Source organism: Scyliorhinus torazame, chromosome 21 (genome assembly GCF_047496885.1).
Source record: "Scyliorhinus torazame isolate Kashiwa2021f chromosome 21, sScyTor2.1, whole genome shotgun sequence".
Taxonomy (NCBI): domain Eukaryota; kingdom Metazoa; phylum Chordata; class Chondrichthyes; order Carcharhiniformes; family Scyliorhinidae; genus Scyliorhinus; species Scyliorhinus torazame.
The window spans coordinates 46605183-46749361 of record NC_092727.1 but is presented as its reverse complement, the minus strand read 5'-3'; the positions used below and the strand labels follow the sequence as shown (position 1 = coordinate 46749361).

General features: G+C 48.1%; 2 protein-coding genes across 7 annotated transcripts in view; one reads left to right on the top strand and one right to left on the bottom strand.

Annotated features, from left to right (window-relative positions):
- Window positions 1-2540, bottom strand: part of LOC140398273 (hepatic and glial cell adhesion molecule-like) — a 134213-nt gene extending 131673 nt beyond the window's left edge. Inside the window, exon 1 of one of the 2 annotated variants that reach the window (XM_072486756.1) lies at window positions 2084-2540. In XM_072486756.1, coding sequence (XP_072342857.1) covers window positions 2084-2168 — 85 coding nt within the window. In that variant the 5' untranslated portion in view covers window positions 2169-2540. The remainder of the gene's footprint in view (window positions 1-2083) is intronic. The other variant, XM_072486757.1, reaches the window with a different exon arrangement.
- Window positions 2541-59159: 56619 nt separating this feature from the next.
- Window positions 59160-131874, top strand: ccdc15 (coiled-coil domain containing 15). Of its 5 annotated transcripts, XM_072486754.1 has the most exons (12): window positions 59439-59591; window positions 79248-79558; window positions 82447-82596; window positions 89462-89546; window positions 91515-91631; window positions 99640-99789; window positions 112076-112231; window positions 114595-114714; window positions 117060-117163; window positions 117985-118155; window positions 120393-120541; window positions 130713-131874. In XM_072486754.1, the coding sequence occupies exons 3-12, from the start codon at window positions 82550-82552 to the stop codon at window positions 130826-130828; spliced, it is 1215 nt and encodes a 404-aa protein (XP_072342855.1). In that variant the 5' UTR covers window positions 59439-59591; window positions 79248-79558; window positions 82447-82549; the 3' UTR covers window positions 130829-131874. The 5 variants fall into 5 exon arrangements, with proteins under 5 accessions (XP_072342856.1, XP_072342853.1, XP_072342852.1 ...); XM_072486755.1 differs by lacking the exons at window positions 59439-59591; window positions 79248-79558 and adding an exon at window positions 59160-59251; XM_072486751.1 differs by lacking the exon at window positions 79248-79558 and having other exon boundaries at window positions 59385-59591; window positions 89349-89546.
- Window positions 131875-144179: the final 12305 nt, after the last annotated feature.

Sequence of the window (144179 nt, the reverse complement as noted above, 5' to 3'; positions counted from 1 at the left end):
GGTGGACAAGCTTTGGGGAGTCAGGGGATGAGTCATTCTGAGTCATGGCAGAATTCCCAGCCTCTGACGTGCTCTTGTAGCCACAGCATTTATATGGCTGGTTCAGGTAAGTTCCAGGATATTGATGATGAGGGATTCAGTGATGGTGATGCTGATGAACATCAAGGGGAGAGTTAGATTCTCTCTTGTTGGAGATGATCATTACCTGGCACTTCTGTGGTGTGACTACCACTTGTGCACTTATCAGCCCATGCACGAATGCTGTCCAGGGAGTGGAGACCCACCCACCATATTATAGGGAACAGCATGAGAATGGGCAGCCAGGTAGTGGGCTAGCCATCTGTCCTATTTTACATGCCCCCTCACCCCCCACACCTCAGAGGGTGAGGTGGGTCATGCCCATCTAGAGCTTCTGCTCTAATCCTTATTCATTAATTCCTATTGGAACATGCCTATGATTGCTTACTTGGTTGTTATCACCCTCATCATCAAATAATGAAGTAAGTTCTCACTATCTGGGCTCATACATGATCAATGGTCCCTTTAGCAGTGGACAAAAGGCTGGGTTGTGTCAGCAAACTCATCAGCACAAGGGAAAAGGCAGCAAATGAAGTAATAGGTACGCAGTAAGCACTATAAGAAAATACTGTCCAGTTGGCCTTCACCAGAGGTTGGTTGCACCATATGATTCCTGGGCAACTTTTGGGAGAGACAAATCACCATAATTTCAATTTTTCTCTCATTTTAGCTAGTTCCGAAGAAGAATCACAGAATCCCCGCAGTGCAAAAGGAGGCCATTCGGCCCATTGAGTCTGCACCAACTCTCTGAAAGAGCACCCTACCCAGGTCCCCTCCCTATCCCCGTAACCCTATAACCCCAACTCACCTTTGGACACTAAGGGGCAATTTATCATGGCCAATCCACCTAACCTGCACATCTTTGGACTGTGGGAGGAAACCCGAGAACTCGGAGCAAACCCACGCAAACACAGGGAGAACGTGCAGACTCCACAAGACAGTCACCCAAGGCCGGAACTGAATCCAGTCCAGTCCAGTCCAAAGACGTGCAGGTTAGGTGGATTGGCCATGCTAAATTGCCCTTAGTGCCCAAAGGGGTTGGGTGGGGTTGCTGGGTTACGGGTGTGGGGCGGAAATCTGGGCTTAAAATGGGGGTGCTCTTTCCAAGGGCCGTTGCAGGCTCGATGGGCTGAATGGCCTCCTTCTGCACTGTAAATTCTATGTAATCTATGTAATCTATGAATCCGTGTCCCTGGCAGCAGTCCTAACCACTGTGCCACCGTGACGCCCGTGGACTCGTATTGGACTCAAAACATTAACTCTGTTTCTCTCTCCACAAATACTGCCACACCTGCTGAACTTTTCCAGAATTTTCGGTTTTTTAAGTTCCATTTTGAGTTGATCTACAGCGCTCCCTCTCCCCACCTCCAATTCCCAACACAGAGGACAATATGGCCGTGAGCCAGAAACATAGCCGAAAATCAGAGGATGCATAGCCAAAACTGTGATAAAATAAAACATTTCCTGAATGGAGAACACTATCCTCAGTGGCCGTCACTGTTGAAAGAGTTAAAAGGCTAAACAAGTGCCCAGTAAGTGCCCACACAGATCTGCATGGCCCCCTGCCTCTGAAAACTAATTATACTATCGGAATATGACAGCCTGCATCAACGTGAACTGCAGTCAAGCACAACAGTTGACACCACCAATGTACAATACAAACTTCCTAAAAGTCTGTCTGTGGAAACCATGCAAAAAGTATGTCGTGGGGAGAGAAGCATGCTATAGAGTGGGAGAGACGAAGAGAGAGATGAGTAAACAATGTATGTTATTTTCCAGGGTGTCTTAGGGACTTCTGCGTTGACCAACAAAAGCTTAAGTCATTTAAAAAAATAAATATTTAAAATAGTTTTCTGAGGCTCTGTCCACTCTGAGATGATGACTGGTTTCAATGACTTTAACGAGAGATCAAGTGCGGCGAGTAAACTCATCAGCAGGAGCAGAGTCGGATCAAATCTCAGGAATATGTTAAGCTGACATATTTCCAACAGAAAAGACATCCTACCTGATAGTGCTAGCAGAAGACAGAAAATGTTGCAGAAGTGCAGAGTAGTGAAACCTCTTGAGAATACTTCCCTTCCTGCCTTCATTTTGGGACTGACGCTGTCTCCTGGCTGATGATCATTTGCATGATTTGTGCAATCAGGGCACGTCCTCAGTACCACTAGGAGTTTTCGACAGACCTCAGCTCTGCCAAGCTCCTGAATAGAAGAGCACTGTTCTCTAATTTATTACCAAGCCATCAGCACTGAGAATCCATGCCAACTTCAGAAAAAGATGGGGCAACATAAAGATGGAGATCTGCCTTTTCCCTTTACAAAAAAAGTAAACCTCTTGAGAAAACTTGGGAACTGATATTTGAACTCAGAGTCTTCTCTGGGCACTGCTGCTGTCAGTTGCCCCTGAATGTTTTGATATGGACATTAACTCTTTGCATTCCCGTGTTCTCAAATCCACAAGTTTGGGTTTCCTCAAAGCAACAGTTTCCTTTTTAAAACTAAATGCCGCAGTGGCCATTAGCTTGCCTCCCTTGCAACTTCCATCTTGCACATTGCACCTTGCCTTCACACTGGAGGCGTGAGTCAATCCCTCCCACTGACCGCTCTGTGACCACTGCTAACAACGTCTGCAGCATTCCCAGATCAGAATCAGTTGATTGTTCCTGTAGACCGCTGCTTTCTTGCCGCAGAATTTCCTTTGAGTTTTTTTCAACCTGCTCCCTGTCTGCCAGGAAACGCAATAACATTTTCAGAAGAATATAGAAACTGTGAAATTGTTCTGGCATAATCATTAAAAAAAAATATTATTGCTCTGCCAGCTTGAGATTGCCAATGCCATTTAGTCTGAGTACCAGTTTAGCAATGTATTCAAAAATGACGATTTAGAATCATAGAATCCCTACAGTGCAGAAGGAGGCCATTCGGCCCATCAGGTCTGCACCGATCCTCTAAAAGAGCACTAAACCCATTCCCTGCCCTATCCCTGTAACCCCATAACTCCATCTAACCTTTTGGACACTTAGGGAGAATTTAGAATGGCCAATCCACCTAACCTGCAGATATTTGGACTGTGGGAGGAAAACGGAGCACCCGGAGGAAACCCACGCAGATACGAGGAGAATGTGCAAACTCCACACAGTCACCCAAGGTTGGAATTGAACACGGATCACTGGCGCTGTGAGGCAGCAGTGCAATAAATTTGATAAATATTTTACAAACGCTTGTAGGTCTTACATTTCCCATCTATTTCACTTCATACATGATGTAATGTCCCACGTTTGAAAATTATTATAACCTTTTAATGTACTTGTAGAATAATGGGCTAATAGTTATGGTAATGAGATGGTGATATGTATCATGATGTAATGGACAGGGGAAGGAGGTAGAATTGAACTCATTTATTTTCTCGCCATCTGACCATAAACAGAGGCGTTTTCATTTTTGAATGGGCTGTGGCATGTTTCCCCAAATCCTCTGTTTGTGAGGTCAATTTTTAAAGTGACTCGCAGCAAAACTCTCTTTAGGGTTAAATCAGGAGTTTAGTTTATTCGCACATTCAAACCAGGAAATGGTCTCCAAATCATGGACACACACAAGCACACAATAAGAAGATAGAAAAGAGTTTTTACAAATATGAGCAATTTCAAAGAAAAAAGCACCACAGATATGGAGATCAGTTCAAGTTATTTCCAAATTCCAGAAAGTCAGAGTTCAGTGAAGGTTCCTTCAAGGAGGAACTGCAGTTCATGCGGGTTCAACTAGCTGAAGTAAGAGTTGCCGAATGCCTTTAAAGTTGATGGTGGCACAGTGACATGAGGTTGGTAGACAAGGCCTTGGTTTGCTTGGCAGATGATGGCAGGGATCTTCCATAGAAAACAGGCTTTGAGGACACTCAGGCTTGGTGCAGGCTGTTGGTCAACCTGGTGTCTTACTTTGATGTTTGCAGGCTAGAGTTTAAACAGCAGGCTGAGTTCCGAGTCTTGAAATATAATGGCCTGTAATTTCCGGCTAGCAGCGGGAAGCCACCGGCCAATGATTTCAAAAGGAAAGAATATGCACTTAGCTGCGCTCGGATAATGTGATGAATCTTCCTCTCGATGTGGTAGCCTCAGGCCTCCAGCACCCTGGTCTGTGCAGGCGCCAGTGCAGTGCAGGAAGAATGCAGAACCACCCCCTTATAATGTGGCCAATTTGGGAATGGCCATTGAGGGCAGGCATTTAAACAGCAGATTTATATCCAAGCCAACAGGCAACATAATTAACATGTATTTTAAAGGTATGGAGAAGATTTTTAAACAGTTTTTTTGCTTTCTTTTATACAGGCATTGCTGTTGTTATTGATTCTTTTAAAGTAATTTTTAATTTTTTTATGATTAAAGGTGATTATTTATAAGTGAAGATAGGTTTGGTTATTTATTTTAAATTTGTGAAACTATTTAAATCTGCACTATATTATTATCTAACTTTACGTGTGGCATGCCTAAAAGTGTTTATATGTTTAAATTTAGATGATGGTCATAAGATATTCAAAGTGCTCCAGGGTTTTTTGCTGTCACTGTCTTTTTAATAGCTGACATTTTTTTGATTGGTGTTCATAGAATTGTAGAATCACTGCAGTGCAGAAGAAAGCCATTCGGCCCATCGAGCCTACACCGATACTCCGAAAGAACACTCTACTCGGGCCCATGCCCCCGCCTTTTCCCAGGAACCCCATCTAACATTAAGACACTAAGGGGCAATCCAACAAGTCGAATCCACCTAACCTGCAGGTGTTTGGACTGTGGAAGGAAAGCAAAGAACCCGGAGGAAACAGCAACAGCACCGTGACACAATAGTTAGCACTGCTGCATCACAGCATCAGGGACCCGGGTTCAATTCTGGCCTTGGGTGACTGTGTGGACTTAGTACTTTATCCCTGTGTCTGTGTGAGTTTCCTCCAGGTGCTCTCGTTTCCTCCCACAGTCCAAAGATGTGCATGTTAAGTGGATTGGCTATGCATCGTTGTCCCTTAGTGTCCAGGAATGTACAGGTTAGGTTCTGGGGTTAGGGATGTGGGAATGGGCCGAGGTAATGTACTCTTTCAGAGGGTCAGTGCAGATGGGCCAAATGACCTCCCTATGCACTGTAGAGATTCCATGGTTTTAGGAAACCCATGCAGACGCTGTGTGCTTACTGGTCATCCTATGTGTCAATCACTGCATTTGCTGCGCCGTCTCTAGGACAAGTATTGTATTCCTTTGGTGCAGTCACCAGAACGGTACACTTTACTCCAGATGTGGTCTGACCAATGAGCTGCAGGATTTTAATAAGCCTTCCTTCCTCGTGTACTCCAGTTCCCTGGCAATAATGGGCAACACACCATGTGCCTTCCTAACTGGTTGTTGCATCTACATGTTAATTATTTACTGTCTTTGAATTCTGTTTTAACAAATAAGGACACTCAGATGCCTCTCGGGACACCAACATTTCTCTGTAGAAGAACCAAATAGACACGAAACGTTAATTCAGTTTTGCTCTCCACAGATGCTGCCAGACCTGTTGAGTTTATTCAGCATTTTCTGCTCTTCCAGCATTTGCCGTATTTTGCTTTCATTTTAGTAGCTTCTCACCATTTAACAATCTTCTATTTTTCTTTACTTCCTACTTTTGTGAGGGGCACGAAGAATCCAGCACGAGTTTGTAGAGTCAAACAGAATGTAACTTTATTTACAACAAAATGTACACAGCAGCCGTAGTTCACCACTGCTTCCTTCTCTAGCCGGTACCACACTGGCCAGCTCTATACAGCTGCAACTACTAGTGATTGCCCCGCCCCCTTCATTGGGGGATATCATACTCCCCAAGAGTCATGGGATAACCAATTGTCCCCAGCCAATAGAATTCGGGTAGGTTATAACACCTACCAAAGTGAATAACCTCACATTTATCACCACCATAGTCCACCTGTGCCCTTCTTACCCATTTGCTTTACCTGTCTATATTCCTTTGCAACCCTTTTGCATCCTCCACACCACTTCCTTTTCCGCTAGTTAAAGTCTGCCAACTGAAAATATCATGTTAACTCCCACTCTGTTTTCTGTTGATTGAGCAGGCTTCAATCCATGCTAAATATATTATCCCAAATCAATGAATCCTAACTTTGTGTAATGACCACTCAACCCATAATACACGATCTAAGATCTGGGAGGCACAGTGGTTAGCACTGCTGCTTCACAGCACCGGGGACCCAGTTCAATTCTGGCCTTGGGTGACTTTGGAGTTTGCACTTTTTCTCCATGTCTGCATGGGTTCCCTCCGGGTGCTGCAGTTTCCTTCCACAATCCAAAGATGTGCAGATTAGGTGGATTGGCCATGCCAAAAGATTGCAAGATGTGCAGGTTAATTGGATTGGATTGGATTGGATTTGTTTATTGTCACGTGTACCGAGGTACAGTGAAAAGTATTTTTCTGCGAGCAGCTCAACAGATCATTAAGTACATGAGAAGAAAAGGGAATAAAAGAAAATACATAATAGGGCAACACAACATATACAATGTAACTACAAAAGCACTGGCATCGGATGAAGCACACAGGGTGTAGTGTTAATGAAATCAGTCCATAAGAGGGTCATTTAGGAGTCTGGTGACAGTGGGGAAGAAGCTGTTTTTGACTCTGTTTGTGCGTGTTCTCAGACTTCTGTATCTCCTGCCCGATGGAAGAAGTTGGAAGAGTGAGTAAGCCGGGTGGGAGGGATCTTTGATTATACTGCCCGCTTTCCCCAGGCAGCGGGAGGTGTAGATGGAGTCAATGGATGGGAGGCAGGTTTGTGTGATGGACTGGGCGGTGTTCACGACTCTCTGAAGTTTCTTGCGGTCCTGGGCCGAGCAGTTGCCATACCAGGCTGTGATGCAGTCTGATAGGATGCTTTCTATGGTGCATCTGTAAAAGTTGGTAAGAGTCAATGTGGACATGCCGAATTTCCTTAGTTTCCTGAAGACGTATAGGCGCTGTTGTGCTTTCTTGGTGGTAGCATCGACGTGGGTGGACCAGGACAGATTTTTGGAGATGTGCACCCCTAGGAATTTGAAACTGCTAACCATCTCCACCTCGGCCCCGTTGATGCTGACAGGGGTGCGTACAGTACTTTGCTTCCTGAAGTCAATTACCAGCTCTTTAGTTTTGCTGGCATTGAGGGAGAGATTGTTGTCGCTACACCACTCCACTAAGTTCTCTATCTCCCTCCTGTATTCGGACTCATCGTTATTCGAGATCCGGCCCACTATGGTCGTATCATCAGCAAACTTGTAGATGGAGTTGGAACCAAGTTTTGCCACGCAGTCGTGTGTGTACAGGGAGTAGAGTTGGGGGCTAAGTACGCAGCCTTGCGGGGCGCCGGTGTTGAGGACTATTGTGGACGAGGTGTTGTTGTTCATTCTTACTGATTGTGGTCTGTTGGTAAGAAAATCGAGGATCCAGTTGCAGAGTGGGGAGCCAAGTCCTAGGTCATGGGGTAGGGCTGGGGCCAAGGTAGGATGTTCTTTCAGAGGGTTGGTGCAGACCTGATAGACTCAATGGCCTCCTTTTGCACTGTAGGAATTCTATGATTCTAAAATAGTCTGTCGCTTAGTTGGTTCCTTGACATACTGATATAGGAAACTCCTGCATACATTCCATTAATTTGTCTTCCACAAAACATGAGGAATTTGCTCCTACATCCCTTGTTTGTGAATTATTGGCCCAGATTTTACAGTCATAATGATAGTAAAAGTTCAGCCTTTGCAGGCATTACTCCACCGAAGCTGACAGCAACTTCATTTGGAGAATAAAGAGGAAATGTAGAAGTTGTGATCAGTGATTCTATGCTTCTCCCACAAAATAAGTTGATGAGGTACTCCCTTCACACTTGCCCATGGCTGCAATCAGTGGAAATCAATTGAATTGATGAGCGCTTCCATTTAAAAAAAATTTTTTTTTAAATATTTTTATTCTCCTCCTTTTTCACATTTTCTCCCACATTTACACCCATCAACAATAAACAACAATCAGCAAGATATGTCAATCCCCATAATAACAACGATCCCATCCGCCCACCAACCTCCAAACATCAGCCCGCATGTTTACATAAACAAATGACAAAAAGGAATCAGGGATTACCCGTAGACACCCTTAATCTACACATCTACACAACTTCCATCCCACCTCCCTGGCTCAAATCTGTGGTTCCCCCGAATCGGCATTTCCCTTGACCCTAAACCCAACCCGAAGTGTTGGCGAAACTGCATGCAGATTTTCAATGAAGGTATTATTACCGGACTCCCTGAATATTTCCCCGGAGCTATCGAGAGCGGCGCTGTTGCAAGTGCCTTCAGCCCCGACCCCCTGCACAAACTCTCCTCCATTCTGACCCACTGAGAATCAACCCCTCTGACCCAGCTCCGCACTTTCTCCACATTCGCCGCCCAGTAGTAGTACAACAGGTTCGGGAGACCCAAACCCCCTGCCTGCCTTCCCCTCTGTAGCAGCACCTTTCTCACTCTGGCCACCTTCCCTCCCCATATGAATGAGGTAATCCTTCCCTCAATCTCCCTGAAAAAAACCTTTGGCAGGAAAATCAGTAGGCATTGAAAAATAAACAGGAATCGCGGCAACACATTCATTTTAACCGCCTGTACCCGACCTGCCAGTGACAGAGGAAGGCCGTCCCACCTTGCCAGATCAGCTTTCACTCTCCCCACCAAACTGTGGTGATGTGCATCACTGTAAATACATGTAAGCTAGACAGACACTAGAGGGAGCACAAGAAACATCACACACACACACTCGACAAATGGACATTCACGATACACAAGGAGGTGACACGACCACAGGGGGGCATTACACCAACCCATACAGAAAGGACACCACACACATGATCAGCCCCCCTTTGGCCAGTGGAGACAGTCAGTGAGGAGAGGCACAGGGTTGATTCATCATCACACCCACCACGTGGAAGACAGCAGCTGCTCAGTCAGTTTAGGTAGCTACAATAGGATTAGCAGTAGTGTCGAACTCAAGTTATAAAAGTGTACATAGTGTAAATAAATGAGTTGAAGTTATTTAGACGTCTCGACCTTCCTTGACAAATGCAACACAAGGAAGCCGCTTATGTTACAAAGGAAACATAACAAAACACAAACTAGTTATGTTGTACCTGCGAAGCCTCCCCCACTCCCGGGCAACCTGCATCCCCAGAGACCTAAAATGAGTCCCTGCTCTACGGAATGGCAGTCCCCCACCCCTGCCCCCACCCCCGGCTGAGACACCACATTCTTGTCCAGGTTCAACTTGTACCCCGAGAAAGACCCAAATACCCGCAGTAGCTCCAATATTTCCCTTAACGACGCACTCGGTTCCGACACATACAGCAGCAAGTCGTCGGCATATAAGGACACCCTATGCTCTATCCCCCCCCCCCGCACTATTCCTTTCCATGCTCCCGAACTTCTCAATGCGATGGCCAACGGCCCAATCGCAAGTGCAAACAGCAGGGGGGACATAGGACACCCCTGTCTCGTCCCATGGTGGAGATAAAAGTATCTCGAACTGATATTATTTGTGCGGACACTCGCCTTCGGTTCCTTATATAATAGCTTTACCCAGTTCACAAACCTTGGTCCAATCCCAAACCGCTCCAGCACTGCCATCAGGTACCCCCATTCTACCCGATCAAACGCCTTCTCGGCGTCCAATGCCACAACTACCTCTGTTTCCTTTCTTTCCGCTGGTGCCAAAACAATGTTTAAAACCCTCCTAATGTTCGAAAACAGCTGCCTCCCTTTCACGAACCCCGTCTGATCCTCCCCTATCACCTTCGGAAGGCACTCCTCCAGCCTACCCGCCAGTACCTTCGCCAACACTTTTACATTCAAATTCAGAAGTGATATGGGCCGATACGACCCACTCTCCGTCGGATCCTTAGCTTTTTTTAGTAACAGGGAAATCGATGCCTGCCCCAAGGTTTGCGGCAACACCCCCTTCCCTATCGCCTCCTCAAACATCCCCACCATCAGGGGTGCCAACCTATCCTTTAAATTTTTATAATATTCCACCGGAAACCCATCCGGCCCTGCCACCTTCCCCGACTGCATCCTCCCAATCGCATCCTTTATCTCCTGCTCCACTATTGCTCCTTCTAATGTAGCCCTGTCCCCCTTGCCTAGCCTAGGGTATTCCAACCCATCTATAAATTCCTGCATCTCACGGTCTCCCCCGAGTGGCTCTGACTTGTACAACCTCTCATAAAACTCCTCAAAAACCTTGCTAATCAGCACTGGGGCCACCACCAACTTCCCTGCCCTATCCTTCACCTGAAGAATTTCCCTTGCCGCTGTCACCCTCCGGAGCTGACCCATGTTCATAAACTGCACCCCTTGCTCATCTCAGTTGGCGCACCGCCTTCCTGGTGGACAGTCGGTCGAAGCTCGCCTGTAGTTCCTTCCTCTTTTCCAGCTTCGCCGGGTCCCCATCCTCTGCATACCTCCTATCTACCTCCAACATCTCATCTATTACCCTCTGCCGCTCCAACCTCTCCTCTTTATCCACCCTGGCCTTAAACAAAATTACCTCACCTCTCACCACCGCCTTTAGAGCCTCCAAGACGACTGCCTTCGACACCTCACCCGTACAATTGATACCTACATATTCCTTAATTACCTTTTCAATTTTCTCACAGAACACTTGGTTCCCCAAAAGCCCCACATCCAGTTTCCACCCCGGTCTCTGCGCTGCCCCCTTCTCCAGCACCATATCCACCCAATGTGGAGCGTGATCTGACACTGCAATTGCAGAGTATTCCGACCCCTTGACTCCAGCCAGCAAAGCCTTCCCCACCACAAAAAAGTCGATCCGCGAGTATACCTTATGGGCCGCTGAGAAAAACAAATACTCCCGTTCCCTTGGGTGCAGGAACCTCCAAGGGTCCACCCCTCCCATTTCCACCATTAGCCCAGCCAGCGCCTTCGCCCCCCCCCCCCCCTGATGGGACCAGCGAGCGCGGCCGTGATCTGTACAACCTTGGCTCCTGCACCAAGTTCCAGTCCCCCCCCACAATCAGCTCATGCGTGTCCAAGTCGGGAATAGCCCCAAACACCTTCCTCGCGAATCCCACATCGTCCCAATTGGGACCGTATACACTTAACAGCGCCACTAATCTTCCTCCAGTGCCCCTGTCACAATCACATATCTACCCCCCTGATCTGCCACCACCTTCTCCATCTGGAAGCGTACCCTTTTGCTGACCAGCACCGCTACCCCTCAAGCCCTTCCATCAAATCCGGAGTGAGACACTTGGCTAACCCAGCCCTTTTTAAGCCTCACCTGGTCCTTCACCCTCAAGTGAGTCTCCTGCAGCATTGCTACATCGGCTTTCAAACTTTTAAGACGTGCAAGCACCCTTGACCTCTTGACCGGACCTCCTAGCCCCCTCACGTTCCACGTGATTATCCTTACTGGGGGTCTCTCACCCCACCTTTCTTATCCACCATCATCATACCACCGGGCCCTGCCCCATAGGCCTGACCCGCCCCTGTCCATTGTTAACATCGAACCCCTTTCCCCTCTCCCAAGAACCCCCCCTACAAAAACATCCCCCAACATCCATCCCTCCACCCCCTCTTGCTCGCCTCGTAGGCCCATTGAAGCCTGCTATCCAGGCTCCAACGTCCACAGTCCTCCTCTCACCTCACCCCCGTTCACTAACTGACTTTAGTTAGCTAGCGCGGGTGGCTCCCCCCGCCAAGACCTCTCGCCCCCTTCCACCCAGTCCCAGAGAAAGAAACACCAAAACAAACCCAACAATCCAACACCTACAATTCACTAACATAACATTTAACCGTCGCAACACAGAACGCCATTAACTTAAACTCTGTAACAATGCAAAGAGAAGTAAATTTCAATACAAATCAGTAAAAAGAAAGTTGTAACATTTGTACATTTTCCAGCCGCTCAAATACAGTCCACAGTCTCTCTTCCAGTTCCGCTCTTCACGTCTGTCCCAAGCCTTCTGCCCTCATAAACGCCTCAGCCGCCTCCGCTGTCTCAAAATAAAAGTCTTTGGCGTTATATGTTACTCTCAACTTCGCCGAGTACACCACACCAAATCGCACCCCCTTCTTGTACAAAGCCGCCTTCACTCACCCAAACGCCGCTCGTCTTTTTGCCAACTCCACCGTCAAGTCCTGGTAGATCCGAACCGCAGTACCATCCCACAGCACCTCACGCTCCTGCTTCGCCCAGCTTAATACTTTCTCCTTCATGCAAAACTTATGGAAGCAGATAATTATTGCCCTTGGCGGCTCGTTCGCTTTGGGCTTCGGCCTTAATGACTGATGAGCTCGGTCTAGCTCGTACAGGGTGGGGCTCTCACCCTCCCTCATCAGCTCCGCCAACTTCTTAGCGAAGTATTGCGTTGGCCTTGGGCCCTCTGTCCCTTCGGGCAAGCCCACAATTCTCAAATTGTGCCGCCTTGAGCGGTTTTCCAAGCCTTCCAGCCTTGCTCGGAGTCCTCTGTTAACCTCCATCACCCTGCGCAGCTCGTCCCCCCTCGAGGTGATCTGGTCGCTGTGTCGTGTCACGGCCTCTTCCACCTCCTTCATCTTCTCGCCCTGCTCTCTCGCCTCGGCCGATGCCTTTGCCACCTCCACCCTCATCAGGCCGATTGCCTCCTCCACCAATGACCTCAACACGACCGCCATCTCTTTCCTCAAGGCCTCCATGTGCCTCACCAAATGTTTTCACAGCTCCACCGCCTTCACCTCGATCATCTTCTCCACCGTTAGTGCGGCCCCGCCTTGCAGTTCGGCTTCCGCCACCCTGTCAACACTTTTGCTCATCTTCTCCTTCGGCGGCGAACCCGCGTTTCCTCCTTTCTTCGACGCTGCTCTTCGCATCCTTTAGCGGCTTATTGTTTTTTATCTTCCTTCTTTTCTCGTCTCTCCCCCTTCACCCTCCTGCCCTTCATCAATCTGACATTCTTCTTTTTTGGAAAAAAAAAGGGGAGAGAGAGAAAAAAAAACTTTCACCAAACTTCTTAAATCTTCTTTCTTTCTCCTCTGCATTCACCTGGGACCAGGCTTCAACCTTCTTTCTTCTTCCTAGGTGGGAGCCATCCGACGTGGAGCACCCTTCCTACATGGTGCCCTGGCCTCGGGCCTGCCGCCTCGGCCTCCTCGTAGCTCCGCCCCCGCTACTCTGACCTGCCGCGCCGGGCCCGGCGCCTCAGCCCCCCGCCGCCCGACACCCGCGCGGTGTTCTTCGCCAGTTTTTAAACCGGCCCCGCTGTCTGCTCGTGGCGGCCCCAAAGGCCGACGATAGTCGGGGGGTGCGTGAAGACTTGGGGATTTCCCCGAAATCGCCGCGAATCGTGGCCACCAGCGGGAGCTCTTGTTGTTGCGGCCGCCCTGCTCGCCCACGCCACCGGAGGTCCCAGCGCTTCCATTTTTACACTTTGGATGGGATTTTTCGGCCGCGCCCGCCTGAAGACTGGAAATTTGTGAACGAGATCAACGGACCTTTACCTGGTCCCGTCCCATCCTAGGTGATCTTGCGGCAGGCGTGGCTGAAAAATCCCACCCTCAGTCTTGCTGTAAAATCCTTCAAAAGCTTACACTTTACTGATGATGGTGAAACAGGTTTATTTAAACATTTTTTAAAACTTCATAAGTACCCCTGAACATCATCAATGGCTCTGAAAAGCTAATTATTTGTTTATGGAATGTAACATTTCTCTATAATGTTAAGTAAACCCCCATATTTTTACAAATAAATATTTTTGTAAAGTTTGTTTTTCTTTATTTAGCTTCTATCTTTATCCATCCATGGCTCTGAAAAGCTAATTTTGGATTTGTGGGATGTAACATTTCTCTATAATGATAAATATACCCCCATATTTTTAAAAATAAACATACATTTTTTGGAGTTTGTTTTTCTTTATTTAGCCTCTATCTTTATCCAAGCACTATAATTTATTTTGCTATTGGAAAATGTAAATTAGAAGTGCTATATTAGTGCTTTTAACTTTCTGGTGGCTGTGTGTGAACACTTCAGTGTGAGTGACTGCTTACCTGCTTGCTAACATTGCTGTTGTTGGCAAAACATCCTCTTGACTTGGTTTAAACTGAGTTAAATTGGCACTGGGAAAGGGGAAATCTGCACCACAGACATTGCCAGGTCTTTGTGGACAATGTTCTTCGAGGTCAGCGGCGAGCACCCTTGTTTTGCCACTGACCACAAAGGCTGGGCCAATAGATTTTTTTGTGTTTGTGTGGCGCGACTCAAATGCCAAGCTTTTCCATTCTCTTTATATGCCACCAAACCTGATTACAAATGCACAGCAACTGACAGTTGTTCTTGTTGAGGCTTTACCCAATGAATATAATGAGTTTCCAAAGAATCAGGGACAATATTTGATCCGACAAGAAGTCAGTAACAAGGTTTCACTATGTTTTGTTGTGTGTGTTATGTAAAGTTGAATGGCACAGAGCACAAAAGGAATTGGAACAGGCACTTATTAAGCTCAAGATACCAAAACACTACCTGGCAAAATGAAAGACTCGATTGTTTCTTGAAGATCTTTTATTTAAGCGAAAAGACATATACTTCCACTGGAATTTTAGAAATAAAGTGAAATGATCAAAACAATGTTATTCATGGATCTTTACTTTATGTTAGTTCTTTCTCTTTTAAGTTCTGACCACCTCACAAATCACTTCAACACTACCAGTTGTGAGACAGTTTTCTGCGTTTCGAAGGGAGCTAAGATTGGTGTTTGTGGACTGGAGCTGAAGACAAACAAAGAAATAAATAAAGAGCACATGGAGTTCCCATAGTGATGCAGAAACAGAAGTAACTTCTTGCTGTTAATTTCTGAGGGGCGGATGTGGTATAAAATGTGTGTGTGTGTGTGGGGGGGCGGGGGGGGTGGGGGGGAAGAATGAACAGGGAAGCATGTTCCCTGATGAAAACAACTTTAATCCCCATTGTAAATCAACCCAAAATCCATAAGCCTGGAAAGTATTACTGAATCACAGCCAAGCAGGGATAAGGCGGACTCAAGCTTTTAGAACCCCAAACTCGATGCCCATTAACCACGGCGGGCACCTTGCCGGCTCCCATTCGCCACTCCACACCATCACACAAGTTCAAAATCTACTTCTTTGTGTGTGGACACTTACTTGAAAGATAACAAGATTGGGTGTGACCGAAGCACTTTTGGTGACTAGATTGTTGCCAATTCATTGTCTCAACTCATGCATGGAGAACAGGCACTGAGGTCAAACACTGGAAGACACGGTACATATGGAAACAGTTCAGTCAAACTCTTCTGAATAGAGAAGGAAAAAGATGAAAAGGGTATTTTTGTACAGAATTCAGGCTCATGAAACAAAACAAAGTTAATGAAGTTAGGTCCCAATTACCTGATTCAGATAACTACGTAATCTCATACACTCAGATTTGCCTAGCTGTATAAAATTGGTGTCCTTGGCTGCTAGGAATACTACTGTATGGAAGTAGATTTAAAACAATATATTTTTAGAGTATTGCAAGTTATTTTTATTAATCTTTTGTTTCCACATTGTTGGTCAGAAATTTTGGGCGTCATTCTCCGACCCCCCGCCGGGTCGGAGAATGGCCGTTGGCCGGTAAATCCCGCCCCCGCCGAAGTCTCCGGTTCCGGAGATTGGGCGGGGGCAGGAATCGGGCCGCGCCGGTTGGCGGGACCCCCCCGTTCAATTCTCCGGCTCGGATGGGCCGACGTCCCGCCCAGAAATTGCCTGTCTCGCCGGCGTAAATCAAACCTGGTATTTACCGATGGGACCAGGCGGCGTGGGCGGGCTCCGGGGTCCTGGGGGGGTGGCGCGGGGCGATCTGACCCCGGGGGGTGCCCCCACAGTGGCCTGGCCCGCGATCGAGGCCCACCGATCCGTGGGCGGGCCTGTGCCGTGGGGGCACTCTTTCCCTTCCGCCTCCGCTACGGCCTCCACCATGGCGGAGGCAGAAGAGACTCTCCCCACTGCGCATGCGCGGGAAACTTTCAGCGGCTGCTGACGCTCCCGCGCATGCGCCGGGAAACTGTCAGCGGCCGCTGACGCTCCCGCGCATGCGCCGCATTTCCGCGCCAGCTGGAGGGGCAACAAACGCCATTTCCGCCAGCTGGCGGGGCGGAAATCCGTCCGGCGTCGGCCTAGCCCCTCAATGTTGGGGCTAGGCTGCCAAAGATGCGGAGCATTCCGCACCTTTGGGCCGGCGCGATGCCCGTCTGATTGGCGCCGTCTTTGGCGCCAGTCGGCGGACATCGCGCCGTTGGGGGAGAATTTCGCCCTTTATGTGTGATGTTCTGCTGCTACCAACGTTTGGGTAAATGCATACCACTGGAAAAGTGTTTTGAATCCTTCATATTGGCAGGACAAGCAGAAGTACTGGAGGGATGCCAGCTTCCACTAGTGATGAAATGTGCACCTATGCCACTATATTACCTTCTCACCTAATTGTAGAGAGGTGCATATCCCAGGGTCAGATACAAAAGTGTGCCAACTGCCTCTCGCTGGTAATGGAGGACTAACACCGTAAATGGCAATAGTAGTCACCTGCACCCTCAAATTATCTTCCTCCATTTCCTTCCATGCATGCTGTTCTCTTGAGCCTTGACAAAAGTACCTGCCTCCCCATTTCATCAGTTATTAAACAAAAGGGTTAAATGCTGCACCACACAATATTTTGCCCATGAAGTCAATTTAAACTTCTGCCTTTATTATTCCAGCCACAAATAACCTCTGCAAAAGCATCCGTGAGACTTATGGCATAACTCTCTTTTTTTTCTAAATGAGGTGGCGGAAGTTCCATCAGCTAGTGGTTTGAAGATCCGGGCATCATATGTAAATGCCAGTCCAGCACACCAACCTCATCTTTTTGGCCTGGGAGGCTGTTGCCTAGATCAGCATGTCTGGCACCATGACAGAAGCGCCATTCAGTGCAGGAAATGGATGATGATCACATCCACTCCACCAAAGCAAGTCCCCTCTTAGCTCCCTTCACTATCAAATTCTCATCATGGCATCATGTACTCAGTGACTCACTTCATGGATCACACACATCCATTAGCGAGGGACGCACATTCTCGCAAGGACACGTTCACATCACCACCATTCCATCCATCATGTTGCTCATACTACATCCTCAGTAACTTACTACATCCTCTTTGCATAGCCAGATCGTGAAATCATTTGGGAAACCTTCTCCGGTACATATTGCAAAGTGTCACCTGGGTGATCTTGGTTTCTGAACTGCATCTTCAAATGTCCTATGGATTACTCTATGGGAGAGCATGAGGAGCTGTGAGCAGCGTTGAGCCTCTCCTCAGCATGAGTTTGGGGGCAACGCACTGGAATCATCAGCCACTGTTTAAGTGGATAGCCCTTATCCCCTAGCAACCCACCTCTACAGATCTTCTGGATCCGGCCATTGATGTGGTGAACATTCCCACCTTCCGCCCGAGCCCATCTCCTGCGAGGCACTACGTGGAAATCTGCCCACCGCATCTGGAGATGCGTGTATCCCCTTCCAGGAAATAATGTAGTACATCAGGAAATAATGTGGTATCTCTATGACCCCCCTTGTTTGTGAGCATTTCATGCACTCTTGTCGGGGTCCAGCTGCCCTCCCCTCGGTCTTCCCTCTGTCTTCCATTCTTCGTCATCTTTATCCATCTCCTTGCACCTCTGCCTGCCATTGTGCCCCCTCACCCTCATCTCACATTTGCAACCCCCCCCCCCCCCCCCTTCCATGTTGGCCCCTTGTCTTCACCAGGCTCCCTACCTTCACCTCACAACCCATCCCCAGTCCCCCGGATGAACTTCGGTCCATTGGAGTGGAGGGTCCAGGAGTCCTGCAGCACAGTGCTCTTCATAAAGACCAACTCGGCATGGAGCTGGAGGGCACAAGCCGATCTGCCCCAGCAACGTGGCATTCAGCGTAACAGAAGCGGTGCAGTGCTGTGGCAGGTAGGCAATGTATGTTTCACTCACCTCAAAGTCTCAAGCGAACTAAGGTCTGTCTTGTGCAAGTCGTTCTTTTTCTAACGAGTTTGAGACCAATGTGATTTCTCACTGGCGTGACACAAGATTGACAGGCCTAATGCATTTTGAGGAGCAGCTGTTTTAGTGAGCATTCATGATTTGCAAATAAATGCATATGGTATTCATGCCGCTGGGGAGCTGGAAAACCAACCTGCCAATAACCTGCTGTTGGGTGGGTTTCCGTCTTTTCAGCGCTCACTGGATTCCCGTCTCCTGCCTTCCATCAAACTCGCTGTGGCGGGATGGGAGAATTCCGCTCATTTTGTCCCTATGTCTTCAAATTTACATCTGCGCTGTTTACATGTGTGTTTTCTCCACTCAACAAGCTTCCAATGCAAGACCCAATATGAGTGATGAGCGTGCCTGATCTATGTTAAAGAAACTGATCCCAACAAGAAGCTAATAATACACTGCCTGACTGCAGCCTAGCTGGAAGACCTATTCTAATGTCAGGAAATGAGGCAAGAAGATATATGCATTAAAAAAAATATTCAATGCAAAATTGCTGGTCCTCTGATTGTGCCTGTCACTTTGCACTGTTGGTGAGGCTGCACACTGAGATTATAGTGGGCGCGATCTACTGACTGCGACGTGCCCCAATGGGAATGTGACGTGGTCGGCAGATACCAGCTGAAGCTTCCTGCGAGCTTCCCGACAGCCAAGTGGCCACGCGGGACCTACCCAAGTCCCGCGAGGTGTCGAGATCAGGAACCGCCCACAATGGGTGGGACGAAGCTGGGATTGTGTAAGTTGGCCTCAACCTACCCAAGGCCTAATTACCCGGTATCTACTGGCTTCCCCATGGAGCCTGCAACCAGGCTTTGTTCAGTACTGGTCCACACAAATTTGGACCTGGTGGAACGGCACCTGAGAGGGGGGTGGGGAAGGTCTCCCAGACCATCGGAGGCCCCTGGTGACCGTCCGGTGGCCCTTACCTCAGTTATAATGAGGTGCGTCAAGAGGTTGGTCATGAAGCGCATCGACTCCATACTCCTAGAACGCCTTGATCCACTGCAATTCGCATATCGCCGCAACTGGTCCCCAGCAGACGCCATCTCCCTGGCCCTACACTCACTCCTAGGGCATCTCGACAACAAGGACTCCTACATCAGACTTCTATTTATTGACTGCAGCTCCGCCTTCAACACCAAAATCCCAGCCAAGCTCATATCAAAACTCCAAAACCAAGGACTTGGCTCCTCACTCGGCAACTGGATCCTTGACTTTCTGACCCACAGACCACAATGAGTAAGAATAAACAACAACACCTCCTCCACAATAGTCTTCAATACCGGGGCCATGCAAGCCCCCTACTATACTTCCTGTACACACACGTCTGCGTGACAAAATTTGCTTCCAACTCTATCTACAAGTTTGCTGATGATACAACCATCGTGGGCCGGATCTCGAATAATGACGAGTCATAATACAGGAGGGAGATAGAGAACCTAGTGGAGTGGTGAGCGACAACAATCTATCCCTCAATGCCAGCAAAACTAAAGAGCTGGTCATTGACTTCAGGAAGCAAAGTACTGTACGCACCCCTGTCAGCATCAACGGGGCCAAGATGGAGATGGTTAGCAGCTTCAAATTCCTAGGGGTACACATCACCAAAAATCTGTCCTGGTCCACCCATGTCAACGCTACCAATAGATCCAATAGACCTCCGACTGCTGCCTCGTCTGATGGGTTCCTGGCTCCACCTGATGTACATCAGCGGCTGTGTGGTGCTCACCAGATTGTGCCCCAGAAGCCTGACCACTAAGATTTCCCACCGAGGTGCGTGTATCTGCACTGGTGGAGGGTAGGGCTGACAGCCGTGACACCTCGATTGTGTCTTCCTCGGAGCTCCCCTCTGAAGTGGTCTCCTGGGAGGGTGGAGACGGTGCCACCCGGGATGGGCCACGCCATAGGCTGAAGGACCTGTGGGAGCACAGTAGCATAGTGGTAACATGGCAGCATAGTGGTTAGCACCATGGCTTCACAGCGCAAGGATCCCAGGTTCGATTCCCGGCTTGGGTCACTGTTTGTGAGGTGTCTGTACATTCTCCCTGTGCCTGCGCTAGTTTCCTCCGGGTGCTCCGGTTTCCTCCCACAAGTCCTGAAAAACATGCTATTAGGTAATTTGGACATTCTGAATTACCCCACTGTGTACCCGAACAGGTGCCGGAATGTGGTGACTAGGTGCTTTTCACAGTAACTTCGTTGCAGTGTTAATGTAAGCGTACTTGTGACAATAAAAATTATTTAAAAAAAAAGAATGGACATGTGGTCAGTGGGAGGGATGGGTCAGTCAGTAAGGCAATAACAACTTACGTTTATCAGGTCTTCCAGGTCGGGCCCGGTGGTTCCTCACCTCTGCAGTGTCCGCCAGCCTCCGTGTCGGTGACTGCTCTGTCCTCGGACACCCCAGTCACCTCCAGAACTCCTCGAAGGAGGTGAGGATTTTCATGTCAGGCACACCACCGCCAGTCTGGTGGTTCTGCCAGTCTCGATGGTTGTGTGAGAACTTTTCTTGAGGAGACACAGAGAGGGCATCATTAGCCACTCACGTAGTTTACAGTTCTGGGGGCGGGGCAGTGGTGTGAAGGAAGGGTTGGGGAGTGTTGAAAAGAGAGGGAGGTGGAGGGACGGTTGGGGGGGGGGGGGTTGAAGGGAGAGGGTGGAGGGAGGGTTAGGGTTCGCATGGAGAATTGAGGGAGGTGGATGCTCACCCGGGGGCGGAAAGGCCTGAGGAGGGGGATTGGTGTCAATTTACTCATGCTGCCGAGTGTACTTTTTCCAGCACTAGAGCCCAGTCCTCCTGGTCACACTCCCGATGCTCACAGCCGCCGCCACCTCGTCCCAGGCAGCACTGGCTGCCCTGTGTCTGACCCCCGGGACCCTAGAAGGAACAGGACAACCCTCCTGGCCTCCTCTGCGTCTAGGAGCCTGGCCAGATCTGCACCCTGAATCTTGGGGCCGGGTTCCTGGGCACCATTGTTGCGAGTTGGCTGGGGTTGGCTGAGCAAGAGCTGTTTAAGTGCTGCTCGACCTTGTTTGTGGCGGGCTGGCGAGCGCGGTGCCGGCGAATCGGCTGGCGAGCCTTCATTTGCAGCAAGAAGCCCGTGTGGCATCATTAAGTAGACCAATTAATGTTGAATAGCGTTGCCGGCCTCGCTGGGCCAAGCATTGGGATGCTCGCGGCAGTTCCCGTTTGCTACTACACTTAGAAATCCTTCCAGAGAATCGGGCCGCTAGCGTTGATCCAAATTCTTGAGATGTTTTTTTTTAAGTCCTCTTGGAGTGTACTTTTAGGTTTTGTTTTTGAACTCCAAGGTGCCAGCACCTCTCTAACATGCACATCCAAATAGTCATTTTTCATGGATAAGACTAGAAAGCAAGTATTGATGGAGTCCTAGGCCACAAGGACCATTACTTCCCATCCTAAACTTGTCCTCACCCACCATTAGCATTCAATAATAAGGATTACTATATAATAATTAAGAGTAAATTTCTCTCTTGTCCAATACCTGTAAATGCCATATGCAACATATTTACCCCGACCTTGTGTTCAGCTAACTCAGCCCAAACAAGTGAATGAAAATGGAACATTCTTGGTCGCAATGGTTTAGCGCCAAAGACCTATTCCTTTAACGCTTTGGAAAAGCAGGAAAAAAGTATTGAAAGTAAAATCTACAGCACTGTAAGTTTCCACTTTGCGAAAGGTTATCCAGCAGAATGATTTAGCATTCAGTTCATGAATGCCCTCGGTAATGTTTTTCATCTGACCTCTAGGATGGCTCCTGTGATGTCAAGGGAACAGAAAAGACAGTGTTCTGCTAAATTAAAGCCACTATGCCCCTTCCAGTGCCCCTGTGAGCAGTGTAGCCCGGTAACAAGCGCCCTTTTCATTGTCATTACATGCTGTAAAAGTGTTTACAACAGCAGGTTATATGGTGGAGGGCAGTGTTATTCCAAGGAGAGCGGAGGTTTAGAAACATTTCAGCAGGACTGTAGTTTAGATGAAAAGAGGAACTGAATGCTGGAAATTTAAAATAAAACCCCCAATTTTGCAAAAACACAGCTGTCAGCATCTGTCCAGACACAAAGCAAATTAATATTTTAAGCTTGACATCAAATGTTACCTTTCTCTTCAGATCTAAGTAGCGGGATTCTCCGACCCCACGCACGGTCGGAGAATATGCGGGTGGGCGCGAACCACGCGACGCCACTCCGACGTCAGTCCGCCGATTCTCCGCCGACCGGAGAATCGGCACCATTGGCACCAGCCTGGTCGGTGTGGCGGTAGTCGAGGGCTGCTCAACGCGGCACTCCCCAGCAATTCTCCCCGCGCAATGGGCCGAGTGCCCGCCATGTTCGGCCGAGTCCCGCCGGCGTCGTTCGCGTGTGGTCCTACCCGGCGGGACCTCGGTGTTCATGCTGCGGGGGACAGGCTGGTGGGGGGAGGGGGGGATCTGACTCCGGGGGCGGCCTCCACGGTGGCCTGGCCCACGATCGGGGTGTACCGATCGGCAGCCGGGCTAGTTCCGTGGGGGGGCCTCTGTTCCTCTGCGCCGGGCCCCTGTAGAGCTCCGCCGTGTTGCGTCAGGGCCGGCACGGAGATGGCAACCTACGCGCAGGCGCAAACTCGCGCCGGCCGTGGAGCACATGCGCGGATCCCCTGCGCCCGTCCTGACATCCGTATTGGCAGCTGGAGCAGCGGGAGGCTCTCCAGTGACATGCTGGCCCCTGTGCAGCACAGGATCACTGATCCTTGGGGCCAGATGACGCCGTCGTAAAACGCTCCGCCGTTTACGACGGCGCCAACACTTAGCCCCAGGATCGGAGAATACCGCCCAAGATGTCTCTAGTATTTTCTTGGCCGGAATTCTCCGGCCGTTGGGATTCTCTTTTCCTGCCAGCAGCACACCCCTGCCCCCGAGTTTCCCAGTGGTGTGGGGTGGCTTCAATGGGAAATCTCATTGACAAGCGGCGGGAGTAGAGAATCCTGCCGCCAGTGAACGGCGCGCCAACGAGAAACACGTGGCTGGGGGACTGGGGATCCAGCCCTATATCAATACTAAAGGGATAATAATGTTTGAGAGGAACAAACCTTAATAAGATGAATGATAAAAAATAATCCGCCATTTTAAATCTAGCAACCATTCCATTTATTATTTTGTTCATTAATTCAGTCTCAAAATATGAATTGCTTATGTAGAGCTTTTGTCTTGGAATCAGTCTTTTATCAAAGTATTCCCTTGTAGCATCCTGTGCACAATCAAAAATGTAATACAGCCTAGAAAATTGTACTCCACTTGCTTTAGTAAATGATGACTAATTAAAATTAAGTTAACCATAAAGGAATAAGCACTGCCCCCCCTAGGCCAAGCGCTGCCCACTGCTTGCCAGTTGAGGCCTATGAAAGGGCTAACATGATGGTGTGATAGTATCTTGAAGCGCTATCAAAACTAAGCAAAATACTTTCTAAACATAATTTACCTTGTGCAGGATCATTATTTCTGATCAACTTTCTCATGTGATTTTGGAAGATTTTTTAAATTGTCAGATGTTGCAATAGCTGCAATGAGATTTTCCGCTACAAAATTCTCAAAAGCCAGAATGAATTTCTTTCTGGTTAATTATTTGATGGTGTAAAGGATGGTGTTGATGAGGCAATGATAGTTGATGTGGTCTACATGGACTTCCAAAAGCCATTTGATAAAATGGCACATAGGTTTGCCAGCTAAGTTGAAGCCCATGGAATAAAAGGGACAGTGACACCATAGATACAAAGATACAAAGAATGACAGGAAATAAAAGGTTATGGTGAATAGTTGTTTTTGGACTGGACAAAAGTATACAATACAATTTCCCAGTGGTTGATACTAGAGCAACTGCTTTTGTGGTGCATAAATGACCTAGGTTTGGGGTATACAGGATATAATTTCAAAATGTATGCATGACCCAAAATTAGTATTGCACATTGAGAGGAGGTTAGTGATAGATTTCAGGAGGATGTAGGTAAAGTCGCAATAGTCCTAGTTGATCATAGGCTACTGTCCCCTTTGAGGGGTGATTTGACCTGAGGATCACAACATCACAGGTGAGGGACAAGATTGAGAATGCAGAGCCTTCATGAATAACCTCAACCGGTACAGGAATTGAACCTGCGCTGCTGGCCTCGCTCTGCATCACGAACCAGCTGTCTAGCTGGATGAGCTAAACCAGCCCCCGTAATAGTAAAGTAGTCATAGTCCCAGATGACCATAGACTGCTTTCCCCTTTGAAGGGGGGAGCTCAAGGTTGATGATTTACCCTGAGGATCACCACACCTCAGGCGAGGGGCAAGGTTGAGAAGGTGGGTCTTCATGAATAACCTCAGCCGGTACGGGAATTGAACCCAGGCCGCTGGCCTCACTCTGCATCGCAAACCAGCTGAGCAGCCAACTGAGCTAAACTGGCCCCCAAGAGGATGTAGACAGGCTGGTGGAATGAAAGCGATGTATTTTAGTTTTAGTCAGAAGATGGGGGAGAGGCAATGAAATGGTGGGGTTACTGGGTTACGGGGATAGGATGGAGGTGTGGGCTTAAGTAGCGTGCGCTTGCCAAGGCTCGATAGGTCAAATGGCCTCATTCTGCACTGTAAATTCTATGAAATAAAGGATACAATTCTAAAGGGGATGCAGGAACAAACAGGCCTGGATATTTGTATGTATATCAACATCGTGGAAGTTACCATTGACCAGAAACATAACTGGGCCAGCTATATAAATACTGTGACTACAAGAGCAGGTCAGAGGCTGGGAATCCTGCAGAGTAACTCACTCTTGATTCCCCAAAGCCTGTCCATCATCTACGAGCAGGAACGTGATGGAATATTATTCTCTACTTGCCTGGAAGAGTGTAGCTAAAGAAGCTCAACACTATCCACGACAAAGCAACCCGCTTGATTGGCACCCCATCGACCACCTGAAACAGTCAGTACCTCCACCACTGACATACAGTGGCAGTAATATGCACTTCAGCAAGTCACCTAAACTCCTTGGACAGCACGCTCCAAACCCACGACCTCCACCACGTGGAAGGATAAGACCAGCAAACACATGGAAATACCACTATCTTATTGTTTCCCTTCAAGTCACAAACCACCCTGGCTTGGAAATACATCACCAGTCCTTCACTGTAGCTGGGTGAAAATCTTTGACCTTCCTCTCGAACAGCAGTGTGGGTGTACCTACACCCACATGGACTATTGCTCACCACCACCTTCTCAAGGGCAATTAGGGATGGGCAACAAAAATGTTGGGCTAGCTAGTGAGATGCTTACAGCCTTCAAAACATATTTTTTAAATCCTTGAAGGTGGAAGGGCAGGTTGTGAAAGTGGTTAAAAAAGCACATGGCTTCCTGGGCTTTGTAATAGAGGTATAGAGTTCAAAAGTAACCAAGATATAACGATCCTCGATAAATCACTGGCTTGGTCTCAACTGGAATAATGTGTCTAATTCGAGGGGGAGGCATGGTGGTATTGTTGTTGACGAGTAATCAGAAATACAGATGGTGGAATTTGAACTCAAGAACAAATCTGGAAGTAAGTCCAATGGTTAACAATAAACCTCTGAAAAGTGTTCTTATAAACCCATCTGGTTTACCTATGCTCTTTTGGGAAGGAAATCTGACACCCTTACATGCTCTGGCCTACATATGACTCCAGACCCACAGCAATGTAGTTGAGTATTAAATGACCTCTGAAATAGCCTAGCAAACCATTCAGTTGTATCGAAACTAAATGAAACTGGACAGAACACCCAACATCAACCTAGGCTATGGAAACAACCCTCTCACAGACTAGTCAAGCAAAGCCTGGCATAATAATGCTGATAGAATCATACCTTACCGACAATGTCCCAGACACCAACATTAGCAGGGTAGACTCAGCTGAGGTGGCAACACTGTGGTATACAGTTAGGAAGGCATTGCTGGGGGCAGCACGGTGGCGCAGTGGGTTAGCACTGCGGCCTCACGGCGCCGAGGTCCCAGGTTTTATCCTGGCTCTGGGTCACTGTCCGTGTGGAGTTTGCACATTCTCCCCGTGTTTGCGTGGGTTTCGCCCCCACAACCCAAAAACGTGCAAGCTAGGTGGATTGGCCTCGCTAAATTGCCCCTTAATTGGAAAAAATGAATTGGGTACTCTAAATTTTTTTTTAAAAAGCAAGACATTGCCCTCAGATTCCTCAACATCAATTCTGCACCCCATGAAGTCTCATGGCATCAGATAAAACGTGGGTAAGGAAACCTCCTGCTGATTGCCACCTACTGTCTCCATCAGCTAATGAATCAATACTCTTCCAGGCTGAACACCACTTGGAGGAACTCTAAACGTGCCAAGGACACAGAATATACTCTGGGTTGCATGTCCATTAATGTCCATCACCAAGACTGGCACAGTAGCACCACAGGCTGAGCTGGCTGAGTCCTAAAGGGCATAGCTGCTAAACTGGGTCTGCAGCAGATGGTGATGGAACCAACAAGAGAGAAAAACCTACTTGACTTCATCCTCACCAACTTGCCTGCTGCAGATGCATCTGTCCATGGCAGTATCAGTGGAAGTGACCATCACACAGTCCTTGTGGAAATGAAGTCCCATATTCACATTGAGGATACCTTCCATCATGTTGTGTGCCATTACCATTGTACTAACTGGGACTTCAAACAGATCTAGCAACTCAAGACTGGGCATCCATGAGGCGCTTGGGCCATCAGCAGCAACAGAACTGAACCACAATCTGTAAACTTATGGCCCTGCATATCCCCCACTCTACCATTACCACCAAGCCAGGGGAATAATCCTGGTTCAATGAAAAATACAGGAGGGCTTGCCACACGTGGCATCAGGCATACCGAGAAATTAGGTGTCAACCTAGTGAAGCTACAACACAAGACCACTTGGGTGCCAAACTGCATAAGCAACAACTGATAGACAGAGCTAAGAGATCCCACAACCAACAGATCAGATCTAAGCTTTGCTGTCCTGCCACATCCAGCCATGAATGCTGATGGACAATTAAACAACTCACTGGAGGAGGCAGCTTCATAAATGTTCCAATCCTCAGCGACCAGGGAGCTCAGCAATTCTGTGAAAATTGATGAGGCATTTGCAACAATTACCAGCCTTAAGTGCCAAGTGGATGATCCAACTGGGCCTTCTCCAGAGGTCCCCAGTATCTCAGATGCCAGTCTTCAACCAATTTGGCTCACTCCACTGATATCAAGAAACAACTGAAGGCACTGGATACTGCAAATGCTATGGGCCCTGACAGTATTCCGGCAATAGTCCTGAAGACATTGCGATTTAAAACTTTCTGCTCTCCTAGCCAAGCTGTTCCAGTGCAGATACAATTCTGGCATCTATCTGGCTATTTGGAAAATGGCCCAGGTATATCCCATGCACAAAAGCCAATTACTGCCCCATCAGTCTATTCTCGATCATCAGTAAAGTGATGGAAGGGGGGTCATCAACAATACAATCAAGTGGCACTTGTTTAGCAATAACCTGTGCACTGACGCTCGGTTTGGGTTCTGCCAGAGCCACCCAGTTCATGACCTCTTTAAAGCCTTAGTTCAAACATGGACAAAAGAGCTGAACTCTAGAGGTAACGTGAGTGACTGCCTTTGATATCAAGGCTGCATTTGATCGAGTGTGGCATCAAAAAGTCCCAGTAAAACTGGAGATAATTTGAATTGAGGGGAAAATTCTCCACTGGTTGGAGCCATAACTAGCACAGAGGTATGTTGCAATTTACTGTGGTTGTGAAGATCAGTCTTCTCAGCTCCAATGCATCACTGCAGGAGCTCCTCAGAGTAATGTCCTAGACCCAACCATCTTCAGCAGCTTCATCAATGACCTTCCATTCATCATAAGGTCAGAAGTGGTAATGTTCGCTGATTGTTGCATAATATTCAGCACCAATCACGACTCCTCAGATAATGAAGCAGCCCATGTCCGAATGCAGCAAGACCTGGACAATGTCCAGGCTTGGGCTGACAAGTGTCAGGTAACATTTCTGCCACACAAATGCCAGACAATGACCATCTCTAATAAGAGAGAATCTAACCAACAAGGGGAAGTAGCACTTAAACCGATCCTGCAGCGCAATCCCCACACAGCTTGCAGCCATGCCACCAAGGAGACCAGCCTCACGATTCAGAATGCCAACCTGTCCAGATGTCGGATACGGCCGAGTCCAGACAGGATGCCCTGTTGCTCCAAGGGGCTTGGAGGTTCAGCCACAGGGTAACCAGTGTCACCTGAGAGGAAGTGGCAGCAGCTGTTAGCTCATGGAGCGTCACCAGGAGGACTGGCATCCGGTGTCGTAGGAAGATCACTGACCTCCATTAGGCCACACGGATGGGTTGGCACTGCCCCCACCCCTGCCAGCCACCCCCACCCCCAACGTCCATGCACAGGGCACCACTCCGCTCAGCACCATAGCGGGCCCTGGCCCACCCGTGTCCAGCAGTGCTGCCCACGGCGGGTCCCCCCCATCCTCCCACCTCCTACCAATACCCCCAACCGCAGCCCCTCCTCCAGCTTCCATGATAAACGAAGCGTGCAGCTCTGTGTCCCCGCAGGAGAAGTTGGCTCACAACAGATGGGCCCAGACAAGCAGCCGGGTGTCGGACATCTGAGTCCTCATCCCCTATGAGGAACAGACCCTGGAGGTCGCGGGGATGGTGCAAATGGTGAGGATCCACCGGTCGCCACCCAGATGACCTGTCACATGTGAGTTGTTAATGCCATACAGAATGACCCATCCCTCCCACTGACCACATGTTCATCATCCCACAGGATCTCCAGCCATCTGGGACAGTCGTCTCCCACCCAGCCCCCATGAGCATACCTTGGAGGGGAGCTCCGAGGAGACCACCATATTCGTGGCACAGCTGTCAACCCCACCCTCCGCCAGCGCAGATGCTGAGCAGTTTCACCCGGAGCTGATGCAGTCGATAGGGTGCAGCCGTGATATTCACTGGGATGTCAGCGACACTCCAGCAGGTCCACAGCCGATCAGTTTAGGATTAGTTTAGTCTCAGAGGCTACAGGCGCAGGAGAAAGTGCTGAAAAAGCGTGGCACCGAGGCCAACACTGCGAGGGTGGTAACTGCAGTGGAGTGCTTGGTGCACAATGTCAGCAGCATGAGTGGAGGTGTCCAAGGCATGGCTCAGTCAGTGATGGCCATGGCTGAGTGCCTCAACAGCATGTCTGACTCGCTGGTGGAGGCGTCGCAGTCTCAAGTGGACCTTTATGAAGCACTGCAGATCATGTCCCAGTCTCAGGTGGGCATTGCCAAAGCACTCCAAAGCATGTCCCAGATACAGATGGGCATTGCCGGGGCACTCCACAGCATGTCCCGGTCACTGAGCAGCATCGCCGAGGGCACCGACACCATGCTGCAGACATTGGGGAGCCACCAGGACAGGCAGAACTAAATGCCCATGGGTAGCCGGGGATCAATCCAGCTGCCCCTCTGTCCCGAGGTGAGCCCAGGGCCCTATGGGCACAGACCAGGAGGAGGCGCTGGGTGCCAACTTGGAGCCACCCTTCAGAGTGGCGGCTGCAGCCACCAGCTCCCCCGGGTTCCAACCATCTGACAACAGCGTGTCTCGGAGAACAGGGTGGCATGGCGAGACATGGGCTGCTGGGGAATTGGCCGGAGCCCCATGGGCCCCATGAGGATGCCTACCAGGGGCATCGAAGGCCACGGGACATGGTAAGCAGCAGGCTGCCTCTACCTTTGATGTGCAACCTGGGGACACACCTTGATGTAGCGATAGAGCACGGAAGGCTAAGCAGATCGCGAACCATTGAGAGCGTACTTGGGGGAAGGGGTTTGGCGGATTCAGGGTGGGGTGAAGGGGGACGGGGTGGCACTATCGGGGGCTTTGGGCAGTTGGGGCCACATATGTCTAGCATTAAATAACGTTGCACCCGAGGAATATGACGCCTCTGGGCACTTTGTTTTGCAATGCGGGCTGACCACCAAACCCCTGCCCAGTCCCCGTGCATGATGGTCCTGAATCCCCCCCCCTCCAGGCACACCTGGTGGGTGTGAACAAGTGCTCAACAGACAGGCAGGAGTCAGATTGTGGTACAGATTGAGGAGCACCAGCTCTCAGATCTCAGTGGTTTATAATCATGCTCCCCACCCCTCTACCATCGACAGTGTCTGTTTGACAGCCTGGCACAGTCCTGCCACCGTGAGGTTATGTCACGCAGACCCTGGGCGTATGGAACTGAGTGGTCAGGGGAGGGGGTAAGATGACGGATGAAGACATGTCCTATGTGAAGCGGGCGAGGATGAGGGCCTCCCTGGCCCTCTAGGCCTGATGGACCATCTAGGCTGCCGATTGTCCTCCATCCTCCAGCTTGTCCTGTGGGCACTCCCCGGGCACTTCCTCAAGCCCCTCCTGGCCCGGTGCCTCCTCATCCTCCTCCTCAGAGGTGTCCGCATGTTCCCCCCCTTCACCTGCAGCGTGTCTTCCCTGACTAGGCCAGTTTGTGGATAGCACAGCAGACCACCATGAAGTGGGTGACCCTCTGAGAGGGGGGGGGGGAGGTGTACTGCAATGCACCACCAGAGCAGTCGATGCATCAGAATCACATTTTGAGCAGTCCCATGCACTACACATTGATAGCACAGATGGCGACATGAACTTCATTGTATCGAGGCTCCACATCGGTCACGGTTACATACTGGCGTCATTTGCCAGGTCCTCAGTGGGTACCCCTTATCCCCCAAGAGCCAACTGGCCATCCTGGGGTGGTCCTCGAAGAGGCTGCGGATGTGCAACTGCCCCAGGATGTAGCTGTCGTGTACACTTTCTGGGAAGCATGTACACACGAGCATGATCTTCTTGTGATAGTCACACTAGCTGTATGTACAAGGAGTGGAACACCTTCCTGTCGATGAGGGCACTCTTTGACGACCCGCTGCACACAAGGTGACATGCGTGCCATCTATTATCCTGGACATGGGGCATCCCATCGAAGGCGGAGAATCCAGCGGCCTGGGCACCTTATTGGGCTTGGTCCATGTCTAAGTTTATATAGTTTGCTGCCTGGGCAAACAGGACATATGTGACTTCACGGATGAATGTAGGCTGTAACTTGTGAGATGTCACATAAGTCCTTGCTGGAGCTCTGGAATGATCCTGAGATTCCAGGCTGTGGTGACCTTGGCGGCCACCGGGAGCGGGTATCCTCCTCCTCCACGTGGTGCGAAGTCCCCGAGGACATGGCACAGGTGCCACATGGTCTCCTTGTTGAGGCGGAACCTCCTGCGGCACACGTTGTCCATCATCTGTTCGATGGTGTCATTTGCGACACCTTGGGCATTCACTGGTCTCCCACTCTAGGTTCCTTCCTAGCCTGATGGGGCAGCCGGGTCCTCAGGGTGTGCGGCAGGACCCTGCCGTCTCAAGTCTCTGTCAATGCTGCTGCCATCTTCTCAGGCATCTGACCACCCAGCCTGCCAGCGGCACCATGAGGGCAGCCTCTGCGGGGTCCAGGATATCATCCAACCTGTGCAATATCTGTAAGGAATGAAGAGGGTGAGAGACTGACAATCAGTGGTGTCTTCCACCCCGAAACCCTCCATTTCCCTATTGCTTCTGCCCACCTCACAGACCCTGCTATCCAACACACCCTGCGCACACACCCCTGGCCAACAATGGTGGGCCCTGGTCACCGGACCCCAGACCCTGTATCCCAGACACCCGCACGTAATGCTACATGGACTGGGTGCTATTCCCCTCGCCGGTTCACACACCCTTCCTGTGGTCATGGAAAAGTCCTCGGTGCTGGGGCCAGCCCCTGAGTGTTAGGAGCCCACGGGGCTCCCTGTGCACCCCCTGTGCACTGGGGCAGCAACCTTAGTGCCCCCGGGCTCATTGCCTGGGAGCGAAGGTGGCTTCTTACCGCCTCGGATCCCCACAGCAGCCGTTCTGCCAGCTTCACGTTTTAAAAAATGTGTATTAATTGACATCCATGTGACCACTTGCTGGGGAGGCAGTTAGATCACAGGAGGCCATTGGTGATTATTGGTTTTGTGTCGCATGGCGGAAATCCTAATTTCGCCAGCGGGAGCGGTAGCCGGTTAGATCGCAAACCGATTGGGGCCCAGCACGGTTCTTGATTTTGGCCTCTCCTGTAATCTAACGGCTGTGTCACGTTCTCGCTCAAGTTCGGCGGCTGTAAAATCACGCCCAACTAATTTCATCTCAGGAGAGTTGGCTGTGGAGCCCACAATGCAGGAGGAAGAAAGGGAAAGTTGATGTAATTAATTGTCTGCAACATTGGTCTGCCATCTGGTGGACTACCGATGTGGAATTGCGTGCCCGTCAACTTTGCACATGCATTTCCTCTATGCCATTCACAAAGGTTCTCCAGGTAGTCCTCCAGAAGGTTAAAGGGCCTCTTCCTGGAAACTTCCTCCAGTGAGTCAATCTTCTGTGAATAGGAAATTATTTCAGACATTGCTCCTTATTGAGCAAGTTAAATGAATGGATTAAAAATCTTAGTAGAGGGCTGTGTGCAGTTTACATTGCACTCAGCAAACTCATTGAAGAACATTTCTTCACAGAAACAATAATACAGTGATCCACCAAATATCTTAGGGTGGCATAGTAGCACTGTGGTTAGCACTGTTGCTTCACAGCTCCAGGGTCCCAGGTTTGATTCCTGCTTGGGTCACTGTCTGTGCGGACTCTGCACGTTCTCCCAGTGTCTGCGTGGGTTTCCTCCGGGTGCTCTGGTTTCCTCCCACAAGTCCCGAAAGACGTGCTGGTTAAGTAATTTGGACATTCTGAATTCTCCCTCTGTGTACCCAAACAGGCGCCGGAGTTTGGCGATAGGGGTTTTTCACAGTAACTTCATTGCAGTGTTAATGTAAGCCTACTTGTGACACTAATAAAGATTGTATTTTTTATTTGTATTCCAGTTATGTTCAAACCACATTGGTCTTTATACTAATTTATGAGCATTTAACATTCACTTTTTACACTAATGAGATGGGCATAACATTTTAAAGTAACATTATATCGACTGAAAGGATACAGGATGAGCTCTAATTTGTAGTGCAACTTTAAGGTTGCAAAACTTTCAGATCCCGGTGGTAGATCAGAGAACTAAAGAGGGTGGTGTGCAAAAACAGTGACTCCAGCTGGATACATGGCTCATCTCTAATTTGGAGAAGGACTGACCCCCAGCCAACCTTGCATAAAGATCCTCCATGCATGACATAGGGTACCCATCCAACCGGGAGGCCTTGTTTACCGTTAATTTGTAATCGCTGCATTGGCGGAAGGTTTTATCTGTTTCAGCACCGGGACTACAGGCGCTGCCCACTCGGCAAACTGCACAGGATGAATAATCCCCAGGCTTTCCAGCTGGCTGAGCTCGACGTGCACCTTCTACACAGGGCATAGGGAACTGGACAGTCCCTGAAATACTTTGGTTCGCCTTCTGGGTCCATGTAGACTTTGGCCACGGCTCCCTTTATTTTCGCCAAAGCATCCTGGAAAACATCCAGGTATTTTCACTGGACCTCTTACAACCCCTCACTGCCCATTTTGAAAATCTGCTGCCAGTCCAGGTGCAGCCCAACAGACTGGGTTCGGGCCCTTGTCCCACTATGACGAACAAACAAACGTTATGCTGCATGCACTCGTCCTCCTCGGGCTGAGCTAGGTATAAAGCTCTGGCCCTGGGTGGGCGCGCACCCCCCCCGCTAACCCCCCCCGACCAGTGCAACACATTTTGTGACCGTTCTGGAGTCCCTGGTCCCCTTGTTTTTCCAACTGCAGGTGCAGTACCACTGTGAGTCATCCTTCTGAGGTCAAGGGTCATGTCTCACCTGGCTGTAGAGGCCCTTGGCCATGGGTTTGGCCCCACCATTGCTCAGGCGGTGGCTGGGTCCCACAGGCTCTACTCTCAGATGTTGTTGCTCACCGGAATGCGGGGATGCCCAACGCTATTCACCTCCATTTCTAGTGAGCCCTGGAGTTCTTGACCTCCCTTCTCTGCATTTTCACAGGGGAGAGATATCCCTTTGGCTTTTTTCAAGTCCAAGGAAGGTTCTGCCAGTAACTTACATTGAGTCGTTATGTTGTTTATTCCACAAATGAGGTGGTCCCTCAGCATCTGCAGAAGGGATGGCCCATAGTTGCATTGCTCGGCCATTCCGTGACAAGTTTTCCTGGAGTTCGCCCAGCCATGTTGAACTTGTACCTTTGTACAATCACTAAAGGTTTGGGGTCATAATGATCTACCACAAGGGCTTGGATTCCGGGGCCACAGAGTAGGTCAGTCTTTGATGATTCTAAAGGTGGGGGCTCAACAGGCAGTCAGGAGTATCACTTTTTGTCGGTCATCTCCTGTAATGGCATTTGCCCGAATAAAGTAGCGCATACGCTCAGCATATTGGTCGCAGTCTTCTACGCCTGCATCAAAAGCTTGGAGCCTCCTGAAAAGTGGCATCTTAAACTTTGTTCTGACCGTGTTCCCTTGTCGCAAAGTTCAACTGTGGTCCGGACGTCCAGAATCACAGCCTGTAGTTCTGTTTTTCCTTGTCACTAGTATAATATTCAGAGGAGTCTCGATAAGGCTCAAACTCATTGATATATCCAGATAAAGAAAAGCAAGATGGCAATCCAGCAGGCAGTACCTCCAGTCGTAGTCAGGACCATCCGAATATGCTACTTCCAATCCTGGCCGACTTTTATCTGTCTGATTCAACAAGCCCTGTTGTTAGGCCTCCACCCCTCAGCAGAGGAGCTCATATTCCATGAGGAGATCAAACGGGTAATCCTCATGGGTCTCATGGGGGTTATTACACTCCTTATTTATTTTCTTTGTTTTTTCGTGACAGGAAACCAAAACCAAAAAGCACAATCTGAGCCACAAGTCGATTCTTTTCACTCCAACATTACAGGGAGAGGGATGAGAAAGTGGAGTTTAAAGGACAGGTCTTTCTCTCCCTCCAACATTTTGACAACATTAATGACATTATTGCCCAGTATGTGTACAGATCACCATCTGTAATCCTGGCATTTAACCCCCTTACCTCTCCTCTCCCCAGCATTTAACTATGGCCAAATGCTGGGGTCCTTTTAAAGCCTATTTCTCTTTCTCTTAATGAGTGGTCTCTCCTCCCCACCCTGGCTCGGGGTGGCACTGGGTGGAAGAAGTTATATGTTAAAAAATTGCTGTTTTTCTTAGAGTAAGAGGCAACTTGATTGAACCATATAGAGCAGGATTCTCCATTTCTGAGACTAAGTGTTGGCGCCGACGCAGAGTTTGTGGACTTTCACGACAGCAAAACTGGCACCGAACCTGGATCGATTCAGCAACTGTGGAGAGGCTAGCACGGCACCATGCGGAACACAATCGATTCCAATGAAAAATGGTGCGTGATTAGCCGCGTCCGTGATTGACACTCGAGAGGCTGACAAGCTGCATATACATATTACAATTCCCACACACACACATCCCAGCCAACAAGACGGCACTGCTTGTGCTGGAGTGCGCCCGTACAGCTGATGGGTCGACTGGGCCCAGAGGGCACCTAGGAGGGGTGGCCTGGGGGGACACCTATACCACCCGTGTTCACAGTGGGCTGTTCGTGGTGTGTGCAACCGCATGGCTGCCTTGCCAGCTGTGGCAATGGTGTTGTGTGCCCGTCCACCCCATCCCAACAGCCCACCTCCTGGCCTCCCCCGCTACTCCCTCCGGCCCTCACAGAAGCCCCCCCCCCCTCTCCCCCCCCGCCAATGGCACAACTGTCAGCAAACTATGACTATTTCCATCCCCCCCACTCTCTCCCTCAGCAGCCATGATGCCGGTTTCACGATTTTAAAGCACAAGTGAACCGTGCCATTGGGATCTCGACCCATCAAAGGCGGAGCATCGCGGAGGACCTGGAGAATACCCGGTTGGGCCGCTAATGATGTGCAAACGGTGTTTACTGTACATGCATTCCACACCGCATTGATGCCGCTGTCGAGGTGACGGAGAAGAGCAATTTGGCATCAAATCTGCGCCAGCCGCGATTTTAGTATCGGAACCTATTCCCCGCCCAATCGCGTTTCACAATTTCGGCGTCAGCCAATGAAGAATCCTGCCCAAAACATCTGAAGGAAACTTGACAGAGCGGATGTAGAAAGGATAATTCCATCTTTTGGAAGAATCTAGAACTAAGATCCACTGTTTAAAAATAATAGGCCGCCCATTTAAGACCGAGATGAGGAAAAGATTTTTCTGTCAGAGGGTCACGAGTCTTTGGACCCCTCTTCCTCGAAAGGCAGTGGAGGCAGAATCTTGAATATTTTGAGAAGAATGTGGACAGATTCTTGATAAGCAAGGGAGTGAAAGGTTACTGGCGGTCAGCAGGAATGAGGAGTTGAGGTTAAAATCAGATCAGCCATGATCTTATTGAATGGCGGACGAGACTCGAAGGGCCGATTGGCCAACACCTGCTCCAATTCATATATTTGTATATTGTTCGGCTGCTGATTATTGTTCAAGTTTACTCATGAGGATTGAAGGAGGGGTGCTACTGCTGCTGGCCCTCTCTTTTTCTCTCTCCAACTCCCTCTCTCCCCTGTTCGGACAAAGGCGAGAAGTTGTCAATATAACAGGGACCTTCACTGGTTGCCAGGTCAGAGTAAGAGCCGGGAGCAACCACAGAGACAAAACTGAAACAACTGGGGGAAACATACACTGTTTAACCAACTTTCTGTTGCTTATATAAACATCTGGATGTAAATGTGTGCGCATATGCACAGCAGACCTCCATCTCTTATTTTCCTCCTGTTGGTTTCACACGCATGCAGAAAGAACTAGCTTGTTACAAGAATTCATTATTTGTAGTTTGCTACAAATAGGCATAGAATTGGGGCTGCAATGGGTGATCGTATGTACAAGGACTTTCACACAGGCAAGAAGAAATTGCAAACTGTGGGACTTTGCAGCAATCTAATTGCATTAACAATACTATTTAGGTATTAAGGTTAAAAGATTTTAGGGGGGACTTCCGGTTGCGGCTATGCGGAGCTAAGTCGCACATTCGGCGGCTCCTGCAAAAACGGACTTTTGGGCTCTTTTCAGGGCCCCCCAAGGGCACTTTTTCGATGTTTCCCGGTATGGGAAGGAGTTAATAATAGCTCCCCGTCAGTATATGGCTTTACCTAGGAGTGGGGCGCCAAAAAAGGTGGTGGTGGACCCGAAGAAGGGAGGGAAGAAGGACAAAATGGCGGCGGGCAGAGACCAGGCAGCGTGGAGGCAGTGGGCGGAGGAGCAGCAGGAGGGTATCCAGCGCTGCCTCAGAGAGATTAAAACGGACCTGCTAGAGCCGATGAAGGCTTCTATTGATAAGCTGCTGGAGACACAGACGGCCCAGGGGGTGGCGATCCGAGAGGCTCGACAAAAGATCTCTGACAATGAGGACGAGATCTTAGGCCTGGCGGTAAAGGTGGAGGCGCACGAGGCGCTCCACAAGAAATGGCAGGAGCGGTTCGAGGAGATGGAGAATCGGTCGAAGCGGAAGAATCTGCAGATTCTGGACCTCCCGGAGGGGCTGGAGGGGCCGGACGTGGGGGCCTATGTGATCACCATGTTGAACTCGCTGAGGGGAGCGGGGACCTTCCAGGGGCCCCTGGAGCTGGAAGGGGCCCATAGAGTGTTGGTGAGGAGGCCCAAGGCTAACGAGTCTCCGCGGGCGGTGCTGGTGCGGTTCCATCGGTTCATCGATCGGGAGTGTGTGCTCAGGTGGGCCAAGAAGGAGAGGAGCAGCAGGTGGGAGAACGAGGAGGTTCGGATATACCAGGACTGGAGTGCGGAAGTGGCGAGGAGGAGGGCCGGGAACAATCGAGCGAAGGCGGTGCTGCACAGGAAGGGGGTGAAGTTTGGCATGTTGCAGCCGGAGCGACTGTGGGTTACCTACAAGGACTGGCACCATTATTTTGAGTCTCCGGAGGAGGCGTGGGCCTTTGTTCAGGCCGAGAAGCTGGACACAGACTGAGGGTCAGGATGTGCGATTGGGGACTGCGGTGGATATGTTATGCCTATTTTTTGTTTGGGGGGGGCCTTTGCATTGTTTTGGGTTTCTTTCTCTCTTTCGGGTTGGGGAGGGTGAATGGGGCAGGTTGGGCACTGTTTCGGTTGGTGGCGGGGCCTGGTAGGCGGAGAGCGCGGGCTTTCTTCCCGCGCCAAAGACTGGGGGGGGGGGGGGGGCGGGGAAGCGAGGATTGTTTCCTGCGCTTAGAACGGAGGGGGGAGGGGGAGAGCCTGTGGATGGGGAGCGGGAGAGGAGGGTGTGCCACACAATGGGAGGAGTCGAAGGGGAGGTGGGAGTGGCCGGGGTCAGCAGACATGTGGAAATGCAATGGGGGGAGTAAACCATCTAGGATGGGTCCTAGCCCCGGGGGGGGGGGGGGGGGGGGGGGGTAGAGACGGGGGTATGCCGCTGTGGGGAACGGGTCGGGTGTGGGGTGCGGGCGCGTGGCTGGCCGAGGAGGGGTCATGGCTAGTCGGCGGGGGAGGGGGCGGGTAGCCCCCTGATCCGGCTGATAACCTGGAATGTAAGGGGACTGAATGGGCTGGTTAAGCGGCCCACGTGTTCGCGCACCTGAAGGGGCTCAAGGCGGATGTCGTTATGCTCCAGGAGACACACCTGAAGGTGGCAGACCAGGTAAAACTGAGGAAAGGGTGGGTAGGTCAGGTGTTTCACTCGGTGCTAGATGCCAAAAATCGAGGGGTGGCGATCTTGGTGGGAAAGAAGGTGTCATTCGATGCGTCGAGCATTGTGGCAGATAATGGCGGTAGGTACAGAATGGTAAGTTGCAGGGAGAGAGGGTGGTACTGGTCAATGTGTATGCTCCGAACTGGGACGATGCGGGTTTTATGCGGCATATGTTGGGTCGGATCCCAGACTTGGAAGAGGGGGGCCTGATAATGGGGGGGAGACTTTAACACGGTGTTGGATCCGGCACTGGATCGCTCCAGCTCTAGGACGGGTAGGAAGCCGGCGGCGGCTAGAGTGTTGAGGGGATTTATGGACCAAATGGGAGGGGTGGACCCTTGGAGATTTGCAAGGCCGGGGGCTAGGGAATTTTCTTTCTTCTCACATTTCCATAAGGCTTATTCTCGAATCAACTTTTTCATTTTGAGTAGGGCGCTGATAGCGAGAGTAGAGGATACCGAGTATTCGGCAATAGCCATTTCGGACCACGCCCCGTATTGGGTGGACTTGGAGATGGGGGAGGAGAGGGACCTGCGCCCACTGTGGCGCTTGGAGGTGGGGCTGTTGGCGGACGAGGATGTGAGCGAGCGGGTCCGGGGAAGTATAGGGAGGTACTTGGTACAGGGAGGTCAGAGTGTGGATGGTCTGGGAGGCACTGAAGGCGGTGGTGAGGGGAGAGCTGATCTCCATTCGGGCCCACAAGGAGCGGAGGGAGCGGGGGGAGAGGGAGAGGCTGGTGGGGGAGATGGTGAGGGTAGACAGGAGGTATGCGGAAGAACCTGAGGAAGGATTGTTGAGGAAGAGGCACAGCCTCCAGGCCGAATTCGACCTGGTGACCACCAGGAAGGCAGAGGTGCAGTGGAGGAAGGCCCAGGGGGCGGTCTACGAGTATGGGGAAAAGGCAAGCCGGATGCTGGCGCATCAGCTTCGGAAGCGGGACGCAGCTAGGGAGATCGGGCGAGTTAAGGACAGGGGAGGGAGCGTGGTGCGGAGTGGGGTTGGCATCAATGGGGTCTTCAGGGACTTCTACGAGAAATTGTACCGATCCGAGCCCCCACGGGAGGAGGGAGGGATGGGCCGTTTCCTGGACCAATTGAGGTTTCCAAAGGTGGAAGAGGGACTGGTGGCGGGACTGGGGGAGCTGATCAAAGGGATAGGAAGCATGCAGGCGGGGAAGGCACCGGGGCCGGACGGTTTCCCGGTCGAGTTCTATCAAAAATATATGGACCTGTTGGGCCCGCTGTTAGTTAGGACCTTTAATGAGGCAAGGGAGGGGGGGGCTTTACCCCCGACAATGTCCTGGGCACTGATCTCCTTGATCCTGAAGCGGGACAAGGATCCCCTGCAATGTGGGTCTTACAGACCGATTTCCTTTCTAAATGTAGATGCCAAGGTGCTGGCAAAGGTCTTAGCCACGAGGATTGAGGATTGTGTGCCGCAGATCATCCATGAAGACTAGATGGGGTTTGTGAAGGGGAGACAGTTGAACGCGAATGTGCGGAGGCTTTTGAACGTTATCATGATGCCGGCGAGGGAGGGGGAGGCGGAGATAGTGGTGGCAATGGACGCTGAGAAAGCCTTCGATAGGGTAGCGTGGGGGTACGTGTGGGAGGTGCTGAAGAGGTTCGGGTTTGGGGAGGGGTTTGTCAGGTGGGTTAGGCTGTTGTATGAGGTCCTGATGGCGAGTGTGGCCACAAATAGGAGGAGGTCCGAGTACTTTCGGTTGCACCGAGGGACGAGACAGGGGTGTCCCCTGTCCCCCCTGCTCTTCGCACTGGCGATTGAACCCCTGGCTATGGCACTGAGAGAGTCGAGGAACTGGAGGGGGTTGGTGCGGGGTGGGGAGGAGCATAGGGTGTCGCTTTATGCGGACGACCTGCTGCTGTATGCGGCGGACCCAGTGGGAGGAATGCCACAGGTAATGAGGATCCTTAGGGAATTCGGGGACTTTTCGGGGTACAAGCTCAATATGGGGAAGAGCGAGCTGTTCATAGTTCAGCTAGGGGACCAGGAGAGGGGGAGTGGTGAGCTCCCACTAAAAAGGGCGGAAAGGAGCTTCAGATATTTGGGGGTCCAGGTGGCCAGGAGCTGTGGGGCCCTGCATAGGTTTAACTTTACAAGGCTGGTGGAGCAAATGGAGGAGGAGTTCAAGAGGTGGGACGCGTTGCTACTGTCCTTGGCGGGTAGGGTGCAGTCAATCAAAATGACGGTGCTCCCAAGGTTTTTGTTCCTGTTCCAGTGCCTCCCCGTGTTTATCCCGAAGGCTTTTTTCAGGCGGGTTAACAGGAGTATAATGGGGTTTGTGTGGGCGCGAGGGACTCCGAGGGTGAGAAGGGTGTTCCTGGAGCGGAGTAGAAATAGGGGGGGCTGGCGCTGCCCAACCTCTGTGGGTACTACTGGGCCGCCAATGCGACAATGGTGCGCAAGTGGGTGATGGAGGGGGAGGGGGCTGCATGGAAGAGGCTGGAGACGGCGTCCTGTGTAGGTACGAGTCTGGGGGCGTTGGCAACAGTGCCGCTGCCGCTCCCTCCAAGGAGGTATACCACGTGCCCGGTGACGGCCCTCAAAATTTGGGGGCAGTGGAGGCGGCATGGGGGGGGAAGTTGGGGCCTCAGCGTGGACCCCATTATGGGGGAACCACCGGTTCGCCCCAGGAAGAACAGGTGGAGGGTTTTCGGGGTGGCACAGGGCAGGGATACGAAAGTTGGGGGACCTGTTTGTGGACGGGAAGTTTGCGAGCTTGGGTGAGCTGGAGGAGAAGTACGGGTTCCCCCCCCGGGGAACACCTTCAGGTACTTACAGGTAAGGGCGTTTGCCAGACGGCAGTTGGTGGAATTCCCGCGGCTACTGCCACACACAGTACAGGACAGGGTGCTCTCAGGGGGGTGGGTGGGAGTGGGGAAGATCTCGGAAACTTACCAGGTGATGCAGGAGGAGGAGGAGGCCTCGGTGGTGGAGTTGAAAGGTAAGTGGGAGGAGGAGTTGGGAGAGGAGATCGAAGAGGGGACGTGGGCAGATGCCCTAGGGAGGGTGAACTCTTCCTCTTCGTGCGCGAGGCTCAGCCTCATACAGTTTAAGGTGCTGCACAGGGCACACATGACCGGGACAAGGATGAGCCGGTTTTTTGGGGGTGAGGACAGGTGTGTTAGGTGCTTAGGGAGCCCAGCAAATCACACCCATATGTTCTGGGCATGCCCAGCGCTGGAGGAATTTTGGAAGGGCGTAGCGGGGACGGTGTCGAGGGTGATAGGATCCAGGGTCAAACCGGGCTGGGGGCTCGCAATATTTGGGGTGGCAGAGGAGCCGGGAGTGCAGGAGGCGAAAGAGGCCGGAATTCTGGCCTTTGCGTCCCTGGTAGCCCGGCAAAGGATTCTCCTTCAGTGGAAAGATGCGAGGCCCCCAAGCGTGGAATCCTGGATCAGCGATATGGCAGGGTTCATTAAATTGGAGAGGGTGAAATTCACCTTGAGAGGGTCGGTACAAGGGTTCTTTAGGCGGTGGCAACCGTTCTTAGACTTTCTCGCAGAACGATAGACATTGGTCAATGGCAGCAGCAGCTCGGGGGGGGGGTTACTTTACTTTTGTTTATGTTATTTACACTGGAGGGTCTGAGGGGGTGTATACACCTGTTGTGTTAAGTCGGGGTGTTAATGTTAATTTATTATTTATGTACGGGGGGGGGGGGGGGTTTGGGGGGTTGCTTTTTTAGATTGTGTTTTGTACTTACCCCTGTTGGGTTCTTTTTTCTTTCTCATTTTGTTATTGATATTCTATGAAAAACTTTAATAAAAATTATTTAAAAAAAAAAGATTTTAGGGGGTTTCTGGTGGCGGCCATGGAGTGAGTGGTTGCATATTTGGCAGCTCCCGCTCATAGTGGTCTTTTTGTGGCCTTTGCCCCAGTTTGTAACAGGAATTTGGGAGGAAAAAGGCATAGAAGTGAGAGCAGAAGAGAGTGACCCCCTCGTTTATGGAGCGGCGGACCAGAAGTGCCCGGAAAAAGCAAATCAGTTAGCTGAGTCGGGCGAGGAGCTGGTAACGCAGGTGGAGATGGCGGATGGGCAGGGGCAGGGTCCAGCCCTGCTAGCCCAGTGGTCGATGGATCAGTTGGTGAGCTTCTTGAACGAGACGTTCACGCAGCAATGGCAGGAAAGTTTGGAGGACCTGGCCCGGGCGGTGGACTCGATCAAGGCGGTGCTTGACCGCGTGGAGACGAGACTCGCAGCCCAGGGACAGGCAATCCAGAGGTTAGAGGAGCTGGCGAGGAAGCATGAGGAACAGTCCACCGTGATGGCAGCGGAGATGGGACTGATTCGGGACCAACAGAAGCGACTGCTGGAGAAAGTGGAGGACCTGGAGAGCCGTTCTCATAGGCAGAACATCCGGGTCGTGGGCCTGCCGGAGGGGAGCGAAGGAACGGATGCTGTACTTTGGAAAAATGCTGGCGAAGCTGCTTGGGGAAGGTGCGTTTGACTGGCTATTGGAGGTAGATCGAGTTCACAGGGCGCTGATGGTAAAGCCCCAGGGGGGGGGGGCGAGACGCCGAGGACAATGGTGGTATGGTCGCATCGGTTCCTGGATAAGGAACGTATCATGAGGTGGGCCAGATAGACGAGGCGATGCAACTGGGAAGGCGTCGAGATTCGGGTGTATCAGGATCTGGGGGCAGAGCTGGCGAAGAGGAGGGTGAGCTTTAATAAGGTCAAGTCGGCCCTGTACAGGAAGGGCGTAAAGTTCGGGCGACTGTACCCGGCTCACCTATTGGTGACCTATGGGTACCGGGTGTTGTACTTTGGCTCGGCAGAAGAGGCAGTGGACTTCATGAAAACAAATGGACTGGCAGGAGAAGGAGGACCTTGAACTTTAACGCAGGAGAAGTGGAGTGAATGTACCGTACTGTGAAAAACTTTGGGTTTCTGGTGTTCGGATTTCTTTTGGTTGTTTTCGTTTTTCAGTTTTTTGGGGTTAGGCTGGTTTACAGTTCTTTGTTAAGGAATATGGGGTGGGTCTCTGTGTTCGGACCTTGGGACGGATTGTTTATTTGTTTTTACTTCTTGCCTTTGTTTTGACTGTTCGCACTAAAAGCGGGGGGTGGGGTGGGGAAGGGAAACAGTGGGGGATAGGATGCTAGGCACTATGGGCGGGGACTGCCAGGCGAGCTGGGTGGGCTAGTTCACGGAAGCAAAGTGGGGGGTGAGCTGAAGATCTGGGGGGGGGGGGGGGGTTGAAGGGGGAGTGGAAGTGGGGGGGTTTGGGTGAGGGGGTGTTTATACTACTGACGGGGAGGGGACTTTCAAAGTGGAGGAGGAGGAGGGTTGTTGCTGGTAGTTGCCAGTTGCCCGAGGGCGGGCCGGGCAAGTGCGGGACATGGGCCGAAGACTGGCCTAGGAAAGGTTATGGTTGATCGGCAGGGGAGAGGAGTGGGGTGCCCCCCCCCCAACCAGGCTGGTCACGTGGAACGTTTGGGGACTGAATGGGCCAGTCAAAAGAGTCCGTGTGTTTGCGCACTTGAGACAACTGAAGGCGGACGTGGCCATGTTGCAGGAGACACATCTGAAGGTGGGGGATCAGATTAGGTTAAGGAAGGGATGGGTTGGACAGGTGTTCCATTCGGGGTTAGACTTTAAAATGAGGAGGGTGGCGATCTTGGTTAATCGGCGGGTGGCATTCGAGGTGGGGCATATAGAAGCGGACCCGGGGGGCAGATACGTTATGGTTAGTGGGAAACTGGAGGGAATGGTCATGGTGTTGGTAAATATATATGCCCCGACCTGGGATGACATGGAGTTTGTGAGACAGGTACTGGGGAAGATTCTGGACCTAGATTCACATCGACTGATTATGGGGGAGATTTCAATACGGACCCAAGGTTGGACCGGTCGAGTCCTGGGTCTGGGAAGGTATCAGCTATGGCGAAGGGGCTCCAAGGGTTCATGGAGCACATGGGGAGGGTCGATCTGTAGAGATTTGGGAGGCCAAGGAGCAAGGAGTATTCATTCCACTCCCATGAGCAAAAGGTTTATTCCCGGATAGACTTTCTCGTTATGGACAAGACGCTGCTGGCTGAGGTGATAGATGCTGAATATTCAGCAATAGTAGTGTCAGACCACGCCCCGCACTGGGCGGACTTGCAAGTTAGTAAAGGAAAGGCCCAGCGCCCGCAATGGAGGTTGGATGTGGGGCTGTTAGTGGAGCAGGTGTGTGAGCGGGTGAGAGAGGCCATTCGGGGATACATAAGGATCAATGATATGGGTGAGGTTTCAGCGGGGGTGGTTTGGGAGGTACTGTAGGAAGTTATCAGGGGAGAATTCATCTCAATTCGGGCCCATAAGGGGAAGGCTGATGGGAGGAGTTGGACAGACTGGTAGGCAAAATTCTGCAGGCGGACAGGAGATATGCGGAGTCTCTGGATGACGGGCTTTTAAAGAGGATCAGAGACTGTAGCTGGAATTTGGGCTCCTGTCCATAGGTAAGGCTGAGGAGGGTAAGGGGGGCGGTTTACGAATATGGGGAAAAAGCTAGCAGGATGCTGGCGCACCAGCTGAGGAAACAGGAGGCGGCACAAGAGATAGGGAAAGTGAGTAATACAGAGGGGCGGGGGGAGGGATTCTGGATCCGGCGGGGCTGAATGATGTATTTCACGAGTTTTACATTAAATTGTAAAAATCGGAACCCCCAGCCGGGGAGGAGGGGAATGAAACGATTTATGGGGGGACTGGAGTTCCTGAGGATCGTAGAGGAGTTGGTGGAGGATCTGAGAGCACCTATCGGGCTTGGGGAGGCTATAGAAGGGTTGGGAGCGATGCAATCGGGCAAAGCCCCGGTACCAGATGGATACCCGGTTGAGTTCTATAAAAAGGTTTTCCGGGCTGTTGGGGCCGCTTTTGGTGAAGGCTTTTAATGAGTCAAAGGAGTTGTGAGTGCTCCCCCCAACGTTATCGCAGGCATCGATTTCTCTTATTTTGATAAAGATCCGGAGAGTTGTGGGTCGTATAGGCCAATCTCCCTGCTAAATGTGGATGCGAAATTGCTGGCAAAGATCTTGGCCACACGGATAGAGAACGATGTTCCGGGGGTGATAGGGGAGGACCAGACGGGATTTGTTAAGGGACGACACCTGACATCCAACATTAGGCGGCTCCTTAATGTAATAATAATGCCTGTGGAGAGACGTGAGGTCGAGGTGGTGGTCGCCATGGATGCAGAAAAGGCCTTTGATCGGGTGGAGTGGAAATATTTGTGGAAGGTCCTGGGAAGGTTTGGGTTTGGACAGGGATTTGTGGATTGGGTCCGGTTGCTATATCAGGTACTGGTCGCAAATGTAAGGACAAACCGGGTGCGATCGGAATATTTTAGTCTGTGTCGGGGGACAAGACAGGGATGTCCACTGTTCCCACTATTGTTTGGCCTGGCCATAGAGCCATTGGCAATGGCGCTGCGAGCATCGAACATTTGGCAGGGGGGGGCGGGGGGTGGAACACAGGGTCTCACTCTATGCGGACAATTTGCTCCTTTACATAACGGACCTGTTGGGGGGATTTCAGGGATTATGGGGAAATTGGAGGAATTTGGCCGGTTCTCAGGTTACTAACTGAATATGGGCAAGAGAGAGCTTTTTGCGATCCAGGCAAGGGGGCAGGAAAGGAGACTGAGGGAGATGCCATTCAAGGTGGTGGGAGGGAGTTTTAGGTACTTGGGTATTCAAGTGGCACAGGACTGGGGTCAGCTTCATAAATTAAATTTGGGCAGGTTGATAGAGCAGATGAATGGGACTTCCAAAGGTGGGACGTGCTCCCGCTGTCATTGGCGGGGAGGGTACAGACTGTGAAAATGACAGTCCTCCCGAGATTGCTGTTCGTTTTCCAGTGTCTCCCAATTTTCATCTCTCAGGCATTCTTTAGGAAGATGAATGCGGTGATCTTGGGTTTTATATGGGCCGGGAAAAACCTGCGGGTGAATAAGGTCCTATTTAAGCAGGGGCGCGGGGAGGGGGGTTGGTCCTTCCGAACTTTATTAACTATTACTGGGCAGCTAATATATCGATGGTTAGGAAGTGTGTAGTGGGGGAGGGGTTGGTGTGGGAGCGGGTAGAGGCGGCATCTTGGAAGCGCACGAGTCTGAAGGCTTTGTTAATGGCACCTCTGCCATTCTCGCCGGCTCGGTACTCCACAAGCCCAGTGGTAGTGGCAACCCTGAGGGTGTGGGGGCAATGGAGGCAGCACATGGAACTGGAGGGGGCGTCGGTGTGGCCACCGATCTGTGATAACCACCAGTTCGCTCCGGAGGGGGGTTGGATGGGGGCTTTAGGAGGTAGCAGCAGGCAGGGATTGAGAGATTTGGACATCTTTTCATTGAGGAGGGTTTCCGAGTTTGGAGGAGCTAGAGGAGGAGTTTGAGTTGCCAGGGGGAAATAGGTTCCGGTACTTACAAGTGCAGGATTTTGTCCGGAAGCAGGTCCCGGGCTTCCCTCGCCTCCCTCTAAGGGGACTACAGAATAAGGTGATGTCAAAAACAGGGGTTGGGGAGGGGAGGATCTCGGAAATAAAGAAGGAACTGATGGAGTGGGAAGGGGTCCCAGTCGGGGAGGTGAAGAGGAAGTGGGAGAAAGAGTTGGGAGGGGAATTGGAAGTCGGGTTATGGGAAGAGGCTCTGAGGAGAGTCAATGTATCCTCGTCGAGTGCCGGGCGTAGCCCGATCCAAATCAAGGTGGTCCACAGGGATCATATGACTGTGGCCTGGATGAGCAGTTTTTTTGAGGAGGTGGAGGACAGTTGTGGGCAGTGTGGGGGAAGTCCTGCAAACCATGTACGTATATTTTCGGCGTGCCCAAGGCGGAGGGGCTTTTTGCAGGGATTTTCGGACGTCATGTCCGAGGTCCTGGAAGGGAGGGCGACTCCAAGTCCAGAAGTGGCAATATTTGGAGTGTCGGAAGATCCGGGAGCCAAGGTGGTGTGGGAGAGGAGAGAGGCCGACATTTTGGCCTTTGACTCACAGTGGCCCGGAGACGGATTCTGTTGGGATGGAGGGACTCAGAGCCTCCAAAGTCGGGTGTTTGGGTCAGCGACATGGCAGGGTTTCTTAGGTTAGAGAAAATTAAGTTCGCCTTAAGGGGTTCACTACAGGAGGTGGAAGCCGTTCATCGACTTTTTCAAGGAAAATTGACCGTCAGCAGGGGAGAGGGGGGCGGAGAGGAATGGAAGTGACGAATAAGGGTAGGAAATCTAATGCAGTGAGAACCATGGGATGGAGTAGGTACATGGAACATGATAGTTAGGGTGTATGCTTGGGGGGAGATGGGTATGTTACTGTGGGGGTTGTGTGTGTATTGGATCTCTTTTGTTTAAAATGTTAAAATTATAAATGCCTTAATAAAATATTTTCTAAAACGTTTTTTAGGTTTGATCCCGGCTCTGGGTCACTGTCCGTGTGGAGTTAGCACATTCTCCCCGTGTTTGCGTGGGGTTCGCCCCCACTACCCAAAATTGTGCAGGCTAGGTGGATTGGCCTTGCTAAATTGCCCCTTAATTGGAAAAAATTAATTGGGTACTCTAATTTTTTTTTTAAGAATTATTTTAAAAAGTTTCTGCTCGGCAATTTGTCGCCCGTCCTGAAGGCCGCCTTGGAGAACGCTTACCCGGAGATCAGAGGCTGAATGCCCTTGACTGCTGAAGTGTTCCCCGACTGGAACATTCCTGCCTGGTGATTGTCGCGCAATGTCCATTCATCCATTGTCGCAGCGTCTGCATGGTCGCGCCAATGTACTACGCTTCGGGACATCCTTTCCTGCAGCGTATGAGGTAGACAACGTTGGCTGAGTCGCACAAGTATGTACCACGTACCTGGTGGGTGGTGTTCTCACGTGTAATGGTGGTACCCATGTCGATGATCTGGCACATCTTGCAGAGATTGCCATGGCAGGGTTGTGTGGTGTCGTGGTCGCTGTTCTGAAGGCTGGGTAGTTTGCTGCAACCAATGGTTTGTTTGAGGTTGCGCGGTTGTTTGAAGGCAAGTAGTGCGGGTGTGGGGATGGCCTTTATCAAGATGTTCATCTTCATCGATGACGTGTTGAAGGCTACGACGAAGATGCCATAGTTCCTCCGCTCCGGGGAAGTACTGGACGTCGAAAGGTACTCTGTCGGTTGTGTCCCGTGTTTGTCTTCTGAGGTCAGTGTGGTTTTTTGTTGTGGTGCATTGGAACTGTCGATGAAAGAGTCGAGCACCATATCCTGTTCGTACAAGAGCATATTTCAGCGTCTGTAGATGTCTGTTATGCTCCTCCTCGTCTTAGCAGATCCTGTGTATACGGACGGCTTCTCCAAAGGGGATGGCTTCTTTAGTGTGTTTAGGGGGGGAAGCTGGAGAAGTGGAGCATCGTGAGGTTATCCGTGGGCTTGTGGTAAAGCGAAGTGCTGAGGTGACCGTCCTTGATGGAGATAAGTGTGTCCAAGAATGCAACCGATTTTGGATTCATGTTGCATTACATTCATCCCCCACCATCTGGCCGGGGCTTGCGAAATCCTACCAACTGTCCTGGCTTGAGACAATTCACACCTTTTTAACCTGGGGTTACCCCTATCTCTGGATCTGTAAAAACTTAATTACCTGCAAATGCTTGCATTCAAAGCATTGTCACGCATCTTCGACTTTGTCCATATATATGTTTCTGGAACATACCTCTTCATTTACTTGAGGAAGGAGCAGTGCTCCGAAAGCTATTGATTTGAAACAAACCTGTTGGACTTTAACCTGGTGTTGTAAGACTTCTTACTGAACTTCTAATAAATAACTTTCGCAATGAGAGTTTGGCTCAAGATAGAATAGAGATCTGTGGGAAAATAGAATGTCAAATAGAGCTTTGTGTAAGCTGGAACATCAAGGCAGGCTTTGTAGCAAGCTTTGTAATCGCTTCTGCACCAGACAAATTGCAGTAACGGCCTTGGAAATGGTTCCTAACTTTAAAGATAACTATAACTAAGCTGAAAGCACAGACAGAATTCCAGGGGGCTGTTCTCAGAAAAGAAACAGTGTCATAAAATGTATATAAACTGCTGTTGGATGTATTAATTTTGGCTTGCTGTTGTACCTCTCCGAGATATAGTGGTGTAGCTCCGGCCGAGAATAAACGTATGTTAAAGAGACTTGGTGTTCGATTGATCATTTCATCCGGACTGAAGGGAAACGAATTCGCACTTGGTGGCAGCGGTGGGATCTCAAGGAGCCTCGCCAGGAGCAGTCGGTGTAACTGGCTGATCGTGTCCGGAGGCGAAGGAGAGATCGGGCCCCTAAATGTGAGTACCCATGTTATCACTTTGGTTTCCTCCTCCGCTGTACCGAGCGCGACCTAGTCCTACCGTCTGTTTCTGAAGAGACTCTTACGAGATCCAGGTCAGTCCGCGAACCCGTTAGAGTCAGGGTTAGAGGCCCGTAAGAGGTTAGAGGCCTCTTCGAGACAGGGTTAGAGGCCCGTAAGGGGTTTGAGTCCTCTTCGAATTATGGTTAAAGGCCCGTGCGCGAGGGTTAGAGGCCCTCGGCTGAAGAAAGGTGCTTGGCTAATGATAATCCTTCTGGATGCTTGATACCTTCGCGATAAAAGGTTGCCCTTAAAACAAGTGATTGTCTCAACCAGTGTCTTGATTTGTTCGACACTCCGGGTTGACTATTGGCTACAGCGGAGAACGGATAACTCTGTCCAAATTATAGAACTTCCCATCAGGTGCGGATGACGCCTTAAATTCCACAATAGACAGGGTTTCACCGTCGCGTACCCTGTCGGAACACTCAAACAATTGCCTAAGCCTCCTGATTGGGTAACTGGGCAGGATAACCCCGTTTAAATTCTTGATTGAATAAGCGATTTAGGATCGCCATCAAAATTAAGTAGGTAACCACAAGGATCATCCGAGGATAGGAGACAATGGGTAATACTCTGGATAGCACCTCTGATAGTGGAAGCGCGCTTCAGACTCTTTGCGAACAGTATCCGGAACATTCTAAGCAGCTGCGGCAGTTGTCGGGGGAATTGCATAAGAATTTGGGAAAGGGTAAATGGTCCCTCGGAGGATCAAAAGATTTTCCCACGGTTATGGAGGCATAGCAGATTATTTGGCGACATAACCGTAGCTCCACGGCTAAGAAATTAATTGAGTTATGGCGGGAGTACTGCCAAAAATTAAAAGATACATCTTTATTGGCTAGTTGGCAGGCTAACGCTTTAAAGTTGGGTATTGAATTAGCAGAAGGGGGAATTGTTAAGACTGCGGAGGTTTTGAGAAAGGAATGTGCCCACCATAAAAAAAGGCCTAAGTCTGTAAAGCCCCCCATTTCTAAATCGGGACCGTGCGGACAAATGGCCGGCCTTGCCTTGACCGAGGGAGATGATGAGGATGACCCTGAAAATTGGCAATATAGGGGACGACCGACCGTCCCCCCGCCGCTACCACCGCCTCCACCTTACATTCAAGCCCTTTATCCACCGCTCCCACTGCCACTACCACCACCGTCGCAAGGAGGTCCGGCGACTCGCACTCGTTCTAAAACCCGTGTTAATCAATTCCCACAGATGAATCAAGGGTCCTGGGAAAAGAGGGGGCACCGGAGGTGGATTTCCCTGATTACCCAGACGATTATCAGCTGCGGTGCCAGATGCCCTGTCCGGCAAGTTCCCAATATAGCATACAACCCTGCCAACCCCCGGGGCCCAACAACCAGGCATTTCAAAATAATTATGATAATTAATAAATTAATCAAATTTGATACTACTGATTCAGTATTAATAAATTATACAATGTGTTAATAATACAGTCAAACAGTTGATTGATCAGTAACATTTAAATAATAGTATTTCAGCTCAAATTCATCGATTGGGGGTACAGTTGGGTTAGTTTGAATCATTCTGATAGTTGGTCCCCTGCGTTTAGCGAATAGTTTTTTATGCACTTAGCACATTGGTATGTTATGTAAATGATGAATACAGCTACACAGGAGAATAGGATTATTCTTATTGTGGACATTCCAGTGTGTCCAAGCCACCCACAAATTTTATCCCAGAGAGAGATAAATTGGGGTGGATCAAGTTTTTTTGATTTCTTTTTGGATATGTAATGCCAAATCTTTAACTTCTTTAGAGTTATTGGGAATGAAAGTGCAACATTCGGCACCAATCAGGGCGCAGGTGCCACCTTTTTCAGCTAGCCCATAGTCAAGTGCAGTGCCATTCGATTTTGTCAAGTCTTTGACATCTTCTGGATTATACACAAAAGCTTGTTGAAAGGGTTAATTTTCTTGCAGAGACAAAAAGAGGCGTATAGCTTGGAATGATGCCACTCGCATCTCTAAACTTTAAAAAAAATATTTGTCACTCAAATGGATTGGGAGTAAAAGTTGGATTGCTGCCAAATTCCCGTTATCAAATGTCTTTGAACGATCTGTTCTTTTGGAATATAGATTTGCTTTTAATCAGAGTTGTTTTGGGTTTTTTTAAAAAACCAGCTTCCACATTTTTTGAAGTTTTAATTTCCAGGCTAATTCTAAACAGTTATTTTAAAATATCAAACACAATAACTTATTAAACATATAACTGAACCAATCTCATGCTGTCTCTTGGTTTTCTGTAGATGAATTCGTCGATTCTATTCAAGAAAGCACAACTAACAAGATATGTTAATTTCTTAAAATTAATAAAGCAATATTCAGAATAATGACAGTTCTCTTAAGTTGACAGTTCTTGACTATCCCGCCTGCACTCAAATCCTTGCTTCTATTTACAACAGCCTCCAGTCGGCGGCTAACCTTACCCTCCAGCAGGACATTGTGGTTTACAGTTCCCACTCTGTCACGGCACTGCTCGGCCAGCTCCAAACCCAACATTTAACCATGGCTCGGCAGAACAAATACGAGATTTATCTCCTGAATAATCCCAAACTCCAATTTCGCCACTGCACCACCATCAATCCAGCAGGTTTTCTCTCCGAACCACCCTCGGAATGCTCACAGACAGGCCACGATTGTCTGACGCTCCTCAGAGAGGTATCCTCCGTACGCGATGATCTCACTGACACTCCCCTACCCGATGTAGACTTAACTGTTTTCACCGACGGCAGTGCTTCCGTCGGCGAAAGGGGGGATAGATTATCAGGGTACGCTATAGTTAATCAGCAGGGCGAAACCCTGGAAGCAGCAGCATTTGAAACGCCGTTCTCCGCCCAACAAGCCGAGCTATTTGCACTTATCCGAGCGTGCGTGTTAGGAGAGAATAAGAAAATAAACATTTACACAAACTCCAGATACGCATTTGGAGTCACACGACTTCGGTCAATTATGGAAGAACAGGGGATTTCTTACATCTGCAGGCACTCAGATATCCCACAAACAGTTAGTTACACAATTACTACAGGCTTTAATGCTCCCTAAACAAATAGCCGTAATAAAGTGCGCTGCCCATACGACAGGCAAAACCCTGGTGGACGCGGGTAATCGGCAGGCGGACCACCAAGCCAAAGAGGCTTCTCGCTTAAAAGACATGGTGGTACCAAAAATGATGAGTCAGACTAAAAGCTCTAAGGGTCAGTCTCCCTCTGAAAAGCCAATGCCGACCATCACTGACGCCATTCAGTTACAGGAGGACGCTCCTGCCTGTGTAAAAAGACTATGGGAAGAATTGGGATGTTGTTATGATCCTGTAAACAAATTGTGGGTCACCCCGGCAGGGCAAACTTGTATGCCCGATGCATTAGCAGCCTGGGTCACCGAATGTGTTCACTTTGCAACTCATTGTGGTGTGCAAGCTGCGGGTGATGTATTGCTCAAGATTTGGTGGCATCCAAGACTGCAGGACATAGCGCAAAACATTAGCAGTCGTTGCCTAGTATGTCAGCAGTATAACCCTGGAAAAGCAATACCCTGTGAAATGGGTAAAACCCCGTTACCGGAAGGGCCCTTTGAGACACTCCAGATGGATTACATAGAGTTGGAAAGATGCCAATGTTATAAACATGTATTGGTTATTGTTGATGTGTTTAGTAAATGGATAGAAGCTTACCCCACTGGAGATAACAAAGCTTCCACGGTAGTAAAAGTTTTAATGCGAGAAATTGTTCCTAGATTTGGGATTCCATATCGATTAAGCTCTGATAATGGAAGTCATTTTGTGGGACAGATCAATGAGGAATTTTGTACTCAGCTGGGAATAAAACAACAATTACATTGCGCATACCGACCCCAAGCAGCGGGAATGGTAGAAAGGGCTAATCAGACCTTAAAAACGAAACTGGCAAAACTACAGGCAGAGACTGGAGCTACTTGGCTCAAATTATTGACTATTGCCCTCTTCCAAATACATGCAACCCCAGCTGGAAAGACACGACTGAGTCCCGCCGAAATTTTATACGGAAGACCCTTGCGTGCTCCTTGGGACCAAGGGAAACATAAAGAAGTACAGTTTCACCAGATGACCACTGAAATGGCCAACTATGTGATAGCCTTGACTAAAGTACTAAAAGGCCTCCATTCACGGGTACGAGCTGCTTATGAGGAGATACCTCCCTTGTCCAGTTCTGTCACTATTAACCTGGGGGAGTATGTTCTGATTCGTAATTGGGTTAGGAAAGGATTAGAACCCCGATGGGAAGGACCGCACCAGGTCCTACTCACTACTCCCACTGCTGTAAAAGTGGAAGGCTGAAATGCCTGGATCCACATCCACCATTGTAAGGTTTTGAAAATGCAATAGAAAATAACCCTCTGTTTCGGGCCCTAGGTAATAACTCTGGCATCACTTAAAGGATGAATGCCATACTTATTATCGCAAACCTGCTGGGAATTTTGGAAACGGGAGGAGAGGCCAAGCGAAGAACCTGTGGCCCCAAGGGAAGATGACCTCATCACCTCTGTCGAGGAGACACCTTACAATGGACCAGTCAAGGCTCATGAAAAGGACCTTGGAACGTGAACCCTGCGGACGGATGTTTGGCCTACGTACGATGCAATCAGACCATACTCATCAGTGGAGTGACTAAGGGCAACCTACCCTGTCATCGGGTCAACTGTAAATGGGACTATAGCTGCAGAAACAAAAATAAGACTTTACCCTTGGGATGCGTTGACCAAGGGAGGGTAAGGCTGCGGAAAAAAGGGAATTACATGTAAACACGTATCTGTATGTGTCATATGTGTACGCAAAGGATATGAATGTTTCTGGTTGCTGGGTATGCACACATATCCCGACCCATGCTAAGGGAGGGATCCCCCTCAGACCTGTTCCGCTTAACCTGTCAGAAACAGTAGAATGGTATATTTACCAGAATGGTACTCGTTAATCCCCCAGGACTATAAGAATTGCATCTATGGTAAGACACCCAGGCGGCGGGGCAACTTCTAGTTTATCATCTCTCCCCATATCCCCAAGACCTTGGAAAGAGGGGGGCTATCCAATGAACACCTTTGAGATGTGGTACCAACCAAGTTATAACAGATCCCACCAGCCTCCATTTCTTACCCTCACTAATACCACCAACATGGGAAGACCACTGGGAATAATATGTTTAGTAAGGAATGTGGTTAAAGGGATATTCGTAGGTGCTAGTCCATGCGAGCACAAATTTGTAGTGGCCAACATATCCGAGGTCTATCCCGTACATACGTCTCCTCAGTTTTATGGGTGTACACTGGACGTCCCCTACGCTAACGGGACAGGTACCTTCAAGTACTCCCTGATGGCTGAAGGGTTTGATGTTGACAAACTCACTTCGTACAATGGGACGTATTTTATTTGTGGCCACAAGGCATATCCCTGGCTGCCAGAGAATTGGACGGGATCCTGTTATCTGGGGTATGTAGTCCCCTTTATACACCACCTCGCCAATTTAGGCGACCATTACCAAATGATGAAGCGACAAAAGAGAGCAATAACCAAAACGCAGCGATACTTTGGGATCCTTAAAACTCTCATTTGCTTCCCCCTATCGGGGTAGCTCTTGCAATAAAGGAAATAGGGAAGGTAGCAAAAATCCTGGAAGAGGTAGCAAATGACACCACTGAAGCATTGACTGAGATAAATAATGAAATGGGGACAATAAGAACCGTAGCCCTACAAAACCGAATGGCCCTCGATTACCTCCTTGCAAACAAAGGTGGGACTTGTGCCGTGATCGGTTCGGAATGTTGCACCTACATCCCCGATAGTTCGGAGAACATCACCCACCTCGTGGATCATATCCGCAAAGAGATTAAGAAACTGCATGAAACATCAAGTGGTAGTTGTAATAATTATGCTAAGCTTCCTAATGAAATGCTTGTGTAAAAGTGTCAGTGCAGCAGTAATTTCTCAACAGTTAATGCAGCAACATGAAATGTATGTGAAAGAAAGTGCTGAGGAACATAAGGAAATGATAGAAGTACAGATAGAATGGGAGAGACTGAGACGAGTGGCTATGGATTGGAAGTTATCATGAAATGATAACAGGGGGGGAATGAGAGTTTGGCTCAAGATAGAATAGAGATCTGTGGGAAAATAGAATGTCAAATAGAGCTTTGTGTAAGCTGGAACGTCAAGGCAGGCTTTGTAGCAAGCTTTGTAATCGCTTCTGCTTTTGCACCAGACAAATTGCAGTAACGGCCTTGGAAATGGTTCCTAACTTTAAAGATAACTATAACTAAGCTGAAAGGTCAGACAAAATGCCAGGGGGCTGTTCTCAGAAAAGAAACAGTGTCATAAAATGTATATAAACTGCTGTTGGATGTATTAATTTTGGCTTGCTGTTGTACCTCTCCGAGATATAGTGGTGTAGCTCCGGCCGAGAATAAACGTACGTTAAAGAGACTTGGTGTTCGATTGATCATTTCATCCGGACTGAAGGGAAATGAATTCTCAGCAGCACCCTGGAACAAGCAGTTTGTACCACCCAAAATGGTACAATGGCACAATGACAAATCCGAAACCAAAGAAGATGATTTGTTCACTGAACATGAAGAGCACAATAACAAATCCGAAACAAAAAAAGATGATTTGTTTAGCGAAAAATACTACTCAGACATGGCTGAGTTATTCGGATATGCTAATCATAGCATCAGCGACACTGTTAAAAAGCTCAACACAACTCTATTCATGGTAGTTGAATCCAATACCATGATGCAATGGCAGATCGTTGATACATTGGATGACAGCAACCTGCCAAATACCCAAGAACACAACGCCACACCGAGAGTACTGACCGACTCCGTTGAGAGAGCACAGATTGACTCCACAGAGAGAACACTGCACGACTCCACACAGAGAGCGATGAAAGACTCCACAGAGAGAGCAACGCAAGCCTCCACAGAGAGCTCATTAAAGACTCCAAAATGGAAGCAATTCAAGACTCCATAGCGAACGCCATATCTGAGCAACCAGAAGCAGACTATGAAAGTCTACCAAGCTCACGTGAACAACAAAAAGACTATGAAAGTCTACCTAGCACACATAATCAACAAGAAGACAATGCAAGTCTACCCACTGTATGAGACAAGTGACAATGTGATCACAGTCGACATCAAGATGTGCAAGATCACAGCGAGACTGACAGATCTCAGCTCGTCTGTACAGAAGCACTCAACAATCAAAGTAAAACTACTCATGAATCCAGTGAGACCACGTCAATTGAAACTTCATCCACTCTAAACTACCCACAAGAAAATGAAATCTTGAAGATTTTGATTCCAGAAGAAGGGCACCAAGAAACCAAAGATTATTCAAATGAACCAGAAATGACCCTAGAAGAGGAGCACCAAGGAAGCAAAGAGTCAAATCCACCACAAATGATTGATGTCACCAAGATCAATGCAACATCAGATCATTCTCACAATCCTCAAGCAGAAACGCACAATGAAACATCAGATACCACAAAGGACAATGACACCAATAACTTTTGAGAATGACTCAAATTATCGACACGGAACAGTCATTGAGTGCAAGAAGAACAACAAAAACCACAAGAAGCTCAACAGAAACAAGAGCAACAGCAATAACAAAAACAACAAGTAGCACAACAAGAACAACAAAAACTACAAGCACAACAGCAAACCTACAAAAACAACAAGAAGCATAACAAAGACAACAACTGCAACAAGCATGTCAAAAACAACAAGAACAAAACAAAACAGAAACAACAAGCACAACAAAAACAACAAGAATGACAATGAAAACAACAAAGACAGAAACGACAGAAACAACAACAATGAAACAATGACCTGTACAACTCTGCACATGAAGGACAATGCAACAGCACACTCCAAAACAATAAGGGTACAAACATACCATGGCATGACAACGAATCTCATGAATTCACACCTGCTTCAGAACAAACAAGCACACCAGCTTTCAAGGCAGATGATAAATAAATCGATACCACAAGCACAGAAAAAAGCCCATGTCAGTCAACATCAGGGCTTCGACCATTCGAACATCTTGTGATGACTTGTTGGTTACTTAAAAACAAGAACACTGGCAACATTCACATCACCAAATGAACAACAGAAGAAGAAAAAAAATCGCAACCGGATAAATTCATAAAGTTGGACTCATAAATTTTTTAAATAAGGTTGGACACATAAATATTAATTGGCTTTGTATAATTATCAATATCATCACAACTTGTACATATCATCATTCATCTACATGTTTTGTACAATTTTCTTTAACAACGTAACGAAAATATGTTTAAAAAAGGGGGATGTAGTGATATGCATCACTGCATATACACAAGGGGTTAATGTAAATACACAACTAAGTAACGACTAGAGGGAGCACCAGAGATGTATATAATAGACAAAACAGGAAGTCAGGGGGCACTCTTCACAGGAACGGCAGCTGGTGAGCAGGACAGACAGGCAGCTCAGATGTAAGGTATAAGTGCTGGAGAACAAACTCACACAATAAAGCATCTACTTCAACTGTAAGACTACCAGCTTTATTCAGACACAAGGAATAATACACAGGCAATTTAGCCCATTAAGTGGCAAATTTAAAGCAGTTTTATAGGACCAGTCTGCTTTTATGGTTAGCGAGTGGGCCGATTGGCCAGGCAGCCGTTACATTTTAGCTTCACCCTGGACCCAGGGTACGATGAACTGCCATGGCTGAAATAACACTTTGGAAAGCTGTCAAGGACACTGAGGCTTCTGTTCGAATGTCCTCTTTGCATAGTTTGACCATCGCAATTTATTTCTTACAGGTCTGCAGCTCCTCGAGACAGTTTCACAGCGGCTGCCCTCCCCTTTCGAGGCTCGCACAGAGAGCAGGCACAGGCAGAAGCGGCCGAGCGGCCTCCATTCGGTGAGAATTCGATCTCCTTTACCAAGATGCCCGCCACAGTCTCGTGAACGCGGCTTCCCTATTGGTCGGAGTGATTCTGAATGGCTGTCGCGAGAGCTGAGTGAGTGGCGGTTGGTCTGAACAAGGAGGCGAGAGCCGGGAAGCGCGCGCGGGGGCGGTGGTTCCGTCTCGCCCCATGACCTTCAGAGCGGAGCGCAGCCGGCCCGGCAGAGCCCCGGGCCCCGATTACTCGCGCTGGCGGGCGGCACGGGTTTTGGCTGAGAGAAACCAGGCCGTGGTGCCGGTGGGAGCCTGGGTGGAGTGCGCCAGGGAATGGCCCGGAGAGCCGAGCCCGGCCTTTGTAAGTATTGGGCGGGCAACGACAACCATCAATACAAGGCGACGGGAGGTCACGTTCTTGCGGGTGTTTCCATGGAAACTGGTAACAACAGCCAAATTTAAACTTGATTCTGGATCCCTGGTGGGCAACCTGTAGTTCATCTGGATTCTGAATGCTGCCCTCGAGACATTTTGTAATCGTTACCCAACGGCCGGGTTGCCCCATTCCGCTAATTTCCGTCCGCATTGTCATTGACACAAGTAGGTTTCAATGAAGTTACTGTGAAAAGTCCCTAGTCGCCACATTCCGGTGCTTGTTTGGGGAGGCTGGTACGGGAATTGAACCTGCACTGCTGGCCTTGTTCTGCATTCCAAGCCAGCTGTTTAGCCCACTGCTAAACCAGCCCCTGGACTTCATTCTCATTTCTAATCTGTGTGAATATATGCATGTACTTTATTATTTTTCTTGCATTGAGTAGCTAGAAAGCCTGGTTAAATTGGCTTCTTCCGAAACATAACTACTGGGATTGTGAAAAGATATCTACAAGAGAAGGAATCCTTTTTAAATCAATCTTGTTGCAACCAACTGGGGGGTTGAATTAAAGTCAGTTCATCCTTACTCACTCCGGGGGCATAACAATTTCAAAACTAACTGTCATCTCCTGTGGAAATAATGGAAGTTGATTATCATCTCAGCAAGAACAATATCCTATAAGCCATGCCCCAAACAGGTTTGTGGATTTTCACCTTCCAGGAATATACAAAGATAGGAATAAAAACCAGCTCTAAAACAATGTCAGTGTCGGTAGTGGGCAGCACGGTAGCATTGTGGATAGCACAATTGCTTCACAGCTCCAGGGTCCCAGGTTTGATTCTGGCTTGGGTCACTGTCTGTGCGGAGTCTGCACATCCTCCCAGTGTCTGCGTGGGTTTCCTCCGGGTGCACCGGTTTCCTCCCACAGTCCAAAGATGTGCAGGTTAGGTGGATTGGCCATGATAAATTGCCCTTAGTGTCAAATTGCCCTTAGTGTTGGGTGGGGTTACTGGGTTATGGGGATCGGGTGGAGATGTTGACCTTGGATAGGGTGCTCTTTCGAAGAGCCGGTGCAGTCTTGATGGGCCGAATGGCCTCCTTCTGCACTGTAAATTCTATGTTAATGTTAATGACTAGCGCTGGGTGCGTCAGCTTGTGATAGAAGAATAGATGGCAACAGACACCTGAAAGTTTTGTAAGTCTCTCTCTCCGATTGCTGTAGCAAGTGCACAGCTGAAAAGGAAACTGGGCAGCTTCTCCTCTAAACTGCAGATCACTGGTTTCTTAAAACCGACACTTCACTTGAGCTACTGGAATCATGAATTGCAACGTTCTAACATCTTCACATCACGGTCTAGTCAAAGACTGATTTTTTTTTTGGTACTTACTTTTGGACTTCATTGTCATTTCTAATCTGTGTGAATGTGCTTCACTTGCTCACTCCTGGGGCATAACAATTTGGGGTATCCCATTGGGAATAAATTGGGGAACCTAGCTTGGATCCAGTCGTAACAGAGAAGATGGTGGTGAGTCGTCACCTTAAAACACTGCAATCCATGTGTGTTAGGGAGGGAGTTCCAGCAATTAGACCATCATGAGACAGGTAAGCTTTAATTTTTTGATACAAAAGAAACCTTGTTCAATATGTGTACTTGGATTAGTAATGAATGTTGAGAAGCTACCATATGTGAGATTATGGACGCGAGCTAATGGAATAATTTCTAAGTATAATTTCAGGCGGGTTTGGGTGGGAGTTTCTCCCCGGCTTTGTCGGCGAGTTCCCCACCGCTACTTAATCACTTTTTCAGGCTCCGGGATGTTTCTCTCCGGGCTAGCCCGCAATGCGATTAAAAAAATTTTTTTTTTTTCCTAGCACTTTAGAGCTGAACTCACTGGTCAGACCAGCTCCTCCAAGATTTGCCATCTTTTGTAAGGGCCACGAAGAATCCAGCACGAGTTTTAAGGATACAAAATAATAACATTTATTTACTATAACAATATATACATAACAGTAGCAGTAACTTCCCTGGCTACCTTCTGCTTCCTGCTAGTTCCTGAACTGGCCAGCTTATTTATACTAGGAGTTTCTCCGCCCCCCCTCATTGGGGAAGTTCATACCCCCACAGGATTGTGGGATAGTCATTAGTCCCCAGCCAATCGTAAGTAGGCAGGTTATAACATCCCTCCCCCCCCAAAGTCCAAGGAATCCACCGAAGACCCTGGCGAAGGAAGGCGTCGGACTCGTTTGGCCGCAGGCCGGACGCCATTTGCACGCGGCGCTGGATCAGGCGGCGTGTAACGAGACTGAGACCGGCGCTTCCGTGATGAACGGCGCGGTTGTGCATCCACGGCCCGTGGACCCGAGGATTCCCCCTCTGATGCATCCTGTGTCTCCATCTCGGAGTCAGAGTCTGCTGCCTCCGTCATGTCAGCGTCTCTATCTCCATTTGGTCCCGTAACGACCTGCGCAGGCTTCGAGTGAGGCACCAGTGGAAGATTTTGAGGACTACCTTCCCTTGTCTCTGGTCTTTGCGGCTGTTGAAATGAGCTCCGGGGGCGGAGAATCTTTTGAGGGGATGATCTTCTGGACCGGATGTGGTCTACATGTTTTTCGCTGGAGACGACCCTGGGCTTGCACTTGGTAAGATATAGGGCCTGTCTGGCGAAGGATTACACCAGGAACCCATTGGGCACCACCAGCAAAATTCCGCAGGAATACTGGGTCACCGGGCGCAAACTGCCGAATCGGACGATGCCGAGACAATCCCTGTCCCTGCCGTTCTTGTGTGCGGCGTACTTTTGCGCCAATGTCCGGGAAAACCATACTAAGGCGGGTGCGGAGTCTCCGGCCCATTAGGAGTTCTGCGGGAGCTACCCCAGTCACTGCATGGGGGGTGGTCCTGTACGTAAACAAAAAGCGAGCCAGTCTCTTGTCCATTGATCCGGAAGACTGCTTCTTTAGGCCTCTTTTGAATGTCTGCACTGCACGGTGGTAAGGGGCAGTGCGGATATGGCGGATGCCGGTCATCTTAGTAAACCTAGCAAACTCCTCACTCGTGAATGGAGTGCCATTATCCGTGACCAGCACCTCGGGGAGGCCATGCGTACTAAACGATAAACGCATCTTTTCAATTGTTGCGCAGGACGTTGTTCCCTGCATCTTATGCACCTCCAGCCATTTGGACTGGGCGTCAATTAGTAGAAGGAACATGGATCCCTGAAAAGGGCCTGCGAAATCTGCATGCAAGCGTGCCCAAGGCCGCCCTGGCCATTCCCAGTGATGTAGGGGCGCGGCCGGCGGAAGCTTCTGATGCTCCTGGCAAATGGAGCAGTTTTGGGCCACCTTCTCAATGTCGGTGTCGAGGCCTGGCCACCAGACATAACTCCGGGCCAACATTTTCATCTTGGTCACGCCCGGATGCCCATTGTGCAAGTCTGATAATATCGGCTCCTGGCCTTTTTCCGGGACAATCACACGCGTCCCCCACAAGAGGATGCTGTCTTCCACGCTGAACCCTGACAGCTTGGAGGAAAATGCCCGCAACTCGCCTGGGAGCTGTCTATGCTGCCCACCATACAGGACTATGTGCCGAACGTTTGACAGGACTGGCTCCGTCTGGGTCCACTCACGGATCTGTGATGCCGTGACAGGCAAGGTGTCCATAAAATTTAGGGTTGCAACCACCTCACCGGTCGTGGGGGTCGACATGGGGCCGGTCGATAAAGGCAATCGGCTCAGTGCGTCGGCATTTGCTATCTGCGTACCTGGTTTGTGCTCCAGAGAATACTCATATGCAGCAAGCAACAAAGCCCAGCGCTGGATCCGTGCAGAAGCAATGGGCGGTATTGGCTTATCCTCTCTGAAGAGTCCCAGCAGGGGCTTATGATCAGTCACGATAGTGAAATGGCGGCCGTACACATACTGGTGGAAGCGTTTCACCGCGAAAACCACTGCCAGGCCCTCCTTCTCGATCTGCGCGTACTTTTTCTCCGCTGCAGTCAATGTGCGGGAGGCCAAAGCTATCGGTTGCTCGGCCCCGTTCTCCATCTTGTGGGACAGGACGGCCCCAATACCATACGGGGATGCATCACATGTGACGAGCAAAGGATTTCCCGGATCATAGTGGGTTAGTAACCCAGACGACGACAATTGTTGCTTTACCCGCCGGAAAGCGGTTTCTTGCGGCTGACCCCAAACCCAGGTGTGATTTTTCTTGAGCAGCAGGTGCAAAGGGGCCAGCGTAGTTGCCAGATTGGGGAGGAACTTCCCGTAATAGTTTACGAGACCGAGAAAAGAACGAAGATGCAAAGTCAGTCGGGGTGGGGGCATGTTGAATTGCACGCACCTTCTCTGCAACCGGGTGCAGACCCTCGCGGTCCACCCGATAACCTAGGTAGACTACTTCTTTTGACTGAAATACGCACTTTGTGCGACGTAAACGGACTCCAGCCTCCGAAAGGCGTCTAAGGACAGCCTCCAGATTTTCCAAATGCTCTTGCTCCGACGTCCCTGTAATCAACACGTCATCTAGGTCGACAGCCACACGTGGTAAACCTCTCAAAATGCCCTCCATAACACGTTGAAAAATTGCGCAAGCAGAGGATACTCCAAAGGGCACCAGTGTATATTCATACAGGCCCCGGTGTATATTAATTGTTACATATGGTCGGGAGGCAGGGTCCAGCTCCAACTGCAGGTAGGCGTGACTCATATCTAATTTTGTGAACGAGAGTCCACCTGCAAGTTTCGCGTAGAGATCCTCTATGCGAGGCATTGGATATCGGTCGAGTCGGGAAACTGTATTCACTGTAAGTTTATAGTCGCCACACAAGCGAACTGTGGCATCTGGCTTCATTACTGGTACAATTGGTGCTGCCCAGTCAGCAAAACGGACGGGCCTGATAATACCCAAACGAGTGAGCTCCCCTTCTACCTTCTCGAGCAAGGCGTAAGGCACTGGGCGCGCCCGGAAATAGCGCGGCGTGGCTCCTGGTTCAACTTGGATACGGGCTACGGCCCCTTTTATTTTCCCCAAACCGTGCTGGAATACCTCTAGGTATCGTCCTAGCACCTCAGTAAACCCTCCAGAAACTGTTTGGAGGATGTGCTGCCATTGCAACCGCAAATGGCGCAACCAGTCCCGACCCAACAGGCTGGGCCCATGGCCGCGCACCACGATAAGTGGGAAACGCCCCTCCTGGCGCCCATAGACAACAGGGGTCATTGTAGTTCCTGCAATGTCCAGTAGTTCCCCCGTGTAGGTGGCCAACCTGGCCTGTGAGTCAGTTAATGTAAGGGTCTGTATACCCTGCTTGATGCAGTCGAATGTCCTCTGGGCGATCACTGAGACCGCTGCGCTAGTATCCATCTCCAGCGGGTGGCCATTGACCCATACTGTCACCTTAATGGGGGCCACACGGGGAGCTGCCACACAATGCAGCTGCAGGCAGTCGTCCTCCGTCTCCACGTCCTCAGGAGTGGTCACCGCAGGTTCATCCACATGGAAGGTACGGCCTCTGGGCTGGTCCCAGTTTCGGTCAGAACGACGGCGCCTCTGGCGTCCCCAGGACCGCCGTCCGCGACAGGGTCGGGGCCTACAAGTCTGACACGGACATGGCTCCTCATCCATTGGCTCTGGAGAAGGCTCCCTTCGGGGAGGAATGTCCGATGGCCACTGGCGTCGGTCCGGACGTTGCCTCGCCCAAGGTACCGCAGGAGCGCGGGGGGACGTTTGTGGGCGGAAAGGGTTGCGCCCCAAGGCATACACTTCCATTCCCTGTAGCTCCTGTACTCCTCGCTCTGCACTCTCTCGGGACAAGACTATTTGTATTGCCTGTTGAAAAGTCAATGTTGGCTCCGCTAACAACTTTCTTTGGGTTGCTGCATTGTTAATACCGCAAACCAAACGGTCGCGTAACATTTCTGACAAGGTCTCACCATAGTCACAGTATTCCGCAATCCCGCGTAGCCTGGATTTAAAAAAATCGGCAAGGGATTCTCCAGGGGTCCTCTCAGCGGTATTAAACCGGTAACGCTGGACTATTGTGGACGGGGTTGGGTTAAAGTGTTGCCCCACTATATTCACAAGTTCGTCAAATGTTTTGGTGTCCGGCGCAGCTGGGTACGTAAGGCTCCTAATCACCCCAAACGTATGCGGGCCGCAGGCGGTGAGCAATATGACCACCTGGCGCTCGTTTTCAGTGATATTGTTTGCCCGGAAATAGTAATGCATCCGTTGTGTGTACTGGTTCCAGCTTTCCAGCGCAGCATCAAAAACATCCAAATGTCTGTACAGAGGCGTGGTATAATAGAAAACAACTTCCAACCTGTATCCAACAAAAATCCCGGGGAGGTGGCTTCAGCAGTGTAGACAGCTATTCACTTTTACCTTCGTCGCCAGTTTTGTAAGGGCCACGAAGAATCCAGCACGAGTTTTAAGGATACAAAATAATAACATTTATTTACTATAACAATATATACATAACAGTAGCAGTAACTTCCCTGGCTACCTTCTCCTTCCTGCTGGTTCCTGAACTGGCCAGCTTATTTATACTAGGAGTTTCTCCGCCCCCCCTCATTGGGGAAGTTCATACTCCCACAGGATTGTGGGATAGTCATTAGTCCCCAGCCAATTGTAAGTAGGCAGGTTATAACACCACCATTCTGAAAGGATGCCCAGTTCTCTAAATGAGCTTGAGGGTCTCCCACCCACGAGCAATGTCACCACCACGCCCACACATGGCACCACCCCACCCCCAAGTGTTGACACCCTGATATGGGTCACTGAGGGACACCTTTTTCAGGCCCTCCCACACCCCCTTTTGGCCCCCGCCCCTTTCAGGACCCCACCCTTCACCCACCCCTCCCCCCCCCCCCTCCCACTCCCCCCCCCCCCTCCCCCCTCCCTCCGGAGGCCCCTTCATATCTGCCCTTATACTTGCCCAACTTTCAGAGCCCCCTTGGCAGTACCACCTGGGCATCCTGGCACTACCACCTTGGCAGTGCTGCCAGGCACCCGATCACCTTGGTAGTACCAAGGTGACTGTGTCAAAGTGCCAGCCTGGCAGTGCCAAGGTGCCCAGATGCTGGGGGAGAGCCAGGGTGCCACTCTACCCTGTGCCTGACACCCAGGGTACGAGCAGATGAAGGCCTGGCCAAAGTGGTGAAACCGATCAAAGCAGAGATTTGAGGAGTTTGTGCGGGTGCCTCTCTGTTTGTTTTCTAAATTGTTTTCCCTATAAAGTGTTTGTTTTGTTTTGAGAGTTTCTGGGGGGCAGGCCTTTCATGGGGGAATATAGAGATGAGTGCACTTTTTGCTGTTTTTTGGTGACGTGTGGATGGAGGGGGAGGGGATTTGGGTGTAGGGAGGTTGGAGGCCTTGGGCAGGGACCACCATGCCAGCTGGACAGGATAGCTAATGGGGGTGCAGTGGGGGGTTGTTAGGAGGCAGGCAAGGGGGATGGGGTTGATGTTTTGTTTAAGGGTGGGGGGGGGGGGTTGCCGACGAGGGCGTGGTTGATGGGTGCAGTCAGAAAAGGATCGAGGATGGTGGACATCCGATGGCGGGACAGGGGCTGGCCCAAAAAGGGATATGGTTGATCGGCAGGGGAGCGGTGTGTGTAAGGTGTCAGCAGTGGGGAAGGAGCTGAAGGGGTTTATGGAGCATATGGGGGTGGGGGGGGGGGGGGGGGTTAGGGGGTGGAGATCCATGGAGGTTTGGGAGGCTGAGGGTGAAGGAGTTTATATATTTCTCCCACATGCACCGGGTGCACTCCCAGATTGAGTTTTTTGTGATGGATAAGGCGTTGCTGGTGGGGGTGGTTTTGGACCATGGGTGGATTTGTGATTGGACCGGGGGGGGAGGGGGGGGGGCAGCAATGGATTTTGGATGTGCGGTTGTTGGCGGATGTTCGAGCGGATGAGGGCTGCAATCCGGGGGAATGTGGAGCTAAATGATATGGGGGAGAGCACGGCCGCCACGCTGTGTGAGGTACTCAAGGCGGTGATCAGTGGAGAGTGTATCTTAATTCTGATGCATAGGGAGAAAGCAGAACAGGCGGAGATGGCAAGGCTGGTAGATGAGTTCCTGAGAGTGGATGGAAGATATTCAGAGACCCCGGTGGCAGGGCTGTTGATGGAGAGTCAGAGGCTCCAGATAGATTTCTGATTAGAGTCCAAAGATAAGGCGTTGGGTCAGCTATGGAGGGCCAGAGGGGCAGGATATGAATACGGTGAGAACACGAGTAGGATGCTGGCCCACCAATTGAGGAAGCAAGAGGCGGCAAGAGAGATTGGCAGAGTAAAGGACGAGATGGGTAGGGTGGTGTTGGATCCGGAGGGGGGTGAACAACATGTTTAAGACGTTTTACGGGAGATTATTTGAGTCGGAGCCCCGGCCAGGGGGGAGGGAATGCAGCGGTTCCTGGATGGGCAGGAGTTTCCCTGGGTGGAGGAGGAGTTGGTGTAGAGATTGGGGGCCCCAATTGGGCTGAGGGAGGTGATGGAGTATGGGGCCGATGCTGGCAGGGAAGACCTTGAGTCTGGACAGGTTTCCAGTGGGGTTTTCTAAAGGGGGGGGGGGCTGGGGCCACTGCTGGTGAGGGCATACAACAAGGCTAAGGAGAGGGGGGAATTCCCCCTACACTATCGCAGGTTTCGATCTTTTTGATATTGAAAAAGGGCAAGGATCAGAGCAGTGTGGGTCGTACCGCCCGATATCATTACTGAGCCAAGTTGTTGGTGAAGATGCTGGCTTAGTGAATCGAGGACTGCGTCCCGGGTGATACGTTAGGATCACACTGGTTTCGTGAAAGGGAGGCGGCTGTCACTGAATGTGAGGAGGCTACTCAATGTAACTATGATGCCTTCGGAAGGGCAGGAAGTAGAGGTGATGGTAGCGATGGATGCGGAGAAAGCGTTTGACCGGGTGGAATGGGAATATCTGTGGGAGGTACTGGGGCGGTTTGGGTTCGGGCAGGGGTTTGTGGTCTGCGTTCGGTTGCTGTACAAGGCACCGGTCACAAGTGTGCGGACGAACCAAGTGAGTTTGATGTATTTTGGACTGCATCGGGTGACTAGGCAGGGGTGCCCGCTCTCCCCATTGCTCTTTGCTTTAGCAATAGAGCCAGTGGCAATGGCGCTTAATGCGTCGAGCGATTGGAGCGGGATTGTGTGGGGAGGTGCCGAGCATAGAGCCTCTCTGTACGCGGACGACTTGCTGTTCTACATTTCGGACCCGTTGGGTGGTATTGTGGGCATTATGGGGATTTTAGCTGATTCGCTGGGTACAAGTTGAACATAGGAACGAGTGAGGTGCTCCCAATTGAGGCTAGAGGGCAGGAGAGGAGATATGGGGAGCTGCCGTTTTAAGGTAGATGAGGTGAGATTTAGAGACCTGGACATTGAGACGACACATGGTTGGGCGCAGTTGCACAAGTTGAACTTGAACACAGCTGGTGGAGCAGATGAAGGGGACTTTAAGTGGTAGGATGTGCTGCCGTTGTCGCTGGCAAGATGGGTGCAGACATTAAAAGTGACGGTATTGCCAAGGTTTTTGTTCGTGTTTCAAAACCTCCCAATCTTAGTCCTGAAGGCGTTCTTTAAAAAAGCCAATGTGCTGATTTCTGCTTTTGTGTGGGTGGGGAAGGCCCCGTGGGTCAGGAGGGCTTTTCTGGAACGGGGGCAAGGAGGGGAGGTGTGCTGGCATTGCCGAATATAATGAACTACTACTGAGCAGTGAACATTGCTTTGATCGGGAAATGGGTGTGTGTGTGTGTGTGTGTGGAAATTATGCAATTTAAAGCAGTTTTCAGATGTGTTTATGTGATGAGCTGATTGTGGGGTAATTTAATCTGCAAGTTTAAGTTGGTCAGTATTCACTAAGTTAAACATAGGCATTATTATTTTACCACTACAATATCACTATTCTTATTTGTATCTTTCTACCGCCGACTTGGCTTTCCACCTGTTTTTTTTTTCTGAGCTAGGTCAAGAATTGTATGGGTAATATGCCTTCCCCGGTTTAATTTTATTTCACAGTATTACGGCTGCTCTGGGCTGCTTCTCTTGACTCTTGATTGTTCTGTCTCTGCTCCTGGAATTCTTTTGGATTATTGTACACACGTTGAAAAAAAACCGAACACTCTCATTTTTTCCCCTAACACTGAAATTTAACCTATCTTCTATAGTTTCAATACATAATGATAAAATGGAATCAGAAATGTAGCATTTTATTTTAAAGTTAGTCTCCATTGGATGTGATCGTTACAAGTTGGACTATTGACTGTCATTCAACATTTATATTGCGCAAATTTTTTATGAGGCGTGATATCCCCATTGCCATGTAGGTAAAAGATATATCTTATGTCTCCAGTTTAGCTTTCAGACCAATAGAGGGCATGTGTTTGTAAGTGAGACTCAAGCTAACTCGAGTGATGATGTGGATTGATATACCATATGGTTGGCTAACTGGTATCTTTACAGTAATCTAAGACGTCTTTCTTCTCCAGCCTTCCCAATTCCTTCCCAACTTTCTTGAAAATACTGGGTGCAGCAGAATCAACTTATCACTCAAATTTTAAATGTCAAAACTGATTTCCAGGAGTAACAATGTTTTCATAGCTGCTTATAGTGCTTCGGGCACTGTGATTGTGTTACTAAAGATCGAGTGAAGCTCGAGAATACATTTTCTGCTACAACGTATTTAGTGGAGATTGAAGTGATTGTTGCAATTCAGCAGTAAATCTTCTCTAGCAACAACCTGCATTATTTATACAGCACCTTTAACGTAGTAAAACATCGCAAAAAAGTTTGACAGAGACTGTTTAGTATTCATTGTGGTTGCTAAGGGTTCTGGCCATGATGACATCCATCTTTTTTCTGGTGTACATTTACCAAAAAGGGTTTGATTTGATTTAAAGACAGTGGGCACGATTCTCCGGACTCATTGCGCTCTTGCTTGAGTGAAACCAGGCTGGTGAATAGCAGGAGAGACTGAAAACGAGAATCGTGCCAGGCACCCAAACAGTTTGCGATGCAACCGACTTGCTCCCGTAGGTGAAATCGGGATCTCACCATAGCATAGCGAGAAACCAATTCTCACTACTTAAGCCCTATTTCCATGCAATTAGTGGGAAGCACCTCATATCCAACGGCATTCCGTCATTCATCGGTGGTCATGGTGATGCTGATTAGTACAACTTTTTAAAAACCTGAACCTGGCAGAAGGGCTTCTGTGGGGAGCTGAAGAGGTGAGTAGCCATCTTTGCACACAGGCAAAGAGCCCAGGGGCACTGGGCTTGCCACCCCTGGGGGACACTCGGCTGGGGTTGGGGGACCCTCTGCAGAGGTAGGCTGCCAAGGGAGTGTGGGGAGAGGTGCTGGGGAGCGGGCAACCATACATAGCACCAGCATGCCAACCCCTAGATCGCGTGCATCTGTTCCGGGGCAACCTTTGTCCCTGCTCCACTGACCACCCCATAACCCCACAAACTGATGAGGCCTCGGGGCCCTGTGGCTGAAGGCTATTGCTAATAGGGAATTGGCAATCATGGTTACGTGAGCACTTCACACAACCCAAGTGGATCCTGTGGATGGGCGGGCCATGTGGGACTCATTGCCTAGCATCATAATCAGACCTTGAAGCCTGGACACTGTGCCCATACACTGTGTGAGGCAACACCACACACGCAGCACGCAACATCTGAACACCCAGGGAATGGGACTCCGCTCCGGGGACATGTCCACGGCATGGTCCAGATGACTTTATTTTTTTTAAATAAATATTTTATTGAAAAGTTTTGGTCAACCAACACAGTACATTGTGTATCCTTTACACAACATTATAACAACACAGATAACAATGACCTATTTTATATAAACAAAAAACAAAAAATAAATAAATATTAAATAACAAAAATGAAAACTAGCCCTAATTGGCAACTGCCTTGTCACAAGCTACACCCCCCCCCCCCCCCGCCCCCCCCCCCCCCCCCCCCCCCCAAATCCTGGGCTGCTGCTGCTGCCTTCTTTTTTCCCCCATCTATCTATCCGCAAGATATTCGACGAACGGTTGCCACCGCCTGGTGAACCCTTGAGCCGACCCCCTTAGGACGAACTTAATCCGCTCTAGCTTTATGAACCCCGCCATGTCATTTATCCAGGTCTCCACCCCCGGGGGCTTGGCTTCTTTCCACATTAACAATATCCTGCGCCGGGCTACTAGGGACGCAAAGGCCAAAACATCGGCCTCTCTCGCCTCCTGCACTCCCGGCTCTTGTGCAACCCCAAATATAGCCAACCCCCAGCTTGGTTCGACCCGGACTCCTACTACTTTTGAAAGCGCCTTTGTCACCCCCATCCAAAACCCCTGTAGTGCCGGGCATGACCAAAACATATGGGTATGATTCGCTGGGCTTCTCGAGCACCTCGCACACCTATCCTCCACCCCAAAAAATGTACTGAGCCGTGTTCCAGTCATATGTGCCCTGTGTAATACCTTAAACTGAATCAGGCTTAGCCTGGCACACGAGGACGACGAGTTTACCCTGCTTAGGGCATCTGCCCACAGCCCCTCCTCGATCTCCTCCCCTAGCTCTTCTTCCCATTTCCCTTTTAGTTCATCCACCATAGTCTCCCCTTCGTCCCTCATTTCCCTATATATATCTGACACCTTACCATCCCCCACCCATTTCTTTGAGATCACTCTGTCCTGCACCTCTTGTGTCGGGAGCTGCGGAAATTCCCCTCACCTGTTGCCTCGCAAAAGCCCTCAATTGCATGTACCTGAATGCATTCCCTTGGGGCAACCCATATTTCTCGGTCAGCGCTCCCAGACTTGCGAACTTCCCATCCACAAATAGATCTTTCAGTTGCGTTATTCTGCTCTTTGCCACATTCCATATCCCCCATCCATTCCCCCCGGGGCAAACCTATGGTTGTTTCTTATCGGGACCCCCCCAATGCTCCAGTCTTTCCCCTATGTCGTCTCCACTGTCCCCAAATCTTCAGTGTAGCTACCACCACCGGGCTTGTGGTGTAGTTCCTCGGTGAGAACGGCAATGGGGCTGTCACCATAGCCTGCAGGCTAGTCCCCCTACAGGACGCCCTCTCTAATCTCTTCCACGCCGCTCCCTCCTCCTCTCCCATCCACTTACTCACCATTGAAATATTAGCGGCCCAATAGTACTCACTTAGGCTCGGTAGTGCCAGCCCCCCCCTATCCCTACTACACTGTAAGAATCCCTTCCTCACTCTCGGAGTCTTCCCGGCCCAAACAAAACCCATGATGCTCTTTTCTATCCTTTTAAAAAAAAAAAAGCCTTCGTGATCACCACCGGGAGGCACTGAAACACAAAGAGGAATCTCGGGAGGACCACCATCTTAACCGCCTGCACCCTCCCTGCCATTGACAGTGCTACCATATCCCATCTGTTGAAATCTTCCTCCATCTGTTCCACCAACCGCGTTAAATTTAGCCTGTGCAATGTGCCCCAATTCTTAGCTATCTGGATCCCCAGGTAACGAAAGTCTCTTGTTACCTTCCTCAACGGTAGGTTCCTCTATTTCTCTACTCTGCTCCCCTGGATGCACCACAAACAGCTCACTCTTCCCCATGTTCAATTTATACCCTGAAAAATCCCCAAACTCCCCAAGTATCCGCATTATTTCTGGCATCCCCTCCGCCGGATCCGCCACATATAGTAGCAAATCATCCGCATACAAAGATACCCGGTGTTCTTCTCCTCCCCTAAGTACTCCCCTCCATCTCTTGGAACCCCTCAGCGCTATCGCCAGGGGCTCAATCGCCAGTGCAAACAGTAATGGGGACAGAGGACATCCCTGCCTTGTCCCTCTATGGAGCCGAAAATATGCCGATCCCCGTCCATTCGTGACCACACTCGCCTCTGGGGCCCTATACAATAGCTGCACCCATCTAACATACCCCTCTCCAAAACCAAATCTCCTCAACACCTCCCACAAATAATCCCATTCCACTCTATCAAATGCTTTCTCGGCATCCATCGCCACTACTATCTCCGTTTCACCCTCTGGTGGGGCCATCATCATTACCCCTAACAGCCTCCGTATATTCGTGTTCAGCTGTCTCCCCTTCACAAACCCAGTTTGGTCCTCGTGAACCACCCCCGGGACACATTCCTCTATTCTCATTGCCATTACCTTGGCCAGGACCTTGGCATCCACATTTAGGAGGGAAATTGGTCTGTAGGACCCGCATTGTAGCGGGTCCTTTTCCTTCTTTAAGAGAAGCGATATCGTTGCTTCAGACATAGTCGGGGGCAGTTGTCCCCTTTCCTTTGCCTCGTTAAAGGTCCTCGTCAGTACCGGGGCGAGCAAGTCCAAATATTTTCTGTAGAATTCAACTGGGAATCCATCCGGTCCCGGGCCTTTCCCGTCTGCATGTTCCTAATTCCTTTCACCACTTCTTCTACCTCGATCTGTGCTCCCAGTCCCACCCTTTCCTGCTCTTTCACCTTGGGAATTTCCAGCCGATCCAAAAAGTCCATCATTCTCTCCCTCCCATCCGGGGTTGAGCTTCATATAATTTTTTATAAAATGTCTTGAACACTTCATTCACTCTCTCCGCTCCCCGCTCCATCTCTCCTTCCTCGTCCCTCACTCCCCCTATTTCCCTCGCTGCTCCCCTTTTCCTCAATTGGTGTGCCAGCAATCTGCTCGCCTTCTCCCCATATTCATACTGTACACCCTGCGCCTTCCTCCATTGTGCCTCTGCAGTGCCTGTAGTCAGCAAGTCAAATTCCACATGCAGCCTTTGCCTTTCCCTGTACAATCCCTCCTCCGTGCTTCCGCATATTGTCTGTCCACCCTCAAAAGTTCTTGCAGCAACCGCTCCCGATCCTTACTCTCCTGCTTCCCTTTATGTGCCCTTATTGATATCAGCTCCCCCCTAACCACCGCCTTCAACGCCTCCCAGACCACTCCCACCTGGACCTCCCCATTGTCATTGAGTTCCAAGTACTTTTCAATACATCCCCTCACCCTTAGACACACCCCCTCATCCGCCATTAGTCTCATGTCCATTCTCCAGGGTGGGCGCCCTCCTGTTTCCTCCCCTATCTCCAAGTCCACCCAGTGTGGGGCATGATCCGAAATGGCTATAGCCGTATATTCCGTTCCCCTCACCTTCGGGATCAATGCCCGACCCAGCACAAAAAAGTCTAATGCGCGAATAGACTTTATGGACATAGGAGAAAAACGAGAACTCCTTACTCCTAGGTCTACTGAATCTCCACGGGACCACACCTCCCATCTGCTCCATAAAATCTTTAAGCACCTTGGCTGCTGCCGGCCTCCTACCAGTCCTGGACTTCGACCTATCCAGCCCTGGTTCCAACACCGTGTTAAAGTTCTCCCCCATTATCAGCTTTCCCGTCTCTAGGTCCGGAATGCGTCCTAGCATTCGCCTCATAAAATTGGCATCATCCCAGTTCGGGGCATACACGTTTACCAAAACCACCATCTCTCCCTGTAGTTTGCCACTCACCATCACATATCTGCCCCCGTTATCCGCCACTATAGTCTTTGCCTCGAACATTACCCGCTTCCCCACTAATATAGCCACCCCCCTGTTTTTCGCATCCAGCCCCGAATGGAACACCTGCCCCACCCATCCTTTGCGCAGCCTAACCTGGTCTATCAGTTTCAGGTGCGTTTCCTGTAACATAACCACATCTGCTTTAAGTTTCTTAAGGTGTGCGAGTACTCGTGCCCTCTTTATCGGCCCGTTGAGCCCTCTCACGTTCCACGTGATCAGCCGAGTTGGGGGGCTTCCCACCCCCCCCCCCCTTGCCGATTAGCCATCATCTTTTTCCAGCTTCTCACCCAGTTCCCACGCAGCTGTATCTCCCCCAGGCGGTGCCCCCCCGCCCATCCTCTCCCGTACCCACTCCCCCCTTTCCCCAGCAGCAGCAACCCAGTAATTCCCCCCTCCCACCCCCCCCCCGCTAGACCCCCCGCTAGCGTAATTACTCCCCCCGTGTTGCTCCCAGAAGTCAGCAAACTCTGGCTGACCTCGGCTTCCCCCAGTGACCACGGCTCGCACCGTGCGACGCCCCCTCCTTCCTGCTTCTCTATTCCCGCCATAATTATCATAGCGCGGGAACCAAGCCCGCGCTTCTCCCTTGGCCCCGCCCCCCATGGCCAACGCCCCATCTCCTCTCCCTCCCCACCTCCCCCCATCACCACCTGTGGGAGAAAGAAAAGTTACCATACCGCAGGATTAGAACATAAAACCCCTCTTCGCCCCCCACATTCGCCCCACCACTTTGTCCAAACGTTCTTTTTAATAATCCACTCATTCCAGTTTTTCTTCTACAATAAAAGTCCACGCTTCATCCGCCGTCTCAAAGTAGTGGTGCCTCCCTTGATATGTGACCCACAGTCTTGCCGGTTGCAGCATTCCAAATTTTATCTTCCTTTTATGAAGCACCGCCTTGGCCCGATTAAAGCTCGCCCTCCTTCTCGCCACCTCCGCACTCCAGTCTTGATAAACGCGGATCACCGCGTTCTCCCATTTACTGCACCGAGTTTTCTTCGCCCATCTAAGGACCATTTCTCTATCCTTAAAACGGAGGAATCTCACCACTATGGCTCTGGGAGTTTCTCCTGCTCTCGATCCTCGCACCATAACTCGGTACGCTCCCTCCACCTCCAACGGACCCGTCGGGGCCTCCGCTCCCATTAACGTGTGCAGCATCGTGCTCACATATGCCCCGACGTCCGCCCCCTCCACACCTTCAGGAAGACCAAGAATCCTCAGGTTGTTCCTCCTTGCGTTGTTTTCCAGTGCCTCCAACCTCTCCACACATCGTTTCTGATGTGCCTCCTGTATCTCCGTCTTCACCACCAGGCCCTGTATATCGTCCTCATTCTCGGCTGCCTTCGCCTTCACGACCCGAAGCTCCTGCTCCTGGGTCTTTTGTTCCTCCTTTAGCCCTTCGATCGCCTGTAGTATCGGGGCCAACAACTCTTTCTTCATTTCCTTTTTTATCTCCTCCACGCAGCATTTCAAGAACTCTTGTTGTTCAGGGCCCCATATGAAACTGCCACCTTCCGACGCCATCTTGGTTTTTGCTTGCCTTCCTTGCCGCTGTTCCAAAGGATCCGCTGCAATCCGGCCACTTTCCTCTCCTTTTTCCATCTGTGTCCAGGGGGAATTCCCTTCTGGTTTACCGCACGGTGTTTTTAGCCGTTAAAATTGCCGTTGGGGCTCCTATCAAGAGCCCAAAAGTCCGTTCCACCGGGAGCTGCCGAAACGTGCGACTTAGCTGGTCATCGCCGCACCCGGAAGTCCCGTCCAGATGACTTTATGACCGGGTCTCCGGGGTACAGGGTCTGCGGTCCAGGGAGTGGAGCCCACTGCGGCTGGGAGTGCATTGGCAGGGTGCAGGGGATGGCGGGGATCAATCAGGGAATGTCGGGTCTCTGGGTGGGGACCACTGCTGGTTGTCAGTCTAACATCTTCTCTTGAGGCTTCCGGGGGCGACTATGGAGTGAGTGGTCGCACATTTGGTGGCTCCCGCTCGTTGTGGACTTTTTGGACTTTTTCCCTGGCTAATGGCAAAGCTGAGTGATGGTATAACGTGCGGGAGAGGTGGAAGAACAGAGTATCCCACCAGTTTATAGATTTGTGGACCAGAAGTGGTCAAAAAAGGAGGGAACAACCATTGAAAGCTGATGTGGAATCTGTGACACGGGAAGATGGCGTAGGGTCACTGTCCGAGCCTGCCGGCCCAGGGGTCGACAGAGCAGTTAGTGACCTTTCTCAACGAGAAATTTGCCCAGCAGAGGAAGGAGACCTTGTAGGACCTGACCAGGCTGGTGGATCCTATAAAGGTGGGGATCGACTGCATGGAAATGAGGTTGGAGCCCCAGGGCCAAGCGATCCCAGATGTGGTGGGAGAGCACAAGGAGCAGCTCGCTTCAATGGCTGCAGAGGTGGGGTTGAGGAGAGATCAACAGAACAGGCTGCAGGATAAAGTGGAGGACCTGGAGAATAGGTTGCACAGGCAGAATTTGAGGATCGTGGGCCTGCCGGAGGGCATTGAGGGAGCGGACGCCGATGCATATGTGGCACGAATGTTCGTTAAGAAAGGGGTGAAGTTCGACATGTTGTACCCAATGCATCTGTTGGTAACGTACGAAGGCTAGGAACTCTACTTTGGATTGCCAGAGGAGGCGATGGAATTTATTAGAGACAATGGACTGGTAGGAGAATGAGGACATTGAACTCTGGAGGGAGTGTTTATATTTTGGTTTTCTTCTTTTTTGTATGAACCACTTTTGCACTATATTTGGGGCCGTTGCTCTGTTTTGGTTTGTTTCATTCTTGATGGCTGATGGTGGGTTGTTTTTTCTTCTTTGTGTTTGGGGACTGTTAAGTTCTCACTGGGAGGATGGTCGAGCGGGGGGGGGGGGGCGGGGGCTGGAATCTGGGGGAGTAGGATGCTTGGCGCCATGGGCGGGGGCTACCAGGCTAGCTGGGCAGGCTAGCTCACGGAAGTGCAGGTGGTGAGTTTGTTGATGGGGGTTGGGACTGTTATTTTGTTTATGGGGGAGAGAGGGGCAGACGTCTGCTGACAGGGGAGGGACTGACGAAAGGTGACCGGGAGATGGTCGAGACGGTGGGTGCCTGAGAGTGGGCCTGAAGAGGTGCGGGACACGAGCTGGGGGCTGGCCTAGGAAGGGTGGAGGTGTGGGCTTAGGTAGGGTGTACTTTCCAAGGGCCGGTGCAGACCCAATGAGCCGAGGGGCCTCCTCTTAGGTGATGTTAGGTGAATTGGACATTCTGAATTCCCACTCTGTGTACCCGAACAGGCGCCGGAATGTGGCGACTAGGGGCTTATCACAGTAACTTCAATGCAGTGTTAATGTAAGCCTACTTGTGACAATAAAGATTATTCTTATTGTTATTCTGCACTGTAAGTTCTATGGGTGAGGGAGGGTTGAGGGAGTTGAAGGGAGAGGGGTTTGGAGGGAGAGTTGGAGATTGCATGGAGAGCTGGCGGGGGGCTGGCTGCTGGCATGGGGGTGGAAAGGTCTTGGGGTAGGGGGGCAGAGCTTTGGTATCTACTCACTCGTGCTGCCTGGTGCAGGTCGTCGACCTTTTTCCGGCACAGGAGAACAGTCCTCCTGGTCTCACTCCCGGAGCTCACAGCTGCTGCCAGATAGTCCCAGGCAGCACTGGCTGCCCTGTGGCTGACCCTCCGGGACAGGACATCTCTCTCGGCCTCCACTGCGTATAGGAGCCTCCCCAGACCTGCATCCCCGAATCTTGGGTCCGGTCTCCTGGGCGCCATTGTTGCGAGCTGGCTGAATAAGTGCTGCTTGACTTTGTTAGCAGGGGACTGGCGAGCGCAGTGCCGGTGAATTGGCTGGCGAGCCTTCATTTGCAGTGAGAATCCCGTGGGGCCTCGTTAAGTGGACCAATTAATGTTGAATAGCGTTTTCAGCCTCGCCGGGCCGAGCGGCGGGAAGCTTGCGGCAGTTCCCGATTGCTACCACACTTAGAAATCTTTCCGGAGAATCGCACTCGGGAGAGTCTCAACTTTAAATAGCATGTTTTCAACTTGTATGTTAATGCAGCTTTTATTGTATGTTTTCAGCAACTCAAATAAGGGTGTCCAATCTGCATATCAAATCTGAGAACAAGCTGTTCAACTTGGCAAGACTGTGAACAGAGATACACCAGCCTGCAAGGATCCCCAGCCTGTTTGAGTCAGTGGTAATTCCATTGGCTGTGTCACGTGCACCTAATGCTGACAGCTGCATTTTCAAAGACATGCTCCATGGTGAGCTTGCTATCAGCACAAGACCAACAAGTTGCCCGTGTCTGTGATTGCCTCAAGTGAGACCTCAAGTTGACTGGGATTGGAGTTGATGGATGGGAAATCATTGCTGCTGACTGGAGTGCCAGGTAATTAGGAGGGGCCTGGAATAGGCAGATGCCTGAAATGACCAGATGGCAGAAAAGAAAACCCAGTGGAAGGAACAAAAATCAGCTGATCTTGGGCCAATGCTAGTCACGTAATAATAATCTTTATTGTCACAACTCGGCTTACATTAACACTGCAATGAAGTTACTGTGAAAAGCCCCTAATCGCCACGTGACGGTGCCTGTTCGGATACACGGAGGGAGAATTCAGAATGTCCAATTCACCCAACAGCATGTCTTTCGGGACTTGTGGGAGGAAACCGGAGCATCCGGAGGAAACCCACGTGGACACGGGGAGAGCATGCAGACTGTGCACAGACAGTGACCCAAGCCGGGATTCGAACCTGGGACCCTGGCGCTGTGAAGCCGTAGTGCTAACCACTATGCTACCTTGCTGCCCATGTGCCAGTTTTTGAAGGACAGTCACACAAGAGTCCGCTTCTACAGCCACAACGGGTGATGTTTAGTCTGGAGTGACCCTGATTGCAGCCCATCATCTCCCAAGATGGACTGGTGCCTGCTATTAATAATATTCTTACTCAACCCGCTGTCTGTGACATGACCTTAGTAATGGTGCTCTATAGTTAGGTAAGCTTATTTTGACTGTTTGCCAAATCTAACTTAATCCAAATACCATTTAGTGTCAATCTATGCAGTCTGGAGCTATTCAACTATGAGGCTTCACACTGAAGTCAGATGTTGGGCAGGATTCTCCGTTGCTACTCCACCTCGCTACCACTGACTGCGAGGATGGAGAATTTGACGCTCAGCGGGAATGGAGAATCAAAGTCCATGGGCGGGATTTTCCACTCCCACGCCGAAGTGGCCGCGCCGTCATGAACGCCGTCGAGGTTCACAACGGCGCGGAACGGCCCCGGTCCCGACCGATTCAGGCCCTGACAATGGGCCAGTATCGGGGCCGCGTCATCCACCCGCGCCAGGCCTTGTCGCCCGCGTAAAAGCGGCGCCGCATAGATGACGCGGCCGGCGCCGCATAACGGACGTCATCCACGCATGCGTGGTTGCCGTCCAGTCCAAATCCGCCCCGCAAGAAGATGGGGGACAGATCTTGCGGGGGCCGCGGAAGGAAGGAGGTCCTCCTTCAGAGATGACGGCCCGACGATCGGTGGGCACAGATCGCGGGCCACCCCACATTCAAGGTGAAGCCTGGTGCAGGATCCCCCCTCGCCTCCCCACAGGCGCCCCCCCCCCCCACCCCCCAGCGTTCACGCACCGCCCACGACTGCAGCGACCAGGTGTGGACGGCGCTGGGAGGAACCCGCCGTTTTGGCCTGGCCGCTCGTCCCATCCGGGCCTCAGAATAGCGGGGGTGCCGGAGAATCGCCATTTTGGGTGTCTCCGGCGATTCTCCGGCCTGCGGCCCGCGAAACTCGACCGGGCCGTTCCCGCCGCTTGGGAGAATCGCGGGAGGGCGTCGGACCGGCGTCCCCGGAAATTTTGGCGGCCCAGGCGATTCTCCCAACCAGCGTGGGAGTGGAGAATCGCGCCCCATGTTTTTGCTTACTGTGTTTCTTGGCAATCACTGTAAAAGGTAACAATGAGAATTGGGCCCTGGATGATTTTCCCTTCTCTCCACTAGTCTAGTTTGAGCCCAATTGTAGCAATTCTACTGTTAAGATCAGCTAATAGTTCAGATTACAGATCAAGCCTAACATGAAACTGGTCCAAGCAGCTAGTTTCACATTACCAGGCAATCTTAGGATCAAAGATTTTAAATCATTCATGCCAGTATTTGCTATATTTTTGTGGTCCAGTTTCAGCATTCCTAGAGTGAGAGCGTACCAGAGAAATTACACTCTTTTACCTGTGTTTTGAAGTGATTAATTTGTAGAATTGATCTGAGAAAATGGTTTAATGCTGAATATTCAATAGTAAAATTTTGTGTACTTGAAATGTTAATAACTTGGATAAATTGGCAACGCCATTTGTATTCAGCTATATCTTGGAAAAATGCTCCATGTACTTCCTTCAAAAGGTAAAACATCAACTGTGTAGAAATGTAATTATCTTAAAAATGAGAATTACGATGACCCAGATATCTGAGTACATATAATTCCGAAGCTTCTGTTCTGTGTAGAACTAGGGCAATAATAGCCTTGGGAAATGGAATGATTGTCTCTGTCAATTCCTTAGTTGCCATGCTGTTCCTATTTGTTGGCATAATAGATTCTGGACTGCTTAATGTACTATTTTGTTTTGAAGAAATCTCAGTAATTCTGATTTTAAATAGCTCAACAATTCTGAAGGCATAATTCAATTTTATTGTATGTGCAGAACTGCTGTGTTTTCAGCATGCACTTGAGGAACCTTGCTCAAAAGCCTCCAAATACAAGTTTTTTTTTTCATGTGTATAATCCTAGTTTCAACCAGTTTTTGAATCCTAGCTATTCGATATCTCTCATTTAAGTTTATAGCTATAAATTTATATTTGCAGTTCTTGAAATTGAGCACAGAAATCATTGATATTTTTCGTATATTATTTCGAGAGAAGCCTCTCAGAGTTTTGGAAAATTAGATTCAGCAAAAAATGCTGCCTCGACTGTTCAATTCAACAATTTTTCACCAAAGTATAGCTGTGAGGTGACCACCTTCTGTGTGCTTTTTTTAAAGAGAAGCCTTTTTATGAAAGTTCCCATATCACTTACTCTGTTACACCACCACAAGATGTATCATCACCATAGTCTCTCTTTTTCTTTTAAATGTTTAAAATGTTGCTACTAGCTATTGAAAGGGCTTTACTTTATACTTGCAATAACAGCTGTGTAATGATAACACCTGCATTGTAATAATACTTTTTAGCTGCTCTGAATCATGTAGTATTCTGTTAAAGATGGTTTCTTTACCCTTAGATTTCAGCTGTTGAAGTTGATGAGCAATTAAAGGAAATCCATAAAGCGAAACAGGAGAATTTGAAGCGTTTTCAAGATGAGGTGAAGCACCGTGTGAGCAAGTATGCCCAAATTCGCAAACAGCAGCAACAACAGCGATCTTATGAAGCAGTAAGAAACTTTTAAACAACATATTAATTTCCTCTTCATCTTATTAAGCTAGGAATACAAGAATGTGCCTTTTAATACTCTGTATTTTAGTTTGTAGTGGGTTGAACACAATAGCTGCCTAGATTTGATGCCATTTTTAAACTTGTACAATTTCTCTCATCAGTCATTGAAGATATAATTTGAAGTGGGCAGCACGGTGGCGCAGTGGGTAGCACTGCTTCCTCACAGCGCCGAGGTCCCAGGTTCTATCCCGGCTCTGGGTCACTGTCCATGTGGAGTTTGCACATTCTTCCCTTGTTTGCGTGGGTTTCGCCCCCACAACCCAAAGATTTGCAGGGTAGGTGGATTGGCTACGCTAAATTGCCCCTTAATTGGAAAGAATGAATTGGGTACTGTAAATTTTCTTTTAAAAAGAAGATATAATTTGAATGTTTATTTTGCATGAATTTTCCTGTGGCTCTTAACAGTATGGTTCCCTCTTACAAGAGCAGTTTATTGGCATGTTTCATATTGCTGAGCTACTGGAACATTGCTTTGAGAACAAAATGATGAGTGTGAACAAAATGATGAGTATATTATGTAAATCCTGTATCTTACTGTAATCACATTGATTTAGATTTATTGTCACATGTACTGAGGTACAGTGAAAGGTATTGTTCTGCATACAGCCCAGGCAGATCGTTCTATACATGAAAAACATAGGACATACGACAAATACACAATATAAATACATAGACATCGGGTGAAGCATACGGTGTATAGTGCCACAACAGTAGAGAAGATGAGTAGAGAGATCAGTTCAGTCCGGAAGTCGGTCATTCAGGAGTCTGGTAATAGTGGGGAAGAAGCTGTTTTTGAATCTGTTAGGGAGGTATAGACAAGAGTCAATGGATGGGAGGCGGATTTATGTAATGGACTGGGCTGTGTTCATGACACTCTGTAGTTTCTTACGGTCTTGGGCCGAGTAGTTGCCATACCAGGCTGCGATGCAGACAGATAGGTTGCTTTCTCTGGTGCACCTGTAAAAATTGGTAAGAGTCCATGTGAACATGCTGAATTTCCTTAGGTTCCTGAGGAAGTGTAGGCACTGGTGTGCTTTCTTGGTCATAGCATCGACGTGGGTGGACCAGGACAGATTGTTGGTGATGTGTACACCTAAGAATTTGAAGCTGTCAGTCATCTCCATCTCAGCATCTTTGATGCTGACAGGGGTGTGTGCAACATTCCGCTTCCTGAAGTTGATGACCAGCTCCTTAGTCAGGCTGACATTGGATATTCTAAATTCTCCCTCTGTGTTCCCGAACAGGCCCCGGAGTGTGACGACTGGGGGCTTTTCACAGTAACTTCATTGCAGTGTTAATGTAAGCCTACTTGTGACAATAAAGATTATTCTTATTATTATTGAGGGAGAGATTGTTGTTGTTGCATCATGCCACTAGGTTCTCTATCTCCTTCCTGTACTCTGACTTATTGTTGTTCGCTACAGTCATGTCATCAGCAAACTTGTAGATTGAATTGAGACGATCGTGTGTAGAAGTAATATAGTGGGCCTAAGTACGCAGCCTTGCGGGGTCCTGGTATTGAGAACTATCGTGGAGGAGGTGTTGTTGCTTACCCTTACTGATTGTGGTCTATGGGTCAGGAAATCAAGGATCCAGTTGCAGAGCGAGGAAACAAGTCCTATGTTTTGGAGTTTGGTTATGAGCTTGGCTGGCATTATGGTGTTAAAAGCGGCGCTGTAGTCAATGAATAGAAGTCTGGCGGAGGAGTCCTTGATTTTGAGATGCTCCAGGGATGCGAGTAGGGCCAGAGAGATAGCGTCTGCTGTGGACCGGTTGTGGCGGTATGCGAATTGCAGTGGATCAAGGTATTCTGGGAGTATGGATTTTTAAAAAAAATAATTTTTACATTTGTTTTTATTCAAAATTTTTCAATAATTTTTACAAACCACTACAAAAAGAAAAACAACGAAAAGAAAACATAGCAATACAACAGAAAACGACTTAACCATTTAACAATTTAACAAAACAAGGTGGAGTACCTGCCCTTTACAAACAAAATCCATCCACCACCCAAACTATCCCCCACCTCCCCCCAGTTTGCTGCTGTTGCTGACCTCCACCTAACGTTCTGCGAGAAAGTCAAGGAACGGTTGCCACCGCCTGGAGAACCCTTGCAAGGACTCTCGCAAGGCAAACTTTATCCTCTCCAACCTAAGAAATCCCACCATGTCACTGACCAAAGCCTCTACGCTTGGGGGTTTCGCGTCCTTCCACATTAACAAGAGCCTTCTCCGGGCTACCAAGGAGCAAAGGCCAGAACTCCGGCCTCTTTTGACTCCTGCACTCCCGGATCGTCTGATACCCCAAATATCGCTATCCCCCAGCTCGGTTTTACCCGAGTATCCAAGACCTTGGACATAGCCTTTGCAAAGCCTTTCCAAAATCCTGTAAGTGCCGGGCATGCCCAGAACATATGGACATGATTTGCTGGGCTCCCTGAGCACCTCACACACCTGTCCTCCACCCCAAAGAACTTACTCGTTCTCGCCATGTCATATGCGCCCGGTGCACCACCTTAAACTGAATCAGGCTAAGCCTGGCGCAAGATGAGGAGGAATTGACCCTGCCCAGGGCGTCAGCCCACAGGCCCTCATCCAGCTCCTCACCCAGATCCTCCTCCCACTTGCCCTTCAGCTCTTCCACCGTAGGCCTCCTCCGCCTCATGCAGCTCCTGATATATTTCCGATATCTTGCCATCCCCTACCCACACGCCCGAGACCACCCTGTCCTGTATCCTCTGGGAAGGCAGCAGCGGGAATTCTTCCACCTGCTTTTTCATGAACGCACGAACCTGCATGTACCTAAAGGTATTCCCCGGGGGTAGCCCAAATTTCTCCTCCAGTGCCCTCAGACTAGCAAAAGTCCCATCAATGAACAGGTCCCCCATCCTTTTGATACCCACGCTGGATATTCTAGAACGAACCTGTGATGGTTCCGTATCAAGGCCCAGACTGAAGCTCTTGGCCCACCCCTGTGCCGTCTCCACTGCCCCCAGACCCTCAATGTCGCTGCCACCACTGGGCTCGTGGTATATCGCGTTGGCGGAAGCGGCAACGGTGCCGTTATCAGTGCCCCCAAGCTAGTATCTTTACAAAATGCCACTTCCAACCGTTTCCACGCCTCCCCCTCTCCCTCCATTACCCATTTCCGAATCATGGATATATTCGCTGCCCAGTAATAGCTCCAAAAGTTCAGTTGAGGATAAGCGAGATCAGAGCCTGCGACATGGTCGGGGGAAGGGTTCCCTTTTCCTTGGCCTCATTGAAAGTCCTCAACAACAGCAGACCCAGCAGCTCTGAGAATTTCCTATAAAACTCTGCGGGATACCCATCCGGTCCCGGGGCCTTGCCCGCCTGCATACCCCCTAACCCCTTAACCAGTTCCTCCATCTCAATCGGGGCCCCCAATCTCTCTACTCGCCCCTCTTCCACCTGTGGAAACCTCAGTTGGTCCAGGAACGGCCTCATTTCCCCCCCCCCCCGTTAATCCTTGCCGAGCTCAGCACCGTGTTACCCCCCCCCCCCCCCCCCCATATCTCTAATTCCCCCAAACTCCCTGGCTGCCTCTCTCTTCTGCAGATGATGCGCCAACATCCTACTTGCCTTCTCCCCATACTCGTACACTGCTCCCTGTACCTTCCTCAACTGAGCCTCAGCCTTCCCCCTGGTAAGCAAGTCAAACTCCGCCTGCAGGCTCCGACGCTCCTTCAACAACTCCTCGGCGGATTCTGCATACCTCCTGTCCACCCTAAGTATCTCCCTCTCCATTCTATCCCTCGTCTCTCTGTGGGCCCCGACTGAAATTAGCTCCCCTACAACTGCCTTCAGCGCCTCCCAGACCACACTCACCGAAACCTCCCCATTATCATTGGTCTCCACATAGCTTTGGATACACCTCCGAACCTGCCCACAGACCTCCTCTTCCGTCAGTAGTCCCAAGTCCATTCTCCACAGAGGCCGTTGGCCTCTCTCCTCCCCCAGCCCCAACTTCACCCAGAGTGGGGCATGGTCTGAGATCGCAATGGCCGAATACTCCACCCCCTCCACTCGGGATTAGCGCCCTACCTACCACGAAAAAGTCAATCCGCGAGTACACCTTGTGCACAAGGGAGAAGAAGGAAAACTCCTTCGCCCTTGGCCTGGCAAATCTCCACGGATCCACTCCCCCCATCTGGTCCATGAACCCCCTCAGGACCTTGGCCGCTGCCGGCCTCTTACCCGATCTCGACCTAGACCGATCCAGTGCCGTGTTAAATTCCCCCCCCCCCCCCCCCCCCCCATTACCAAACTGCATGACTCCAGATCCGGAATCCTACTCAACATCCACTTCATGAATCCTGCATCGTCCCAGTTCGGAGCATACACATTCACTAGCACCACCCGGGCCCCCTGCAACCTGCCACTCACCATAACATATCGACCCCCTTTATCCGCCACAATACCCGTCGCCTCAAATGCCACCCGCTTGCTCACCAAAATTGCGACCCCCCCCCCCCTGTTCTTCGCATCCAACCCCGAGTGGAAACACCTGCCCCACCCATCCTTTCCTCAGCCTGGTTTGATCCGCGATCTTCAGGTGCGTTTCCTGTAGCATGGCTACGTCTGCCTTTAGCCCCTTTAAGTGTGAAAACACACGGGCCCATTCAGGCCTCTCAAGTTCCACGTGATCAGCCTGGTCGGGGGGCTACCCCCCCCACCCCCCCCCCCACCCCCGCCGACTAGCAATCTCCTTTTTTAGGCCAGCCACGTGCCCGCGCCTCCCGCACTCTCCAGTCCCCCAGGCGGAGGCTCCCCGTCCCGACTCTCCCCTCTAACATCGATTCCCCCTCAGTCAGCACAGCAGCATCCCAGCCCCCCCCCCTTAACCCCCCCCAGTCAAGCATCCGCTTAACCCCCCCTATTGCACTCCTGTAAGTCAGCTGACTCATGCTGACCCTGGCCGCTCCCGCCTCCACCTCCAATCCCCCTGTGGGTTCCCCTTACAAATCTCCAAACCCCCGCCCCCCCCCCACCTAAGTGGGGTAGAGAGAGTTTTTCTCCCCCCCCCCCCCCCACTTACACCCCGTGTGAACAGAGAAAGACAAACAAAACAAAGTACCGTACACTCAAACCCCCAGCTTCAGGTGCCACCCCCACCATTTTGCGGGTAAACCGCGCTCCGTGTCTGGGCCTATCCCACCTCCTGTGACGCAGCTCTTCCCAACTGCGACCTCGCCCAAAAGCCTCAAGGGCCCAGGGCAAAGGGGCCCCGAAAACACAGGGAAAACCCCAACATATCACCACCCCCTCTCCCCTACCAACAATCCCACAACATACCGCAGTCCATTAACTCGAGTCCAGCTTTTCATTCTTGATAAAAGTCCACGCCTCATCCGGCATGTCGAAATAGTGGTGCCAGTTCTGATATGTAACCCACAGCCTCGCCGGTTGTCACAGCCCGAACTTCACCCCCTTACCGCGGAGAACCGCCTTGGCCCGGTTGAATCCCGCACGCCTCTTGGCCAGCTCTGCACTCCAGTCCTGATAAATATGGATTTTGGTGTTCTCCCACCTGCTGCTCCGCTCCTTCGCCCATCGCAGGACACATTCCTTGTTGGTGATGCGGTGGAACCTTACCACCATAGCTCTCGGCGGCTCGTTCGTCCTCGGCCTCCTTGCCAGGACTCTGTGCGCCCCATCCAGCTCCAGGGGCTGCAGGAAAGCCCCCGCGCCCATCAGCGTACCCAGCATCGTGGTCACATACGCCCCAGCATCCGACCTCTCCACGCCTTCAGGGAGACCCAGAATCCGAAGGTTCTGCCTCCTTGACCTATTCTCCAGCTTCTCCTGCCATTTTTTGTGCAACGCCTCGTGCGCCTCAACTCTACCGACAGGCCCAGAATCTCGTCCTCATTATCAGAGGCCTTCTGCTGCACCTCCTTGATCGCCGTCCCCTGCATCTTCTGGGTCTCCACCAACCTTTCAATCGCGCTTTCATAGGGGCCAGCATCTCCGCCTTTAAATCCGCAAAGCAGTTTCTTAAAAACTCCTGCTGCTCCCGTGACCACTGGGCCCACGCTGCCTGATCCCCGCCAGCCGCCACCTTGCTTTTTCGCGCCTGTTCTCTCTTTTCCAAAGCCGCTTTTTTGACCGCCCCACTCCTGGTCTACTCCATACAGCGCTGGGGGACCCTCACTGTTTCCTTCCCACACCGGGAATCGTCGTCAAAGTGCCGCTGGAGCTCATTAAAAGGGCCCAAAAGTCCGTTATCGGCGGGAGCTGCCGACCGTGCGACCTACCTAGGCATAGCCGCAACCGGAAGCCGGGAGTATGGAGTTGATGTGTCTCATGACCAACCTCTCAAAGCACTTCATAATGATAGATGTCAAGGCCACCAGACGGTAGTTGTTGAGGCACGTTGCCTGGTTCTTCAGGATAGTAAGATATCCAGGTCTCGTGATGCTTTTCTGCAGATGTCCAATTAGTTGGGATTTCCTTATTATGTGGTGTCAGGCAAGATTGCAACAATGCTTCATGTATTGCATGTAAAGTACTGTGCTGTTCTATGAGGATAGGATTGTTAATTTGATCAAAAGTCAAAGAAAATAGCAAATGTAAGATTGTAACCTGTTCTGCAACCTTCATTAAACAGTAAACTGTACAGGCAGAAAAGTCTACATGTACCACTTCATCTACTTTATTTATCTCATAGGTTGAAAGGGATGATCGTGTGATAAAGCAATCTTCTGCATCAGCAGAGCATCTCACTCCAAATAAAAACACTTGCATTTTTCGTGGTAGTAATGCAGAGTTTGCTATTTTTAGCCCAAGCTCAAGGTGGGTGCATGCCCAGGGGCTCGGCAGTGACAAGGAGGAAGAAGAAGATATATTCAGTGATCAAGCTCGGAAGGTGAACATATCTCAGATGCTTTAACTGTAGTTGTTACTTCCTCAAAGGTGTTTCATCTTTGGGTCAAAGCAATAATATGGGACTAGTACTTCGTGACAAAAAGGACAATTGCATGTCATGAAATCCTACCATGTCACAGTGGAATTTTAATTTCCGAACAGTGCAGTGAATATGCAGCTTTCCATGACCCGCAATAAAATTCCATTACTTCTATGAGTACAAAATACAAAAAAAATAATTGAAAAAATTGCACAATATTTTTGTTCAATAATCCTGACTGGGAGCTGACTCAATGTAGATGCTCCACAGAAATAGTCTGTCATGTATCTGCAATAATATCCAAGTATGGCTAATTTATGCACGATTTGGTTCCTTAAAAAAAGACTTGCGGGTGTTTTGTTCCAATATGAAAGATTTACTGAGAAGTTACAATATAAATAGTATCATAAAGATCATAAAGTATTAGAGTGAAATTCTATGATACTAAAAACGTTGCGGAGATCCAACCTGGTAAAATTTAACACTGATGAAGTTCCATGGCAATTACCCTTGAAGTGACAATTGAACTACCCAGTCTTGTTTCAAAAACATTGTCAGTCAAAAGTTGACTTAATCACCGATCTCTTCCTCCAGGACCTTGAATACTGCCTCCGTTTTGGACAAGCATATCGGCTATTAATTCTGTCACATTCCAAAAGAAGGCAAATGTAGACAACTGATGGTGTCTTATGATAGAAGCTGATACAAGGTGTTTCCTTACTTGAGTACATCAAGGAGGTTCTATTGTAACAAGATTTAAGTAGTCTAAATTAAGGTTGACCACGTTCAGTTGAAAACCGATAATCTGCTTTAGTCTCAATTAAAGAGGGTGTCTCAACTTTTCTGAAATGCATTTCACAACCAGCAGTTACAAGGCAGTTATATAATAAAAGTATGTTTTATGAGTGTGAGGGGAAATTTGTTTGATCTCTTCAAAAGTGTGCAATAATTTGTCCCATTTTGTTATTTAAATCAATAAATGCTGAACGTCTGAACGGATTTTCCCCCTGGTACACTCTGAAAGCAGTGCTCAGTTCCCTTGTAGAAACACTAGCTAAAACTCATTCTAATAATTAAATGTTCAATTTTGCTGAATAATGCATGAGATCTTATTCTGTTAACTATTTGTCCATTTGCAGCAACAGTAGCAGGTAGTATTTTTGTAAAACAAGAACTGTGGCAAGAGCAACATAAAATCTTACCTTCAGCAGTGTAACAATAATGGAATTCTGAATGATTCTAGGATAACTTTCACTTGTGATCAGTTTCCTTTGTTCAATGATTTAGCCACTGAATCTTAGATTTAGAATACATGTGTTTGCCTAATACATTTGTGGAAATTACTCGAACTCAGAAAATCCATGACTAATTTGATTTATGTTGTAATAAATGTCAGTGACAGACTTATAGTACTGTTGCAAAATGAAACACTGTGTTCATAGTTATATTGAAATGTTATATTGAAATGTATATTAATTTAGATTGCACACCACACTCTCTCTACCTTACAGTTTTTTTTTGAAACAACTATGTTAGTCCTTTTCAAAAGTGTTTAGTTTCACTCACCAAATGAAAACACACAGGTAACTTTCTCCTTCTTGGGTATTGCCAGTTTATCTGTGACAAGTAATTGTACAAGAGGGGATTGGTTATTTTTTGTGTCAATTTTTGGAGAGCCATGTGCATTTCAGTGCATCCCTTGATGGATCACCTGACATTGTAAATGGCCTCTGCAGTGATGTACAGGCGCAAACCTGCTGTTTACCCAGATACACTTTCTCTTATTCCAATATGTTTCGTGTTTGTTTCTAACTACAATTAAAGGTAATTTTGCATCATCTAAATTATAGTGATACATTTTATATTTATGCATGCTTCAGTGCAGAAACTATTCTTTTGAAACTAATACTAACAAATGATTTGTTTTAGCTCAGTAAAGTTACAAAACAGGCTCGGCATAGGCTTGCATCGTGTCAAACAGTACCAGAGGTGGACTTGTGCTCAGTACTTCCAGGCGGAATCTGGAAGGTATCTCCGACAAGAGATGTAAGTTATGTTGCAATTAGTAATTTGACTGGCTTTAAAGCATGAGAAATCAAGTCCACTGTCTGTTATGGGCCAGGGTTTAGAAAACTCCAAAGTATATCATGGAATTCACCTGACCTATGTCCTTTAATAGATTTTGGTTATGGAGAGCACAAGGGTCCACTCTCCAGGTGTTATGCAACAGAGACCTTAAGTATTTTTAAAACAGAACAATGTTTATTCTATGAACCCAGTTAACAGTTTATAAACACACAGGAAACATCTTGTCAACTACCAACACACGTAACCCCACAGATACAATACTCTATAGGTAACCCTTGATACCTTTCCTAGCAAAATCCATAAGTTAAACCCTTTTTACAAAGGCAGCAGGTTTAAAATCTCTACAGAAACAGGTATTACTTTGAAATCATCAAGTGAGCTGAAGACATTCTTTAGCTTGTAGAGAGAGAGATCATTACACATCTGCTTGCTTTGAATACAGCTGTCCAACTCTGAAAACAAAACCAAAAACAGAGTCACAAAGCAGCTTTACAGCTCAAAACGAAAGTAAAAGACAGACAGACAGCCGAGCTCCACCCACATACTGACATCACTGCAGCTATTTGATGAACACCCATCTCGTAAAGGTACATCCACCTGACACCACCCCACCCCCCCCCCCAATAAAAAAGAATAAACCATCAACTTCAAGATGGCTTCATTTTTCACCTTTTCACTTTCCTTTAAGAAATGCTGACAGTAAAATACTTTTTGTTTCACAAAACAAAACACGCAAACAGGTATAATAACATAGTCCAATTTAGTAGTTCTTCCTCCACCGAACCTGCTTCTCTTCATCACCTTCGTGACAAAGCATCGGCTATCACGTTATCTCGCCCTGCCACATGTATTATTTTTAAATGAAATGGCTGTAACAAACTCCATCAAAACAGTCTGGCATTGTTATTCCGGAATCGCTCCAAAAATGTCAATTGATTATGACCAGTATATATAATTGTGTCAGACGGATTGCTGGTCACAAATGTGAAAATGTTGCAAAGCCAGCACCAAGCTCAAAGTCTCCTTCTCAATCGTTGAATACTTCTTCTGGTGCGTATTTAATTTCTTTAAAATATAAACAATAGGCCCCTCTAGTCCTTTGTCGTCTTGTAGAAGCTCCGCACCTACGCCCACATCACTCGCATCAACAGCCACTTTGAATGGTTTTGTATCATTTGGGATGGCTAACACGGGAGCAGTGGTTAACACAGCCTTCAGGCCGTCAAAGGCCGGTTGACACTCCGCTGTCCACTGAAATTTGCTACGCTTCTTTAGCAAGTCCGTCAGTGGAGCAACCACACTGCTAAAGCTTGGCACAAATTTCCGGTAAAATCCACTCATGCCAAGAAATCGCTTTATTTCTCCTAGTGTCTAGGGTATAGGAAACTCCCCAATAACGTTTGTTTTCACATCCCGTGGGGTCATTCGACCCTGTCCGATTGTATGGCCAAGGAAAATGACTTGGGATTTTCCAAATTCACTTTAGACTAGGTTTACTACCAAACCCGCCTTCTGAAGCCGATCGAATAACTCCATCAAATGCTTCAAATGTTCTTTCCATATCTGGCTCAAAATTACCAGATCGTCAATGTATACCGCACAATTGGTTAATCCTGAAACAACTTTGTTAGTTAACCATTGAAATGTGGCTGGGGCGTTTTTCATGCCAAATGGCATAACTTTGAATTTGTATATACCATCTGGAGTCACAAAAGCTGAAATCTTCTTCACTCTTTTGGATAAAGGTACCTGCCAGTAACCTTTAAGTAAATCCAGTTTGGAAATAAAAGCCGATTGTCCCACCTTCTCAATGCAATCCTCCAAGCGTGGGATAGGATAAGAGTCTGTTCTTGTAACTGCATTAACCTTTCTGTAGTCCACACACAATCGTTGGGTACCGTCTGGTTTTGACGGTATGGGAGAGCTCCATTGATCACTATGGGAGAGCTCCATTGGCTGCAACCCACTTCCATTATGACATTTTTAAGCATACGTTCAATTTCTTTAACCTGTGCCAATTTTAGAAGTTAAGTCCATATGGATGTTGTTTAATTGGAACAGCATTTCCCACATCCACATCATGTAGAGCCATTTTAGTACTTCCCAACTTATCTCCACAAACTTGCCCATGTGATATCAATAACTCTTTCAGGTCAGTTTGTCTTTCCTCTGGAAGGTAACTCAACAATTGATCCCAATTTTTAAGAACATCCTCGTTTTACAATTTAATTTGAGGAATGTCAAATTCAAAATCATCTAGATTTGGTTCTTCACTTTGAGTTAGAATCATTAAAACCCTCCTCCTTTTGCTCTCCCCTTTCAAAGTACCTTATAAGCATATTCACATGACATGTGTGACATGATGGACAACATTTAACGATGTCTTTATGTAGTCCAGGCCAATAAAAATGTTTTTGTATTTTAGCTTGAGTTTTCCTTACTCCCAAATGACCATCCACTAGTACTTCATGTGCTACTTGCAACACCTCCTTTCTATATCCTACCTGCACTACCACTTGATGAACTTCTGCCCACTTTTCATCCGCCTGCATATGTAAAGGTCTCCATTTCCTCATCAAGCCATCATTTTTACAGTAATTTTTTTTTAAAGTTTAGAGTACCCAATTTGTTTTCCAATTAAGGGGCAATTTAGCATGGCCAATCCTGCCCATCTTTGGGTTGTGGGGACAAAACCCACGCAAACACGGGGAGAATGTGCAAACTCCACGTGGCCAGTGAGCCAGAGCCGGGATCGAACCTGGAACCTCAGTGCCGTGAGGCAACAGTGCTACCCACTGCACCACCGTGCTGCCTCTTTTTACGGTAATAACACTCTGGTCTCCACTCAGATTCCTCTTCTGTGCATGTTATCTGATACATCTGTTTTATTTCTCTATCTTTCTGTTGTAATTCTGCCAAATTTCCTGAACTAAAAATATCCGCCTCATCCTTCATCTGCTCTTTCCCAACCATTTGATCAAAAATCATTTCTGATAATTGCACTTCAACTTTATTTTCACTCTTTGATTTCTCCTCTTGTCTTCAACTGTGACTTTGCGACCTTGTTACTACACAATCCCAGGATATTCGTCCTTCAACACTTCAGTTGTCTGATTTTCCACTGGCTTATGAACCACAGTAGTCATCACTCCCACCTGCGATCTAGCTATATCATTACCCAAGATAAACTATTCCTGGACAAGATTGTTTCTCTATTACTCCTCTACCACTTCACCACTCTTCACTGGACTTTCCAACCTTACCTTATATAATGGAACACTACTCTTCTCCCCCTGAATTCCACATATTACCACATTTTCTGGCAATATCCTTCCCAAACCACATAACTCCTCATCTCTACCATCAAAGATTGACTAGCTCCCGTATCTCTTAAAATTGTGACTTCTGCTCCTCTTGGTACACATGAGTAAACTTTACCCACATAAGTTAATTCTTTAAAGAGATCTGGCACCTTCTCATCAATCGCTTCTTGATTGGGCTGTACAATCCTTTGCACCTCCTTCGCTTCACTTGGGATTACCTTTACCACTTTATCAAACTTCTCAGTCTTATCCTGTTTTACCACATCGGCTTTCCCAGTGCTTTTCTTCAACCACCAACACTGTGACATTCCATGGCCTAGGTTATTACAGTGAAAGCATTTGAAACTTTTCATGTCTCTTAAACCCTCCTGGATTTCCTTTTAATCTTAGGTACGCTCTCCTTATTATCTCCCATCAGACCCCTTTACCTTTACCGCTTGGGTATTTCACAGGGGCTTTTCACAGTAGCTTCATTTGAAGCCTACTTGTGACAATAAGCGATTTTCATTTCATTTCTCTTTTCCCAAGTTTCTATCCCTCATAGGCTGAAACTGGTGTCAGAAGTCAAGCTTTGATTTATGAACTAATTCATAATCATCTGCCATTTCTGCTGCTAACCTCGCAGTTTTAATCCTCTGTTCTTCCACATGAGTTCTCACTACATCAGGAATTGAATTTTTAAACTCCTCCAAAAGTATAATTTCTTCATACATTTGGTCTATTTCCAAAGCCATTATCCACCTATCAAAATTACTCTGTTTGATCCTTTCAAACTCAATGTATGTTTGACCAGGTTCTTTCCTTAAATTTCTAAATCTTTGTCTGTAGGCTTCAGGCACTAGTTCATACGCACTTAAGATGGATTTTTTCTCCTCCTCATACGTCCCAGATACCCCCCCCTGATAGTAATGCAAACACTTCACTAGCTCTACCTACCAACTTTGTTTGAATCAGTGATACTGACATGTCCTGTGGCCATTTCATTTGTTTAGCTACCCTCTCAAATGAAATGAAATGAAAAGGCTTCTACCTCCTTCTCATCAAACCTTAGCAATGCATGGACATACTTAAATAGGTTCCACCAAGCCTTTGACTATGACGCTCAGGCTCATTGTCCTCATCGCTATCCCTTTACATCTGCCAATTTTAACTGACTTGTCACGTTTCATGGCCATTTTCCGAAGTTCAAACTCTCTCTTTTTCCCTTTGTCTCTTTCCCTTTCCTCTGTCTCTCTTTCGGTCTCTTTCCTTTTTCCTCTATCTCTTTCTCTCTTTTTCCTTTTCCTCTAGCTCTTTCTCTCTCTTTTTCTTTGTCCCTCATTATGTATTCAAGCTACTTTAATTCTTTCACATGTTCCAGTTGTTTAATCTGTAACTGAATTCTTGCCAGGTCTAATGCGTCAGACTGTATCTCAGGCAATTTTAAATGCTCAGCTACCGCCGTAAGTACCTTGTCTTTTCGTATGCTGTCAGGTAACATTAATTGCAATGTCTTTGCCAAATCTAAAAGCCTTTTTTAAGTCTGTGTTTGTAAGGTACTGCGTGTGACCGTCTCCACCCCAAAAACTTCCGAGTCTCTGAAAGAGCCATTGTTCGCAACACACTCCCCACTTAAACTGGAATACCACACCTGAAAAGCAAACACAAATATGCTCACCCCTCACTGTCTTTAAGTTCATTAAGCCAACCCAATCACGAAAGATAGACTTTTATCCCACAAGCCCCAATTTATTATGGGCCAGGGTTCAGAAAACTCCAAAGTATATCATGGAGTTCACCTGACCCACGACTTTTAATAGATGTTTGTTATGGGGAGCACAAGGGTCCACTCTCCAGGTGTTATGCAACAGAGACCTTAAGTATTTTTAAAACAAAACAATGTTTATTCTATAAACCCAGTTGACATTTTATAAACACACAGGAAACATCTTATCAACTACCAACACACGTAACCCCACAGATACAATGCTCTACAGGTAACCCTTAATACCTTTCCTAGCAACATCCATAAGTTAAACCCTTTTTGCAAAGACAGCAGGTTTAAATTCTCTACAGAAACAGGTATTATTTTGAAATCAAGTGAGCTGAAGACATTCTTTAGCTTGTAGAGAGAGATCATTACACATCTGCTTGCTTTGAATACAGCTCTCCAACTCTGAAAACGAAACCAAAAACAGAGCCACAAAGCAGCTTTGCAGCTCAAAACGAAAGTAATAGACAGACAGCCCAGCTCCTCCCACACACTGACATCCCTGCAGCTATTTGATAAACACCCATTTCTTAAAGGAAATCCACCTGACATGTCTTAGGGCATGCAGATATATTTGTTTTGTGAACTTGATAGCTCTGCATTCTTGCACTCTTACACTATCTTCCCATTTGAGTTTTTTTTTTGCTTCTCTATAAAAATAATCCAGAAAGGCTTATTCAGTTTTTCCAATCTCAAACTGCCAATTCAATAAGTTTTTTTTAGTTATTTATTGTGACCTGCGTCCACAAGGAACTGAAAGTCTATTTCCCTCCTGATCAAGTACACTTAGTCCATGGGGAAACCCCCTCCACAGCGATAGCCATTCCCAGGGCAACACCTTCCACCCGTCACCAGAGCTTAAACTTGTGAGCCCTGACCCCAATTACCTTGATTTTAGACCAGGGTCCATTTCTTCTGGGCTGTGAATAGTATTAACAATGAAGATCTTAAGTGAAATGAGATTAAGAAATTTGTTTTTCACGCTTAGTTTAAAACAATCATATTTCACACGTTCTGACAGTAACATTTCAACCATGGGTTTCTGTGTTCAGAGAAACTAAACAAGTGGTCAAGATCTATAGTGTAAACTTACTTCCCTTTTTAAATTCTACAATGACGTAGACCTATGAAAACCTTTGTCAAACTCGTGCCCATAGGGAATAGTTTGAACACATTTTGTGTTGGAATATCTGCAGTGAACATTTCCATTAAACCAAAGCATTATTTGCATGTTAATTAAAGCTACCTTTACATTTTCATGATATCTAAATATCAAATCAGGGGCTGGTTGATGTTGACCTCGTGTGCTTGAAGCTCCAGAATATACACTGCAATTCTGGTTAATTTCTGAGGGGGAAAGAAACAAGAGTACTTGATCAAAATAACAATTCATTTCAGGACTATGTTGAATACCTGACCACAAATCAAAATGTAAGCAAGAGTTTTACAGGGCCTGAAGGAGCAGGAAAAGAGGGAATGGGGTGGGGGTGCAGTCCTGGAAAATCAGGAGAGAAAGTGTCCATTGCCTGGATGGACGAGGTGTGGGGGGGAAGGGTGTCCCTCCTGATCGGGTATTTTTGGTCCATGGAGGCCTCCCTGCCTCCTCCACAGCAACACCTGCTACTCGTCAGCAGTGCCATTTAAGGCAATACCTGGCTCCAGTTACCTTAGTCTCAGGGTGGAGTATGTTTTTTCTGCGCTGTATCTGTGTGCAGTCCTAACTATGGCCACCGCTACCACTGCTGCTGTTGGGACTGACGGCTCTGTTAAAGGGACAGGAGCCACTACAGCAGTCCATTATCTGCAAAACGGATATAAAATCTAGTCGGGGCTCCGCAGACGCCGAGGCAGGTTTAGCCCTTGCTTTGTGGCCATTATTGGGATCTGCTGCCACCCTGAAAAGATCTCAATCATAGTGGGAGTAAAGATTTCCCTCCTTAATCCTTGAAATTAAAATGGGGAAATAACCAGAGAAATCATTACAAGCAAACGTTTTTGAAGTCAATGTGTTCTACAATTTTGTTCATTTACGCTGGAACAAAGGGCGGCATATACTGACCAACCCACTGTGTGTTCTTCGGCGGCGGAGCCGGCCCACCAGCGGGATTTTCTGGTCCTGCCATTGTCAATGGGATTTCCTGTTGACTGCACCCCTTGTCGCCGGGAAACCTGTGCTCCATCGGCAGGACCAGAATATCCCGTCGGCATGAACAGCTGGTAAATCCCGCACAAAATTTTAAGCCCTTTAATTTTTAATTTTAATGTTATTTTAACTGTCCATTGAAATGAAAATAAAACCAATATTTATTAGTGTTATAGCAAAATCTATCAGTTACCTCCGACTCATAGCTATCATCTGATTGAACTAACTGACGTTTAGATGATGAAACTGCAAGGGTTTAATTGGAAATCAGGAGTTGAAATTCTGGCTGAAATCCAATAGAAAGCTAACAATCGCATCACAATTCATCTTTGCTCTTCTACAACGTACACGCTTGCATGTTGCAACAGGGATCACTGCTTAGGATAACATTTTTTCTTCTGGGGAAATCATAAAAGTATTATGTAATATAGTGCTCTTGATTTATATTATACATGGCACAATTCCTCTTAAGTAAGAATTCCCCACCCTGACTCCAGAGAGATTGAGATCTTTTCCATCAATGCTTACGTAAAATTGTGCAAATGCTGGAAATCTGAAATAAAAATGGAAAATGCTGGAGATACTCAGCAGAACAGGCATCATCTATGGTGAGAGAAACAGATTCTGATGATAAACCGGTGATCTGAAACATCAACACTCATATTATGCTGTTAAAATCCTGAAGGAGTTTCAAAGAAAACATGGTTACCTCCTTGGTTGTACCATTCAGGGCACTTTCTCTTTTTCCAGAACCCAGTCTCTCGAAGAGAGCCACAACAGAACGTCACAGAAGATATCATGCATTTGGAAGGCCAGCACGACTTGTCTGAAGAGTTGCAGGAACAGCCACTGAATGGTGGGAAGTATGTTTCTTTCCAGCCTGAGCTACAACATGGAAAGGTTAGAATTGGATCTCCAGATTAATTGGGTCTCCAGATTATTGTTCTAAATTTGTTGTAGCAAGCAGCAATGCTGAGTATTATAGTCACAGGAGTCCCAAGAAGGTTCAAACTTAAAGGTTTGTTTAGTAAAAGACATGGAAGGCCACAAACTGGCAGGCAGTACATCCAGTCCCAGCTGGGACCGTCTGAAGATGACATTTTGCCATCCTGGCCAGTTTTTGAATCATAGACTCTCTGTAGTGCAGAAGGAGGCTATTCAGCCCATCAAATCTGCACTGACCCTCTGATAGAGTACCCTACCAAGGCCCATTCCTCCACACTATCCCCTTAACCCCACCTAATCTTTGGACACAAAGGGGCAATTTAGCATGGCCAATCTGCCTAACTTGCATGTCTTTGGACTGTGGGAGGAAACCAGAGCCTGGAGGAAACCCACACAGACAAGGGGAGAATATGCAAGCTCCTCACAGTCACCCAAGGTCGGAATCGTACACAGGTCCCTGGAGCTGTGACGCAACAGTGCTTACCACTGTCCCTCCGTGCCGCCCTTTTATTGGTTTGGTCCTGTTTAAGGAGCCCCGCAGGGAGGTCATTCAGGTCATCCCCATGGGGGCCATTATATCGTTCTTCCTCCCCCACCCTGAAGGCCGCAAGTCCCTCTGTCAGAGGGTGGAAAAGGTCTTCTTCATAGCTTCACCTACAGTTGCGCATCTAGTAGCTGCGGGGGACTGGGTCGGGGGAGGTGTAACGTGCTAGGGAGCATCGTTTCCATGCCAATCGCCTGGGGGGTGCTGTCGGCGGCCTCTCCCTGCTTAAACTGGTCCGAGACTATGGACACTTCTGTCTCTGTCTGATTCTGATTCTGAATCTTCCGTCTGGATCACGGGCAGACAAGGTGAGAAGCTGACTCATCTGGCGGGGCCGATCCCGGTACGGGTCTTTTCTTTATGGTAGTCCACGTGCTTTCATACCGTCCATTCCTTGTTTTTTGCTAGAGAAGAGATCGGTCCAGTCTTCTCCACTACAGTCCCTGGTACCCATTGGGCACCATCTCCAAAATGCGGTCATATACCATGTTCCTTGGCTGGAACCCATTGTTCTGCTTTCATTGGCTTTGGCATTGCTTCTGGAAATCCTGGGGTTTTTTTCTCCAACTCCCTGGCAATATTAGGAAATGTCAGGCTCAGGCGGGTCCTCCGTCTTTGGCCCATCAGCAATACCGTCGGCACCAACCCGGCCGTTACATTTGGTTTGGTCCGATAGCTAAACAGGAACAGCATCAATTTTGTCTCCATGGACCCTTCGCTTGTTTCTTTATACCTCTCTTAAAGGTCTGCACTGCCCACTCAGTCAAACCATTTGAAGAGGGGCGGTTCGAATGTGTTTTACAACGTTCAACTTCATGAAGTGTGAGAATTGCTTGCTGGTAAAAGGGGTGCCGTTATCAAAAACGAGTACCTCTGAGATGCCATGGATACTAAACGAATAGTGCAACTTCTCAATGGTAGCTCTCGAAGTAGTGGGCGGCATCAGGTATCCATCCAACTACTTTGAGTGTGCGTCAACAGGTAGTAGGAACATCAATCCTTGAAAAGGTCTGGCGAAATCGGCTGGTCATCGTACCCAGGGGCTGCCTGGCCAGTTCCAGGGGTGAAGAGACACTGCTAGTCGGAGCTTTTGATGCTTCTGACATGTGGTGCACTGCTGCGCCAACCTCTCTTTTTAAAAAAAATATATATTTTATTAAAGTTTTCAAACACAATTTTTCCCCCTTACAAATCAACAAAAATGGTAACACAATAACTAATAGATAACACTGTTTAAATAAAGTAGTGAACTAACAAAGTAACAAGAAATGGTGCTCCCCCCCCCCCCCCCCCCCCCCCAACTAGAACAAAAACAAGTTGCCTTTCCCCCCCCCCCCCCCCCCCCTCTCTGGGCTGCTGCTGCTGGATATCTATTTTCCCCTAAAGTTCCGCTAGATAGTCAAGGAACGGTTGCCACCGCCTGGAGAACCCCTGAGCCGATCCTCTCAGCGCAAACTTCATCCGTTCCAGTTTTATGAACCCTGCCATATCGTTTATCCAGGCCTCCACGCCGGGGGGTTTTGCTTCCTTCCACATGAGTAAGATCCTTCGACGGGCTATCAGGGACGCAAAGGCCAGAATATCGGCCTCTTTCGCCTCCTGCACTCCTGGCTCATCCGCTACCCCAAATATAGCTAACCCCCAGTCTGGCTTGACCTGGACCGGACCTTCACCACCTTCGAGATCACTCTTGCCACTCCACTCCAATACTCCTCCAGTGCTGGACACGACCAAAACATGTGTGTGGTTCGCCGGGCTTCCCCCGCACCTCCCGCACCTATCCTCCACTTCGAAGAACCTACTCAACCTCGCTCCCGTTAAGTGTGCTCTATGTAGCACCTTAAATTGGATCAGGCTAAGCCTGGCACACGAGGAAGAGGAATTTACCCTACTTAGGGCATCAGCCCACAAACCCTCCTCAATCTCCTCCCCGAGCTCTTCCTCCCATTTTCCTTTCAGCTCTTCTACCAGCTCATCCCCCTCTTCTCTCATCTCCCGGTATATTTCGGACACTTTGCCCTCCCCGACCCACACCCCCGAAAGCACTCTATCCTGGATCCCCTGTGTCGGGAGCAGCGGAAATTCCCTCACCTGTTGTCTCGTGAACGCCCTCACCTGCATATACCTAAAGATATTCCCCGGAGGCAGCTCATACTTTTCCTCTAGCGCTCCCAAGCTCGCAAACGTCCCATCTATAAATAAGTCTCCCACTCCTAATTCCTGCCCGGTGCCAGCTCTGGAACCCTCCGTCCAACCTTCCTGGGGCAAACCTATGGTTGTTCCTGATCGGGGACCACACCGAGGCTCCCAACACACCCTTCTGTCGCCTCCATTGCCCCCAGATACTTAATGTTGCCGCCACCACTGGGTTTGTGGTAAACCTTTTCGGGGAGAGCGGTAGCGGTGCCGTCACCAGCGCTTTTAAGCTCGTTCCTTTACAGGACGCCATCTCAAGCCTCTTCCACGCCTCCCCCTCTCCCTCTATCATTCACTTGCGGATCATCGCCACATTGGCGGCCCAGTAATAGTCGCCTAAATTCGGCAACGCCAGTCCCCCTCTGTCCCTGCTACGTTGCAGGAACCCCCTCCTTACCCTCGGGGCCTTCCCTGCCCACACGAAGCTCAATGCTCCTATCTATTTTCTTAAAAAAGGCCTTAGTGATCAAGATGGGGAGACATTGAAACACAAATAGAAACCTCGGGAGGACCATCATCTTAATCGCCTGCACTCTGCCCGCCAGTGACAGCAGCAGCATATCCCACCTTTTGAAATCCTCTTCCATCTGCTCCACCAGCCGAGTCAGATTGAGTTTGTGTAAAGTTCCCCAGCTCCTGGCTATCTGAATCCCCAAATATCGGAAGTTTCTTTCCGCCCTCCTTAGTGGCAGGCCATCTATCCCTCTACTCTGGTCCCCAGGGTGTATTACGAAAAGCTCACTCTTTCCCATGTTAAGCCTATATCCCGAAAAGTCTCCAAACTCCCTCAGTATCTGCATAACCTCTGTCATCCCCCCCACTGGATCCGCCACATACAGCAGTAGGTCATCTGCGTAGAGTGACACTCGGTGTTCCTCTCTCCCTCTAACCACCCCCCTCCATTTCTTAGAGTCTCACAGCGCTATGGCCAGTGGTTCAATTGCTAACGCGAAAAGTAATGGGGACAGATGGCACCCCTGCCTTGATCCCCTATGTAACCGAAAATACTCCGATCTTTGCCGATTTGTGACTACACTTGCCACTGGGGCCCCATAGAGGAGTTTAACCGAGCTGACAAACCCCGCCCCAAAACCAAACCTCCTCAGCACCTCCCATAAGTACTCCACTCTACCCTATCAAATGCCTTCTCTGCATCTATTGCGGCCACTATCTCTGCCTCCTCCTCAGCTGGGGGCATCATTATCACCCCCAATAGCCGCCGCACGTTGACATTCAATTGTCTCCCCTTTACAAACCCTGTCTGATCTTCGTGCACCACCCCCGGGACACAATCCTCTATCCTCATTGTCAGCACTTTTGCCGGCAACTTGGCGTCCACATTCAGGAGCGAGATAGGTCTATAAGACCCGCATTGCAGCGGATCTTTATCTCGCTTCAGGATTAGTGATATCGTCGCCGCCGACATTGTCAGGGGTAGAGTCCCCCCTTCTCTGGCCTCGTTAAAGGTTCTTGCCAGCAGCGGGGCCAGCAAGTCCACATATTTCCTTAAAAATTCCACCGGGAACCCGTCTGGTCCCGGGGCCTTCCTGCCTGCATGTTCCCCAGCCCTTTAGTCACCTCGTCCACCCCAATTGGCGCCCCCAGGCCTGCCACCTCCTGCTCCTCCACCTTCGGGAACCTTAGTTGGTCCAGAAACTGCTGCATCCCCTCATTTCCCTCCGGGGGTTGGGACCTATATAACCTCTCATAAAAGGTCTTAAAACACCTCATGTACCTTCCCTACACTCTGCACCGTAGTTCCCGTTTCATCCCTAACTCCCCCTATTTCCCTCGCCGCTGTCCTCTTACGAAGCTGGTGGGCCAGCAGCCGACTCGCCTTTTCCCCATACTCTTATCTCATCCCCTGTGCCTTCCTCCACTTTGCCTCTGCCTTCCCTGTGGTCAGCAGGTCAAACTCCGTCTGGAGTCTTCGCCTCTCCCTATATAGTCCTTCATCCGGGGCCTCCGCATATCTTTTATCCACACTCAAAATCTCTCTCTCCCTCTCTTTGGCCTCTGTTTTCCCCTTGTAAGCCCTGATGGAGATCAACTCTCCCTTGACCACCGCCTTCAGTGCTTCCCATACTACCCCCACTTGAACCTCCCCATCATCATTGGCCTCCAGGTACCTTTCGATACATCCCCGCACCCTTCCACAGACTCCCTCATCCGCCAATAATCCCACATCCAGTCGCCAGAGTGGGTGCTGTTCCCTCTCCTCTCCTAGTTCCAGATCCACCCAGTGCGGGGCATGGTCTGAAACAGCTATGGTCGAGTACTCTGTTCCTTCCACCCTCGAAATCAGTGACCTACCCAAAACAAAGAAATCTATCCGGGAATATACCTTATGGACATGGGAGGAAAAGGAGAACTCTTTGGCCAGCGGCCAAGCAAATCTCCACGGATCCACTCCCCCCATTTGGTTCATAAACCCCCTAAGCACCTTGGCCGCTGCCGGCCTTCTTCCGGTCCTGGATCTAGATCTATCTGACCCTGGGTCCAGCACGGTATTGAAATCCCCCCCCCCCATTACCAAGTTTCCTACCTCCATGTCCGGGATACGTCCCAGCATCCGCTTCATAAATCCCGCATCGTCCCAGTTCGGGGCATATACATTTACCAGCACGACCTCCATTCCCTGCAGTCTGCCACTCGCCATCACATATCTGCCATTGTTGTCCACTACTATATTCCTAGCCTCGAACGACACCCGTTTCCCCACCAATATAGCCACCCCTCTATTCTTTGCGTCCAGCCCTGAGTGGAACACCTGTCCCACCCATCCTTTCCTTAACCTAACCTGATCTGCCACCTTCAGATGCGTCTCCTGAAGCATGGCCACGTCTGCCTTCAGTCCTTTTAAGTGCGTGAACACTCGGGCCCTTTTAATCGGCCCATTTAGGCCTCTCGCGTTCCACGTGATCAGCCGGATTGGGGGGCTGCTGCCCCCCCCCCCCTCCCCCGTCAACTAGCCATCACCCACTCTGGGCCAGTCCCACGTCCAGGTCCCGCGCACCCACCAGTCCCCCAGGCGGCGCAAACCTCTCTGACGCCATCAAATCCCAGCCACCACACAAATCTTCTGGTGAGCATCTTCATTTTGGACACTCCCGTGTGTTCATTGCATCAGTCCTGCAATATGATTTTCCTGCCTTGGCTCTCCACTGGCTCCCCACAGGAGACGGCATCCTCCACACTCAGTTCTTTTTGCTTAGTTGCGAAAATCCACAGCTCCTCAGACAGCTCCCTGTTGTCTCCTGTGCAGAACAATGTGGCATAACATTGCTAAGATCTGGTCCTTTTATGTCCACTCACGAATCCGCGAAGCTGTGACCGGCAATTTGTCCATACAATTCAGCGACATGTCGGCAGTGGGAGTTGGCTCAAGGCATCGGTGTGCGTGATTTGTGTGTACAGGCGATGCTCGAACACATACTCATATGCTGCCAATAATAGTGTCCATTACTGTATCCTGGCCAGATGGATGCTATCGGTGAGATTGCCTTGTCCTCCTTAAGCAGGCCAAGCAACAGTTTGTGGTCTGTTATGATTGTAAAGTGTGGATTGGTGGAACATTTTGACTGCAAAGATTACAGCCAGCCCTTCCTTTTTGATCTAATTATATCTACACTCTGCATCGGCCAAAGTCCTTGATGCACAAGCTATTGGCCTCTCACCTCATCCATCTGGTGGGACAACACCACCCCGATACAATATGGGGAGGCATCACATGTGACCAGGAGTGGTCAGAAAGGGTTGTAGTGCTTTGCAGCGTGGAGGACGACAGCTGTAACTTTACCTTTACAAACACCTCTTCTTGTGGTGCTCTCCATGGCCAGTCCTGATGTTTTTTTTAAGGAGTGCGCGTAGTGGTTCCAGTGTGGGTGTCAAGATAGGGATGAATTTGCCATAATAATTTACAACTCTGAGGAACGACCATAATTCGATTGTATTCTCAGGTGCGGGGCCTGCTTGTACCTGCTCCTTCATCGGGTGCAAGCCATCCTTGTCACTGGCACTCAAGGTATGTGACCTCTTATGCATGAAAAGCACACTTGCCCCTTTTTAGGCGGATGCTTGCCTCAAGAGAACTGGGGGAGACTTCCTCTGAATCATCTTTGCGTTCCTTTTCGGTGGCTCTGATGATCAGGTCATCGCCCAAGTAACTGCCACCCTTGGAAACCGTCGGGGGTTGCTTTCCATAACCCTCTGGAAAACTGGGACGATATCGCGAATGGAAGTCTGGTATATTCATAAAGACACCTGTGGGTATTGGTCACACATCTCCTGGACGCCGCGTCCAGCTCCAACTGGAGGTATGTGTGGCTCATGATTAATTTGTGGACGGTCCCCCAGCCAATTTCACATAGAGATCCTCCATGTGCAGCATCAGGTAGCCTTCCAACCGAGAAACCTTGTTCACCATTAATTTGTAATTGCTGCACAGACGAATCATTTTATCCGGCATCAGCACCGGGGTACAGGCGCTGCCCACTCTGCAAACGGCACAGGACGAATAATCCCCAGGCTTTCCAGCCGACAGCTCGTCATCCACCTTCAACAATAGGGTATAGAACCAGACGGGTTTCGTGAAGGGAAGGCAGCTAAACACCAATGTGCGGAGGCTCCTAAATGTAATCATGATGCCTGCAGTGGAGGGGGAAGTGGAGATAGTGGCGGCTATGGATGTGGAGAAGGCCTTCGATAGGGTGGAGTGGGGGTACTTGTGGGAAGTGTTGAGGAGGTTCGGGGAGGGTTCGTCAGTTGGGTTAGGTTACTGTACGAAGCCCTGGTGGCGAGTGTGGCCACAAATCGGAGGAGATCGGAATACGGTCGGATGTACTGGGGGACGAGGCAGGGGAGCCCCCTATCCCACCTGCTATTTGCGTTGGCAATTGAACCTTTGGCGATGGCTTTGAGGGAGTCCAGGAACTGGAGGGGGCTGGTGCGCGGGGGGGGGGGACGACGACACCGGGTATCACTGTGTGCAGACGACCTGTTACTGTAGGTGGCTGACCCAGTTGGAGGGGGGGGGGGGGGGGGGGATGCTGGAGGTGATGCGGATCCTCATGGAGTTTGGACACTTTTCCGGGTATAAGCTCAACGTGGGGAAGAGTGAGCTATTCATGATACACCCAGGGAATCAGGTAAGGGGATAGACGACTTCCACTGAAGAGGGCGGAAAGGAGTTTTCGGTACCTAGGGATCCAGGTGGCCAAGAGCTGGGGGGCCCTACACAAGCTCAACTTGACGAGGCTGGTGGAGCAGATGGAGGAGAAGTTTAAAAGGTGGGTTATGCTGCCACTCTGCCTGGCGGGTAGGATACAGTCGGTGAAGATGACGGTGCTCCCGAGGTTCCTTTTTATATTCCAGTGCCTCCCCATCCTGATCCCCAAGGCCTTTTTTAAGCGGGTCACCAGGAGCATCATAGGTTTGTATGGGCGAAAAAGACCCCGAGGGTAAGAAGGGTGTTTCTGGAATGGAGCAGGGACAGAGGAGGGCTAGCTTTACCTAATCTGTGTGGATACTACTGGGCTGCCAATGTGGCAATGATACGCAAGTGGGTAATGGAGGGGGAGGGGGTGGCGTGGAAGAGGCTGGAGATGGTGTCCTGTGTGGGCACGAGCCTGAGAGCGCTGGTGACGGCATCGCTGCTGCTCCCGCAGACAAGGTACACCATGAGTCCAGTGGTGGCGGCGACCCTCAAAATTTGGGGGCAGTGGAGACGCCACAGGGAGGAGGCAGGGGCTTCGGTGTGGTCCCCGATCCGAGAGAACCATCGGTTTGTCCCGGGGAGAATGGTTGGAGGGTTCCTGAGCTGGCACGGGGCAGGTATTAGAAGGATGGGGGACCTGTTTGTAGATGGGACGTTTGCGAGCCTTGGGATGCTGGAGGAAAAGTTTGGGCTCCCCCCTGGAAATGCCTTCAGGTACATGCAGGTAAGGGCGTTTGTAAGACGGCAGGTGAGGGAATTTCCGCTACTACCAGCACACAGGATCCAGGATAGGGTGCTCTCGGGGGTGTGGGTTGGAGAAGGCAAAGTCTCGCCGATCTACCAGGAGATGCAGGAGGAGGAGGAGGCCTCAGTGGGGGAACTGAAAGGTAAATGGGAGGAGGAGATAGACGAGGGTACGTGGGCGGACGCCCTGGGTAGGTTAAATTCTTCCTCTTGCGCCAGGCTTAGCCTGGTACAATTTAAGGTTCTGCACAGGGCGCACATGACGGGGGCATGGCTGAGTCGGTTTTTTGGAGTGGAGGACAGGTGTGTGAGGTGTTCGGGGAGCCAAGCTGGATGGGTTCTGGAGGGGCGTTGCGAGGACGGTGTCTAAGGTGGTAAACACCCGGATTAAACCGAGTTGGGGGCTCGCACTATTTGGGGTATCGGACGAGCTAGGAGTGCAGGAGGCGAAAGAGGCCGGTATTCTGGCCTTTGCGTCCCTGGTAGCCCGGCGGAGGATTCTGCTACAGTGGAAGGATGCGAGGCCCCCAAGCGTGGAAGCCTGGATCAGCGACATGGCAGGGTTCATTAAATTGGAGAGGGTAAAATTTGCCTTAAGAGGATCTGTGCAAGGTTTCTTCAGGCGGTGGCAACCGTCCCTAGACTTTCTAGCGGAGTGTTAGGAGGTGGTCAGCAGCAGCAGCAACCCAGGGGGGCGGGTGGGGGGATACTTGGTGTTTACTACTGTTTATTATCGTTTATTGGGGGAATACGTGACATAGCTATAAGATGTTTAGTTATGTGTTCTTTGTTTTTTCTTATTTCAGTAAGGGTGGGGGGGGTTTGTTGAAAATATGTTAAAGAAATTTGAATAAAAATATATATTTTTTAAACAAAACAATAGGGTATAGAGAACTGGGAGGGCCCTAAAATACTTTGGTAGAACTTCTGGGTCGACACAAGAATTTGGCCACAGTTCCCTTTATTTTCCCCAAGCCGTCCGAGAAAATGTACGGGTATTTCCCCAGGACCTCATACAATCCCCCAGTGTCCATTTTTAAAATCTGCTGCCAGTTCTAGGTGGAGCCACTGCAACCAGTCGCGGCCCAATAGACTGGGACCAGGTACTCACACTACTATCAATGGCAAACAAACGGATTGTTGCCTATAAGCAACTGGAGTCATTGTCATGCCCAGGATGGCCAACAATTCTCCTATGTATGTTGTGCCTTTGTTTCCTTTAGGTTCAGGTGTTGGATCCCTGTGTAGTAGTTTGCTGCCCTATAACCGAGCCAGCATCCTGTGTCATTTTCCATTTCTAGCAGGTGGCCATTGACCTGGACGGTGAGTTTGATGGGGGCTAACCTTCATGCAGCAATGCAGTTTAGCTGCATGCACTCGTCCTCCTCTGGTTGTGCTGGGTTAAAGTCCTGGCTCTGGGTGGGCGTGTGCCTTGACCACTTGTTGGCGTTTCTGGTGCCCACAGTTCCTCCAACCACAGGTAGAGCACCATAGAATCATAGAATTTAGTGCAGAACGAGACCATTCGGCCCATCGAGTCTGCACTGGCCCTTGGAAAGAGCACCCTACTTAAGCCCATGCCTCCACCCTGTCCCAGTAACCCGACCTAACCTTTTTGGACACTAAGGGCAACTTATTATGGCCAATCCACCTACCCTGCACATTTTTGGACTGGGAGGAAACCGGAGCACCCAGAGGAAACCCACGCACACACTGGGAGAACGTGCAGACTCCGCACACAGACAGTGACCCAATCTGGGAATCGAACCTGGGACCCTGGAGCTGTGAAGCCACTGTGCTACCATACTGCCCAAACTGTGAGTCTTCCTCCTGGGGCTCAAGGGAGATGTCTCGCTGGGCTATAGAGGCCTCGGCCAAAGGGTATGCCCACTGCTGCTCAGGCGGTGGCTGGGTCCCCCAGGCTCTACCCTTTGGGGGTTGTTGCTCGCCGGAATGGGGGCACCTCCATATCTAGAGAGCCATGGAGTTCCTGCACTCCCTTCTCCGCATTTTCACGTGAGAGGGATATCTCTATATCCTTTTTCAGGTCCAAGGAAGGTTTAGCCAGCACCTTACGTTGGGTTGCCATGCTGCTTATGCCATACATGAGGCAGTCTTCAGCATCTTTGGATAATAGTCGGAATGCTCGACCAACTTGCGTAGACCCATCAAGAATTCCGTAAGTTTCCCTGGGGTTCGCCTGGCTGTGTTGAACCTGTACCATTGTACAATCATCGGTTTGTGGCCATAATGCTCTGCTACAAGTTCTACCAGCTTGTCAAAGGTCTTTGAATATGGAGCTGCAGGGTAGGTCAGGCTTTGATGGCGCTAAAGGTAAGGGACCTACAGGCGATCAGGAGTATTACTTTAAGCGGTCGTCTCCTGTAATGGTGTTCGCCCAAAAGAAGTAACGTTCGCTCAGCCTACTTGGCTCAGTCCTCTGTGCTAACATCGAGCCTTCTGAGAGCGCCATTTTCAAATTTGTTCTGACTTTGCTCCCTTGTAGCGAAATTCTACTGTAATCTGGATTTTCAGAATCATTGCCTGTGGTTCCATTTTTCCTCGTCGGCAGTACTGTAATCACAGGAGTCCTGAGTAGGTCGAAGGTTTATGTTGTTAAAGACATGCAAGGCTGCAAAGCGGCAGGCAGTACATCCAGTCCCAGCCAGGACCATCCGTAAATGCCGGTTCCCATCCTGGTTAGCTTTTTTGGGTCCAATTTAACGAGCCCTCTTTTAAGCCTCCACCCCTCAGCGAGAGATCTCCTAATCCATGAGCCCCATGGAGAGATCATTCGGGTCATCCTCGTGGGGGCTATTACACTGAGTATTTCCAGCATTTTCTGTTTTGATTTATTTCTGGTTGAGGGAGGCTGAAGGTTGTAATACATATAGATCTAGAAATAATCACAATGTGAATGGAATACTTGTGATTAAAATCTCGGTGGAAGTATGACAGCTTTATCTACAAAGTAACTAGTCACCGTTCAGTAAAATGAGGTTTAGTATTAATGCCTTAGAGAGAAAAAAGTGAACTTTAATTTTCTGAATTCTTGGACTTCGCTGTTCATGGTAAACTAAAAATAAGTTAACGAGGTCTTCAACAGTACCGATTGCATATGCACTTTAAAAGAAAGGCATGATATATTTTGTGTTCTCTTATTGTTGGCCTCTTCTTTCATGACTTAATTTTGTGAGCTTCTGTCATGTTGTCTGATTCATTATAACACTCTGAACTGGGACTTTTCTCATCCTATTCTACAAACTGTTCACTAAAGGGAAGCGCAACATATAGCTTTCTCACGTAATTATAGGCCATGTTAAAATTCTATGGTTCAAACAGTGATTTGAGGAATTACGGCTAAAGATGTTTTCTTATCTATTACACTGCTGTAATTTGGAATGATGGTTTACTGCACTGATTCAATTGCTGCATCCATGTTTCTTTATTCATGACATGGTGGTAAGAATCTTGCGAGAGGGTTAACCAGATAATGGGGTGATCTTCTAGTCTATCATTCAGGGCACTTTCTCCTTTTACAGAACCTGGTATCCCAAAGAGAGGAGCAGCTGAACATCATACAAGATTTCACCTGTTTGGAAGGCCAGCATGACCTGCCTGCAGAGTTGCAGGAACAGTTGCAGAAATTGATGGGTGGGAAATCTGTTGCTCTCCAGCCTGAGTTCCAACATGAAAGGGTTAGTCTTGGGTTTCCAGGTTATTCTAAATTGTGTTGTAGCAAGCAACGATGCAGAACCTACCTATATGTGAGATTTAATGTAATCTTTTAATAGGTGCAAAATACTAAATTAAAATAACTTGCAGTTTTCACTTTCATTCCTAGTATGAAACTGAGTCGGGCAGCACGGTGACACAGTGGTTAGACCTGCTGCCTCAAAGTGCCAGGAACCCAGATTCACTTCCAACCTTGGGTGACTGTAGAATTTGCACATTCCGCGTTTGCGTGAATTTCCTCCTGCAGCTCTAATTTCCAGTCCAAGTGATGTGCAGGTTAGATGGATTGACCATGTTAAATTGCCCCTTCGTGTCCTTACTGTTGAGTGACAACATTGTAATCTTTTTCCATCTAATACTATGCTTACCATCTCGAGTTAGTCATTAGCATGGTCGCACAGCGGTTAGCACTGTTGCTTCACAGCATCAGGGACCCGGGTTCGATTCCCGCTTGGATCACTGTTTATGCAAAGTCTATGTTCTCCCCGTGTCTGCGTGTGTTTCCTCCGGGTGCTCTGGTTTCCTCCCATAATCCAAAAATGTGCAGGTTAGGTGGAGTGGTCACGCTAAATTGCCCCGTAGTGTCCACAAAAGTTAGTTGGGGTCGCTGGGTTACGGAGATAGGGTGGAGGTGTGGGCTCAGGTTGGGTGCTCTTTCGGGGACCGGTAAATTCTATGATATCTAGTCATGGCTAGAAGCACTTTTCCTTTTATTCCGAGAAATATTTTTATTGAAGGCATTTTTCATCTATAGAAAAATACAAAAGCCAAACCTCAGCAATAGGTAACAAAACTGACCCCCCACCTCAAGCCCTCAGCACCAAGGACCTGGGTTCAGTTCCAACCTTGGGTGACTATCTGTGTGGAGTTTGGACTTTCTTCTCATGTCTGCATGGGTTTCCTCCAAGTGCTCCGGTTTCCTCCCACAATCCAAAGGTGTGCAGGTTAGGTGGATTGGCCATGCTAAATTGCCCTTTAGGATCCAAAGATGTACAGGTTAGCTGGTGTCACGGGGATAGGTCAGGGGACTGGGCCTAGGTAGGGGGCTCTTTCAGAGGGTTGGTGCAGATTTGATGGGCCAAATGGCCTCCTTCTGCACTGTCGGAATTCTATGTCTACCATCATATCTTTCAACCTGATTTCCCAATCTACCTCAGCCAATTCGTAGCTCTAAAATTGGTATTGTTTAAGATTCAGACTCTAATTTTGGACTTATCATCACTCTTAAACTTAACATGGAATCCATGATATTATGACTCCCATGAGGATTATTTTACTAATTAACACCTCATTGCACAATATGAGATCTAAAATTGTCTATTCTCTGGTGGTTCTTCAACATAATGTTCTAGAAAACAACCTGGAATGCATTCTATGAACTTGTCCTCCAAACTACTTGCCAATTTGAAGATTTAAGGTTTCCCATGATTCTTGCATTACTCTTGTTACAGGTTCCTCTGATTTCCTGAATTTAGACTGCCCAACAGCATGATTACGGTTCGAGTTCCTATGAACTACTCCCACAAATGTTTTTCTGCCCTTTTTTTAATTTTGCAACGACGTTCTTAATTCTATAAGCTGATCTGGGCTATGATCCTTTCCCCCAACTTATTAAAAGGTTACTCCACCTCCCTTTCCGTTTTGTCTACCTTTCCTAAGTAATATACTTAGTGTGTATGATCAAAATGAATGACTGCTTCATCAAAAACTTTTTTTTTTAAAGTATGGTGGATGGAAACTGTCTTTATTTTAATTATAGAAGCAACCTACTAGGCAAAATCTAGCATTGCAACATATCAAACCATTTCCTATTTTTTCCTGCCTGCTGAATTCTGAACCCAGGACAAGGTTTCTATAAATGGGTATTGATTAATTCTTTGTATGCTCGCTATAATTTATTCACTGCTGCATATTTAATCTGAAGCAAAAATATTTGACAGTTTTGGTGTTTTTAAAAAATGTCAATGATTTGTCTTGAATTAGTTCATGCAACCTTTTTAGAACTAATTCTGTCACAACGTGATTGAAGTCTAAAAATCTTGGCCAATATATCAACAATAGGACATCTGCTGTACTAAAATATTTAAAATTGTCCAATAATTTGAATTAAGTAATTAAGCCAAATGGGAATTTGATTCTTTAAAAAAAGGCAATTTTTGAATAAAAAACATTTTTGAGCAAATAGAATAAAAGATGTATATCCAAGTAAATGTTTAATATTGTATAAAATTTGCATGACTTTCTGACCTCTTGTGACTTGTTATTCATTGAATTTCTCACTGTAGACTTTGATATTATCATTTTTGCATATAAATTGTTATTTCAGCCCTGTGGTCGACTTTATCGTGAGCCCTATCCCACAGGTCCCTGCGTAGGGTTCAGTACTGACTATAAGGCAGCACTTATCCTTCGGCCTGGTGTTGATCAGGAAGAGAGTAAGAAACAGGTAAGACCTCTACACTTTGGAGTGAATTAAACAAAATCATGGGCTGACAACCCACAGATATTCTTGGTCACTCTCGTCATCAATTTGACCTTTATTAAGTGGATAGAATATATCTTGCTTCCATTAGGACGGTGGATGAAAGGGAAGCAAAAATCCATTAATACCTCTATTGGGTCACTTGTATGCTGTCTAGTAGCTTGCACCATGTTGAATTGATTGTGGAAGGTGTTACAAAATTTCCACTAACAGACCCAGTAAAACGTCAGAAAAACTTTGGTGTGAGGTATTTGGATTTTTATTGCAGTGTAGGAGGCAGTCTCTTGACATCTGCTTTTCTCATTTTGTATGATATATGAATGGGGCCAAATCTTCTGAGGAGGCAATGGTTGTTGGATTGGCACTCCTCCTCACACCTAGCATCGGAGCTCTGCATTTCTCATCTGGACTTCTGAACTGGGCCTCCTCAGAAATGTGGAGGGTGGAGTCCATCCGTTGTAATGCAAGAGTGTTGGAGGAAGCCAAGCAAGCCCCTTTTTATGGCATGAGCTACCTTATAATGATGGGTTTAATTGTCCAAAGCCTATCTTGATAAGCTACGGAGAGTGATTAAGTGTATGTTTAGTAGGCGAGGGAGTAGGGTAGGTTGTGGGGTGTTAGAGGTAGGGATAGGATCCGGGTGAAATAGTCAGAGGGTTTGGGGTCTATTCATATGGGGTAGGTGTTTGTTGGTTAGGGCGGGTCGCCATGCAGAGTCAGGAGGTCAGTAGTATACTCGCCCAGGAGCTAGAACTTTTTTTTTTTTTTGGTTTTTAGCTTCCTCACTTTCCCTTCTGGATTATTCTCTCTCGTCCAACCTCTTCCATTGGGCAGAAGATACAAAAGTTTAAGAACACGCATTAACAGCTTCTTCCCCGCTGACACCAGACTCCTGAATGCACCTCTTATGGACTGAACTAACTGATTTCTCTACACATTTTCTCTACTGTTGTAGCACTATATTCCGTATGCTTCATCCGATGCCTATGTGTATGTATTTACATTGTATATTTATCATATGTCCTATCTTTTGGAACGATCTGCCTGGACTATGCAGAGCAATCACTGTATCTAGGTACACATGACATTAAATCTAAATCTACTTCTAACTATTCTGCTAAGTAAGTCTGAACCATCCAAAAACTTTGACTTTAACTCAGAGTTTCAGAGTGCTTGGTAATTTCCCATCAGAAGTCCAAACTTCCCAGGCAATTTCTGTGTAGTTGATGTGTGGAGACGTCCGAGGATTCCCCAGTGCATTTTGGGGGATACCTCCATGGCATGGTCACATGGATATCGGAAGTTCTGGGAAACCGTGTGAGTGCTCAATAGTTTCTGAGCGATTAACCAATAAGCAGCTAAGCAGAAATGGTCCCTGCTTCAGTTGGTGCTGAGTTAGTTAACCTGAGATTTGGGTTGGGGGGTGGATTTTAGCTAGCAACTGTGAAGGAACGATGATTTTGTACCAGGTCAAGAAGTTGTAGGACGTGGAGGAATATTTGGAGATGATTGTGTTCCAGGTATCTCCTGTCCTTTCCCTTCTAGATGGTAGAGATTGTGGGTTTGGGAAGGTACTGTTGGAGGAGACTTGGTGAGTTGCTCCAGTGTTTTTGTAGATAGTACACACTGCTACTACCTGCACGAATGTTGGAAGGAGTGGATGCTTAAGGTAGTGAATGGGGTGCCGATCAAGTGGGAGGCTTTGGTCTACAGTAGAATCTCTTGTGTTGTTGGAGCTGCACTGATCCAAACAAGTGAGCGTACTCTTGACTTCTGCCTCGTAGATGGCGGAAAGTCTTTGGGGAGTCTGGAGGTAAATTACTCGTCACAGAATTCCCAGCCTCCGACCTCCGTTGTAGCTGCAGTATTTTTTTGGCTGTTCCATTTCTGGTTAAAGTTAACCCTTGGGATGTAGAGGTGAAGACTCAACTCAGCTGAAATAAACTTGATTGTAATATCTCCTGTTGGAATTGACTGGATTATTTTTCTTTTGCCAAATAAAACTCCCAGGAAAGAAAACCAAGTTATAAGCAAACGTGAGCTTAATATGCTGTTTTGTATTAACAATTGAGATACCAACTGTCATATGTTTAAATAAAAATGTGAGCCAGCTCAGTGCAGCAGATACTTTCTATTCATGGAAATGGCTCAAACCTGTTTCTATGGCGGCACGTTACACTTTCAAAGGATAATCATTTGCATCAGATCTGGTTGTTTCTCCGCCATGCTTCATGTACTTTGCAGATACTGAGAGTGCTAGAAAATATTTAAATAATGCAAGTATATTTCTGGATTGATCTCTTTCCCAGCGTGGTAACCAGTATTTGATGTACCGTCGCCTCTTCATGGACATTGAACGAGAGCAGGTGAAAGAACATCAACGCCAGCGGGAACATGAGAAGAGGATCGCAAAGTGAGTGATAAATTTAGTTGAGGCAGTGCTGATACTCAAACTCAGTAACTTAACTGCTGCCTGAACTTGGGAAAGCTGCTGGTCCTGCAACAATCATCAAGAGAATTCACTTCAGGACACTTGGCTCAAAAATGTGTAAAGCCACTCGCCCACAAATGAGCAACTCTAATAGAAGACTATGCTATTGAATTTGTCAGAATTGTTCAAAAAAACATTTTTTTAAAAATAAGATTTATCAGTATCACATAAATCATAGAATGATAAGGCACTCAAAGAGGCCATTTAGGTCACTGAGCAGGCACCAATTATTTTGAAATATTGAATTAATTTGTTTCTTCTTTAAATATTCATCCTTTGAAAGCTACTATTGAATTTTTATCCACCACCTTATTGGGCAGTGCATTCCAGATCCCAACCACTTGTTGCATTTTTTTAAAAACTCCCATCTCCTCTGATTCTTTTTCAAATCATCTTGGATCTGTACCATCTGATTCTTTATTGTTCAGCCATTGGAAACTGTTTTCTTCATCAATGCTTCATGATTATAAATATCTTTATCAAGTCTCCTCTTAGCCTGCTCTGCTTGAAGGAGAACAGCCCCTTGAAGCTAGTAGCAAACATCATGCAGTGAGTCAAAAGACTTACTTTATTGCATTGTTAATGTCTCACCAAGTACTTCATTCAGTGAATGGCTTTGAAAAACAAATAAAAATGACAATAGGTTGACTGTGCTGTACCTGTAAATAACAAATTTATCATTGGCTCAGGCGTTTTATGTTTGTAAGACTACAGTATCCATGTTTATTTAAAATTTTGTTCAGAATTAAGGAGGAGAAGGAGAAACTAAGGGAAGCAGAAGAGAAAAGGATGCTTAAGCTAACTCATCAGAGAGAGCTAGTGGCCGAAAGTGGAAGGATTGCTCAGTTAAAGGAAGAGGAGAAACAGAAGAGAGCAGAAAATGTCAAAGCCCAACGAAACCGAGAGAGTACCAGGTGTGTTGCGAATTCTGGTTTTCACAGGACATGGTGTTTTATAGTTATGAAGAAAAGGGAAGGAAATAAACCCTGTGATCAAACTAATCTTTCCTTCACATATTTGTTATTGTGGGTACATGCTCATAGTTTGAAATAAATATTTCCTGTTTTTTTTTAAATTTAGAGTACCCAATTCATCTTTTTCCAATTAAGGGGAATTTAGCGTGGCCAATCCACCTAACCTGCACATTGTGGGGGCGAAACCCACGCAAACACGGGGAGAATGTGCAAACCAGTGACCCAGAACCGAGATCGAACCTGGGACCTTGGCACTGTGAGGCAGCAGTGCTAACCACTGCACCACCGTGCTGCCCTAAATTAAATATTTCTGATGGTGCCTTGCAGAGTATTCTTGCTGGAGAACTGATTTTGGAGATATCACTTTAATGACAGAGACGCAATGCAACAGAAGGGTTATCAGATTGTCCTGAGGTCTGTGAAGGCACTGTGATTAATTTATCTTTATAGTAGTGGTACTCTTTTAGTATTTTCCAGTTAATTGAGGAAGTGCGTGTCAATTTGGATGCCATGAACACTGAACTCTTGAGTTAAGACTGGCCATAATGCAATGATTAGTTCAAATAACAAAAATAATTATAATTTCCAGTAAATACTGCTAATAACTTTAATTGGTCATTTGGATGAAAAAAAATGTGACCACATATTTCTATTTTAGAAGGGGGAAATTGATATGGAATAGTACATATTTATAATTAAGTTTCATTTGATAGAATAACAAGACTGAAATTATTGATAAGGTAAAGGGCGAGATCTTCCCGATGTTCACACCAGTGGGATCTTCCGGTCCCGCGCATGGTGGTGTGGGGTGAATTCAATGAGAGATCCCGTTGGCCGCGGCGGGACCAGAAAATCCTGCTGCTGGCCAACAATGGGCCACCTCCCGAGGACAAGAAACACGCCACAGGGAAGCCAGAGAATCTTAACCAAAGTATCATCTGTGGAAATTTAATTTAAATGACAAGAGAAGCTCATTAAATTTAATCTAATATATGCAGTTGTATTAGGTAAGGCAGATAGATACAAGTGGATTGTCCTGCAGAAAAGGTAATAAAAAGTGAGTGTTGGAACAGAGATTTGGGCTTCAAAGGCCTGTAGCCGTGACACTAGCAGTTTTGCATCCTCGAACAAAATGCACTAGGTTTTTTGTCCTCATACTGCTGTTAAGTGTATGTTTCATTTCCGTATAATTAATAAATCTGTTACATCTGACTTTCAACGCTTTTAAGGAATCCGTTTGTAAGTAAGAAAACATATATTTTCCCCTCCTGTCACTGTTTTCAACAGGTTCTTGACAGTTGGGACTAATGGGCTTTGTCACAAGGTAGTTTAAGATTTTTTGAATACAGATTCATCTTATGTATCCATTGGTGAGAATTAACCTATTTTTTTATTTGTTAACCGGAATTCACAATTAGTGGCAATATTCTACTGTGCACACTTTTTTAAAATTGTATTATGTTTCATGCTATTAATTTAAGTTTGCTGCAGTTTCTAAGATTATGGATTGCTACCTTTGCAATGCAGTTGGATGGATGGGGGGTGTCTGTATTTTTAAGTATGTTTGTCATGTTGGAGAGAGGTTTTAGCTAATGAGAGTTGGTGGTTAAAATTCAATTCCAGTAAAAATGTATTCCCAACAATTTATTCAGTGTCTTCACACTTATATAGCTAAAGTAAAAATGGAAAAGACAAGCCCAGCAACAGATTTATCAACATCTGCAAATGGGAGGTGTCAGAAATGAAATGAAGTGACCCTTCAGAATATTTAACCAAGCATTTACTGAGTATTTTAGGGCTTTAAATGCTTGTGGGTCTGAAATATAATTTCAGTGTTTTCTGTGTTATACTCAGCTTTATATCTCTTCTGTGCACCAACAAGAAAAGGCTGAGCAACTGATCAGTTACCTAATGATAAACTGTTTAAAGTTCCAATGACTGCTGAGCAGCACTATTTCAATACCGCTTACTTGCCCTGAATTAAAATGAGATGTTGGTAGTCGCGGTAGGAAACTCAAGATTGCAGTCAAAACTGATAAGTACAATTGTGTGTATACAGATTAATTTTAGGTGTTAGAGGCGAGTGATGTATCTTCGCGATCACTAACAACGGATTATACTTGCTTTGAATCAAGCTGCTTCGTCTCAGCTTTCTTGCCATCATTAATGTATTGCAGATACGTAGAAGCCTTAAGAGCACAGATGATGGAGAAGATTAAATTGCAAAACACAGATCTACCTCCACTATGCTGCTGTGGAACAGATTTCTGGGATTCCCATCCAGACAAGTGTGCGAACAACTGTGTCTTCTATAAAAACTCAAAAGGTACACAAACTGAATAATAATGCTTTTATATTATGTATAATTTTATTATATTATTAGTACAAAATTTGTTTCTTCTAAATACTTAATTTAGATCAGTAAAGGAATTTTGCATTAGCTGGCCAAAGGTTGTGTGACAGACGGTAGCTGAACTCTGCACAATATGTAAAAATATTGGATTTTACACACAACATTCAAATTAGGAGCAGGAGTAGGCCATTCGACCCCTTGTTTGCTCTGCCATTCAATAAGATCATGGCTAAAATATCAGATGAATTCCATTCCTCTATTTTCTTAGGAATTGAAAGGTTATTTTGAGGTCCGCGGTTTAATAAGGTAAATTGCGGGGACTTCCGGTTGTGGCGATGCCCTGCTAGCCGCACGTTTCGGCGGCTCCAGCTCCGACGGACCTTCGGGCTCTTTTAAGAGCCCCAACGGGAAATCTTTGGGCGACGCAACCCGGTGTGGGGTGAGTGAATAGGGAGTCCCCCCCCCCCCCCAACGAAAGAGGAAAATATCGGCGGCGGCGGCTGCAGTGCGAGGAATCGTCGACGAAAGGGACAGAAGGGGAGAAGATACAAGATGGCGGCGGAGAAAGCCCAGGCGACATGGGGGCCCGAGCAAGACGAATTTTTGAGACGGTGTGTGGAGCTACTAAAGAGGGAGGTGCTGACCCCGATGCTACAGGCAATTGAGGGGCTCAAGGAGGCACAAAGGACCCAGGAGACAGAGCTCCGCGTGGTGGAGCAGAAGGTGACGGATAATGAGGACGAGATCCTGGGCCTGGCGGTCAAAACACAGACGCACGAGGCACTCCATAAAAAGTGTATTGAAAGGATTGAGGCCCTAGAAAACAGAGCGCGAAGGAAGAACCTTCGGATACTGGGTCTCCCTGAGGGAGTGGAAGGAGCGGACTGTGGAGCTTATGTAAGTACGATGCTAAGCTCATTGATGGGTGCTGAGGCCCCTGCGGGCCCCTTGGAGGTGGAGTGGGCACATCGGATCCCGGCGAGAAGACCAAAAGCGGGAGAACCGCCCAGGGCAACAATCGTGCAATTTCACCGCCTTAAAGATAGAGAAGAGGTCCTGAGATGGGCTAAAAAGGTGCGGAGTAGCAGATGGGAGAATGCAGTGGTACAGGTGTACCAGGATTGGAGTGCGGAGGTGGCGAGAAGGAGGGCTAGTTTTAACCGAGCCAAGGAGGTGTTACACAAAAAGAAGGTGAAGTTCGGGATGCTGCAGCCGGCACGACTATGGGTCACGTACCAGGAGAGACACCATTATTTCGATACGGCGGAAGAAGCATGGACCTTTATTAAAGAGGAGAAATTGGATCGGAACTGAGGGACTGATACTGTAGGGAATGTTATTGTTATTGTTATGGTTGATGTAAATAGAGAAGTAAATTGGGATGGGGGGAGACACTAGGAAATGTGGGCGCCGGTGAGGGGGGAAAGAAGGGACATAGGCGGAGAATGAGGAACGGGAGGGGGAGAGGAAAGGGAGCTGCGCCACAAGAGGCGGGTCAGATAAAGGGATGTTCCCGCGCCAGAAAGATTATGGCGGGAAGACAGGCGCAAGGCGGATGGGAGTTCCCCACACGGGGGGGTCAAGGAGTGAGCAGGAACAAAGAACAAAGAAATGTACAGCACAGGAACAGGCCCTTCGGCCCTCCAAGCCCGTGCCGACCATACTGCCCGACTAAACTACAATCTTCTACACTTCCTGGGTCCGTATCCTTCTATTCCCATCCTATTCATGTATTTGTCAAGATGCCCCTTAAATGTCCCTATCGTCCCTGCTTCCACTACCTCCTCCGGTAGTGAGTTCCAGAAAGGAGTAGCCGGGGTCCGTTGAAGTCAGCTGACTTGCGGAAGTAATATGGGGGGAGCAATCACGCTAGAAAGGGATCTAGCGGGGAGGGGGGGGGGAGAGACAACTGGGTTGCTGCTGCGGAAATCAAAAAGGAAATGGCTAAAGAGTGGGTGGACGGGGATGGAATGCGACGCCTGGGGAGCGAGTGGGAGCGCGGAGGCGGGATATGGGACTGGCCTAGAGAAGGTGATGGCTAGTCAACACGGGAGGGGGGCAGGTAGCCCCCTAGTGAGGCTGATCACATGGAACGTGAGAGGCCTGAACGGACCGATTAAAAGGGCCCGAGTGCTCGCGCACTTGAAAGGACTAAGGGCAGACGTGGCTATGCTCCAAGAGACGCACCTGAAGGTGGCGGACCAAGTTAGGTTAAGGAAAGGATGGGTGGGACAGGTGTTCCACTCAGGACTAGATGCAAAGAATAGAGGGGTGGCCATATTGGTGGGGAAACGGGTAGCATTTGAAGCAAAGAACATCGTAGCAGATGGCGGAGGTAGATATGTAATGGTGAGTTGCAGGCTGGAGGGAATGGAGGTCGTGTTGGTTAATGTATATGCCCCGAATTGGGACGATGCGGGATTTATGAGACGGATGCTGGGTCGTATACCGGACCTGGAGGTAGTAAACTTGATATTGGGAGGGGACTTCAATACCGTGCTGGACCCAGGGCTAGATAGATCCAGCCCGGCAGCGGCCAAGGTGCTCAAGGGGTTTATGGACCAAATGGGGGGGAGTGGATCCATGGCGATTTCTTAGACCGAGGGCCAGGGAGTTCTCCTTCTCCCATGTCCATAAAGTGTACTCCTGGATAGATTTTTTTGTTCTGGGAAGATCGTTGATCTCAAGTGTGGAAGAAGCTGAGTATTCAGCCATAGCGGTTTCGGACCATGCCCCACACTGGGTGGACCTGGAACTAGGAGAGGAAAGGGAGCAGAGAGCACTCTGGCGATTAGATGTGGGATTGATGGCGGACGAGGGAGTGTGTGGAAGAGTGCGGGGGTGTATTGAGAGATACCTGGAGGTCAATGACGACGGGGAGGTCCGTGTGGGAGTGGTATGGGAAGCACTAAAAGCGGTGGTCAGAGGAGAGCTGATCTCCATTGGGGCCCACAAAGGGAAAACAGAGGCCAAGGAAAGGGAAAGATTACTGGGGGAGATTTTAAGGGTGGATAGGGAATTTGCAGAGACCCCGGAGGAGGGACTGTACAGGGAGAGGAGACGACTCCAGACGGAGTTTGACCTCCTGACCACCAGAAAGGCGGAGGTGCTGTGGAGGAAGGCACAGGGGAGGAGGTATGAATATGGGGAAAAGGCTAGTCGCCTGCTGGCTCATCAGTTGCGAAAGAGGACAGCGGCGAGGGAGATAGGGGGAATTAGAGACGAAAAGGGATCCACGGTGCGAAGAGCAGGGAAGATAAATGAGGTGTTCAAGACCTTTTATGAGGGACTGTATAGGTCCCAACCCCCAGAGGGAGAGGAGAAGATGCGGCAGTTCCTGGATCAATTGAGGTTCCCGAGGGTGGAGGAGCAGGAGGTGGAAGGCCTGGGGGCACCGATTGGGGTGGACGAGGTTATTAAGGGGCTGGGGAACATGCAAGCAGGGAAGGTTCCGGGACCAGATGGGTTCCCGGTGGAATTTTATAGAAAATATGTGGACTTGTTGGCCTCGTTGTTGGTGAGGACGTTCAATGAGGCCAGGGAAGGAGGGACTTTACCCCGACAATGTCGGAGGCGACGATATCGCCAATTCTGAAGAGGGATAAAGATCCGTTGCAGTGCGGGTCCTATAGACCTATTTCATTATTGAATGTGGACACCAAATTGCTGACAAAGGTACTGGCATCGAGGATAGAGGACTGTGTCCCGGGGGTGGTGCACGAAGACCAGACAGGGTTCGTAAAGGGGAGACAACTGAATGTCAACGTGCGACGACTATTAGGGGTGATAATGATGCCCCCAGTGGAGGGGGAGGCAGAGATAGTGGCGGCAATGGATGCAGAGAAGGCATTTGATAGGGTGGAGTGGGAGTATTTATGGGAGGTGTTAAGAAGATTTGGGTTCGGGAACGGGTTTATTAGCTGGGTCAAACTTCTTTATGGGGCCCCAATGGCAAGTGTAGTCACGGGTCGGCAAAGATCGGAGTATTTCCGATTATACAGGGGAACAAGACAGGGATGCCCGCTATCTCCACTGTTGTTCGCGTTGGCTATTGAACCTCTGGCCATGGCGTCGAGAGACTCCAGGAAATGGAGAGGGGTGATTAGAGGGGGAGAAGAACACCGAGTCTCGCTATACACGGATGACCTACTGTTGTATGTGTCGGACCCAGCGGGGGGGGATGATAGAGGTTATGCGGATGTTGAGGGAGTTCGGAGATTTCTCGGGATATAGGCTTAACATGGGGAAGAGTGAACTATTCGTGATACACCCAGGGGACCAGAGTAGAGAGATAAAAGGCCTGCCTCTAAGGAAAGTGGAAAGAAACTTCCGATACCTGGGGATTCAGATCGCTAGGAGCTGGGGAACCTTGCACAGACTTAATCTGACACGATTGGTAGAACAAATGGAGGAGGACTTCAAGAGGTGGGACATGCAGCCTCTGTCGTTGGCGGGCAGAGTGCAGGCAATTAAGGTGATGGTCCTCCCGAGGTTCTTATTTGTATTTCAATGTCTCCCTATACTAATCACTAAGACCTTTTTCAAAAAAATAGACAGGAGCATCACGAGCTTCGTGTGGGCAGGGAAAGTCCCGAGGGTAAGGACGGGGTTCCTACAACGTAGCAGGGACAGAGGAGGATTGGCGCTACCGAATTTGGGCGACTACTATTGGGCCGCCAATGTGGCGATGATTCGTAAATGGATGATGGAGGGAGAGGGAGCGGCGTGGAAAAGACTGGAGAGAAAGTCCTGTAAAGGGACGAGCTTAGAGGCGCTGGTGACAGCGCCGCTACCGCTCTCAACAAAAAAGTTTACCACGAACCCGGTGGTGGCGGCAACATTGAATATCTGGGGACAATGGAGGCGACAGAGAGGTGTGCGGGGAGCCCTGTGGGGTCCCCAATCAGGAACAACCATAGGTTTGCCCCAGGAAGAATGGATGGAGGATTTCAGAGCTGGCACCAGTTCGGAATTAGGAGGGTGGGAGATTTATTTATAGATGGGACGTTTGCGAGCTTGGGAGCATTGGAGGAAAAGTATAAGTTGCCCCGGGGAAACTTCCTTAGATATATGCAGGTGTTCACTAGACAACAGGTGAGGGAATTTCCGCTGCTCCCGGTACAGGGGATTCAGGACAGAGTGCTTTCGGGGGTGTGGGTCGGAGAGGGCAAGGTGTCAGAGATATACCGAGACATGAGGGAAGAGGGGGGAGGAGTTGGTGGGCGAATTAAAAGGAAAGTGGGAAGAAGAGCTGGGGGAGGAGATAGAGGAGGGTATGTGGGCTGATGCCCTAAGCAGGGTAAATTCCTCTTCCTCATGCGCCAGGCTTAGCCTGATTCAATTCAAGGTGCTACATAGACCACACAAAACGGGAGCAAGACTGAGCAGGTTCTTTGGAGTGGAGGACAAGTGTGGGAGGTGCGGCGGAAGCCCGGCAAACCACGCACATATGTTTTGGTCGTGCCCGGCACTGGAGGGGTATTGGAAGGGAGTGACGGGAGTGATTTCTAAGGTGGTGAAGGCCCGGGTCAAACCAGGCTGGGGGCTAGCTCTATTTGGAGTTGCGGATGAGCCGGGAGTGCAGGAGGCGAAAGAGGCCGACGTTGTGGCCTTTGCGTCCCTAGTAGCCCGGCGTAGGATTCTACTCATGTGGAAGGAGGCGAAATCCCCCGGACTGGAGGCCTGGGTAAACGATATGGCGGGGTTCATAAAACTGGAGCGGATAAAGTTTGCCCTGAGAGGATCGGCTCAAGGGTTCACCAGGCGGTGGCAGCCATTCCTCGACTACCTAGAGGAACGTTAGAGGAAAGACAGATGACCAGCAGCAGCAACCCAGGGGGGAGGGGGGGCGGGGTGGAAGTTTTAGTTTATGTTAAACGATTAGATTACCATGTTGATTAGCCATTTGTTTATTGTTAAACTTTCTTTACTGTTATGTTTGTTCTGTAAGGGGAAAAAATTTTGATCGAAAAAATTTCAATAAAACATAATTAATTTTTTTTAAAATAAGGTAAATTGCATCTTTGGACCTTTCCATATATACTAATCCACAGTATATCAATTAACTAAACCAAATCAATCACAACAGGACAGTATTATGCACTATGTGAACTTTAACTTACTCTTTTCCAGAGTCACGAAAGATAAAGTTGCACATAGCTGTATTTATTAGTACTACTTGAATTTACATCAGTTATAATGATGCAACACCATCAAAACACTAAGCATTAATGATCATGGGAAAATATTTGAATATGTAAAATTGTCCACATGAAATCTGGTTGTTGTCGACACAATAGTAATTTAAGTGTACACATCATTGCAGCAATAACTGAGTTTTGCTACATATATATGGTGTTGATGACATTCAGTTATCAAAATTATAGTATGGTTTTGCAAGATTAGGTTAAAAGTTTTATTTTAGAAGTATTTGTAAAGTTCCATTATTCAATTTTTGGCCTGATAGGAAGATACGCAACTTCTGCAGTAGTAGGTTGACTGATGGAACAAATGGAAATAAATGAGTGTAATATGGTAGCCATTATAGCGATGTGGTTGCAAAGTGACTCCAGGTGTGATCAGAATATTCAAGGGTCTTTGGTGTTTCAAAAGACAAGAAGTAACGAAAAGGAAGTAGGGTGTCTTCCTTAGTAAAGGAGGAGATCAGTACATGAGTGAGAAATGATCTTGGTTTACAGGATCAAAATGTAAAATAATTTTGGATAGAGATAAGAAATATCAAAGAAAAGAAGACACTAGTGGGAATTGTTTTATAAGCCCCCTCCCAAGAGTAGTGAGACTAGGACATAATGTACATCATGAAATAATGGGGCTTGTAAGAATTGTGGGAAATTTCAATCTTCATATAGATTGGACGAATCACACTGGTAAAAGTACTCTAGAGGATTACTTCATGGAATATATTTAGGACATTTTTTTCTTTTCTTCATTCTTTATTAGTTAAATACAAACACAACTAGTACTACTTTGGGACTGTAGGACAATATGAAATTAATAGAGGCTTGTTTTTTTCATGATCTGTAAAAATCCTTGTTCACCATCACGATCCGCTTCATCGACCATTTCCTGTAACTCTTCATCAGCTAGATTTTCACCCAGTTCTTTAGTAACTCTCTTAAGGTTCTTGAATGATATCTTGCCAGTGCCATCACATCAAACAACCAAAAGGCTTTCATAATTTCTTCCTTGGAATCTTTCTCACTCATTTTCTGAGTCATAGCTCGGAAGTCATTGAAATCAATGCTACCAGATCAGGATATTTTCTTATAACATTGTGTTCTGGAATTAACAAGGAAACAGGCCTTGTAATGGGTCGTGAATAATTATTGACCTCCGTAAAGGGTCCTCTATGTATCATGATGACATTTTACATTCAGTTAAGGGTGAGAAATTTGGGTCTAAAATTAGTGTCTTAAACTTGCATAAAGGCAATTACAAGGGTATGAAGACAGAGTTGGCGAAAGTGGAATGGGAAACTAGGTTCAAAGGTAAGACGGAAGAGAAGCAGAGGCAGACATTTGTGAAAGTTAGTGGTATCCAGAAGATTGGGAACATTTAGAAGCTAGACTGACAAAAGGAAGAAATTGAATATGAAAGTAAATTAGCAAGAAATATACAAAACAGACAATCACAGCTTCTACAAGCGTATAAAAAGGAAGGCAGTAGCTAAAGTAAGCATTGTTCCCTTAGTTCGGACTGCGGAAAGAAGAAAAAAGCCAATAAACTTTGAACAAATATTTTTTTAATCTGTCTTCACACTGGAAGACACAAGCATCCCACAAATAGTAGAAAATCGAGGCAAAAGGGAGGGAGGAAGGAACAATCTAGTACAAAAAGTACTGGGAAAATTAATGGGACGTAAGGTTGACAAGTCCCCCTGGACGTAATGATGGTGTGGCTACAGAGATTGGGGGGGGAGGGGGGGGGGGGGGAAGAAGAGAGAGAGAGTAGAGACAGGACTGTTGAATTGAGACCACAACCAGATCAGCCATCATATTATCAAATGGTGGCTTAGATTCAGAAGGGCTGAATTGTCTAGAATCATAGAATTTACAGTGCAGAAGGAGGCCGCTCGGCCCATCAAGTCTGCACCGGCCCTTGGGAGGAGCACCCTACCTAAGCCCACCCCCCCCCCCCCCCCCCCCCCCCACTCTATCCCCATAACACAGTAGCCCCACCCAACCCAACCTTTTTGGACACTAAGGGCAATTTAGCATGGCCAATCCACCTCACCTGCATATTTTTGGACTGTGGGAGGAAACCCCGGAGGAAACCCATGCAGACATGGGGAGAAAGTGGAAACTCTGCACAGCCAGTGACCCAAGCTGGGAATCGAACCTGGAACCCTGGAGCTGTGAAGCAAGTGCGCTAACCACTCTGCTATCGTGCCCCCTACTCCTGCTCCTGTATCCTGTGTTCCTATCTTTTGGGCCTATGTTCATTAATGTTTAGGAAAATAAAAGGTGATCAGAATCATATAATATCCTGACGGGGCTTGATGGAGTAGATGCTGGGCGGATGTTTCTTGTGGGGGTCGGATGTTAAACTAGAGGCTCAGTTTCAAAATAAGGGGTCTCCCATGTAAAAAGACAATGAGCTGGAATTTGTTTGTCTTTGAAATTCTTTTCCACAAAGCAATGGAGGCTCGGTCATTAACAGAGGCTTAATCAACAAGGGGGTTGAGGATTATGGGGATGGGGGGGAAGGCAGGAAAGTGGAGTTACGGCCACAATCAGATCTGCCACCATCTTATCAAATGGCGATTAGGTTCACTGGACCAAAAGACCTCCTATTTCTTCTCTTATTCTCAAAAATCGAGGATTGATCTTTCTCTTTCTGGGAATGCCTCCAGTGTGCCTCGAGGCCTTGCTTTCCTGCAGGATTCATGAGACACTTTTTTTTTTTGTGATGACAGACATTTGCACCCCAAGATAAGATTATATCTTTCAAAAGTGCTCATAAAATTGCCATTGTAGCCACCTGAGTTGGCCAACTCCCGATGTAAAATGGAGAACAGCAAAGGCTGCAGGGAAATTCAGCCTACACAGGCAGAAACCAGCAGGTGCAAGTTTACTGTGTATTAAACTCTGCAAAAGCCCAGACAGCATCGATACAAGCAGCCATCAGCATAATAATGTAGCAGCCATCTACATACTAATGCGCGATCCCTGGGAACAATCGCAACATTTGGGACAAACAAAGCTAAGCCAGACTCCCCGGTGCCAGCAGGGGCCAACACAAAAGAGGTTAACGATCACCTCAAGACCGCCCATCGATCAGGGAACCGCTCCAGTATTGGAGAAATCAAACCAAGCGATTGGAACAAAGTCCAATCACCTGGAACCAGGTACGGGGTCCGCCCCGAAAGGCGGGAAGCCCCTGGGGACTATAAAGTTAAGCCCCCAAGCTCAAATCGTTCTTCTTGACAGGGTCACTCAGCAACGTGAACCAACCCTTGAGAGTGAACTGTCCAAGCTGCCGCATCACTGAAGTAAGTCTCAAGTCGACGCTTGCTATGAGATAGGCGCTCCTAGCTACCAGTCCATACCGGCTTTGAATCCCGCAGTTTCAGAATCCGAACGAAAGGCCATTTGTTCCCCTGACCTGGTGGGCCAGTCCGAAGCTAAGTATAGGCCTGTTAGTTATAGAACTAGCTTAGCAGCAGAATTTATGCATGAGTAGCGATTTACTGTGTATAATAAATGTGCTTTGATTTGAATCTTACTAATTGGTGTGTTGAGTTATTGATCATTACTTGAACTTGAACCTCGTGGCGGTATTATAAAGATACCTGGTGTCTCGAGAGCAAAGGTTATAAAACAGAGCCAATTGAACCAACCAAAAGTTAGCAACACCATCTAGATGGTCCATGATCGGTTCTAGAGACACAAGGAGATCTCTGCCCTCAGCGCATGCTTAACGAGGTTGGCCATTATTTAGATTTATGGAGCAATGATATCTAGTTGGTTATTGAGTATGTATTCTGCACAGTTTAAATCCAGTTTCAAATATCTGAAAGGAGCAAATTTACAAAATAATTTTATATCAAACTGATCTAAAGATTTCAATGTATACTTGTGCCATATTTTATCTCCCTCCACTCCCCTATCTCCCATACCCACAGTGTATGTCAAAGCATTACAATCTGTATTATCTTCATGCGATGCTTGGGATGGACACTGTAGAAATACCTCAATGAAGAAGATTGCATCAGTGCACTTGTATTCAGCCTGGAAATGATTCAGCTGCTCTGGGAAGTTAGATTCACTTCAGCAATCAATCATCACCAAAAAGACTGATCTCTGGAAATGTCCGAAAATGTACAGGTGTCGTTTTGATAACAGTGGATGATCAATTATTGGTGTTGTTTTTACATAATTATATGAGAAATGTATTTTTAAACTGTCTAATCATTTTTATGAATTTTGTAATTGAAGATAAAAGGTTTGGTAAAATTGAAAATATCTCCAAAGGCCATTTTAAAGAAAAACGATAGTGATTTCTAAATTTGTTGATTGTCGGTTTTGTAAAGGACAGCTTAACTTCCAAATGCAAGGATCATTATTTAACATCTTACAATTGCCTATCTCTTCAATTTACTCTTTTATTTTTGCTTTTATTTTCCATTCTTCCTTGGTTTTATAAATGGAGACCCTCATGGGGAGATGTTTTGATTTGGGAATAGATTGATCTGCCAAGACCAGTTATCCCCAGATAAATTTCATCATCTCGCAGGCAATCCCAGAGTAAATACCAGCTTAATTATTTTGCCAGGATAGATGCAAGTAAGGGGTACTACTTTTCATATACACAGCAGTTGTCGTCGACCTCCAGTTTGCATCTCTCCTGGTTTATACAGACCCTGAGGCTAACAGCTACACTGTAAATTTCTAATAGAACCCTGTACCTTTGTCAGAAACAGCTAAGCATCCCAACTAATGGTGTGAAAACTTCTGAGTAACCAAAATCTAACATAACACAGGGCAGAATTAGCTGTCCACTGCTTTCAGTTTTATTTTGTGGTGCTGTTGTGTTTGTTTCATTTGCATTTGTTATTTATATTGAAGTTTTTTTAATGTAGTGTCTATCCAATAAATAAACAGAATAATTTGAAGAAAGCATATTTAGATTTGTGCTGTTGGTTTCATTTTATATGCAATAACTTGTCTAAGGTATGAATTTGTGGTTTACTTATCAATGCAATTTATTGACCAATAATTTTTTTTTTTAAATGTCTCACTTGTATGAAGAATATTTGCAATAAAATCGGAGCTAATTGAAATTAAGCTTATACATTGTCTGAAGATTGCTGCATCAATCTTGTACTCGTACATTTATTGTGGAGTATTCCTGCTTAAGTAGAGGCATTTGTAATTAAACAAAAATGCACAATTGGAATACAATTTCAAAAATCTGTATGGGTGAGAACAAGGACATGTGGAGTGGACAAACTGATTGTAGAGGAGTCCATTCAAGTGAGGGCACTGAAAAAGAATGTTGTAGTGATAAAGGACAGTCCAGTCAGGATGATAAATACTGCTCTCTGCAGCCAAGATCAGGCGGTCTGAAAGTTGTGTTGCTTGGTGCCTTAGCTGGAGAATTTGGTGGAGGAGAATGTAGGAACGAACAATTTGGCTTAAACTAATAAGGCTATGTACAGGTGGTTGGAAGAACTGGATTCTAAATTAACAAGCAAAACATCAAGGATAATGATCTCTGGATTACTACCTAACCCACCTGAAAATTGGCATAGGTTCAAACATGGCCCGAGGGAATGGTGTGGGAAGAAAGACTTTCAGTTTATGGGGCACTGGCACCAAGACTATGAAAAGTGGAACTAACTAGAGCTGTGGATAGTGGGAGTTTAAACAAAAAGCTGGGGGAGTGGTGGGTAAAGTTGTCAGGTACAGGGAAATATAAAAAGCTAACAAGAAACGTCGCCATAACAGAGAATTGTGATTTGGATAAGGACAGGAAGGACAGAATTCATGCTAATAGTACAACAGAGAATAAGGTTAATGCAAACAATACAGGTAGTAGTTTAAATAAATAACCTTTATTGCCTTATTATCTGTATGCACAAAGCATTCCAAATAAGATAGATCGGAAAATGTTGCAAATATAGTTTTTTTAATATCTAAATATTCCAGGATACACAACATTGCAAAAGACAGAATGCAAAAGGAGACGGGTACCTTGATAGTAAAGGATTAACCAGCCTTTCATGTGGGACTTTGTATGGATTTTAAGAAAGTTTTCAACAGACAACATCTGCATTCCCTTCATCAATATTTGTTTTGGAATGCCAGCTACCCTTTTTATGAGTATTTTAGATGCCATTAATTGGTTAGATTTGAATCCAGAAATGATTGGATAGTGTTTCAAGCATCCTTTGAAAAATAATCCACTTTGCATGGGATACATTTCTACTCCATGATTGAATTATAAACTGTTAAATAAACTTTATTGTCACAAGTAGGCTTACCACTGCAATGAAGTCACTGTGAAAATCCCCTAGTCGTCACATCCGGCGCCTATTGAGGATACACTGAGGGAGAACTCAATGTCCAAATGACCTAACAGCACGTCTTTTGGTATTTGTGGGAGGAAACTGGAGCGCCCAGAGGAAACCCACGCAGACATGGGGAGAACGTGCAGACTCCGCACAGACAGTGACCCAAGCCAGGATCGAACCTGGGACCCTGGCGCTGGTAGGCAACTGTGCTACCGTGGGGTTGTTGTGTCGACGCGTGGGCACGGATTGAGTCATGTGATAGTTTGTGACATCGTTGGCTGCCTCCCAGGCTTTGCCTCGGTTAGATCAAGCCTTTGTAGAGTTAACAGCTCTTCAGTAAACCTGTCTTGTTATTTGCATTCAACCCTATGTGCTTCTACTTCACATCCGTTTGTCCTGAGAGTACAGAATATAGCAAGATAGAAAGAATACTGGCGATGAGGAACAGATTAAATTGTTTTAAAGCAAGAAAAGAGAATCAAAGCTTTTGATGATGAGGCAGAATCAACAGTGGGTCAGCCGATTGCACTTGGCATCAGACCGTCAGGTTGTGGGCAGAAAAAAAAGACAGACCTAAAATTAAAACTCACCCTGAGGAGTTTGGGCTACAGAGCTTGGCATGTGCGCAGTTATTAAGGCATGGAGGTAGAGTGAGACAGAGAGATTTCATGCATTGCAATAAATCCAAGACCAGCTGCTATAATTGGCTTGTATTGCAATATAATGTAGACTGTTTAATTTAAGGGAAGTTGCGAGTAGATAGTGATATCACAATAAAATGGCAGGACAGTTTGGTACGTTGGCTCATTCAAGGAAGAATCTGAAAATTGGAAGCCCTATGCAGGAAGTCCTTAGCTAACAAGATTTCCAAGGATCTCGTAGTCCCTGCTTTCCTTAGCACCACTGGCAGTAGAACTTTTTAATCTACTCCTGTCTGATTCAGCCTAAGAAACCTGGCAGCAAACCATTTTCAGAATTAACTAAGACACTGGAGGACCATTATTCACTCAAACCACGAATAATTGCGGAGTGTTTTAGATTTCACAAGCAATCAACTAGAAGGAATGAATATAACACAGTTTGTTGCAACACTAAGGTGACTCACAGTATTATGAATGATTGGAGACTGCCTGGTTTGTGGGCTAAAGAGAGGCCATACAGTGGAAATTGCTAACTGCACAAAATTGAAGTCTTAAAACAGTCTTCGGGATAGCAGTTTCGATGGAACTTGCTGCTAAGGAGGCTTCTAAGCTTGGAGTAAGCACCAGGATCCATAAAATAGCCGCCACACAGAAAATGTCTACCCAGCCAGTTATATCTGAACTAATGAGACTTGCGGATGCAGAAGTCTTAAAACCCGTCACCACGAGTGACTGGGAAACTGTTACTGTGCCTGTAATGAAGCAGACAGGATTTCCATCAATCCAGTTTTATGTGCGGATCAATACCCGTTACTGTTGATTGAGGATTTGTTCAGCCAGCCGAGCATGAGGACAGGTGTTTAGCAAAATCGACCTATTCAGGCTTACCTGCAAATGAATGTTACAGCTGCATCTCAACACCCATTCACCATTATAACACAGGGCTATTCTGCGATAGATTACCTTTTGGTATAACGTCGGCACCCACATTTCAATGGTCCATGGATCAAATCTTAAGCGATCTACTAGGGGTACCATGTTACCTTGGTGACATACTGATCACTGGTATCAACGAACTGGAACACTTCGGTAACCTAGAAGCTACATAGAAACACCTTCAGATGCATGGTCCTTGTGTCTGGAAAGAAAAATGTGACTATTTTCAAATGTCAGTACAATATTCAGACCTTGTGATCGATAGCAAGGCACTTAAGAAGATGGAGATACTGCAGAGGCCCCGCAAACAACAAATGTAACACAGTTAAGATCATTCCATCAGAAGTAGGGTTAATTAACTATGATGGGAAATTTGTTTTTGAATCTTGCGATCCTGCTTAAACCATTGCATAAAACAAGAATGGCAATGGACACCAGAGTATGAAAAAGCAAATCAGTCAGTTAAAGAAGCACTAAAGAAGTTAAAAGAGTTGGTAGATTTCAACCTGACGTTATCTCTACAACTTGCCTGTGACACCTCACCATATGGCGCCGTAAGGGTGGCACGGTAGCACAGTGGTTAGTATTGTCGTTTCACAGCTCCAGGGTCCCAGGTTCAAATCCTGGCTGGGTCACTGTCTGTGCGGAATCTGCACGTTCTCCCCGTGTCTGCGTGGGTTTCCTCCGGGTGGTTCGGTTTCCTCCCACTGTCCAAAGATGTGCAGGGTAGGTGGATTGACCATGCTAAATTGCCCTTAAGTGTCCAAAAATGTTGGGTGGCATTGCGGGGATAGAGTAGAGATGTGAGCTTAAGTGGGGTGCTCTTTCCAAGGGCCGGTGCAGTCTCGATGGGCCGAATGGCCTCCTTCTGCACTGTAAATTCTATGAAATCTATGGAGCTGGGGCAGTGATGTCACACATACTATCTTCAGGAAAGGACCAATAGCTTTTGTGATGCATACCTTAAGTGCTGAGTCAAACTACGCTCCATTGGAAAAGGAGGCACTGAGTATTATATTTGGTGTGAGAAAATGTCATCAATACCTCTATGGTCATCACACATCGCTGATGGACCACAGGCCGTTAACAACTATTTTTGGGCCACCTAAGAGTATTTCTTCATTGGCAGCAAGCAGATTCAACAATGGTCTTTAATGTTATCTATACATTCCTTCGCAATCAAATACCGTCAGTTTGAGAGCCAAGCCAATGCTGATGCATTATCACGTTTGCCTTTGCCTACTGGTCAGATACCATCCAGTAGTGAAAATATATTTTATTGTTTTACAGAATATCTCCCCGTAACTGCAGCTTTGATCTAACAGCAGACCAGAAATGATCCCGTGATGGGGAAAGTGCTGGAAATGGTGTTAAAAAGGAGTATAGTGAGTACGCATCCCAAATTAAAGCCATGGGCGAGATTGACCGTTCCCCAACGCCGATTTTGGAATCGGTAATCGGGCGGAGAATCCTTTTTGACGCCGAAATCGGGGGTGGCGCCTGTTTGCAGGTTTTTGTATGCTCCGCCCCCTCCAAAATGGCATCATCGCGTTGCATGCCATTGGGACGGCCTTAGCTCGTCACCTGAAGGCCCGCCCGCGATGGGCCGAGTTTCCGACTGTGCGTTTGATGTATGGTCTCAGCGGTCAGGAAAACCGGTGTGGCAGCTGAGGACTGTCCAGCACCGCTACAGTCAGGCAGGAGCTATGCTGCTGCCTCGGGGGGGGCCTTCCGCGAGGGCTGGGTGGGACTGGTGGGGGGAGGCCAGGGGGACACTTTTATGGCGCAACCGCTGCAGGTCGTCGTGCGCATGCGTGGCCACAGCCATTCTCCACCTGTTTTTATCGTGGGAGCCAATAGTTTTATGCGGCGTGGCTGCGAGCCCCTCACTGGTCACAGAATCATTAAGGAGACGGCGGTGATTTTTTGGATGTAAAACACTGCAGATCCTCTGCACGTAGGCTCAAATACGGTGAATCCAGCTCCATATGTTTACAGAAAACTTGAGCTGACAGTACAGGGTGGTTGCCTGTTGTGGGGATGCGGATAATAATTCCTCCAAACTTGCGACAAAGATTATTGGAACAAGAAGGACACCTGGGTATAGTTCAAATGAAGGAACTTGCGAGGAGCTACTTCTGGTGGCCAGACATCGATGCCCAGATTGAGGAACAAGTAGGACATGCCAGTCATGTGCACGGGTAAGGAACACGCCACTGTTATGCCCATTGCATCCATAGGTATAGCCAAAAATTCCTTGGCACCATAGAAAGGTTACAACACAGAAGGAGGTAATTTGGCCTATCTTGTCCATGCCAGCCCGAGGACACCCAGGTGCCCTTTCCAATCCCACCTTCCTGCACCCATTTCATAGCCCTGTAGCTTACAGCACTTAAGGTGCAGATTCAGGTACTTTTTAAAATAGTTTAGGGTCTCTGCCTCCACCACCAACTCAGGCAGCAAATTCCAGATTCCCACTACCCTGTGTGTAAAAAAAAAAAAAAAAGAAGTCCCCCTACACCTTCTGCCACTTATCTAAAATCTATGTCCCTTGGTTCTAGAATTCTCCACCAAGGGAAATAATTTTATCCTGTCCACCCGATCTCTTCCCCTCATAATTCTGTACACCTCAATTAAGTCACCCCTCAGCTTCTTTGTTCCAAGGAAAATAACCCCAACCTATCCAATCCCTCCTTGTAGCTACATTTTCCAACCTTGTCAACATTTTAAAAAATCTCTTCTGCACTCTCGCCAGAGTAATTACGACCTTCCTGTAATGTGGTGACCAGAATTGCACTCAATACTCCAGTTTTGGCCTCACCCATGTTTTATACAATTTCAACATTATATCCTAACTTGCCAATGAAGGAGAGAATTCCATATTCTTTCTGTACAACATTGTCTAGTGAACTGCTGCCTTTAGGGACCTGTATACTTTTACACCAAGATCTCTCACTTCATCTACCTCTCTTAGTATATTCTCATTTATTGTGTACCCCCTCATTTATTGTGTACCCCCTATCTACATATTGACTTTGCAGGTTCATGGGAGGGGCACATGTTCATGGTTGTCATCGATGCAGACTCCAAATGACCCGAGATAGTCCTGATGAAGTCAACAACCTCAGAAAAAAACTATCAAAAATCTCGCCAGATTTGGGAAAGTAAAACAAATTGTGTGTTAATGGTCCACGGTTCAGGGGTATGAGGCCTATTAAAGATGAGTGGTATCCAGCACATAAAATCAGCACCTTACTATCCATCCACGAATAGTTTAGCCAAAAGGTCTGTCCAGTCCTTAAATCGTACAATGAAAGCATCCAAGAATCAAAGTTCATTAAATCGCCGCCACAGTTTCTTGACAAAGTATCGCAATACCACACCTCTGACTACTCAGAGTTCCCACTGAAGAGGAAGCTGAGAACTACTTTTGATCTACTTTTACCGCACGAGAAATCTGAGATAGTAAAACGCAATCAGCAGTTGCAAATCTTAAGAGAAGCTAATTCCAAAAGACTCCTGTTTCAACAAGGAGAGCAAGTTTTGGCACGCAGTTATATGACCAGCAAAGAGTGGGTTTCTGCAACTGTATTGGCTCAAACTGGCCCTGTCTCTGATACAGCACAAACTGAAGATGTGCTAATGTGGAAATGGCATACAGGTCAGTTGTTAGCTACACGCATCAATGTGCCAGTGGTGTGTCTGCCAGAACAACCACCGGATGAAGTGCCATCCATACTACCAGATGGTGTGACTGTAACTTCTGGTCAATCGGCAGAAACTAAAATTGCTGTTGAACTCCTCACTGTACTAGTCTTCCTTCTGCAAGAGACTGTAACATCTTCCAGGGTAGAGACATCCTCTGAAGACTCGAAGAGCACTTCTAAGATCAAGAACAACAAAATCCCTGAAGTGCGCAGGAAACCAATGCGGAATAGACGCCCACCAGATCGTCTTTCCTATTAACTGTATTATTGCTATGTAATGATTTATTACCTGCCAAATAGCCATAATGACAATGTAAAAGTACTATGGTCATTGTTGTCATGGGACCTTAGAAGTAAAGGGGGAGGGATGTTATATATGGGGTTGTTGTTGTGGTCTAATGGTCTAGTCCAGACATTGTCAAACTCAGGGGCGCGACCCGCAGATGGGTCGCATGTAGGTGTCGGGAGGGTCGCGGAGCCATCCGTCGCAGCGCTCCCAATCGCACAAATTCGCACGCAACAGCCGCAGCAGCCGGCTTGTAATTTGGCTGCGACCAGCCTTCAAAATGGCCAGGAACAGATTATTTAAAATTTGGCTGCAGTTTTTTTATATGGTCGCAGCCTTTTTTTTTTTCAAGTTCGGGGGGCCAAAGGGACCATTGGGGCCAAAGGGACCCAAAACCATTTCTTTCATTTTTGTCAGCAACAAACAAGGTAAGAGAAAATGGTGGGTCGTGCTGGTCGGCCGGCATGGGCCGCAAAGGTTGGCCAGCGTGGGTTGCAAAGTTCGGCCGCCGTGGGTCGCGAAGGTTGGCTGGGTTGGGTCCCGAAGGTTGGCCAGTTGGTAAAAATGGGTCCCCGGGAAAAAAGTTTGAAAAACACTGGTCTAGTCTAGTCACGTGATAGTCAGATAGTAGAAAGCTGCTTCCCGGGCTTTGCCTCAGTCTAGATCAGCAGTGGGCAACCTGCAACTCAAAGCCGTATGTGACCCATCTGGGTTCTGAGTGAGGCCCACGAGACATTTTGTTGACTGTTGCCCACGTGTCAGGTTGCCACATTCTGCTGGCTTCCATCTGCATTGTTTTTTTCCTCTCGGTCTGAAGTGACTCGCACATACAAGGGCAAGTGAAGTGAGGTGTGTGCTAATTGCTCACAACATTAACTGTGACAGCTGTGCACTTGCTCCCTGTCCAAATATTTATTTTGTTTTTACCACTTGAAGTTAATGGTAGTTCTATTCATATATAAATGATTCAGCATTTTCTATAACTTATGAAATATTCGCCATGTATCAAATGTATTTCATCTTATTCATGGGGTCATGTTTCGTGAACAAGCCCGATTTCAATCTCATGGCCCACCGAGATGAAGAAGGGCTACACATGCAGTCCACTCACTAGCTAGGTCTAGATCAAGCCTTTGTACAGTTAACACCTCTTCAATAAACCTGTTTGCTATTTGCATTCAACCCACATGCTTCTACTTCATGTTCTTTCATCCTGAGAGTACAGAACAACATAAGGGATGAAAATCATTTGAATGCCTTTTACTTTACATATGACTCAAAAGTTGAAACCTTTGTTGAAGCACCTTCTGTCTGTTACTCACCTTTCATGACAGCCTGGTGCCCAGCTCAAGTCTGATTGACCTGAAATCAAGAGCCACTATTCCTATTGAACAACAAACATGTTACCATGCCAGTTAAGAGGATGACCTGTGAGAATCCCAGTTAGTGATCCTCACTGTTGAGTTCAGATCTTGACTTCTGTCTTGCCTTCTGTTCCCTCACCCCCAGTCCCCACCCCCCCAACAATCCAACGCATCTTCCTCTTCCAGCCTTAGTTGGGGGGGGGGGGGTGGATTCAGCCCATCTATCCTCTCTAACCTACCTTTCCTCTTGCTGAATCCCACTCATCTGAAACATTTTGTTAAGTCCTTTCGATCTGCGTCCACCTTCTCACAGCATCAAAATAGCCTTCATTAGGGGCTGGTATAGCACAGTGGGCTAAACAGCTGGCTTCTAATGCAGAACAATGTCAGCAGCACGGGTTCAATTCCTGTACCGGGCTCCCCGAACAGGCAGCGAATGTGGCGACTAGGGGCTTTTCACAGTAACTTCATTGAAGCCTACTTGTGACAATAAGTTATTATTATCAAATCTTGATCAAACATGTTGATGATGCTCAGCTCTACCTCCACCACCTCTCTCTCAATCCTTCCAATGCCTGTATACTGTCAAACTGTTTTATTTTAATTGTCTGGGTTGTTTTACTCCAGCTCAGCTGTAACCATCATCTTTAGTCCCTGTTACCCCTGCCATTGAACTCCTTCCCCAGCCCCCTGCACTGCATCACCTTATCAGGCTCAACCAGACCATTCACTTTCTATGCATCCTGTTTGACTCTGATCTGAGATTTAAACCCTATGTCAAAGAACAAAGAACAATACAGCACAGGGGGAACAGGCCCTCCTGCCCTCCAAGCTCGGACCGGTCATGATACCAACCTTGGCCAAACCCTCAGCACTTCCTTGTGCTGTATCCCTCTATACCCATCCTATCCATGTGTTGGTCAAGACCATAAGACCATAAGACATAGGAGCGGAAGTAAGGCCATTCGGCCCATCGAGTCCACTCCACCATTCAATCATGGCTGATTTCAACTCCATTTACCCGCTCTCTCTCCATAGCCCTTAATTCCTCGAGAAATCAAGAATTTATCAACTTCTGTCTTAAAGACACTCAACGTCCTGGCCTCCACCGCCCTCTGTGGCAATGAATTCCACAGACCCACCACTCTCTGGCTGAAGAAATTTCTCCTCATCTCTGTTCTAAAGTGACTCCCTTTTATTCTAAGGCTGTGCCCCCGGGTCCTAGTCTCCCATGCTAATGGAAACAACTTCCCTACATCCACCCTATCTAAGCCATTCATTATCTTGTAAGTTTCTATTAGATCTCCCCTCAACCTCCTAAACTCCAATGAATATAATCCCAGGATCCTCAGACGTTCATCGTATGTTAGGCCTACCATTCCTGGGATCATCCGTGTGAATCTCCGCTGGACCCGCTCCAGTGCCAGTATGTCCTTCCTGAGGTGTGGGGCCCAAAATTGCTCACAGTATTCTAAATGGGGCCTAACTAATGCTTTATAAAGCTTCAGAAGTACATCCCTGCTTTTATATTCCAAGCCTCTTGAGATGAATGACAACATTGCATTTGCTTTCTTAATTACGGACTCAACCTGCAAGTTTACCTTTAGAGAATCCTGGACTAGGACTCCCAAGTCCCTTTGCACTTCAGCATTATGGATTTTGTCACCGTTTAGAAAATAGTCCATGCCTCTATTCTTTTTTCCAAAGTGCAAGACCTCGCACTTGCCCACGTTGAATTTCATCAGCCATTTCTTGGACCACTCTCCTAAACTGTCTAAATCTTTCTGCAGCCTCCCCACCTCCTCCATACTACCTGCCCCTCCACCTATCTTTGTATCATCGGCAAACTTAGCCAGAATGCCCCCAGTCCCATCATCTAGATCGTTAATATATAAAGAGAACAGCTGTGGCCCCAACACTGAACCCTGCGGGACACCACTCGTCACCGGTTGCCATTCCGAAAAAGAACCTTTTATCCCAACTCTCTGCCTTCTGCCTGACAGCCAATCGTCAATCCATGTTAGTACCTTGCCTTGAATACCATGGGCCCTTATTTTACTCAGCAGTCTCCCGTGAGGCACCTTATCAAAGGCCTTTTGGAAGTCAAGATAGATAACATCCATTGGCTCTCCTTGGTCTAACCTATTTGTTATCTCTTCAAAGAACTCTAACAGGTTTGTCAGGCACGACCTCCCCTTACTAAATCCATGCTGACTTGTCCTAATCTGACCCTGCACTTCCAAGAATTTAGAAATCTCATCCTTAACAATGGATTCTAGAATCTTGCCAACAACCGAGGTTAGGCTAATTGGCCTATAATTTTCCATCTTTTTCCTTGTTCCCTTCTTGAACAGGGGGGTTACAACAGCGAGTTTCCAATCCTCTGGGACTTTCCCTGACTCCAGTGACTTTTGAAAGATCATAACTAGCGCCTCCACTATTTCTTCAGCTATCTCCTTTAGAACTTAGGATGTAGTCCATCTGGGCCCGGAGATTTATCAATTTTTAGACCTCTTAGTTTCTCTAGCACTTTCTCCTTTGAGATGGCTACCATATTCAACTCTGCCCTCTGACTCTCCGGAATTGTTGGGATATTACTCATGTCTTCTACTGTGAAGACTGACGCAAAGTACTTATTTAGTTCCTCAGCTATTTCCTTGTCTCCCATCACAAAATTACCAGCGTCATTTTGGAGCGGCCCAATGTCAGCTTTTGCCTCCCGTTTGTTTTTAATGTATTTAAAGAAACTTTTACTATCATTCCTAATGTTATTGGCTAGCCTACCTTCAAATTTGATCCGCTCTTTCCTTATCTCTCTCTTTGTTATCCTCTGTTTGTTTTTGTAGCCTTCCCAATCTTCTGACTTCCCACTACTCTTTGCCACATTATAGGCTTTCTCTTTTGCTTTGATGCATTCCCTAACTTCCTTTGTCAGCCATGGCTGCCTAATTCCCCCTCTGATAACCTTTCTTTTCTTTGGGATGAACCTCTGTACTGTGTCCTCAATTACTTCCAGAAACTCGTGCCATTGCTGTTCTACTGTCTTTCCCACTAGGCTCTGCTCCCAGTCTGATGCCTTTTGAACGCCGTTAATGTATATGCTTCCACAACCTCCCCTGGCAACGCGTTCCAGGCACTCACCACGCCATTCTTACCTGGTTTGGCCTACATGTGGCAGCAATATTGTTGACTCTTAACTGCCCTCTGTAATGGCCTAGCAAGTGATCAGGGATGGGCACCAAATGCTAGCCTGGCCAGTGATGCCAGATCCCATTAAAGAATAAAATACATTTGCTGGTTTTCCATCATCAAACCTGCTCACCCATCATTACTGACCTGTTGGCCAATTGGTGACTGAGTTGCCACTAATACGAGATATTTCAAATTTTCATTCTCCATTCCTTCATCCTGCAGACTCTAGTGTAATATCCTTACTGACGTCTGTGTCCCTCTGCAACAATTACGATTGACAGAAAAGTCTTCAGCTGCCTGAGTCTTACTCTTCAGAACGTCTTCCCTTAATATCTCCCTAAATCTTCTCAGGGGCCAGCTGAGTTTCCAGTCACTTCAATACATCCTTTCTAGTCCCATATCCAAGCCTTGACACCAATTCATAGTATCATAGAATTTGCAGTGCAGAAGGCCATTTGGCCCACCGAGTCTGCACCGGCCCACACCTCCACCCTATCTCTGTAACCCAGTAACCTCACCTAATCTTTTTGGACACTAAGGGCAATTTAGCATGGCCAATCCACCTAACCTGCACATCTTTGGACTGTGGGATTAGTGAATAAATGGAAATTACTGTTCACACCATATTGAAAATGTAATAACACAAAGACACTTTTAATTCACAATTAACCCTGTTCCTAACCTGTTTACATTTGGCATTTCCCCAGGGATGGAGCAAATTATTTGTAGAAGCAAGAGCAGATATTGGGAGGAAAAGTCAAATCAATGGTTAGTAACGCATATGGGTGGGCAGCATGGTAGCATAGTGGTTAGCACAATTGCTTCACAGCTCCAGGGTCCCAGGTTAGATTCCCGGCTTGTGTCACTGTCTGTGCTGAATTTGCACTTCTCCCTGTGTGTGCGTGGGTTTTCTCCGGGTGCTGTGGTTTCCTCCCACAGTCCAAAGATGT

What these genes read in the sequence shown, in the direction of transcription:
- ccdc15 (XM_072486751.1), top strand. Translation starts at nt 59,427, where the DNA reads ATGACCTTCAGAGCGGAGCGCAGCCGGCCCGGCAGAGCCCCGGGCCCC. An exon ending in AACAGCGATCTTATGAAGCA is followed by an intron (nt 82,597 to 89,348) that starts GTAAGAAACTTT and finishes TTTATCTCATAG; the next exon opens with GTTGAAAGGGATGATCGTGT. An exon ending in AGGAAGAGAGTAAGAAACAG is followed by an intron (nt 114,715 to 117,059) that starts GTAAGACCTCTA and finishes TCTCTTTCCCAG; the next exon opens with CGTGGTAACCAGTATTTGAT.